General features: G+C 43.6%; 1 pseudogene; it reads left to right on the top strand.

The window, feature by feature from the left end:
• The first annotated feature begins 23,418 nt into the window (after positions 1-23,418).
• On the top strand, positions 23,419-139,657 carry LOC147678079 (transcription factor HES-7-like; annotated as a pseudogene).
• The last annotated feature ends 4,522 nt before the right edge of the window (positions 139,658-144,179 follow it).

The raw sequence follows: 144,179 nt of genomic DNA, 5'->3' as shown, positions 1-144,179 counted from the left end.
GCAAAATGAGAAAGAGACCATGCAGCTGTATACATGAAGAGCATGGAAACCTGACTGAAGGGGACTGAGCTGATGATGAAAAAGATGCTGAGAGAACCCCATGAAAGTAATTTAGTGTTTTTTAAAAGAAACGGAAGAATGAGGATGGAGATATTAGGAGAGGTATAATACTGCTGATTTAAATCATTGTGGGTAGGGATGAATCTTTGAGCCACAAGTCTTACATGTTTCATAACTATAACTCTGGAGCATACTCTTTCTCTATAAGATCTTATGTTTGCCATGCTACGGCTCAGAAACAGTGGGCATTGGGTAAGAGGATGGAGGAACTGAACAAACCTGGAGCCAAAGCTCAGTTAAAATTGCTGGCTTCAATCCGAGTAATGTAGAATAATCCCATGTATAATTATCCCTCCCTTGAGGAAGTAGATGCTTTGATTGATGAAGTTGGGATGGGTGCAGGTCCTGAGGATTAGCAAGGTGCCCAGCAAGGGGGTGGGTGGATCCCATCTATCTGTTTTTTGTTTGCCAGTTGAGTGTAGACAGCAAGGCTTTATGCCTTCTAGGTTAGGGATGGTTCCCCAGTGATGGGGAGATGGGCACTAGGGCAAAGAGGGCGGGAGGGAGGTTAGATGGGCACTAGGTTGGGAGGAGTGTTAAAAAAAAAAATAATAATGCCCTCTATACCACCATTATGTATGCACTATTTGAATTGCAGTGATGACTCAAGCAGTAGTCCCTCTTTGAAATCTCATGATGAGGGGAGTCAATGAGCTTACATTTATATCCTGGAATATTAATCGGCTCAGTTGCAAATGCATGCAGAGGCTGGCATTTAAGTATTTGGAGGAGAGTAAGGTGGATGTATGTTTGCTCCAGGAAACTCACTTGGACACTAATGAAAGTAAGGCCTTATTTTCCAAAATATTGTTTTTCAGTCTTAGAGCTGGCATCACACTGTAAAGGGTTTGCTATTCTAATAAGACGAGTCGCAGGAAGTGTTATTAAATCAGCTAAGACTGATAAAGCAGGGAGGTGGATAATGGTGACCCTGAGATGTGGGGGGGATTTACTTTGTGCCTCTTTTTATGGGCCTAATATTGATGACCCATCACACTTATAAGACCTATAGTAGAATTTGATGGAAGTATCCTCTCCAATAATAATAGAGAGAGGGGGGGATTTTAAAGTTCTTCTGGACCAATGCAAGCTAGGTCTAATAGAAAGAATTATGACCACTCCCCCTGTGTGCCTCAGAATTTAAAGAACATGCTCCTTGATCTGGTGCTAACAGTTGTATGGAGGTATAAAATGGGAGGTACTCAAGGCTTCAATTTTTATAATAAGAAGTATGGCCACTTTTCTAGGCTTGATCACCTTTTTGTGAATAGGGCTGTTGTTGAAGCAATATCGACTATAAATAGTCTCCAAGCTTGGCTAAATGAGATACAACTCCGACGCCTTACTGCGAGGAGTCGGGAGCTATTTGATTCCCCAATTTCAAAGGAGGAGATCTCTTTAAGCCTGACCAACAATGGGAGTGGTAAGGCTTCAGGTGCAGATGCTCTCCCGAAAGAAGTCTATGGTTTATTGATTGAGGAATTGGTTCCAATGTTGAAAACCATCTTCAATTCACTATATAGATTGGGGGGCCCTTCCCATCATCTTGGAAAGAGGCTACAACAGTTCTCACCCTAAATGTGGCTAAAGATCCCAATAGAGCTGATTCTCATAGACCGATGTTCCTGCTTAATGCAGACTATAAAATCTTTATGAGCATTTTAGCAGGGAGACTCGCTAAGTTAGCTCCACAACTGATACACTCAGATCAGAAGGGCTTCATCCCCAACAGGCAAATACAGGAGCAGACGCAGCAACTTATTGGCACAATCGACCTTGCCATCAATAGATCTGCTCCATTGGTAGTAATCGCCATGGATGCGGCCAAGGCTTTCGATCAAATGTGTTGGAGGTTTCTCTTGGAGGTTTTGAGAGCAATGGGATTTGGCTCCTGTTTTCTGGATACACTCGTCGATTAATAAGGGTGCCTCTGCCAAGATCCTCCTTAATGATACACTAACATCCAGCTTTAGCATTTCAAGAGGAACATGGCAGGGCTGCCCTCTGTATCCCCTTTTGTTTGATATCTACATAGAACCTTTTGCCCAACTTCTAAGATCAGACGCTTTGGTTGTGCCTTTTAGTTCTCCACCCTACAGTAGTAAGGTTGTGTTGTATGCAGACAATCTTTTGATCTATACGGCAGACCCCACCTTAACTATTCCAAGAGAAGAGCACCTTTTAGCTGATTATGGGCTCTCTCAGGGTACTCTGTGAATACATCTAAAACTGAGGTCATGTGCTGGAATGTTAGATGTTGGGGAGGGAGAGTAAGCACAAATTGTTATATATTTAAGGATCACAATTGTGGATGATATTGATAAAATCCCCCAGATCAATCTGGAGAGGGTAGCCAGAGAAATTGATTGTTTACTTGCCAGGTGGACAAAATCTATTAACTATCTTTGGGTGATGAAAATTGTGATACTCCCCAAATTGACCTATCTTTTTAATGTTATTCCATTTATGTTCCCAAAATCCAACATCGACAAAATCCAGCTGAAGGTTGACAGTTTTATTTGGGCTCATAAAGGGGCTAGGCTGGCCTGGAAGAAACATATCCCTAGGCTTACTAAGGGAGGGTTGGCCTTGCCTGACTTCAATTTATATTGTGCAGTGTTCCAATTTAAAAATATCTGGATGCTGCTGGAAAAGCCTGATGATTTTATGTGGGGGTAACCTATTAGGGGAAATGGTGAGAGGTGTGAGTATTGAGGGAATCCTTCATAAGTTTGTTTGGTGCTCCTAGATTTTTTAAGAAGATCCGATTGAAAGTACTAAACTCCACCCTAAATTTGTGGTACAGGATGAGGAGAAGGTGAGGATTAGGTTATTATCGATCTGACCCCAGTCTTGGATTCCCCAGGGACTCCGATTTGTTTAAAAGATACATTAAGTTTCCACTTTAGGGGTCGGTCGTAATACATGGGCAGACTTGAGGACGAATGAGGGGTTGCTCCCATGGGAAGTCTTTAAGGCAAAAACAGGTGATCTCTAAATTTAAATTTATCCAATTGTCTTGGTTTGCTGCCTCCAAACAGGAGTTGGGAGGCAACTGGGTGTTTGAGACCTTTCTTCAAAATATAAGACCTAAAGGTAAGGAGGTTGCAAGGTGGTATGAAACATTTCTGAAGGCTGAGGAGAAGACGTTATTGCCCCCCCTCCCTACCAAGCATGGAGTGGTGTATTTCTGGTGGAGGACATTAAATCGATTTGGGATAACTCTTTGAGGCTTTTATATTCCATTGTTAGACCCGAAAACTTGAAGAGGAACCACTTTTTCTTCACCATTAATCAACTCTATTGGACACCATTTAAAATTGCAAAGTTTGCCCCCTTGCCCTCTCCTAAGTGTATAAGCTGTGGACACCTAGAGGTTGATGATGTCCATATCTTTTTTCAATGTCCCAGGCAAGGAGCCTATTGGGGAGGTATAGAGCTATCCCTAAAGGATATCATGGGTGTGGGGGTTATAGTGAATGCTATACTTGTCCTATTTGGAGTTGGACGAGATAACTAGTAATTTCATAGAACGATCACAGAGACAGTTGCTTTTTTATCTGATACTAATATCTAGACGGGAAATTTGAATGAAATGGAAAGACCCTATCAACCCCGAAAGTAAAAGATTGGACCAGGGAACAGAATCGAGCTCTTCTAAGGCGTTATGGTCTGATTTCTCATCTTGGTATGGTCCCCTTGGCTCTGCTCATATATCCCGATGATTACACCAAGCCATCAATAATAGTGAAGGTCCTGTATGGTGTCAGGACCATGGGCGAATGCAGTGACCGCTGGGTGGTTAGACCGAGCGGTCCCATGAGAGTTGCAGATGCTCTTGGTGGTATGAGGACTACAGTAGGGGGGAAAAAAGGAGAATCAAAGGCAGTGTAAGTTTCTCACAGCGCCTGCCAGTGGGTCGTAAAGTTGTTCAAAATACATGCTCATTCAATCCTGCGCTTCTCTGCAGAGTGCACATTACATTATTCACATGTGCCAGTTGTGATTCTATGCAAAGCGCAAGAAGGAACTGCACAGGTGTTGAAATATTAACATGGAACAAGTAAAAGAAGCTCTGTGTTTACAGGAGAGGGGGGTGTTATGTATGGGGGATATTGAAGAGGAGGAACTGCGAAGATGTACATGCAAGATCAATTTACCTAACTTGAAAGCATGGAAAGCTTATGTGGCCATGCCAGAAATCAAATTTTGAACTTGGAAATCATGCTATCTTACCAGCCAACAGGACTTAACTTGCAGATCGTGTATTTTATTTGCCCTTAAGATAAAGCAGCAGGTAACTACTAGGTATGTCATTCACTCCCTTGCCCATCACTGATTCTGATCTCGGGGGAGCTTTCACAGTGTCTCATGCAAAACATACCGAGAACATGCAAGTAATATTTCTTAAACACTTTTTTTCTTTATTGCAAGGGAAAAGTTACTTGATCGTTAGGCCAAGGACTCTACTCCAGCAGCAGGAACATCTGAGGCAGTGATAAGACAGTATGCATTTGTGTTTGGATGAAGGGTGAAGGGGCAGTGCTGAAGTTTGCCCTCACTAACCTTTGAACAAGTAACTTGCAGAGCCTCATTGGTGGTATACAGTATATACATACTGCAGCAATTTTGGGAGCACCTACTTAAACCCTGCATGAGCTGGAATTACTTTTGATCCACTTACCACAAAATTATTCTTTTATAAAAATGTATTTCATTTAAAACATAAGACTTTTTAAAAGATTTTTTTTAAACAACAAAGTTATCAATCTGCTGTACCTCATGCAACTGTAATATTGCAGGCATGTACTATTCATGCAGCCTCGAAATGTGTATCTTAGGTTAAGCAAACATTTGACATGGATCGTTTTCTGCTCCCAAAAGATGGTAGAGTGCTCAAGCAAAAGAAACAGAAACAAATGAAGGGAGAGAAGCTGCACGAACAAGGAAATATGATTCCTCCTATTTGGACATTGGTTTTACCTGCATTGTTGTTAGGGGAGAAAGTAGAGCACAGTGTGGGGTTTGTAGTGTGATTTTAGCTAACGACAGCTTGAAGACAACCAAACTAAGGCATCACTTTGAAATAAAAACATGGGTCTATAGCAGAAAAAAACAGTGATTTATTTTGCAAGGAAGTTGCAAGAAATAATTCAGTAGAAAGAAGCAGTGAAACATATGGCAAATACTCGTGAAAATGCATTAAAAGCATCATACCAAGTAGCATACCACATTGCCAAAAACAAAAGGTCCTTTGTGGACGGAGAAAAAGTGATTCTCTCAGCATTGCTAGATGTGGCTAGGACAATGCTTGCTGAAAAAGCAGCAGAGAAGTTCAAAAGCATACCCATCTCAGACAAAACAGTTTGCCGCTGCTTCTCTGACATGTCAGAAGATATCCAGGGACTGCTCATAGCCCAGTTGAAATCAAGTTTGTTTGCTTTGAAATTGGATGAAGCAACTGATGTGTCAAAGGATGCCATAATTGCTTATGTTCGATACTGCTATGAAATGCTATTATCAGAATATTTTTTATTTTGCAAGACAATCAAGGGTGAGCAACAGGATCTGATTTGTTTGCCATTATCAATGACTTCCTGAGTACCCATGGCTTAAAATGGGAAAACTGTGTTGAAATCTGCACAGATGGTGCTCCTTCAACGTGTGATGCTAGGGATGGCCTAAAAGCTAACTTATTGAAAGTGGCACCATATATTCTGTGAACCTATTGTATGGTATACAGGGAAGTCCTTGCTGTTCGAAACAGACAGCTAACCTGAGGATGTGCTGAATTCTGCAATATAAATAGTAAATTGTATAAAGACCCATTCCTCAATAGGTCGTCTATTTGCAATGTTATGTGCAGAAATGGGAGCCGAACATGATGGCTATCTGTTTCATACAGAAGTGCAGTGGTTATCCCGGGGGAAAGTGCTGACTTGCATCCTTCAATTAAGGAATGAAGTACAGCAGATTCTTCTGTGTTGGGACCACAGCAAAGCAGAACAACTATGCAATCCCCGCTGGATTAAGCTTTTAGCATAGCTTGCAGAAATATTTGAGAAATTAAATTCCCTTCATCTGTCTCTCGTGCCGTGGGTGCGTGAGGCCTTGCCAGGGGTGGATGAGGCCAGGCCTGGCCGCGGGTGCGTGGGGCCGGGCCTGGCCGCCGGTCCTGTGGCCGGGACGGGACAGCCGGTCCTGAGGCCGGGGCGGGACTGCCGGTCCTGAGGCCGGGGCGGGACTGCCGGTCCTGAGGCCGGGGCGGGACTGCCGGTCCTGAGGCCGGGGCGGGACTGCCGGTCCTGAGGCCGGGGCGGGACTGCCGGTCCTGGGGCCGGGGCGGGACTGCCGGTCCTGAAGCCGGGGCGGGACTGCCGGTCCTGAGACAGGGCTCTGCCACCGGTCCTGAGACAGGGCCCTGCCGCCGGTCCTGAGACAGGGCCCTGCCGCCGGTCCTGAGACAGGGCCCTGCCGCCGGTCCTGAGACAGGGCCCTGCCGCCGGTCCTGAGACAGGGCCCTGCCGCCGGTCCTGAGACAGGGCCCTGCCGCCGGTCCTGAGACAGGGCCCTGCCGCCGGTCCTGAGACAGGGCCCTGCCGCCGGTCCTGAGACAGGGCCCTGCTGCAGGGTCGTGCCATCCGTCATGAGACGGGGTTGTGCCATCCGTCATGAGACGGGGTCGTGCCATCCGTCATAAGACAGGGTCGTGCCATCCGTCATGAGACGGGGTTTTGACATCCGTCACGAGACGGGGTCGTGCCATCCGTCATGAGACGGGGTCGTGCCATCCGTCGTGAGACGGGGTCGTGCCATCCGTCGTGAGACGGGGTCGTGCCATCCGCCATCCGTCGTGAGACGGGGTCGTGCCATCCGTCGTGAGACGGGGTCGTGCCATCCGTCATGAGACAGGGTTGTCATTGGTCCTGAACACAAATCCTGTTTTCCTGCAGTGTTCATAAGGAACTTAGCAGAAATTACATACAGTCCGGTAACAAAGTCTTGCAAAAGACTCAGATCCATACAGAGTGAGCACAGGGTGTTCCAGGCTTTGTGGGAAGAACAATATCTTTTTGTGGAATATCTAAAAGAGAAAGCTACTTGTCTCCTTTTCAAAGAAAAGATCAATGTCCTCAAAAGATATAACCTGGAGCAACATTATAAAACCTGCCATTCTGACTTCACAGAAAACGTCCCAAAGTTCTCAAAACGTTCATCACTTATTCAAGTCCTTCTATCACAAAAAAAGTGTTCTGTGCCAGATGAAAGAATCAGGCTGTACCCGAAGCATCCCTCCAAATATGCTACTTGCTTGCAAAACATTACAAATTATTTACAGAGGCAGAGCTGGTTAAGAAAATCTTTTAGTTCAGCAGCAGCCATTTTATTTTCCAACCATTCTAATAAATAAAACATTATAAAGGAAATAGGGGCATTAGAACGGTCAGCTTTGGCATGTAGAATTGAGTCAATGGGTGCCAATGTCCTAGCACAGGTCATCAATACTGTCAAACTGTCCCCTATCTCTAGCAGTGCTGTTGAGTCAACAGATGTAGGTGATGTGGCTTAGTTAATGGTGTGGGGGAGGTATCTGGAACAATAAATCATCCCAAAGGAAGAGCTCCTCTGTCCTCTGCCATTGCATAGTCACACAAGAGGAGAGGATTTATTGACTAGCATGTGTAATTTCTTTGGATATAATCACTTGACAATTAACAATCTTGTAAGCATCACTACAGACAAGGAACCCTCCATGATTGGACATGAGAGGAGCTTTGTTTCTCTGTTAAGAATTTTTTTTCTAACTTCCACTTTCGTTGATTATCATTGTACAATCCATTTTGAAGCAAAGTGCACAAAAATAAAACATGGACAACTAAATGATGTTCTGAAGCAAGTTGTAAGAAGTGTACATTTTATTTGAGGAAATGCACTCAACCACAGACTTCAAATCATTGCTGAAGAATACTGAAACTGAATGTACAGACCTGTTGTTGCATACTGAAGTTTGGTGGTTGAGCAAATGTAGAGTTCTAGAAAGGTTTATCACTTTGCATCCAGAAATTAAACAAAGTGTAATCAGTCGAGGACAGTCCTTCCCAGAATTGTATGATTTGCAGTGCATCACCATGCTCCATTTTCTGTGTGCCATTTTCTCACATTTCAACACTCTCAAACTGATGCTTCAAGAGATACAGAAACTTGTGTCCTCAATGACGAGTGCAATATATTGCTTCCAAAGTAAACTTGACCTTTTCTGAGAGAAGCTCGATGGTGGTGATCTCACACACTTCCCTAGGTTGCAGGCTTTAAAGCAGAGTGTTGAAAAAGCTTAAGAAATGTAGTTGAGTCTCAATCTGTTTACTCATCTGGAGGGAATTTCTGGGGACATTAAGAGGCGATTTTCTCAGTTTATAAGCCTTTTCAGGTTTGTAGAAAATCCATGGATGGTTAGTGCAAGGAATCTTGAAGCTGTTGAACTTCTTGGTTTTAAAAGGGCACAAGCCGAGATGGAACTAATTGACATACAAAACAGCTCTGTGCCGGAGTCCTCTTTCTTGGAGAAGGAACCAGAAGATTTCTGGAAAAGTGTGCCCTCTGAAAAAGTCCCTCTTCTTTTTACCTTGGCACAAAAAATATTTAGCATTTTTGCCTCCACATTTATGTGCAAGTGTTCCTTTTTCACAATGGTTTTTCTAAAACAACCAAAAAGAAAACTGACTGATGCACATCAGGATCACCTCCTGAGACTTTCACTTTCTGAAAAGGTTCCAGAGTACAAGAAATAAATTGCGACATGGTTTATTTAGTAAGTAAACTCTGTGCATTGGAAAACACTTTTTCCGCACTCTGTTCACCTTTGTACTTACTGTTTTACATTCACTAAAAAGGCCTTCAAATCAGAGTAACACTCCTTATGCAGCATCACAATTGGGAGACTTGCACTGCAACTCTTGCACACTGGAGAACTCTCTGCATGCCTGCTTCACTGAATCTAATCATGTGTGATGGGAAGGAACTACTTATAGCTCAGCTACTTTCCGTTCTTGAATAATAATTTGATTGATGTTTCTCCAACATTGCCAGTGATACCTAATAATCAGAATGCATTAAGTACCTAATTGGAATACTGCTTTTTATATGAATAAAAGATATTTAAAAAAAGGTTTGGTTTGAATGTACTTTCAATTGACAGAGTTTATAATTCTTACATCAATGTGTGTGATTTATACCACAAGGAGTACATTTTCTATGAATTACTTGAACATCCTTTGGAATTGTTACACTTCAAACTTATCCACATGCTTGCTTCCCAATGCAGCATTCTCTCAATCTTTGTAACAGTTTATTTAAAGAAGTACTTTTGTGAATTCCATGCATGGTTTCTCTCCACATGATGGCTGTCTTATTTTCAAATCTCTTTCCGGTTCTTGTCCTGCTTTCCTGAAATCTCTCATCCGGCCCTACTGTCCCCCTCGCAATCTCAGATCATCACACCTACACCTCCTGGCTTTTCCCCCATCAAACTTTGTAGATCTGGTGGTCGTAGATTTGCATACCTTGGCCCCAAACTCTGGAACTCTTTCCCTTCCCCAGTCAAGACTTCCAATACTCTCATCCAATTCCGTAAATCTTTAAAAACCTGGCTGTTTCCTCAATCTAGCGAATAATCCCCCTGTTCCCTCAGCATCCAATCAGCGCCAGGAAACCCACAGTGTCAGTGCGCTTTACAAGCACCCCCTTAACATAACATAACATAACATAACATGATGCAGTTTGTCCACCAAATCCCCCCCATTATGCCATGTCATGCCCAACTTAGCCCCACCCTGATCCCGAATAACCCCTCTCACACACCCTTTGCCCCCGGTCATCTGTGTGCCCCAGTGATAAACCAGGCAGTGCATTTCAGCCCCTGGCAAAATGTTTGTGAATACCCCTGTTTTACACTTTGCATCAGTTGCATGAATTTCGATCTCCACACCGCCTCGTGTGCAGTAGATCATGCAGTTAAGTTTGATAAGCAAATCCCTTCCCAATAGGTTCAAGGGACTTGAATTGCAAATCACAAACTTGTCTGTGCCTAGTTTTTACCAGGACAAGGGCTGAACCTTTATTGTACTCTTTATTGGACGCTTTAGAACCCGGTGGCAGTGGGTTCGAGCTAGCTGTGAGTGCGCTGCGGCTGGCTTGGCAGTACAAAGCCTTTATTTTTAAAACTGTACCTTTGTTTTTACTCTCTTGTGTTGCCTCACCTTTTCTCCATTCCCCTAGCCCCGTTCCGACATGGCTGGGTGCCGCTTGACTCGGAGGGCTGATGGGGTTGTCAGCGCCATCTTGGGAGCCACACTACAGGTCAGCGCTCTAGTTTTCGCGCTCGTGACCTACTTAAGCCCCCCATAGACGTGTGCGCAGCGGACACTTTAGAACCCGGTGGCAGTGGGTTCGAGCTAGCTGTGAGCGCGCTGCGGCTGGCTTGGCAGTACAAAGCCTTTATTTTTAAAACTGTATATTTGTTTAAACTATCTTGTGTTGCCTCACATGGTCTCCACTCCCCTAGCCCCGTTCCGACACGGCTGGGTGCCGCTTGACTCGGAGGGCTGACGGGATTGTCGGCGCCATCTTGGGAGCCTCACTACAGGTCCGCGCTCTAGTTTTCGCGCTCGTGACATACTTAAACCCCCTCTCATGCGCACGCGCGCAGCGGGCGCGCCAAAGGCAAGCCCATCTGCTCCCGGCCGGGGCTAGGGCCCCATCATCATGCCCGTTTTTTGTCATACTCTTCCGAGCAACTGTGCCCTTTAAAGGGCTCCTGGCTACTAAGTGCCACAACTATTGTGCACATTGACAATCTTGCTTGCACCAACTTAATCCCATCACTTTTCCCCCTCAAGTCAAGCAACCACCGATTTCCCCTCTTATCTCCTCAATGTCAGGCTCCTCACCACCCCTTTACTCTGCCCCCGCAATTTCGGCCTTTCTCCTCAATACTAGGTCAGCAGTTAAACACCAGCTTGAACTTTTTAATTTTTTAGATACGCATAGACCTGAACTTCTGTTTTTAACAGAAACCTGGTTCCGTCCTGACTCCCTGCCGGATGTCCTGGCTCCTCTCCCTCCCTCCTATTATGCTCTTCGGGCCGATCGGCCTGCAGGGAAGGTTGGAGGCGGGGTCGCCATGATAGTCCTCTCTGATTTCCACTTTCAACTCTTATCATTTCCCCCCATTATGGCGGTCGACTTCTTGGTCGTCCGTTCTGTTTCCTTTTTGGTCCCCCTCACTTGCGTACTAATTTACCATCCCCCGCAGCCTATGCCGCACTTCATTCCTGCAGTTCAGGAACTACTGGTGACCTTAGTCGTGAACAACTCCTCCGTCTTGGTACTTGGAGATTTTAATTTTTGGCCCACTGACCCCCATGAGGACACTATGTCCAAAAAATTTACAGAGTTGCTTCTCAATCTCAACTTCATTTCACCCATTCACTCCCCTACCCACACTCAAGGCCACATTTTAGATCAGGTTTGGTCATTCAATGTTCCTATTTCTGCCCCGCTAGTTACACCTTGTTCCTGGTCTGATCATTGTTTTATTTCTTTCCTCTTTGATCAAAGCCTTACCAGGAAACCTTCTCTTCCGAGAAATACCTGGGCACGTAACTGGAACCGTACTGATTTACCAACACTCCGCTCCTCTCTCTCAGCCTCAGCCCCCAATCTTGCAGGCCTACTTGTCTCTTCCCAAGCTGACACAATTAACAAATGGCTTTCTGCTGAATGCAATTGGGTGGCTCCCCTTAAGCGTTTTAGAACTATACGCGCCCATGATGCCAGCAGATGGTTCAATGTTGAGCTTAAGAGCAAATAGCTTGCATTGCGGCAGGCAGAGCGCGCATGGAAGCGCAGGTATTGCCCACCCTTAAACTACAGTTCTCTACACTCCTTCAAGTATACAAAAAAGCAATCTTGCAGGCTAAAACTGATTACTTTTCGTCCAAGATCTTACTGGCCGAGAATCAACCTAAGGAAATTTTTTCCCATAGTTCAGGAATTAGCATCTTCTGATCGGGCAGCCCCCAAACCAGTTCCTTCCCAGTCCCTTTGCGATTCCCTCAAAAATTACTTTATTAAGAAAATTGCACTCATTAAGTCTAATATTCTCTCTCCCTCTCCCTCGTTCCAATGCCCCCTTCCTCCGCCCAACCCTGTTTTTTTAGATCAATTTCCTCTGCTCACCAGGGAGACTTTGCTTAACCTGCTTGTTAAGGTCAAATCAGGATCACCTTCAGATATCTGCCCGGACACATTTTGAGAGTGATCTTCTCTGCCTGTCCTTCACCTCCCTTAATTTTACTGAATGATTCTCTTAGTCTGGGTATTGTCCCTGACGTGCATAAACCCGCCAGTATAATTCCTATTCTTAAGAAGCCAGGTGCGGACCCTTCTTCTCTTCCCAACTACTGTCATTTCTCTCCTCCCTTTCCTGGGAAAGATCCTTGAATGTCACGTCACCAAAGCCCTCAGCTCCTTTTTTGAGGAAAGCCGCTTCTTAGCCCCTTGTCAGGCTGGCTTTCGTCCCTGTCACTCTACGGAGTCAGTCGTCCTTTCTGTCTTGGACAAACTCAGGGGGGGCGGACGCGAACACACCCCAGGCTTTGGTTCTACTCGATTTGTCCGCTGCCTTTGACACGGTTGACCATTCCATCCTTCTCGACTGTGTCTGGGGCGCCGGCATCAGAGAACCTGCCCTGGCCTGGCTCACTTCCTTTCTGAAGAATCGCACCCAGGCCGTCCAGCTGGCAGTCTTTTCTGCGTCTCAAGACTCTTTTCTTTCCCCACTTCTTTTTAACCTTTATATTTTCCCTCTTATATTTGCGTTGCAGCAGATGGAGGTCACGGTATTTAACTATGCCGATGACCTTCAGCTGATTTTGGAACTTTCCTCTTCCCCTGGTTCCATTCACAATTTTCAGTTGATCATGATTTTCATCAGGGACTGGATGAACTGCAATCACCTGAAGTTAAACCCTGATAAGACCGAACTGGTGCTTACAGGTGGCAGCTCCAGTCCCTGGACACCTTTGTTTTGGCCTTCCACTCTTGGTCCCTCCCCCTTACCGTCCCCCTCTGTCAAAACACTAGAGATCAAAATTAATAGCCACCTCACTCTGCATTCCCAGGTTAGCACTGTCGTTTCGTCCTGCTTTTTAACTCTCCATACAATCCGCAAAATTTCCCGTTTCTTTTCCTTTTCAGCCCTTAAACCTATTCTTTTGGCCATGGTCATGTCTCGACTTGACTATGGCAATGTCCTGTATTCCAGCATCCCTGGGTACGATCTCCGTCGTCTTCAACTCATTCAAAATCATGCAGCCAGACTTCTTTACAAACTCCCCAAATCTCATCATGTCTGCCCTCTCCTTAAAACCCTACATTGGCTCCCCATTCACGAGCGTGCTCTCTTCAAAATGGGATGTTTGACTTTTCAGGCTTTAGCGGGTACTGCACCCTCCTTTATCAAATCTCAAATCAAAGCCTACACCCCCATCCGAGACTTGCGCTCATCTACTCAGCTTCTGCTTTCTGTTCCTCGTTTTAAAAAGAAAAGATCGGGTGGCCTGAAGTTTTCCATCTTGGCTCCACTCTTCTGGAACTCTCTCCCTTTGCTCATTAGGTCTTCCCTCACATGCCACGACTTCCACAAAGCCTTGAAGACCTTCCTTTTCTCACGAGCTTTCTCACCCTAGTCATCTTCGTTCCACATTTCTGGGTCCACGTCCTCCATGAAACCGATTGGTGACCGAGCGCTTTATAAGTCTTTTTAACTTCAACTTCTGCTGAATTGTAATACCTACAAATTGGATCTCTTTTATCAAGAGGGGCATGTGAGCGGCCTCAACAGTCCAAACGGTTGATTGGGTAGCTCAGTTATCAATCAAATCAAAAATAATGCTGTGTGACCATTCAACATGCGCTCTACATAAGGGTCCCTCTGGTCTTCCTCTAGAATTGTAGCAAGTATGCAATCCTCCACCTTTCCGTGGCTAGGGGTCATTAACTGTTCGTCCTCCTTCCTGTTTCTTGCATTACCAAATGAGGCACTCATGCCTGCGCAGACAATTCTTAAAGCTCAAATTCCTGTCTAAATAAACGTACCACATTCTCCTCCTCCTCCTCCATGCTATAAATATATTTGGCTTACTGAGGAAGAGCCTGTTCATTTTTGTCCACACAAGCTAGTCGTGTGTGGGTCATGTTGACGTGGAAGGCAAGTGGCATATATACTGCACTGCTGAAAGGGCCATTTGCATATGAGGTTGCATTGTTTGTGATTGTCTCACTGCTATTTTCAAACATTTCGATCTGAGAGTTGAACACTTTTTGATGTAGTCCTCCTTATTGGAATTCATTTCCAAGTTGCTATCCAGCTGAGAGCGTTGTCGGGAGCTGTCCGAAGTAAAACACTGCTCTTGGAAAGTTTGTCCAATAGCTTTTTAGAGCTGATAGGGTGTTTTGTTTTATGCCCGCTGACATAAAATCAATTTAAGGAGTGTTTCTCATCTTTGTCTGGCAGCGGGAAAGGATTAATCTCCTTGTGTCAGGCAGAGATAACGCAGGAGTGTATTGCTGAATCACCCTTTTGTTGATTCAACAAGGCAGCTTTCTAGTCCAACATTTCCCCTTTTCGTCATTCTGTGATGTTAAACGTGTGTTGGTAGAATATGATTTGGCTTATCTTGTTAGTTTTGTTTGCCTCTCAGTAGGAACATTAATGTTTCAATTGCATGGCATGATGAGTAGTTTTTGGAAGAAGAAAAAAAAGGAAAAACCCTTACTGTCTGCAACAAGGTTTCCAATTGGATTTCTTGCTGCAACTTATAACACATGATTGCATTGGTCAATGGCTAGCATGCAGGTTGGTATTTTTAGAGCTGTGCTGGGCTGTTCTCATTGCGGAGTAGTTATTACAAGTACATTCAGTTCTCATTGCTGATCATGGCTGAACCCGCCAAGTCTGCGCCAGCTCCCTGATTAGGGTGGGGCAGACTGAAGCTGAGCTGCACAGCTGACCAGAGCAGTTAAAAGCTATTTTGTAATTGCTTTTGTGCCACACCTGAAGCGAGGCTGGAAGAGAGTGCAAACAAGCAAACGTATCTACATTACGAGCTGTGTTAAGAGCTCAAATACTTTTTTCTCTCTCTCTCTTTTTCTCTTCTTATTACACTCCAGAACCAGCAAACGATTGACAACAATTGCTAAGCCTGCGAAGCAACTCAATGCATTATCTCACCAATGCTACATAACTGAGATTAATGGAGAAGCCAGTGCACATTCTACCATCTTTGCAGATGACATGAATGGCATGCGAAAACAAAGAGAGGATGCGATTCCTACCCAACCTCACCAGAAAAAGCACTAATCTTACTCAGGACCACCCAGAAGCATTGAAACTGCAAATCACTACCCCACCCTACAAAATGCCAAGGATTGCAATGCTGATCTTCAAAACAGGACAGCCGGAACTAAAACCATTTCCTGCCCTAAAAAGCAACTGCAGATACCACCCATCATTTTGAAGAACATGTAGCCAAGCACAATGATCTTGTGGTACTACCGGAACAGCACAGCGCCTCCACTTTCATGATAAAGTCCTGGCACCACCATGCCAAAATCATGCTTGCAACACCCGAAGATTATAGGAGTGTGAACAGCTTACTAGCGAAGTAACCCAGTAAAAGCCTAGAACTTTGTAATATGGGGACTACCAGTAAACACATCGCTTGGACACATCACGTGCCGTTTATCAGAACTTGGACTTTCTCTTAAGGAACAAAACCCGGATTGTCTCAATTACAGACAAGAACAAGACATTTCCTCTGTTCGTTGTAACCCTGTCTGCAAACCAAGATCGAAAACCTGCTGATCTTTCAGTAGCCATAAGACTTTGCTGTTGCACCGTCACCACAGAAGCATATAAGGGAACACTGGGCCCAGCCATGTGCTACAAATGAGAACAATTGGGCCACACCTCTGCACTTTACCATAGGAATCCAAGATGTGTATGCATTTCCCTGGATAGACTGTTCATCAAGCTACGGAGTTCCAAAAATGACCAGTGAGCAAATTCTCATCAGATTTTGCTGCTGCCCCCACGGCGATTGAGGTTGAGCCATCTGGTTACTGTTCCTAACTAGTTACGACTATAGGGGGGCGACCATTAGGGCAGGGGTGGTTTTGTTAAAAAAAGAGGTTATGGCCGCTGCATGATTCAAATGCTACATCTGCCGTGAAGTGCTTTGAAATATGTTTCGCCCTGCATCTGTTAACTTGTCACTTTTCTCCGTTCATGTTATAGATCTCCCTAGGCAGCGCATGCGCTGTCTCATTGAGACATGAAGTATATGCTTTACTATGTGTGAAACCGCCTCTTTCAAAATCGTTGTTTCTATTTGTTATCTAAGGTGCCTTTTAAAATGTTGTACTTGTTGTTGGTTAACACTGATGCAAGTCCCTCCCTTTTGACTGTTTGGACTGTAAAACCTAACCATCAAGGTGGCCACTGTGAAGGAATTCTTTTTCAAAGCGAGGCCTACTTAATTATGAAATTCAATATTGCCTCTTCTGGCTTGAACAAGATGTCCGAAGTAAATAGTCTATAAAAATACTCACACTATAGCCTCGCAATATCAAACATGATTATTCTGCCCTGTTGTTAAACTACCAGTACCATCATGCAATGCGCCTCTCACATAATCTGAATCTATAAGTTTGGTCTGAGGTTGATTCTCTCAAACTTCCGCATTATTCAGATGCTGTGAACAGCGCACGTCGGAATGCTCTTTGACTCGTGCAAGCTTAAAAAATCAGGCAAGTTATGAGATTTTACTTGCCAACGTTTGAGAGAGCACACCCAGCATTTGAACATACGCTTACATCCTGCTTCAATTCCCTTAGGTACTGACTAATTGACACGTTACTGACAAACAAAGATTCTGCTGGTGACACCTTTAAGAAGTGAATTCAGTGCCGATTTATTTGTTCACAGAATTTTCACATAAAAGCATCAGAAATGAACAAGCATTTTCCATGACCTCACATAATTATATCTCACAGGGTCACCTTATTGTGAAAACTTTCAAAACGACAACTGCAATCCCCCTTAGAGGCCATGATGTAAAGGCAAGTTGCAGCAGCTTTGTTTTAACTTTTTGGTAATACTATCAATTTTTTGATCTAAAGAAGTCCAGCACTGTATGGATATTTATTACTATGTCCTGTTTCAAAAGAGTCTACTTAAATACTGTCGTCCTTCGCTCAGCTCCACTAAGCCTGCACTTCTGTTCTTTATAATTTTCAGAAACTGACCTTTAAAGTGGACACATGGTCCCTCACGGGTTCCATTCTTTCACCAGCGTGAAGGGTAAGGACACACTTGTCATCCCTATTTTTGAAATGTAGGGCAATTTTTAACACTAGGGACATTATTGTAATTACTCCTCATGTATTGTGCATGTGTACCACAGTGCTTGGCCAGGTCCTGGTACTGAGGAAGAACCCTTAAAGAAATGTGGGTTTCTGAAACCCATAGACCCCATTCAGCTAGTCATAACTTTAATCTCCAACTACGGAATCGTATAGTACGCAAAAAGGGCAATCTGCCTGTTGCCAATATTGTACAGGACTAGCTGTAGTTGGCAGGTGTAGTCTTAGAAATTATAAATTGTCTGTGCCACCACACCTCATTATACAATCAAAGGACTGGTTACCTCGACTTGTCTGTAATATTGTGTTATTTTTTGTAATCCATTGTGCTTCTATATATTTGTTGTTTATGTTGTGTATATCAATTTAAATGTGTTGTTTTGCTTGGTCATGATGTGTTAAAAAATCGAATGTTCAGGTTTAAATTGAATTAATTCATGAAAAGTGTCATAAACACACAAAACCACTTTAGCAGCTTAGGTGGTTCTTGTACGAATCTCCTCAGTTTAAATAATATGCACCCTGGCATCTTGTTGTTTGCAACAAATTTTAATGTAGCAATTGCTCCTTGTTTAATTTGACAGGCACGTTTGTTTATTTAATTGCAAATATTTTACAGACAATTTATTCCTAGAAAGGAGTATTTAGAGCAGTACTTAATTTGTAAATGATGAAGTGCCAAATCTAAAACCAAAGCAGCAACTGCCATTGTAATTTCTAGCATTCTGCAGCTAAAAAAAGTTTCAAATAAAGGCCTACGATCCAGTGCTTAATGTGTGAAACATGAAGTGCTAAGGATAAAAGCAAAACTTTAAAGTGCCCAAAAACAGCTCAAAAAGGCATGAGATATCACACTTGAAATACTCCTTCTTTTAAATGCATTGTGTGCAAACTATTTGCTATTACATAAACAAACTTAAATTTCAAAAAAAGAAGCGAACAGCAAATGCCATGTGTTAATCTCCAGCACTCTGCAGCTTCATCGGGCCAAAATAAATGCTTACTCAGAGGCCTTTAATTGGGACTAGTATGTCTGCAGAGTGCTGGAAACTTATACATTGCAGTTGCTGCTTTGCTTTTAGCACCAGCACATAATATTTTACAAATTAAGCACTAAGGGGCATATGTATCAAGGAAATTCACATTCGCAAAGGCCGAAATTCGCCGAATTTTGGCCTTAGCGAATGCAAATAGGCCTAACGGCATGTATGAAAGCAAAAGCCATGGAAAATAGGTAATCGCTAAAAATGCAATTCTGTAGGATGCGAAAAGAGCCATTCTGCGAAAAAATAGCGATATTGCCTTTTTGCGATTTTCCCGTTAGCAAAAATCGCAAAACGAAAATCGCTAATGTAGGAATTCGAATAAAAATCGCAAAATGGCAATTTTCGCAATATACAGAATCGCAATGATATGTATGAAAAATCGCAATTAGCGATTTTCGCTAATTCGCAAAATACAGAATCACAATTATCACCAAGTAGTAGCAGGTGGTAACCAGGTGCAAACTATTTAAGCAGCAACAGAATTCAAAGAACTGTTTACCACAATGGCGGGGCTTTACATCATAGCTAGGAGGATGCGACTGAGAGCTGCTGCACAGAGGAGGCTGCGGCAGGAGAGAGTATTCCGTTTGCGCATCAGCATCTCCCAGCGCCTTGAGGAGGACCTCTACACCCATTACAGGCTTGATGAAGACAGCATAAATGATTTAATAGCAGAACTCAGACCCTACCTTGAACACCCCACCAGCTGGACAAATGCCATTCCCACTGAAATACAGGTCCTGTGTTCACTACACCTCTTGGCCTCTGGAAATTTCCAGGGGGTGATAGCGTCAGCATGAGGGGTGTCACAAAGTTCTCTTTCGCGATTCTTCCACGCATTCCTAGATGCCATGGTAAGGAGGATGCACCATCACATTTACTTCCCTAGGACTCCTCAGGCAATTGCACAGACAAAGCAGGACTTCTATCAAATCTCGCATTTCCCACACGTGATAGGATGAATTGATGGCACACATGTTGCAATATCCCCCCCTCAAACAATGAATACATCTTCAGAAATCGGAAATGCTACCACTCGCTGAACATTCAGGTGGTGTGTGATGCCAAACACATCATAACTGACATTGTAGCAAAGTACCCTGGCAGCACACATGATGCTTTCATCTTCAGACACAGTGGGATATATCGTAGACTCTCAAGAGGGGAGTTTGGCGAGGGATACCTACTCGGTAAATACCTTCAGACATAGGGGTCATTAGTACAAACTACCATGTGCATGTCACAGGCTAACATATTTTTGTCTAACCCACAGGTGACAGTGCTTATGCTGTACGTGATTTCATCTTGACACCCTACCTTAAACCCAACAATGCAAGTGAATGCAGATACAACAGGGCACACATTGCTACCAGAGGCACCATAAGAGTGGAGGTGCACTCCACTATAGCCCCAATACGTGTTGTAAAATAGTGGTGGCTTGTGCCATGCTCCATAACATTGCCACAAGAAAAGGGACACCAGTGGAACTGAGTGACTCTGGATCCTCTGATGTAGAGGGGCCAGGACCTGGACGTATGGTAGCTGGTAGAGCTGTTGCAGCAGCTGGGCAACAGAGGCGTGATGAGACCATGCGCAACTATTTTTAGGTAAGAAAAAGACAACACAATGCCAAGTAATGTAAGTGTGAAAATTAGCTTTTAATCATTAATGGCAGGATATGTATGACCTGAAAACGTACAGTAGTGTACAAGAAATCTTTTGCACATGTTAAATTTACAGTGCCCTCAAAAAAATAAGGAATGAAGCACAAGTCAAATGCTGCACAGCCTTTTGTTCATTTGTAGGTGCAGCCCTAGTGGTCCTGGCACTACGGCGTCTCTCTAGGGTTGGGGGTGGGGTGGTGCTGCTCCGAACAGACTGGTTGTCTTCCTCACTGGGAGTCAGCACTCCCGGCCCTGTTGCGTATTTGGCGCAACTCATCTACAGCAGTGGTCACCAGCAAAAGTGTGTTAGCAATGTCTTGTGCAGCATGAGTATATTGGCGCTGCATCTCAATGCTGCGCCTGGCCTGGATGCTAGACATAGCCGCCAAGCGGTTGATGGCCCGGGTGTACCTGTCTTGGCGTTGACTACCTCTGCACATTTGATCACATACGGCCTGTAGGCCATCCTGCAGGTCCTTCCTGAGTCCACGGAAGCCCTCCCTCATCTCCCTTTGTAAGAGTTTCATATTTTTTTGCCTGCAGGCGCTGCACCTGCAACATGTTCAGTTCCAGTCCTGCATACACAGATTCATCGCCTCGCCCTTCAAATGAGTTGGCTGCACGTCGTCTGCGCCTGGCTGCACTACGTGGGATGTGCTGGTGTGTTGCAGGTCCCTCTTGCTCTGGCTGTGTGTCCACATTGGTTTCATTGTCACCAATTACATCTGCCTCATCCTGGATTGGTGCCAGAGGCCTGACAATCTGTCTCCTCCTATGTCTGTGGGTGGTCACTGGGCTGTCATCCCCATCTGTGTCGACATCTTGGCAGGCATCTCCTGACTCGTGACTCTCAGCCACTGTCCCACTGCGTGAGGGCTGTGTTGTAGATGGTGCTGTGAATAGAACAGCACACATTAATTTACTTTACTACCTTGCACTGTGTTAATACATTTTTCACAAATATTTCTTTTACATTGGGCTCTTGTTTCACTTTCAAGACCAGCAGATTATGTGGTAGAATATTTTTGCTGCAATTTGTACACTTTCAATTACATGTGACTACATCTCCCATAATGCATTGCTATGGCTGCCTGTGTGCCTGCTCTGGACTACCTATCTTGTTTCCCGCCCTGGCTCACTGCTGGGGGGTGTTAGGGGGTGTGAGGGTTGTGAGGGCATGATTCTTACCTTTTCCTGCTGCTGGCTGGTCAGAGCTGTCAAAATCAGCCACTCCTCCCACCCTCTCTGGTTGCAGGGTCCCCTCAACCAGTTCCTCTAGGGGTGTAGAATCAGGAACAGATGAGGTCCCACCACCTGTTAACCTGGACTGTTCCAGCCTGGAAGCTAGTTTCTCCTTAGAGCGCAGGCGCAGGTCGTACCATCGCTTTCGGAGGTCCTCTATACTCCGGGGTGTCACACCCACAGCATTGACCTTGTGCTGGATTTCCTCCCAGATCCTCCTTTTGCGGCTCTCTGGCACCTCCCTGGATTTCCTTCCAAACAGTAGTTCATGGTTTAACACCAATTCATGTATCAGAGCCTCCAATTCTGCCTCTGAAAACTTTTGTTTTCTCTTCCTGGAGCTCTCTGTCTCCAGCTGCTGGGAATTCTGCCTGGACGTGGCTCCACGCTCAGCCATGTTTCTCCAGGTGCACACTGCTTAGTTCCAAACACTCCTGCACTCTGCCTCAGATTTAAGCATGGGCAAATTTTACGAATCTGGCGTTCGCGAATTTGCAGATTTGCGAACTCGCAATCCGCAAAATCTGCGAATTCTCGCGAATTTGCGGATTTTTTTTTGTGTTTGCAAGGATTTCTGCCAGTTCGCGAGGGTTTTGTACCAGTTCGCAATTGCGAACTTACATGTCGGCTCGCAACGGTCGCGATTATGTTGTTTCTACGTCTGGTTCATCATCACAGGTTCCCAGCACCCTGTTTCACCACTGCCACCCTCTGTTTCACCCATGCCACCCTCTGGTACATCAATGCCACCCTCTGGTTCATCATCACTGTAGATTATGGGGGGGGAAAGCAAGCACACCTGCCCTGCTTAAACTGACATGAATTAATTTGGGGTTGATTTATTAATGTGTCACTGTTTTAAAATTCCAGTCTGCACCTGCTTCCTTATCTGTAATTTGCTTTCTGTTGCAGTGCAATTTTTTTTCCAGGACCTTTGTGGCCTACTTGTAGCTATTCTATGATCCGGCTGTGAGGGTCAGAGCAGGGTCATACAATTGTTGTAACTAGCAACTGAACTCTGGAGGGGCCCCAGTCAGGAAGCACTACAGGGAATGGTTACTAATGATGAATTTGAACTTTTGCACCTGCTGCTGTGTGCTTTCAGTTTAGCAAAACTTGTTTTTCTGCAGAACAGCAAATGTAATGCCAACAAACTTACTTGTGAAAGTTTATTTCTAATCCAAAAGTGATCCAAAGAAAGTCAGAAGGCCTCAAATCCAAAAAAGGGCAGGCAAATGTCAACCTGAGGAGTTATTCTGATAAAAATCATCATTTTCAGAAGGCCTATGCTGCTTGCTAGTGGATTTCTTGTGTAGAATTGCAAATTTTGTAATTTCGCGAGTGCGAGATTGTTGCAGCCCGCCGCACCTACATGTTCGCAATTGCGAACTTACACCGCACGCCGCAAAATTGTATCACCAAGAAAAAAAATCCGCGAGCGTTCGCGGATTGCGATTTTACCGAAAATCCGGGAGCGGAACGGATTTTCCGCCCATGCTTACTCAGATTCAGGAAGTCAGGTGCAGCATGGGAAGTCACTCACTTCCTGGTTGTGATGTCATCATGCTGCACCAGAGTTCCTGATTGGATCGCTATTATTGCGATTTATAGGTGCGATTTCTAAAATTGTGCGATTCCTACTGGTTCAGGAATCGCATTTGGGGAAATCGCAAATAAATAGCGACTTTTAAGGAATCGCTATTTATTTGCGATCTTTCATACATACCGATTTGCGATTCTGAATGTGCGATTCGGTAAGAATCGCATTTTCAGAATCGCAATTCGGAACTTTCATACACATGCCCCTAAGTGTAGCCCTTTATTTATAACTTATGTAACTGCAAAATGCTGGAAAATGAACCATGACAATTGCTGCTTTGCTTTTAGCACCAGCTCTTCATGTTTTACAAATGAAGCATTGGGTACAGGCTTGATTCGGGCGTATGTGGGTGCAAACTGCTGGAAATTTAAATACAGCAGGACATTTCAAAATGATGTCTTCATGCTACTAGTTATGCACTTTTCTAAACTAACCCTTTTGTTACAAAAGATACTTTAAATCATTTATTTTCTTAAAATACTGCATTGTTTTTAACTGATAATATAATGGTTTTCACAAATGTATAATATGCATTAATTCACTTCTTGGTATTGTCTGCTTTTTAGATTTCTTTAAATAAGTCAAGCAAAATAATGTTTATAAAAGTACTATTTATTCCTAAAAACCTGTACATAAACGGCTTATTGACATACTTTGGAAATACTGAAACAAGTAATTTAATTTAATATGTTTTACATGGCCTGAAAAAGTTAAAATACTGTAAATATTTTTGTCAGAACATATGCAATTAAAATATATACACATACAAAACATTTAGTATTGCTTCTACAACATTTTATTTAATAAATAAGTACTATATGTTTATGAATTATTAACTTACCTACAATACACAACTTTAACAATACTTTTTACCTTTATTCCCATACAGATTGGCTTGTTCTAAACAACTACAATCTTTGCAAATGTAAGATAACTTTTCAATAAAAAATCTTTATATACAATTCTTTGCAACATTACATTTACAGTATATAAAATACATAAAAAACATATACCACTTTATTAATACAAACATATCAATTATCATGACTGCAATTTTACAAGCTAATTATCATCAAGGGAATCATAAATTTAATAGCAATTCAAAAGGCAAACAATGCCTACCAAATAGCACTTTTGCAATTGTACGTAACTACTATAAACTTGCTAATACGTGGAATTCAGATGATTTACATTATATTATGGTTTAGGTGATGCTTTAAATATAGAAATGAATTCTATGAATAACCAAACACTTATGCATCCAGATGAATTACCTAATTTTATATAACATAAAAACAACATGTATTCAACTAAGCTAATAAACCCTTATTTTGGAAACGTACTAAGTAGTATTGATCCTTTATATCCAGATATTAAAACTGCATTAAATTACACAATACATTTATATTCAGGTATGTTACTTTGCATGAATGTATATGTAATATCCATATTCACAAACACTTTGCATTTGATTCTCATAGCAGAGATAATAAAGGAATGCCTCACTCTAATGGTACATGTATTGCTTTTCAAATTAGAACATTTGAAGGGCTAATACAAGATATTTTACAACTTGCAAGTGTTACTTTAGAATTCACTACAGTGAACATAAAAACAATTAGCAAAATATCATTACAGAAAACTCAACGAAACCATAAAAATGGAAAGTATAAGTCTATAAAAAGCATATATGTCCATAAGACACCTATATCTCTAAATGCATTACCAGAGATTCCTTCAAGTAACTTACAAGTAGAAAGTACTTTAATAAACACTACAGCAGCATTAGTCAAGCCAATACACTGCATTTAACAACACACACTAATTTGCATTCACACATAGCTATTAACAATACTGATATAATAAACACAATAACAGCCAATGATGAATCAGAAACTCAAACAACAAATAGTATACAAAATCGACAAAATATCAGAAATAGGAAAAGAAAACATACACAACGCACAGAAAATGCACTTAATAATAGCATGAATAATACAGATCAAACAACAAATAATATAATTAGTATATTCCATGCTGAAATAAGATATGGTCCTGAGTACACTTGCACTATTTGCAATCAACTATGGCATAAGCAAAGTCTACTAAAAACAAACAATATTAGTAAGCTGGCAAAATTCATAGAATGTAACATTAGCAAATACACAACAGATGAGATATGCCAAACATGTTACACGTATATTTGTAAGGACAAAATACCTCCATGTTCAGTTTATAATGGGATGACATTTCCAGATATCCCACCAGTATTACACTTGCATAACTTAGAAGAAAGATTAGTATCACCAAGAATACCTTTTTTACAAATTAAAACATTACCACGTGGATTTAAAAAATCCCTATCAGGTACTGTAGTAAATGTACCTGCTGATGTTATGACAACTGTAACTGTTTTGCCAAGACAAATGAATGATAACATGACAATTTCTATAACATTAAAAAAAAATTAAGTTATAAATCTTATACCTATTTCGAAAATTTTAGACCAAACAAAGTAAAACGTGCAGCTTTATATTTAGCAACTACTAGCAGTTTGTTTCAACAATATGGAATAACTATTAATAAAGATTGGGATTATACAACACAAGATATACAATCTTGTGATGAGACTTCAGATACAAATAATACATATGATTCTTCAGACAACATTCCAGCAGGAAATGTAGATACTATGTTAGATAATGAAACAATTACTACAGAAACAATTAATATTTTAAGTTTAGCACCTGCAGAATATAACACCCCAAGAGGCTTATATGAAGACAAAGATTCTGAATATTTAGCATTCCCAACTATATTTTGCGGGAAACGAATGCCAACTAATAAAGAAAGGCATGTACCAATACAATACAGCACAATCTGTCAATCGGAAGTAAGAAGTAATGATTTAAGAGTAGCAAAGTCTATTACTAATCTTTTCTTTAAAGTAAAAGCATTACACATTAAACAAATACAGAGTAAAATATTTATCTCGCTTAGAAAATACTTTACTAATGGAAGCATTATAACTGCAAAAGACATAAAAGATAAATTAGATACTATTTTACAGTTTAATGAAGGGTACAAAATCCTTAAAACAATACGTAGTTCACCACCATATTGGGAGCAATGCAAAAAAAGACCTCTCTGCTATGATTAGACAATTAGGATTACCAACCTTTTTTTTTTACATTATCAGCTGCAGAAACTAAATGGTATCACTTAATTAACATATTATTGCGTATAGAAAAACAACTAGAATGCACAAAAGAAGAATTTGAAAATATGTCAAGGGAAACTAAATGCAAATTAATACAGCAAAATATCATTACATGTGCAAGAGATTTCGACTTCTAAGTTGGGAAATTATTTAATTGTATTTTATTGCATGAAAGTAATCCAATTGGCAAAATTATTGATTACTTTTATAGAGTGGAATTCCAGCAACGTGGATCACCATATTTGCATGCTATAATATGGATCAAAATGCCCCTCTAAAAACAGCCAAGAATTCCAAACTTATACTTTTGAACAGTTTTTCATACAATGAACATAGATCTAAAACAATATACTTTATGTATACGATCTGTAATAGAAAAAAATACTATTTTCCTAAAAAGGACACCAGCTGAATGCTTTATAAATAACTACAATCCGACTATTTTGCAAGCAAATATAGATATACAATACATTTTAGATGCATATGCATGTGCTGTGTATATTGAATCATATATAAGTAAATCACAGCGAGGAGTGAGCAAATTAATTGCCCAAGCTGCTAAGGAAGAACATCACAATCCAAGTATTAAAGAGCAACTTAAGCATATAGGTAACAAATTCTTAAACTGTACCGAAATAAGAGCACAAGAAGCAGCCTATCTTATACTTCAAATTCCTTTACGGAAAAGTTCTAGATCTTTTGTATTTATTACAAGTCCTAATTAAAAGCGTACATACTTATTAAAAGACATTGAAACCATCAATTTGTTACCAGATACATCTTGTAAAATACAATATGATAATATTATAGTGAGGTACAGCAAACGCCCTAATAAATTAGAAACATGTACATTAGCTGACTATGCATCTATGCATAATGAAAAGAAGAAATGTAAAAAAAAAACAAGAAACAGGGCATGACAATTTCCTTACTGAAAATAACTTTCATAGCTCAGATGACGAAGAACTTGAGATAAATTTACTAGACGAAACGGACTACATAAAAAGAAAAAAGCAAGAGTAATTCGCTATTGCAGATTTAATGTCAAAAATGACTCCGAAAATTACTATAGAGAATTGCTAATGCTTTTTTACCCATGGCGAAATGAAGATCAGATAATTAATGATAACGAAACATATTATGTACGCTATCTACAACTTAAAGACACAGTAGACTTTAATCATAATAAATATAATAAGCATAATAAACAACTAACAACTAATAGCAATGAAAACACTGTATTAGATACATTATTAGCACCAATAGATAGTGAAGCAGATGACCCCATATCCCATGAAATGCAAGATAATGAAAGGCCATTATATGGCCTATCATTTGATTCAGGCATTAGAAGTACAAGTATAGAAGAAACACTAACAAATAACATAATGCCAAAGGCCAAAGGAGCAATATGACAGTATAATGCAAAATCTTACAGCAGAACAACTTACCTTTATATATCATCATTTGCATTGGTTTAAAACAAAAGAAACACCCTGCTACACATTTTGTACTGGTGGTGCAGGAGTAGGCAAAAGCTTCCTTATTACAGCACTTTACCAAACATTTGTACGTTATTACAATACAAAAGCAGGAGAAAACTCAGATAACATATATGTATTGCTTACAGCTCCAACAGGCAAAGCAGCATATAACATTCAGGGCAAGACACTACATAGTACCTTTAAAATACCAGCTTCACAAACACTAACTCATAAACAGCTAACTCATGAGAATAGAAGTACACTACAAAGTGAGCTAATGCATCTAAAATTGCTAATAATAGATGAAATATCAATGGTAGGGGCTAATGTATTCAATTTCATACATAATAGACTAAAATAAAAATGTCTAATCTCCCGTTTGGCGGAATATCTATTTTAGCAATAGGAGACTTTTACCAATTAAAGCCAGTTTTTGACACATACATATTTGACAATCCAAAACATTCATACAGGCCAGTAAGTACCAATTTATGGCAGACACATTTTAAGTTATTAGAGTTAACTAAAATCATGAGACAACAAAATGATTTAGCATTTGCTAAACTACTAAACAGATTAGGAGAAGGGAAACAAACTAATGAAGATATAAGACAGATACAAACACGAGAAATAGAACCATCTGAAAATATTAGCAAAACTATCCCTTATATTATGGGAACTAACAATGAAGTGAATAACATAAATAGTGCAGTTTTATTAGAACATATAACACAATACACACTTTACACAACTACAGCAATAGATACTGTTGCATCAGACCTAAGTGAAGTAGTCAAAAAAAATACTAAACCAGTTACCAGCAGACAGTACTAAAACAATGGGCCTGCCATTGATATTTCATATTGCATTACAATTAAGATATGACTTAACTTGCAATATAAATGTCAATGATGGATTAACAAATGGTGCAACAGGTATAGTGGAAACTATCAATAACAGCCCAAGTGTAATTTGGATGAGTTTTGATAAAGAAACAGTTGGAAAATTAACAAGACAAGCAAATAGACGCATATATCACAGTAACATTTTGCCTCATTGGACACCAATTAATGCTATAACATGACATTTTCAATTTACACAAAAATATATAAAAATTATACGCAAACAATTCCCATTGCGCCAATCATCTGCACGTACTATACATAGGACACAAGGAGAAACTATAGAACCACTTTACATACACTTTAACAATAGCAAAGTACATCATTTGCATTACGTGGCTTTAAGCAGAGCTAAATCATTAGCCAACATATATGTAAAAAACTTCCAGCAAGACAAAATAGGTGTACATCCAAAAGTACATTTAGAAATGACACGATTACGCACAGACATGCAATTGCACATATCAGTACCACAGTTAGAGTGCTATAACGAACAGTGTAACATAATTGTGCATAACATAAGGTCCCTGCAAAAAAATTACACTGCTATAAAATCTGACAAAAATATCATGAATAGTGAAATAATATGCTTCACTGAAATAAATACAACTAGAAAAGCAGATGAATAGTTTCTTACTAGAACAATATCATCTAGTAATATTTGATAAATTTAACAATCAGCAAACAAAACATGGAATTGCCATTTATTACAGGAAAAACATTTACCTATTACCGATATATGAAACACAACATGAAATCGACATTTTATATTTCACTCAGCATCTTAATAATTGTGACTACTTATTTGTTACACTATACAAACCACCACATGTACGTCTACAAACATTATTACAAGTTTTGACTACCATACTCAACTTTTATCCAAATTATAAATATGTAATCATGGGAGACTTCAACATAGATTTAACACAAACATCACAAAACACAACTTTGCTATTAGAATATATGCTAGAACAATTTCAATGTCAGCAAAAAGTACAACAATACACAACAGACTACAATTCAACATTAGATCATATCTATAGTAATGCACTATGGTACATTAGAATCATATTATAGTGATCACAAAGCATTATGGGTAGCAGTTTGAAATGCAAACAATCTCCTTAAACATGTACTTTTATTCCAGCTAATTACAAAGGGGAAAACATGTCAAGAATGTGTACTAACATTTACTCTGGTTTCAGATGATTTCCATAGAAGAACTCAAACAAACTAAACAAGCGGAAAGCAAACCTTACCAAAAATCCATCAGAGCTCATATTGTGAAATGTTCAACAAAAACAAACTATAAGAACGCAAAACAAGAGGACAGAGTATTATATCACCTTTCTCTAGCTGATTACAGTGCTTCCATAAAAGCAACATGCTACAATGAGGACTTTTATCAACAAACAAAAGGAAATGCAATAATAATTCAGAATTTCCAAACAAAAAACAATGTGCTAATCATCACAAAGCAAACTAAGATATCAAGATTAATACCCTTAACTATTCCTCAGGAAATAATGCAGGAGGCAGAAAATATTCTACAAACACCGGCTCCACCAATTTCACCCATAAAAACTGTCAAAGGAGCAAAATTACGCACATTGATGAGCATATCAGGGACAATATCTGACGTAAGCTCATAAAAATTACACATACTTTACACACCCACCCTTTCACCCAATCTTTACACACCCACCCTTTCACCCAACCTTTACACACCCACCCTTTCACCCAATCTTTACACACCCACCCTTTCACACAATCTTTACACACCCACCCTTTCACACAATATTTACACACCCACCCTTTCACACAACCTTTACACACCCACCGTTTCACACAACCTTTACACACCCACCCTTTCACACAACCTTTACACACCCACCCTTTCACACAACCTTTACACACCCACCCTTTCACACAACCTTTACACACCCACCCTTTCACCCAATCTTTACACACCCACCCTTTCACCCAATCTTTACACACCCACCCTTTCACCCAATCTTTACACACACACCCTTTCACCCAATCTTTACACACACACCCTTTCCAAAGCACTCTTTCAAAAACAATCGTTCAAACACACTCTTCGCACAAACTCATTCGCACACACTCTTTAATACACAAAAAAGCACACACAATCTTTCACAAACACACTTCCTCAAACACACTCTTTTAGTCACACTCTGTCGCTCCCACACTCTGTCGCTCCCACACTCTGTCGCTCCCAGTCGCTCCCACACTCTGTCGCTCCCACACTCTGTCGCACACAGCCTCACACACACTCTTTCAGAAACACTTTTTCAAACACACTTTTTCAAACACACTTTTTCAAACACACTTTTTCAAACACACTCTTTCAAACACACTTTTTCAAACACACTCTTTCAAACACACTCTTTCAAACACACTCTTTCAAACACACTCTTTCAAACACACTCTTTCAAACACACTCTTTCAAACACACTCTTTCAAACACACTCTTTCACATCCACACTCTTTCACATCCACACTTCGACAAACACTCTCACACACACCCTTCCACAACTCTTTACATACACACCCTTTCACACACTCTTTACACACACAACAGTTCGCAAACTTTCTTTCCAAAACACTCTTCCACACCCACAATCTCTTTCACAATACACTCTTTCACAACTACATTCTTAACACACACATTCTTTCACAATCCACACTCTCACACCCACTCTTCAACACCCACACTTGGAAAGGGGCGACCGCTCGGTCCCCCGAACGTATGGTGGAGTACCCCGATCCCCCCGGGAAGCCATTTTGGGCGGGGGGCGAGTCTCGGCTGGTATGCCCGAAGCGGCGTAGCCGGGGCGCGCCTTTTCCCGCCCGAGAGGGGTTGTCCTAGACGCCTACACCATTGACCACGCCCTGTAGGCGGATTGGAGGAGGGTCCACGCCCACCCGAAGGAGGATAAGAGGAGCGACGATCCAAGGAAGCATCCTCTTGTTCCTGTGCTCGGAAGCTGCACCTCCCCGTTGCACGTGAGCTCGAGACAGAACAAGGAGCCAATTTTGAGAATTTGTCATTCTTGTGTTTCTCTTCTAGCGTTTCGAACCTAGGATCTTTCGGTCGACTATCTTAAGAGAATGCCGGGCAAAAAGGTCGGAAAGAAGGTTAGCACCGACCAAATGCTCCGTATGCTGGTGAAGGACATGGCGGACATGAAGAAGCAGATGGCGGCCATGAACGGTACGGGCCGGCCTAAGAAAGTCATCGGACCAGCATTGCCGGGGGTAGTCCCTGCCGGGAGAGGTAAAAGGGCCAGGAACAGGGCGGCAGGGGGTGAGGCTCCGGTTCCCGAGTCACCTCCGGCGAGCCCGGTCAGGCCAGTAGAGGCCCCAGTTCCGATTCTGGATGCAGGACAGCCAATCCCTGTCATAGTTACACCTGTGAACGAAGGGGATATGCCACCCGAGTTGGCCGCACAGTTGGCGGCGTGGTTGGGCAAGAATAATGAGGGTGCCATAGCTCCAGGGGATACGGCCGAAGAGGCCAAACTAATAATGAAGCAGTTGCGGCAGTCTCGAGATGCTGCGAAGGCACCTTGTCCTTTTGTTCCCCCTCAGGTTCCCGCGGAACAGCCGTCTTCGGGCGTTGGAACAGCGGCAGGAGCGAGTTCGGCTACTGATTCGGGTAAGAAGCCGTTACCAATGGCTGGGGAGGGGTCGGTACCCTCAAGAAGGGAGAAGGTGGTACAACATATCCCGTTGGCCACAAAGGAAATGATATGGGCGGATAAATATGTGAATATATTTTCGCTATTAACTGATCATTATGAAATAGAGCACGTTAAAAATCAGAAGGAATTGTTGCATCCAAGTGTATGGCGAGCAAAGATGGCGGGTTTCAGAATGGATGAGACAATCGCTAATTGGGCCAGGGCTTTCGGGATGTTCACTGCAATCATGGGGGAACGTAGGCCTGAGGTATTGACTGAGTTGGCTTGTTACCAGACACGAATAATGGAGTTTCATGAATCTTACGATGGTGATCAATGGTTGGGTTATGATAACAAATTTCGTAAGGCCAAGGAGCACGACTCATCCCTGACGTGGGATTGTTTCGACTCCATTTCCTGGCAGAAACAGGTCAGGTCAAACCCGACAAAGCCGTCTTCGTTTGGCGGGAACGGGGCAGAGCCTTCCCGCCATTCCCCGGCGGTGCCCTTTCGAGCGGGCGCCGGTGGTGATCAACACACAAGGAGTAATGGGAACTCCGGCAAAAAAGGGGTCTGTTGGAGCTTCAACAGGGGCAAGTGCACTAGGCCACAGGGGACGTGCAGATTTAGGCATGAGTGTGCAGGGTGCGGACAATCTTCACACCCCAAGAGTTCATGCAGAGCCAAGAATGGCGATACAGGGAGCAGAGGCGGCGCCAAACAGGTCTAATAACGGCCGAGGGGCGCTGCTCCCTGCTCCCATCGACATCATGGCAATGATCCCTTGGCTGAACGAATACCCTGATCATGTCTCCGCTGGGGTGTTGAGGGACGGTTTCTCATGTGGTTTCCGCATCCTGGCGGGGGATTTTCGGGGGGAATCGCTGTGTGAAAACCAACTGTCGGTTCATCAGAATGCGGTTGTAGTACAGGCAAAGATTGCAAAGGAGGTGGCCCGAGGTCGGGTTGCGGGTCCATATGCGAACCCGCCTGTCCAGAATTTTTGTTTGTTCACCGTTGGGTGTAGTCCCAAAGAAGGACCCAGGTGAGTTTCGGTTAATACATAATTTGTCCGCTCCTAAGGGTCTTTCTGTGAATGATGCGATTGACCCGGGAGTTTGTTCGGTGCGGTATGCTTCCTTTGATGAGGCTGTCGCCATGTTGAATCGCCTGGGGCCCGGAGCGCTGATGGCAAAATCGGATATCGAGTCGGCGTTCCGGTTGCTCCCGGTACACCCACAGGATCAGCGTCTGCTAGGTTTTGTGTTCCAGGGACGCTATTACATGGATAAATGTATGCCAATGGGTTGCTCCATCTCTTGTGCGTATTTCGAACAATTCAGTACTTTTTTACAATGGGCGTTCACCAGAGCCACAGGCTTTACGCAGGTTATGCATTACCTTGATGATTTTCTGTTTCTGGGGGCAGCTGGGGACACGGAATGTGCACAGGCTTTGAGTACATTTTGTGATCTCATGAGTTTATTTGGCGTGCCACTGGCACCGGGCAAAACAGTGGGGCCGTCTACTTCGCTCGAATTTCTAGGAATTGAGCTCGATTCCGAAGAGGGGTGCTTCCGTTTGCCTAAGGAAAAGGTATTGAAATTTATGGCCTCACTCGAGGCATGTGTTGACGAGACGAAAGTAACGTTGCATCAGTTGCAGCAGGTTGTGGGTCAGCTTAACTTTGCCCTTAGAGTGATACCAATGGCTCGCCCCTTTTCTCGCTCTATTGCTCAAGCCATGGTTGGTCTTAGGGAAGGGCATCACCGCACAAGACTCTCGGCAGAGGTTCGCCAGGACATGCGCATATGGTTGGCATTCCTGGCGGAGTTTAACGGTCGTGTCCTGTGGAACAAACCAGTGGTTTCCTCCGAGGAACTGGGTTTGTGGACCGACTCAGCAGGGAGTGTGGGTTTTGGCACCATCTTTGGTAATCAATGGCGGCACAAATATGGCCGGCATGGTGGCACGAGAGTGGACTCACAGGTAACATTGGGTTTCTTGAACTGATCCCTATTCTAGTGGCCTTGAAGACATGGCCGGAGGGATTTCGTGATCGCACTGTGGTGTTCTGGTCGGATAATATGACTGTGGTAGACTGTGTCAATAATCAGGCAGCACGCTGCAAATTGATCTTGAGATTGATGAAAGAAATTGTCCTGCTATGTATGAAATTAAACGTCCACTTTAGAGCAAAACATGTGCCTGGGGTACTGAACCAGGCGGCTGATGCACTCTCTCGTTCCCACATGCAGGCCTTCCGGGGCCATCTGCCCTCTGCGGACTTGGTGGCGGCACCATTTCCCAAAGTTCTCTGGTCTCTCGGTGCCCCGGATTACAAAACCTCGTGGGAGAGAGTCTAGCCCCCAGGACGAGGAAGGCATATGAAGGGGCGTTTCGTTCATATTGGGCATTTTTGGGTCCAGCTAGGGGGGAGCATTGGGGGCAGGAGGAGTATGTCCTGAAATTTCTAGTCTCATTGCATCAGGCAGGCCGATCAGTGGCAACAGCCAATAGACACCGAGCCGCCATTGCATTCATGGCGCAGGCTCATGGCATTCAGGACCCCACAGCGTCCTTTCTAGTAAAGAAGGCGTTGCGCGGGTGGCAACGCCTTGAGGGTCATAGGGGGGACGAAAGGCGCCCGATAGGGCTAGCAATGTTGTCCCAGTTAATGCCCATACTCCCTGCGACTTGTTCATCTCAGTCAGAGACAGTGCTATTCCGGGCCGCCTTTGCATTAGCGTTCCATGGGGCTATGCGGGTAAGCGAACTGGTAGCAAGGAACAAGCGGGAGACGGGGGGAGGTCTGTGTCGAGAACACATCCAGATTAGAGGTGACGCGGTGGTAGTCACTATAGCCAAGTCCAAAACCGATCAGGGAGCGATCGGAGACAGTGTGGTTGTTCAGCGCATGCGGGGTTCCCACATGTGCCCGGTGAAATACGTGGAAGAGTACTTGGCGCAAAGGGCGGCATCATGGGGGGGGGGAGCTTGCTGAGACATACCGACGCCACCCCACTGACGAGGTTTCAGTTTCAGCGGGTGTTAACAATGGCAATCGCAGCAGCGGGCTTGAACCCGGGCGATTTTGGGACCCACTCATTCCGGATAGGTGCTGCTACAGAAGCTACAGCCAGGGGGTTGAGTGTGGATAAAGTGAAACAGTTGGGGCGTTGGTCCTCGAATTGTTATAAAAGGTATGTGCGGTTGCACATGTTGTGAAGCTAATGTCATGCACTCACGCTTCTTGTTTTTTGTTTGGTTTCAGTTTCGCGAGCAGGCTTTGCGGGGCGGACTGTGCAGTTGACCCGACACCTGGGAACCAGCGGTCAAAGATCACCGGCTGAGAGAAGAGTGGTGTGGGTCGTCAGCCACTCATACGTGAGGCGTGCCGCGGACGTATTCAAAGCAGGTGACATGATTCACATGGCTGGGGAATACGGGTTCAGGGTGACCTTCTACGGAAGGGGCGGGCTCTGTATTGACCAGTTTCCAAATTTTATGGAGGGTTTGTTAGGGCGGACAAGGTCACCGCCATCTGTAATCATAGTGCATCTTGGGGGCAATGATTTGGTGACCACTGGTCGACGAGTACTTCTCGAATTAATCTTATCCACAGTAAGTTGGTTGGCGAGAAGGGTTCCGGGGTGCACGATTGCATGGTCACACATGATTCCGCGGAAGGTGTGGAGGGGGGCTATCTCTGTGTCAGCTTTAAATCAGTCGGTGAAGAAAGTAAATAACAAACTTGGTAGGTTGTTTCGTACAGGTACATTGCATTGTATTCCTCATGGGTGTATCCGGGGGGACCATATGTATCTGGAGGATGGGGTCCATTTGTCCCGGGAGGGGAATGTTTTACTCATAGGAGATTTCGTAGCTTGGTTAAAGAGTTTGTGCAGCCATGACCTTTAGGTAGGAGTTTTGTGGGGGAGTCCGGATAGCCGGTCAACTATCCGGCCTGTGGCAGTACGGTCATGATCGGTGAGCAGTAATTGGAAGATCCCTAGAGGTGGGGGCGTCACCCATTATGGATGGGAGCGCCCGGGGGGGGGCGGCCATTGTCCCCTCAAACGGGGAGGCGGTCCCCTCTAAGGATGGGGACGCCGAAAGGGAAGGCGGTCATTGGCCCCTCCCTGGGGAGGAGGGGCTACGGGCCCCTCCTCGGAATTTCCCGGGGCCAGGACATCTGCGACGGCAGATGTGCTAAGCAGTGTGGGGTGGGAGGGGGGTCTACGCTACCTTCTAGACACCTCACACGAGTCCTCGGACGACCACTAAAGATGGCGTCGAGTAAATATGGGGCCCCCGTTAAGACAAGGGAAATTGGAAGTTGGCACAGAGGGACAGTCCTCTGTGCGCCCGCCCCTCACAAGTGAGGGGGGAGTTCTGGTTTTGGGATCTGACACCGGTTACGACCTTGCCGTTGGCCCGTAATGTTAGGATGTACAATTTGATTTTTGAGAAATGCATTTACAGGATGTTTTAGAATCGGCTAGGAGAACCTTTGTATTAGAGATGTGTTAAGGTTAGCCAAGAAACATCGTAATGTGTAAATGAAATTGTACATGATATGAAACTGTTATTTTAATGTTTTAATTTTGTTTCATATTTTAATAAATACGGCCGGGAGGGTAACTCCCTCCCGCCTTCCAAAAGTTCAAGAACCGTTTCCGTCTTCCCGTTCTTGGGGAGTGTGTTGGAAGGGAGTGACGGGTATCCCAACCATATGGAAAGGGGCGACCGCTCGGTCCCCCCGAACGTATGGTGGAGTACCCCGATCCCCCCGGGAAGCCATTTTGGGCGGGGGGCGAGTCTCGGCTGGTATGCCCGAAGCGGCGTAGCCGGGGCGCGCCTTTTCCCGCCCGAGAGGGGTTGTCCTAGACACCTACACCGTTGGCCACGCCCTGTAGGCGGATTGGAGGAGGGTCCACGCCCGCCCGAAGGAGGATAAGAGGAGCGACGATCCAAGGAAGCATCCTCTTGTTCCTGTGCTCGGAAGCTGCACCTCCCCATTGCACGTGAGCTCGAGACAGAACAAGGAGCCAATTTTGACCCACCCACCAGCCCCTGATGACAGCGATTTGTTTTTGAATAAAGTCGAGTGACACGATACTGTTTCTTTTTCAGGTTGTTTTCGAATAAAGTTGGTAATTTTTTGTATGTAATAAAGTGGTTTCTCTTTCAGCAGGTATGTCGTTAAAGCAGCAGAGTTAAATGTAGTGCCTAGTAGGAGTGTATTCTTCGAATCGCTCAGTATGACTGTCTTTTCCATCCTCTTTAGTTTAAAAAATGTCGTATTTATTTTGGTCGGGCGGTAAGGTCATGATCGGTGAGCAGTAATTGGAAGATCCCTAGAGGTGGGGGCGTCACCCATTATGGATGGGAGCGCCCGGGGGGAGGCGGCCATTGGCCCCTCAAACGGGGAGGCGGTCCCCTCTAAGGATGGGGACGCCGAAAGGGAAGGCGGTCATTGGCCCCTCCCTGGGGAGGAGGGGCTACGGGCCCCTCCTGGGAATTTCCCGGGGCCAGGACAGCTGCGACGGCAGATGTGGTAAGCAGTGTGGGGTGGGAGGGGGGTCTACGCTACCTTCTAGACACCTCACACGAGTCCTCGGACGACCACTAAAGATGGCGTCGAGTAAATATGGGGCCCCCGTTAAGACAAGGGAAATTGGAAGTTGGCACAGAGGGACAGTCCTCTGTGCGCCCGCCCCTCACAAGTGAGGGGGGAGTTCTGGTTTAGGGATCTGACACCGGTTACGACCTTGCCGTTGGCCCGTAATGTTAGGATGTACAATTTGAATTTTGAGAAATGCATTTACAGGATGTTTTAGAATCGGCTAGGAGAACCTTTGTATTAGAAATGTGTTAAGGTTAGCCAAGAAACATCGTAATGTGTAAATGAAATTGTACATGATATGAAACTTATTTTAATGTTTTAATTTTGTTTCATATTTTAATAAATACGGCCGGGAGGGTAACTCCCTCCCGCCTTCCAAAAGTTCAAGAACCGTTTCCGTCTTCCCATTCTTGGGGAGTGTGTTGGGAGGGGGTGACGGGTATCCCAACCATAATAACATTGTGAAAACATTTGCTAGAAATATTTCAATTTGTCTTACAGGAAGAAGAAACAAAAACGATTTTTGGAGCTGGCCAAGAAACAAAAAACTTAAATCAATAACTGTAAACGATACAACTGACTCAATCAAAATAACCCTTTGGAGAGATGCCACAGATTTCCCAGTACAAATCGGTTCCTACGTAAAAATAACTCACCTAACAGTGCACGAATTTAACAACAATAAAATATTAAATACAACGCGGAATACGCAATTTTAAGTAAGTAAAACTATTTATACAATATTTTACCTTGCTCTACTACTAAATCTATAATAAAAACTTTTTCTAACTTTCTAATACTCTAATAACACACTACTAATAACTCTCCAACTTACTAATTACTATATACAGCTATAGCTCTATAATACAATTTCTACTAATCACGACTACAAGAGTCAATAATACTCTCTCCTACTTAATACACTACTAGCACTTTACTACTCACTCTTTACTACTCCCTACTTAAAACTAACACTTTACTACTCTAAAAATAATGCTCTATTCAAAACTCACTTTTCACAAATTCAAATTACCTACTCTCCCTTTACTACTCTCACTTTCATACTCACACTTTACTACAAAGATTTTGTATTACCGCTCTAATACTCTATATACTACTCACTCTAATACTGTACTATATACTCAACAAATATATAAAAATGCACCCACAAATATCTACTCCCTCTTTACCAACTCTATTAAACTAACTGCTACTCTCAAATAAGCCTATACTAATAACTCTACACTATATGCTACTCCCTAAAAACTTAAACTATATGCTACTCCTTTTACTACTCAATACTACTAAACTCACTAATACTCTCTACTACTAACTACACTAATACTACTAATGCTACTCACCATTAATACTACTCAATACTAACGCTTTAATACTCACGCTCTACAATTTACTTAAAAAATCCCTCAAATACTCTACAACACAAAAAAAGACTATATTACCTGCTACTCTCTGTCTACTAATAACACAACTAGTCACCACACACACTCCACTGTATTCAATACTTACTATACAACTTTACAACTAACTAATTTTACCTAATACTCACTATACAATAATTACTCTTTTAACTACTACTAACTCTAACACTATCAGCACACTCTCTAGCCCTTTACTAAAGACTATATCATAATAACTAAGTAATATATTTACTCACATAAATGCTATCCTCAATTACCTTCACCATGTATTAACTTCATTTGTCACTGAATATAACTAAAAAAAATTCTTTAGGTCAACAAAAAGAAAAAACATTAAAAAAAACTACTAAAGCAACTAGCACATTTCTTTTTTCTTCACAGAAAATACAACCGCCACAAGAAGAAATTAAGTTAACAATATATGCAATCGAAAACACAAATCAAGAACAGTGTACTATTACAGTACAAATTGAAAATGCAGAAAACTGTCCATCCGTTGACATAAATAATACAGTTCTGATGGACTACTTGAATATACCAGCCGACGTTGATGACTTTGAAGAAGCATTGATACAACACCTACCAAAAACAGTTAATGTGATTTTCCAAAATGGATACATCATACAAATACTTAACTAATAAAATACTGCACAAAACTTTGCTTTGATAAAAAGTAATATTAAAAAATACAATATATTTACTTTAATAAAACATGTTAAACTTTGTTTCTTGTCTTTTCATTATTATATACAAAGTAGATAAATATATATTACTGTGCTATAATATATATTAAAGCTCTAAAGAAAATGCTAACATGCTTTATGAAATAACTTGTATTCTAATTCACTGTGCATCTGCAAATAATTGCATTATAAATGCAATCCATATTTCTGTGTAAAGTAAAACACATCAAAGTTTTTACACATAATTCAAAGAAGTTAGAAAAGACCATTTGTCAAAAGCAATACCAAAAGCTCAAAACTTTAACAAAGGCGAAACCATTGCATTGTAAATGCTTGTTCTTTGCAGTTTCCCATGAACTCCTTGCATCCCATGCAGCTGTTGCCCACTCCTTTTTTTCTGACCACAACTTTCCTTGCTTCCTCGCACTTACCTCAGCGGGAGCAACGTCACACAGCATTTACTCCCGGCACCTCTGGCCTAATGTTACTGGAGAGCACAGTTCATCCCACTTGACGATCCTCTGATTTGCCTCCCACCCTCGGTGCTGTGATTGCATCCCCCTCTGACCCCCTTAATGGAATTCTACTATTTGTATATACATGTATATAGAGAACTCTAACCACTAGTATATGTAGTAGACCTGTACTCTTGACCATTCCTATGTGACTTTTAGAGTTTATCCATTTCTGTCTCTTCCTTGAGTGACATTACAACTTGTACATTTGCAATTTGTTCTTCTTGTATCTCTTCCTTGTGTGACTTTACCACTTGTACATTTGCAATTTTTTCTGTTTGCATCTTTTATGTAACTCATGTATTCCTAAATCCTTATGTATCACAACTGGTTCTTATGTAAAGCGCTCTGATACCTACGGGTAATGTTCGCGCTATATAAAATCGCATTAAATAAAAATAAAAATAAAATAAATACAAATCCTGTCCCTGGTCGGACATCGGCCTGCTGCTGTGAGCCAGTGAGTGGGTAGTGTGCTCTAGCCACATTTCTTCATTGACTCTACTGCTGGTGAGCCTTGCGGCTAGACTCAGGAGATCCCATGTTCCTCCTGTGCTTATTGGGTGGCAGCAATCTTGAGCCTAGCACTCTATCAAGGAGCGTATAACGCCGGGCTACAATTTGTTGGCTTCCGCACTCTCAAGCTTGCCCAGTGACCTGCAACATCAAACCGTATACAGCTCGATACCTGGCCCCAACCACCTTGTCCTGACCTGGAGGGGAGTAATAACAGAGCTTGGGAGCCCTGGCGTACTGGGTTGTGCCTTTCCTGTTTTTCCACTGTGACATGGTTCTTGTTAATTTTTAGCCTCTAATGACATCTAAGGGAGGCCGGGTCACCAGAAGAAAGGGAAGGGGTCACTTACCAAATGCATCTGAGTGGCAGGAACTTATGCAGCTTTAGCGGACATTAGGTAGGCACTCCTAGTCCTGTCTTAACTGACATTGGGACCTCGCAGGGAGCAACCCTAGAACCAGACAGTGAATGCACCTTTAACAGCCCCACCACAGGCCAACTTGCAGCCATAATGTATACTACATGTTTGGTATGCTAGAGAAGAAGCAAGAGGTTGCGCCCATATTTTATTCTAATAGCATATTGAAAGTACATCATGTGCATGGGGGTACTACTTGGTTAGATTAAGACCAGGATTTTAAGTGGGCAAAAATGGAGGCTCAGATACAGTGTGGAACCAGACAGAGGTCAATTCATGACAGGAGAGCGTTAACAACAAAGCCCCACTTAAGCTGCTTTTTTTACCTGCAACACACAGAGGATAAGAATGGCTTTTGTTGGGCCTTCAATAGGAAGGAATACACGCACCAGGTAGGATCTTGTAAATACAAATATATTTGCTCCTTTTGCAGGCTTCGGTACCACCCAGAATTCAAATGTAACCAAAAGTCAAAAGATAAATGGAAAGAGGGAGTTAAGCCTTCCAACTAGTTGCAAGTTTACCCCCTTTTCAAATTACCAGGCTGATTCTATGGCTGAACTTGTACCCAAGTGAAGACACAGCAAAGTTGTTGTATCTGGGTTTTTCTTCAGGTTTTAGGATTCCCACACTAAGAGGGGTTCCCATCCCTTCTGTAACAATATACTGTCAACACATACGCATCAAGATGTGCTGTCCAGGGAAAGATAGCACTTTTGATAGGTTAAACAGTCTCTTTCCCTCCTCAACCTTTGAGGACTTTTTGTGCTCTCCTTTAGGTGTGGTCCCAAAGAAAGAACCAGGGCATATTAACTTGATTCTTAACCTCTCAGCCCCTCAGGGTTTCATCCGTGAATGAGGCTATCAACACACAGTTATGTTAGGTTTGATATGCATCAGTAGACCAAGCACTAGCCATGCTGTGTGAACTTAGCTCAAAGCAAACACAGTAAAACGTCATGGTTTGTGGGTTCCGTGGGGGCGAGGCTGGGAACAACCTGGGGGTCCAGGCCCTAATTCAGTTTCTGCTCCCTCCTCTTGGTGGCAGGGTGCCCATTTAATGGGAAGATGAGAAAGCCTTGAATGCGGTGTCATGAGGTCACCACTAAAGTAACTTCAACCATAAAGGAACCGCTCATATAGGAGCCACCCATGTTACCTACACAGAATATTTTCTGTGTTGTTCCATCATTTAGTGTTTACCAAAAAATTACAATTTCATGCATTTTGCATGCATGAAAGACTTTGATCCAACGAAAGGCCAGGATGACATTTTATAATCAACAAATTACTCAAGCTGGACCCACTTACACATTCTAATTTCCTGACTGTTTCGCTGGGGGTCAAGTTTTATTTTCACCTTGATCAGGATTAGCCAATGCCTAGCTAACCTACACAGATCAACACTCTTCCTTTGGTCAATGGACAATTAGTAGAGTAGTTGATGGTGATACTAACAAATTGATTAACTTATCTGAATAATTTTTAATAAAATAATCACAGACTCCGGGTAAGATTCAATTAATCTTATCTAATAACTCAGTCAAAATGAACGCTCATTTGTACAGATTCACAGTGCAAACTCCATCAACTTTCATGGGAGAGAAATTTGTTTACCAAATACATTCAACTATGGACTCATGCAACAAATCAATGCATAGGAGTGATAGATGAAAGAGACAAAAGACATAACAAATCATACATTTGCAAAAGATATGCAAATTTAAGATAGAATACTATTTGCCAAATCGTGAAACAGGAAAACCCAACCCTCTAGCCAAAGGACTGCAAAGACTATAGGACAGGAGAAAGATAGGATAATACTAACTACACTTCTCCAGAACCCGACGCACCAGAACGCATCCCTCTCTTACACACTCTCCCTCCTCGATATTCTTCCTCAAATCTTCAATCTAATCAGGCTGTCTTTCAGGAATAAATCTTCCCAGTCTTTTCTCTTCTTGTCGGCAGCAGCTCTCGCCCACACCTCACTCAGCATCTACGTCCACCAAATCCTAAAATCTCGCCTAAAACAAGCCTATTCCAAATAAGTCGCTCCAGTTATAGTCTTTATTTCAGCATGTCCCACCCTCAAAAATTGCAAATCTCAGCGGATCATGGATTGTGATTGGGCAGGGGTAGGGGCGTTGTCACCACATCATGCTGTCATTCTCGATTTCTTAATGAATTTTTTTTGTCTAACAAACCCTTCCCATTGAATGTATTCCTTTTTCGGTGTTATTTCTTTTCACACACATCTAAAGTAACAGATTAGATACAACATTCATATGTAGTTCTACAGTTGGAGAGAGTTCCCAGGAGTCTGTCCTTGGCTCTTGGCAGCCTGTCAATGGTCCGGTCAGCGGGTAACTTCAAAACTTCAGTGCGCAGACTCAGCTTGTGTTACGTTTCAAACACCATCTTTTCTCTTGGGTTAGTACATCAGGCCCAAACCCACACTATTAATGAAGGAATCATAAACAGATTTTAATTTCCCAAATATGTGATTATCACTGTTCACCACCCACTTCTACTCTATCCGATATTATTTTTCTTCTTTGTTAAGCAAAATGTAAATGTAAATGTAAATGTGTTTCGATTTATATAGCGCACTATAACCCAGGGGTCTCAAGGCGCTTGCTTAGGGAACCTGTCCTGGTTTCCCCTGTGAGATACCCCGGCCGGGTATCCACAAGGTGAAAGCCAGGCATCCCGCCGCGAGGGGCCGTAGTGGAGACTAAGCAAGCTATTGCCCAGAGGCGCAGAGTGTGACCCCGTGAGTCGAGAAGGCACCAGAGCGAGAATTGTCGACTCCGTGGAAATTTTGAGCCCGAGACCCGCCGAGGCGGGAATCGAACCCTGGTCCACGGCCGATCGGGTCTGCCGCCTCTAACCACTGAGCCACGCTTCTCCAAAAGCGTTAGCAGCGACAGCTCTCTTTATATTCAGGCAAGCATATGCATAGCAAGCGTGCCTCGAAACCTACAGTTAGTAACTCTGAGCATGCGTGAGAGTTTCCCTCTCACATGGGTTAGTCACATGGTTATTGGCGCGGTTCTGGTTCGTACATGCGCAAAACATTTTTCGGTTTCAAGCGGGATTTCAGAGCGTAAAGCTCCTTTCCCCATACTTGAATGTTGTGTGCATGTTAATTTCCTTTTAGCTACGATTTCTGATTATTAGTACCTGTTAATGAGAGGTTGATCGAAGCAAGGTTCCTGTCCCCTGAAACCTTGCTCCATCAGCTTCATTACAAAAAATCAAAAAACATCTGATTTGTTCCCCCTATAAAATAATTGAAAGACCTATAACAAACATTGTTTCCACTTTAAAGGAGGGTTCTGTTGATATGAGAAGATTTATTTGTACTATGCAGATGAGTTTTTTATCGACTTCGCTTTTATTTACGTGAATTCAATTCATCCGACGTTTTGGCAGTATTCTGCACAACGAGTAAACTATTTGTGGGCCAATATTAAACTGGATTCCCTTTTTGAACGTTTTGTGAAAAAAAAATGAAATTTCTCATAAAGAGTCCTTCAATTGGTTTGAATAATACCATGTCCCATTTAAATAAGGTTGAATCGTTTCCCGCTTCCTTTAAATTATTCTCGTTGCTTTCGCAATACTTCTGAGCATTGCAAATCGGAGCACCTTCCGATACATTATAATGCCATTTGGGGACATTCGTGATCGTTTAGAAAATTCTGACCCCCGTAAAACTTCGTACTTCTACTATTAATTGTGTGCAAAGTCCGCACAGAGATAACATTGTTCTTGGCTTTTTGGCTATTCCGGACACAGAGATCAGGCTGTACAGTTAAAGTCCGATCCCGTGCAGGGTCGAGAGAGAGCCTGCCCTGAACTTGTGCAGAAGGGGACCCCCTGGTGGGCTGCCTGAAGAGGTGTCAGATGGGTCGAGGGAGGTGGGGTGGCGCCTGGCACACTTGGGGTGTGAGCCTGACCTGTGCTGCCCCGGTCTGTGCCGAACCCCCGGGGAGATGAGCCCCCCTTCCTTGGGACAGAGAACCATTTGTTGCCTTCGGAGAGTATTTAAAAGCAGGATGGGGGGAGGGCGGCAGCAGAGAGACACCCCACTCCAGAGAGACGAGACCATGGTGAAGATGCAGCCGCAGGAGCAGAGGAGAGCTAGAAAGGTGTGTAAAGAACCTTTACTCTCGAGGTGTTTATGGGTGTCTTGTATTGAGCTGGGTGGTGTTCAGTGTAGCGCTTCCTGTGTTTCTGTCTTTCACTCTGTGCTGAGCTACATCATGCATTCCGGTCCATGGGAAGGAGCGCATGATCGCAGTCTGACAGGACAGGACGGGCAAGCTTTAAGTGTGCCTGGTCTCTCTGGATCTCAGATCCAGGAGTAATAAAGAAAAGGGTCCCATCTGGGCCCTATATCCATGCCCTTAACTTTTCGGGCAAAAAATACAGATTCTGAACAAGGAGTGTAAACATGTTAATGTAACCCACGTCCTTCCTGCTTACCGTCCACATGCTTTACTTAATTTTGCATTCACTAGGAGTTTTTTTCCCAGGATGCGTGTGCGTTTTTTCAGACTTCATTTTCCTCTTGTTTAGTGCATAACTTGATTTGTGTCGCATTCAGGTGTTTATGACGGACCACAATTCAGTTGCGGCTGAAGGCAGTGCGAGTTTCTCTCATTGTCTGTAAGGGCAGAAAGGTGTTCAGAACAGCTGGCCATCCAATGCTTGACCTCTCTGCCGAGGGCACAGAGCGATGGTGCATAACCAAAGGGGTTGATGGACGGGGTGACCTATGCCAGCTTAATAGAAATGAAGTTTTCTGAATTCTTAATACATTTTGTTTGTTAAACTACAGAACGTTAATGCCCCGTGATTTAGTACTTTTTTAACACTGTTAAAACGGGGCGAGTGAGTTTCGCGCATGGCGTCATGTTGTGAAGTGTAGAGGCTGAAAGCAGCTGTCTTGTTAGTGATGATTGCCGCAGGTCACCCCATCCGAGCGGGGGAAACAGAAATACATGGGGTTACGTCAGTTATCCTGTGTTTGCCTCGCCATCCCCACTTCACGCAGCTTTTCCCTAGCATGTCCTTGGAGAACCACCTAGTCCCAGCCATCACCCTGTAGGATCGCGCGCTCTCACAGGGATTACTGAACGGAGGAGGGGTTGAGCGCGTGCGGGGACCGGCAAGTCATGCGCGAGCTGGGTTTACATCCATGTCTTCAGTGTGTGTTATCCGATTGGTCAGCATCGGCTGAGTCAGTCCCATTTTATAGGACAGCCTAGAACGTGTGTCCCTGCAGTGATCAGTATATAACGTGCGCCCGACCCATGAACGGCATGGGTCGTAGGTCCTTGTATGGGTGTATATGACGTGTGTCCATGTTGGCCAGCAAGCCAATAAATGAAACGGGCGGGCCGAGCTAAGGGTCTGGCCTGGCTCTTAGCGCTCCCGTACGAGTCGATCTCTGAAAAGGTTATCCATCTAAATCCTACAAACGTGATTGATTAAGTCTCTTCAAAATTAAAAAAGTCAATTTCTTTAAAGTGGAAGCTTTGAGTTGAATAGTTTTTAAAAAAACGGTCCCACTCTGATCACTGCGCCATTAGGAAGTAAGAGGCAAGATAGTTATATGTGGCCCAGATGCCAATAGATAAAAGTCTACTAAATAAAACACAAACACCCACATGCATCATTGTTAAATTTTGCGATTTCTTAATTGCGAAAATAAAGGCATCGCAATTAAGAAATCGCAAAATGCTATGCATTAAGAAATCAGAATATTTTTTGCGATTCCTTAATTTTCCTTAATTGCGATTCACAATTTGCGAATCGCAATTAAGGAATCCCTTCCCATTGATTCCTATGGACCAAGAGGCCCATAGGAATGAATGGGAAGCCATTCTCATTTTGCGATTCGCAATTAAGGAATCGCAAAATGAGAATGCTATTTCAAGGGTGAAATTTAACTTTAATAACATTTTTCACACACACATGCCCCAAGGGCATGTGTGTGTGTAAAATGAAACTTTCAAAAATGCACTTTTGTGCATTTTTGAAAGTTTTAGCAAATTACCATGAAGTTCAACTTCATGGTAATTTACCTCTTCCTATTTGCGAATTCGCAAAAAAAAAATATTCATGCATTGCATTTAAGAAATTACAAATTGCGATTTCTTAAATGCAATCGCAATTTAAGAAATTGCAACATAATTGCGAAAAAATAAAAAAACATGATGCATCCCAAAAAAGGAAATTGCATTCACAAACGGTCGAATTTTGCGATTCGCACCGTTTGCAAATGCAATTTACCTTGATGCATGTGGGCAAATGTTTTTATGCATCTGCCATTCTTAACAAAGGTATTTGACTGTGCTTCTATGTGCAACAGGGAGGATAAGGGAGATTTGGTAAAATACAAATATTTGCCTAAGATCGCACAGTTTCGTTTTTAGAGGGAAGCCACAATGAATCCAAGGTTTCTAGTTTCGATTTGTACAAAGCAGCCACTAAATGGGTATTTATTTCTCTTTCTTTTATTACCTCAACTGTTAATGTTTTGCTTCTACCTCTCTGCTGATAAGGGTAGAGTGAGGGTGCAGGCAGAAGTCACATTCAAACGTGGCTGGTTATGGCTCAAAGTTCCCACAGGGCCCCCAGCTGAGCCAGGCTGGAACTTTCAGTGGCTCACCCGCCTCTAGTCCATGTTTTGGTCATTATGCACCCAGTGCCTTTAGTCCACAATGTGACCAGTATGTTGTCTGGCTACACCTACACGTACACTGTGTCATTGTCGATCACCACACTTTGTATGTGCTTCTACTGATAAGTCTGTGTGATAATAACTGCTTTTTAGGTCTAGCCCTTTTGATTTAACTACAATCAAATGTAGAATGTACACATCAGAGCTTTCAGCCAGCACTCTTCATCCATTGGTCTGTTATTGTGTCTTACATATTTCTCCAATCCACTACCACATAAAGCATGGGGCAGTGAGTCACCCCACTTAATCCACTACTTAACTGCACCATGAGTGACAGCATTCTGCCCTTTCACAAGGAGCACATCCAGACAAAGTATCTTTAAGTGCCAGAAATTCTTATGGAAATGTGTTCTTTTTGAGACATAAAATAGTTTTGCTTATAGCCACTGTATTGACTTTATTTGGATTGATGAAGGCTTGTTAACTTCCACAACAATAACGTTTTGTCATTTAACATGACAAAACAAAAAAAGCATTTGCAAAGCCAAGTGACTGACAAGCAACACCAGACCTAGGCTTTGCCAATGCTTGTTGACACAGCACTTGCCCTTAATATGCACTATCAATAAACAGTGCATACTTATTCCACAGTTTAACAGTACCTAATTTACCAAAATCTTAAGCTGATCAAAAAACTTTTGAGCTTACAGATGGCAGCAGCGAGGGCTTAAATCAGAGCCATCTTGCCTATTGCATTAACTCTTTAAGAGTTGCCCGTGCCTTTATTGATCCATGTGCCTTTTGTGCTTTTATTTACCCTGGGTGCCCTGAGCGTGTTGTTTTAATCAACATGCACATGGCTGTATTGATCAATATGCCCTGTGTGTCTGTACTGATTTAACATTCCTAAGGTAGGACTATTAATCGATGTCCTCGTGTTTACATGTAATGGTCAATATGCATTGTGTCTGCCTGTACAGACACCGATCTGTAGTGTGTATTCACCAAATTACAAGCTCTTATTGATGCACATCACGTGTACTCTGAAAATCATATATATATGGATACACACATATGTATATAAATCTTTTTTACTTTAATTTATTCATATTTAATTCATTGTTTAAATATACAAGGGCAGTATAGTTCTACATATTTAATTCATTGTTTAAATATACAAGGGCAGTATAGTTCTATAACGTGCGTCTTTGTCTTCCTTAACCACCCACTATTCTAAACTGTCCTCCAGTGTTAAAGCATGTATACATGCATCATTCATTTTTAATAGTCTGTAAGACATTCAAAAATGTAGGTTCCTCATTGTGTCTGCATTCATCAGTGGGCCTCCCATGCATGCCTGCATTTATCAGCACACCTCTCATGTGTGCCTGTATTCATCAGCACACCTCCCATGTGTGCCTGTATTCATCAGTACGCCTCCCATGTGTTCCTGTATTCATCAGTACGCCTCCCATGTTTTCCTGTATTTATCAGTAAACATCTCATGTGTGCCTGTATTTATCAGTAAACATCTCATGTGTGCCTGTGTTCATCAGTATACATCCCATGTGTGCCTGTATTCATCAGTAGGCCTCCCATGTGTTCCTTTATTTATCAGTAAACATCTCATGTGTGCCTGTATTCATCAGTATACATCCCATGTGTGCCTGTATTCATCAGTAGGCCTCCCATGTGTTCCTGTATTTATCAGTAAACATCTCATGTGTGCCTGTATTTATCAGTAAACATCTCATGTGTGCCTGTATTTATCAGTAAACATCTCATGTGTGCCTGTATTCATCAGTATACATCCCATGTGTGCCTGTATTAATCAGTAGGCCTCCCAGGTGTTCCTGTATTCATCAGTAGGCCTCCCATGTGTGCCTGTATTCATCAGTAGGCCTCCCATGTGTTCCTGTATTGATCAGTAAACATCTCATGTGTGCCTGTATTTATCAGTATACATCCCATGTGTGCCTGTATTCATCAGTGTGCCTCCCATGTGTTCCTGTATTCATCAGTAGGACTCCCATGTGTACATGTATTCATCAGTAGGCCTCCCATGTGTTCCTGTATTCGTCAGTAGGCCTCCCATGTGTACATGTATTCATCAGTAGGCCTCTCATGTGTACATGTATTCATCAGTAGGCCTCCCATGTGTACATGTATTCATCAGTAGGCCTCCCATGTGTGCCTGAATTCATCAGTGGGCCTCCCATGTGTGCCTGAATTCATCAGTATGCGTTCCATGTGTGCCGGTATTTATCAGTAGGCCTCTCATGTGTGCCGTTATTTATCAGTAGGCCTCCCATGTGAGCCTGAATTCATCAGTAGGCCTTCCATGTGTGCCTGTATCCCTCAGTGGGCCTCCCATGTGTGCCTGTATCCCTCAGTGGGCCTCCCATGTGTGCCTGTATCCCTCAGTGGGCCTCCCATGTGTGCCTGAATTCATCAGTATGCCTTCCATGTGTGCCTGTACTCATCAGTACGCTTCCCAAGTGTGCCTGCATTTAATATGCCTCCCATGTGTGCCTGTAGCAGTCAGTATGCCCGCCATGTGCCTCTAATGATCGATATGAAAGGTTTGACTGTATCTAAGAGTGAGCCCTGGTTGCGCCTGTGTGTGTCTATGCCCCATGTACTTGTATTGATTAGTATGCCCTGAGCCTGCCTGTGGAAGTGCAACCGTTTTGCTGACAATATCTAAGCATCAATAGTAATATATACCATTTAATGTTTGCATATGGAACTTCACTTCCTGAAGGAATGTAGTTCAAATGCAAGGACTGACACTTTAAAATGAGCTCAGATGTGATTTAGATCTGAAGAATTTATCTAAGAAAATAAAAACCTGATTGTTGAACAGCAGCAAATGTGCAGAAACGTTTTGGTCAGCAGTTAACCAAAGGCAAGCAATATCAAATACCCCTTTAATTTTAGGTCCGGACTGGATATAATGTTAGCCGCCTCGCCAGCCATGTTTTCCATATTTATCTATGTATAGAAAGGCTTTCGGCCAGCCTTCTTCATAACTAGTTATGCCTAAGTGTCATTCATATTTGTGGAGTTTTTTTCGAATTTGTATTGCACTCACACTTTTAAAGTCTATTGCACTCGCTTTCAATATATAAATGTAGTCTTGTCGAAGTTGGATTCATTGGCTTTGTCAATGCGAATTACTTTCAGTGTTTAACTTGGGCACATGGTAGGCATTAACATTACTTTTTTGGGACCAGGACTTATTTTTCATCATCAGACTTTGACAAGAACAAGAGAGGGAAATGTAATAAAGATGTAAAAATGAGGGAGAGAGGAGATAGTGACAAAAAGAGAAAGGAGGACTGAAAAAGAAACCACAATAGTGGGAAAAGACAGTAATTATGGGTAGAGGAAAAACGTTTTAGGTGGTGGACCAAAACTAGGCAGCCTTGGTATTCGGCAACGCAGGAGTTTAGCAGCACCAGAAGAGGGTTCCTAAAATACTTTGAGGCCTGCAAAAAGCATTGTTTATGGTGTGTCAGTTGGGGATATTCTTCAGCTTACATTAAATGCTACTTACTCATCTCAACTGAAAATGCTGCTACTACACTGTTTTCTGCCAGGGAATGCTACTTACATCTGGAGGGTATGTGTGAAGGACAACTACTGCAAACCTGTACTGAGAAGTAGAGTGAGCTAACTCTTACACTTTAGTGAGGTGTAGAATTTCAACAGAAAAATGTGATGACTCTATGCATAATTCTTAGGAGGTGGGCAGGCAAACAAATTCAGGGTGAGCCCAAAGCCCAAGCTCTGTTCTGGCTCTAAGAGTCCGTGCACAGGCCAAGACGTAAACCTATTTGGCATGTAAATCATGCAATACAGATCATGTTGGATTATGATTTAGTGTCTTCAAAATTCAAAAAGGGTATTTCTTTAACATACAGACGCGTTTCACCTTAGCACATCAGCCTATAATAATGCATTTATTAAATGTGAGTTTTTAAACGAACTGAGAAATCTCTTATCCCTCTTATCTTTTCACTGCAACAAATGGAGGTCGCCGTATTCAATTATGCGGACGACCTCCAGCTTGTTTTCAATCTTTCCTCTTCCCCCGATTCTGCCCTTAATTTTCAAACCATCATGATCCACATCCGAGACTGGATGAACCACAACCATCTTAAACTCAACCCAGATAAGACTGAGCTGGTGTTGACGGGTGGTTCATCCAGCCCCTGGTCCCCCATCTTCTGGCCCCCTTCCCTTGGTTCCCCACCTGTTCCCTCTACCTCAGTTAAAACTGTAGGCATCAAGCTCAACTCCCAACTCACCCTTCACTCCCAGGTCAGCTCTGTGGTTTCTTCTTCTTTTCTGGCACTGCGTACCATACGCAAGGTGTCCCGTTTCTTTTCATTCGATGCCCTAAAACTAATCACCCTTGCCATGGTCGTATCCCGCCTGGATTATGGCAACGCCCTATATGCAGGTATTCCTGCATATAGTCTTCAGCGTTTGCAGCAGATTCAAAACCAGGCGGCGCGCCTGGTGTTCAAACTCCCAAAATCCCACCATACCACACCCCTCCTAAAGTCCTTACATTGGCTTCCTGTCTGTGCCCGTGTCCAGTTTAAGCTTGCTTCCATCACCTTTCAAGCACGACTGGGCACGGCACCGGCTTTCATCTCATCGGAGATTATCCCTTATGTTCCCTCGAGGGAACTGAGGTCATCCACCCAATCCCTTCTCACTGTTCCGCGGTTCCGAAGAAAGAAATGGGGAGGCTCGAAATTTGCGACCCTCGCTCCAATTTTCTGGAATTCGTTGCCTTTAGAGCTCAGAGCTTCAACTTCGTACCTGCTGTTCCGTAAACAGCTCAAGGCACATCTTTTTGCCAAATTCTTTAATTAATACATCATTTTCTCATTTATTGGTTCCAATTCAGCCCCTGGTTTTTTCTGCCCAGTTCTTTGTCAGTTTAGCGCCATGAAACCGCTGGTGTACGTGCGCTGTACAAATAATTTTAAATAGAAATAGAAATACCTGTCCTCAGACCTGAGAAGCAAGTCATAGTTGATGTGCACCCTATCAGTGGGCTAAATTCCTCTCATACATGGGGCAAATTTATAGTCATTAAACAAGAGGTGTTTTTGTAGGGCACACATCCTGACATCAGGTACATGAGGGTGGGCTCATAAGTAGTAATAAAAAACATTGAAAAAAATCGAGGCTCGGTGAAATCAAGTGTTTGCCCAGGATGACATTTGTGTAAAGCAAGGAATGAATCCAGATTTTTTTACTTTTACACTATGCAGTTCACTAAATGGAAATCTCTTTCTGACATCAAAGGTTAACGACTTGTCCAATTCTTGGATGAGAGTGGGTGACAGACAATATATATATATTATTTTTGGCAGTTTACATACCACAAGAGACAAAGGAGGGTGTCACAACAGAAACAGACAAGCTACACATTCATTTAGTTCCTGCACATGTGAGATTTGCTGGGAACCACAAGATGCTGAATCAAGGCAAAGATTCGTAGCTCAGTCACCATGTCACATAGTTTGCAGGTCTAGCCACTCGATCACATCGCCTCCACTAAAAGCTCGACTCGTTTTGGGCTTGAGGTTCCAAAATTAACTGGAGCCAAGCCAGAGCCAAGCACCAGTCTCACTTTTGAGTGGCTCACCTCATATACTTCTATGGTGTCAAGAATAGAATCTTTATTGTTTCAAGCTCATTTCCCACAGGCTTCAAATCCCAGAGCCCTGCCTTTGACTCCAAACTTCAGAGCTCAGTTGTGGTGTTAATACTTCACACCACAATGTGAAATGTTTCAGCACCCATGCCTTCCTTTGGAATTATTCTTAAAAGTCCAGAATGAAAGTTTCATCTAGACATTTTCTACAGTTTACATTCGCTGTGTGGGGCAATTTGTTCTCTGGTGAACTGTGAGCAGCTTGCGGAAATGAGGTCACAGTATCGTACTCCTGTCCACAGGAGATTAGCACACTCTCCCTCTCCCTCCCCCCCCCTCAATACTATCCTAGATTTCCTGGTAAAAACTAAGTGAGCTGTTGCAATGTTCCATACTGGAACCATGAGTTTTAATAGAAAGCACTTTTTACATACTGGAATATAGCTTATTAAATGATTACTGCATCTTCTAAAAGATGCAGAGAACCTCTTTTAGAAATTGTTAAGCAGGTCTACTACAATTATAAGTACATAGTGTACACATTTCAAATTCCTTTTTTCAAATGAGAATACCTCTTTTACAAACGGTAAATACCTCGTCTACCTCTCACACAGACTAATTGTTTCGTCTACAAACGCTGAGTACATCTTCCACCCATTGTTCAAAACATTCTGTGTCCTGTGTGTTTCATAGGGGTCTTTTGCAACATTTGGATAACATTCTCTTAGACCTCAGGTTTGAGCCAGTCCAAAATGGTCGGGAATGGTGACAGAAGGTTCGATCTGTTTGGATCTTAAATGGAGTACAACATTATAATATGCATTTTTCAAAATCTGACTTTTTCTGTCGTTGTTCTTGGGGCCTAAACCATTGGCTCGAGGTAAGTCCTGATCGCAGCATTTCAGTCCTGTGCACAGGCCACCAAAGTTGGTGCAGCATTACTGCCATTATCAGCTGAGTTACTTACTGTGTTGCCATAAATCACCTGAAGAGGGCATCAGATTGCAACAAATTATCTTAAATGCCCCGAGGCTAGGAGGAGAAAATGGATTAGCAAAACAAAATGTGGTTTTTTTGCTTTGCCTACATGAGTGGGATGCATTTTATTGGAAAATCAGTTTGCTCTCTTTTCCCCAGACTCTTCATAAATAGTGCAAAATCAGTGTCCCCCAGTTTTCGAAAACTAACAAAAATAATTCATAAGTACTAGCTGGTGCACCCAATCTTTTAATGGCTTTAAAGTCATGTCATCAGATCGCCCCAGTGCAAAATCTTTATGTACTATGGGCTGTAATCAGTGCAGGTAATAAGGAAGATCCACTCAGATCCCAAAGCTATTATCGATCCAGATCCAGGCCAGCCCCAATGACATTTTCAGGATTTGCCGACATTGGCTCACATTGAGCAGCGCCCCCATGCTGTCTACTTTCGGTTCAGAGTGGCTACCTGCAGGTGGTAAGGAGGTTTTATACTTTCACTTCCAGGTTGGACAGTCACAAAGGCCTCACTTAAAGGGCCATCAGCCCTCTTTTATTGGAGACTCATCCTGGCTTGGAGTTATCTGGAGCCCTACACCTAGATGACAATAAGGTGTGCTTAAGAGAAACTATGATTTGAAGGCATGTTTTTGCCTTCGTTCAACCTTTTTATGTAAGATAAGTGCATCACTCTAGGAAAGTCAGATGTGTGTCTTTATGAGTAATTGCAGTAATACGTTAAATATCAATTGAAAATTATTTGGGGGTATCTTTTATTTTATTTTTATGAGCTACTCATCTTAATGTAGGGTGTCAGAGTGCTTCACATCACCTACATAGTAATCCAAATGGTATTTAAATAGTGCTTACCACCGTCCTTTACAAACCGGACCTGAAAGCCTGGGGTGGCTTGCTTTACCTCCTTTCGCCAGCGGGACCCTGCCAGCTGTCTCCCCCCGCCGCCGCAGCCTCTGACACCGTGCTGCTGCCGCCGAGCGGGGGAGACTACAATCCCCGGCGTGCTTTGCGGCAGGAAGCAGAGAGAGCAAACTTCCGCGCCTGGAGGCGCTTCAAAGTCCCTCACCAGTCTCGGGGGAGCGGGCGTCCTTTACAAACCGGACCTGACAAGCCTGGGGTGGCTTGCTTTACCTCCTTTCGCCAGCGGGACCCTGCCAGCTGTCTTCCCCCGCCGCCGCAGCCTCAGACACCGTGCTGTGGCCGCCGAGCGGGGGAGACCACAATCCCCGGCGTGCTTTACGGCAGGAAGCCGCGAGAGCAAACTTTCGCGCATGGAGGCGCTTCAAAGTCCCTCACCAGACCCGCTTCGCGGGAGCGCCGGGCGAAGCCCGGGCAAAGGGCGGGCCCTCTGTGGCCCTCAGAGGACCGAGAAGGACGGGACAGGCCACCCCCCTTGCCTCCATCTGAAAGAGGGTAAAAACTTTCACCTACTAACTCCTACCTACTATTTATCTTACCAACAAGGTACTTTTTGTCATCCGTTTGAGTAAATACTACTAACTGATTCTACAATCTCTGGTAATCACGATGTCACGAAAGGGGGCATTCAATAAAGCTATCCCACATAGGGACTCTCCAAAAGGGATACAAGACTTACAAGGAATTAAGCCCACAGAGCAATCTCCCTTAAATCCAGGGGTCAACAAACTTATACAGTCACCCGAGTGCATAACTACAAATCATTCACGCGTATCTGCCTTTGACTATGGGAATAGCTTAAGAGGGCTAGACGAACTAAACAGTCTGTGTGGAACTAAGTACTCTTTAGCGGCAAGCAGCCCTGCATATATTAGCGCCACAATTGGTTCACAAAACTTGATTAACAGTCCGTATGAACATCCCCAAACTAACCCTGCAGACGCCCAGAGCACAGTAACAGCACGGCCCCAACCTGGTAAAAGGAAGTGCGAGACAGACAAACAAAATGGGAATCTACCTAAACATCCCAAATTGTCTTCTAACTCCTTGCTGTCTGCGATTACTTCCCCTCCAACTCCAGATCCGGGTGAAACTGTGGGAGGGTTAGATCCTTCAGCACCGCCCTCACAGTCGTCCTTACTGACCCTTATTGAACGGCTAATTAACTCCGCCATTTCACCATTGATGGCAAAAATAGACCTTCTGGAGGATAGACTTACGAATTAGAGACCACGATCAACACTAACTTGGCCCCCATAAAAAATCAGGTATATACCAGGCAATCCCCTTCATCTGCTGTTTCTGGAACCCCTAAACCAACTGTACTAAGCACCAATGCTCGGACGCAGGCCACAGCTCCCAATATATTAGATCCAAAGGACCCTCACCCTCTGCCAAATCGTGTATTTCCACAGCGCAACATCGCCAGTTCAGGGTCAAACATAGCACCTCATATCCACTTACCACCAGAGGCTGCTCCCTTTGTTTATTTTCTATCAGGAGTGCCACCAATCACACAGGGGAAAACTGAAACCCAACACGAGCTGCAGAACAAAGTTACCCACTGGTTATCTAGGAATAGACCCCTGCCTGCTGAACTTAATGGCAGAATACTAGCTGTTAGAAGGGTGGGCTGGTTAGGTCCCCTTCGAAAGGATATCGTAGGGGATATGGTCTTAGTGAAATTCTGCAACAAACATTGTTTCGTTCCTCCAATCTTGGTACCGGCAAGATGTAGATGGCCCGATACATACTGGGGACCTTTATGACTTTTACCCTCATTATCCCGCACTTGGACCAGGGGCAGGCTACACCCATGCTATCGATAAATCTGTTTGGAGAACGATCAATAGCAACCCCCCTGCACCTAACCGTCTCGATATGCTACGCTACAGAGGCTTTTATTAGCAGCCCATGGGGAGGGCGATATTTATGTAAAGGCAAGATTGCTAGAATATATAACTGTCTAAATATTGTGTAAAGTTGTTTTCATTATGAATGAGGTATGCACATTTTAGGAACAATCTTTTAAGCCTTACTTTTTAACTTCGTCAATATTTTGTGGGCCTTGTTAAGGTTGTTTTAATTGTATGTTTTTAAAATTGTACGCTTTTATGATTTGTACAACAAAAATCGAATAAAGCTAAATTGAAATTGAATTGAATTGAAAATTGCTTACCACCACTGACAAGACATTGAAGCACTTTGCGGCAAGTAGAGCGCTACTCTGGAACCCAAGATTAGAGTTAAATAGTTAGCAGATTAATAATATCTGCTTTTTTTACTCTTGTGGATTATCTGTGATTAAACGGTTAAGTCTGTGCTCTCCAGGTCTCACGCATTTATTTGTGTTTTGAGTAGGGATAGAATTATGAATGTGATTAGAAAAATAAACGTGTGAGCTGTTATTGAAAGCAGTGGACATGTGCACCTGTTAAGTGAATTTGATAAAAAGCAGGGGAACATTTGAAAAGGATGTTTAGATGTTCATAGTAGTCAGAAAGGTTTTGGGTGAATCAGAGAGGCGGGATGGGATAAGGAATGAAGGGGATTGTGGGATTTTTTTCTCTCAACAACAAGTTGCAACTAGGTTGCTGTAAGCAGTGATAAAAGCACAGAACCAAGCCCTGATATCCATTAAATCATAGTTTAAATACACCTTTGGACTGTAAACGTTTGAGTCAGAGGAGGATACCTCTAAATACAAGTCTGCTGAGGAGTAGCTGGTATATTGTATTGTACGGCAATATTTATATAGCGCTTACTACCCCTATGTGAGGAACTGAAGTGCTTGCCTACAAGGGTAGCCCACACTACCTACTAATGTATGCAGTGGGAAGTGTGTTCTTTTTGTTTTGATCCTGTGTGGAAAGGCATTCCGTGTCATGTGTAAGGACTGCAGAGGGACAGTTAACTTGTGATGGGACGCAGCTTGTTGCATGGTGATGGTGATTAATTGTGAGAGGTAGGAGCAAAGTTTATGATTTTCTGTAACCTGTCAGATTAGAACAGCTATGCAGGTCCCTTTATGATATTTCTAAAGTTCATAGTCCAATTAGCTGGTTATTTCACTGGGTTGTCCATTATTAGAAATTTTATTTTAAAATGTATGGTTCTGGGCAGGCATAGGTTAAAGGGGGAAATGGTGGAGTGATGTGCTAGGATGGACATCTTTTTACAATTGTCCCATATCTGATTGTCATTGTGAGATGCCAGGAAGCATTCTTAATATGTAGCTATTTGGGGCTTGTAGTTGTAGATTAAATTAAAATCCTCTGTTGGCCAGCAGCACGTGGCAGATCTCTTCTAGTATTCTGTTGAGTTGGTGATGGGTGATTTATTTGCTGTGGGCCACTACAGTACTGGTTGATGGACATGACCCATAGCAGTTTTGTCATATGTGAGTGTAAGTGATAAGTAGTAAAAGGGACTTAGTTTACACTTCCACATCGACTTGGCATTTAAAACCCCTTGCTAAGCCTTCAATTTCCCTTTTATTGCATATAAGTCACCACTGAGGTAAGCCGTAGGTAGTACACAGGCAGTGTGCTGTGTAAGTAAAAGGTAGGACAGGTAACTTTAAGCTTTTCATGCTCTGGTAGTTAAAAACACCTAAATTCGTTTTTCACTATTGTGAGGCATTTCCATCTCAAAGGTTAACATTAGGAATTCCTTATTACTTTTTTATGCTATAATCCCTTTTTGAGAAGGAGTAGCTTTGTCATGTTTAATATCATTGAAATGGTAATGATATATAATCTGTGCTCGCAAACTGGATTTAACATTACTATTTTAGAAATGCCCCTCTTATAAAGCTCTGCGCACCTGCAGCCCGACTCCAATACATGTCTGGGGAGGGTGACAGCTGTACATTGTGCATCCCCTCTTTACCGCAACATACAAAGGAATGGAAGGTGTGACTGAGTACCCATCTGCATCTTGATTGCGACCAGGATCAATGTTCCTTGCTCAGAGGCCCTTGCAAGGTTGCTGTATCCGACCCATGCTCCATCACGGTCACCCAGTACTCTTACCTTTGTCCCAGTCCAGCATAACCAGATAACCACCATAGACGCTACAGCGTAACCAGATAACCACCATAGACGCTACTGCTTCTAAGTCCTATTTTCACTTTTATACTTTAAAACTTAATCTCTTGACTGTTACTATTTCGATTTTTGTTGTTTTGGTCTTGTTTTATTTATAAAATCACAATATATTTGCCTAATCTGGTGTGGAGTCTTTTTGTGGTGTTTACTCTGTGTTACTGTTTGAAGTGTTGCAGAAATACTTTACACATTGCCTCTTATGTTAAGCATGCTTGCTCCGTGAAATTCTACCAGAGGGTGAGCACAGGTTAATTTAAGGTGTATATGACTTACCCTGACTAGGATTGTGGTTCTTGATTGGACAGGGTGCATAAATCTGTCAACCAGAAACCCAATGTGTTTTTGTGTATATATATATATATATATATATATATATATATATATATATATATATATTCCACATAGCCATATCCTTATCTTTGCAAGGCACAAAAGTGCTTATGGAAGCACGCTAGGACTTCGGTATCCACACTTACCGACCTGTTGCATGTTGGGAACTGCAGTTTTCATACAACAAGCTGCAGCTGCAAGCAATCATGGGCGGAGCCAGCAATACTCCCGTCAATGGGAGGGCCACAGTATTTCAAAAGGAAGGACTGAGCGTGACCCAGTGCAAGAGGCATCCGAAGAAGGCTTACGCCGAAATGCATTATGGCCAGCATCTCTGAATAAATGATTGCCTGGAAATCCCAGTGGTGTCCTCTGGTCATTTCCCCGAAGTGATCTTTTTCTACATATATTTGCACACGCTGGCCAGTAGCGTGCCTAAAGAGGACCCGCCTTGCAAGTGGCCTGCAGCAATATTGGCAATGTGGTGGAAGCTCCAAGGGATTGGATACTGTGATCTGAGCTCGTCATGAGCATAGATGAGGTTAGGGAAGCCACGCAAAGCATTTACTCCAGTTCCTATGTGGTAGATTAAATTAATAATAGTTAGCTGTGATTTTAGGTGGGGGTTAAGTTACGTGAATTCAATCATTGGTTGGCGATTTTAATAGAAGGGCTATAGTAGATTAGGCATTGTCAGGATGCAGGACATAACTTTTAAAGGAGAGTTTGACCTTTGAAATGAGATAAAGCAAAAAACATACATAACTTACAGTGGGTGCATGCAGAGATGGAAAGGAAGGAGAGATGTATTCAAATGAAAAAGGAGCACCAACAATCGAAAGCTTTGAGTCAAGCGCAGTTTTCATGAGGGATTTTTTGGATTAATATGGAGGCTTTGAGACTGCACGCAAAACCGTAGAATGAAAACATTTGCATGTGTTGCAACATCATTGTAGGCCATGAGCACACCTATGTGCACATACTACCCTCACCCGCTGGATAAATAGAAGTAGATTTTCTCATACAATCTGATGCAAGGACAGTATAACAAGAATGTTATACATTAAGTGATTGACATACTCCTCCCCTTCCCTCTGATCAGCATTGGATGAAGAAGAACAGTCTGCTTCAGCGAGTTTAAGTAAAGTAATGACCCTCGGGGCAGGTGGCACTAGGGCTTAACATTGCTAAAATTACAATACAGTGCAAGCAACATAATAAAGAACAGTGATACTCTTTGTGACTATAATAGGTCACACGTTTATTGTTTACACAGGTTGGTTTCACTTATGGGCAATCCAGGTGTTGATGTCGAGTTCCTTGAACAGTCAAAACCAATCCTGAGAAAGCTAGAGCTGCCCTGTTTGTGTTTTCAGCTTCCAGTTTTCACTTAGATTCTTTACAGCTCGTTCACTTAAAGTTGGTTGCAACCCTACTCTTTACTTTTGTGTCATTCTCCTGACAAGTCAGAGTGAGACCCCCAGCCAGTCTCCAAAGTTGGTTAGGATTTTAACTGACCCATAAGGAATTTAGGAGCACAGGCATATAATCCCAAATTCCGCCGTCATGACTTTCAGTGACATGAGGAATTGCCTTTTGGCTCCTAAACCCACTAACTGGAGGCCTTTTAAGCTGTTCATAGTGTTAGATCTCTCTGTAACTCGGCCAAGCCTTGGGAATGGTACCTCACGATATTCTAGCCACCCCCTCCTGTGCTCATTTGACATTACCATCAAGTATAGGAGGCCCTTCACAAATATTTAGCAGAAAAATGCCTGTACCTACATCGGACAACTCTACCCTATTTGGTGCAAAATTACTGCTCAGATGCCTACTTAGCAGGCTATGTCAGATGAAACCCAATCAATGCTGCATTGTTAAGTTCTATAGGGATAGATTAACTCTCTGCCTGGACGTTTCAATAACCACAGGTAACCTAGCTCCCTGCCAGACTCTACATAGGAGGATTTTTTGTAAGACTGTCACATGGCCTGCAAAAGGGGCCCCTCCCACAGGAGGTCAGGTCATTTTCCCCCAGATGGATTATCTGAATGACTGGCTTAATCACTCTTTTCCCCAGAAGCTGGTGAAACGTAGGTCCCAGCATGGTCTATCCCATTCCTGGGCTTCTTATCCAGGGCAACTCAACGTTACAGAAACCATGGCTCAAAATCTTCTCTCTGGCGTGCTGTTTTTCTCTGGCCACAATGGAGGGGCATTTCACCCACACCATTTTGAATTCTAAATACAAAAATAAGTTACACATGACCACATATTTTATTATCATCTGTGATTACATTCAATTTGTTATATTCCTCTAATATTTTCTAGCCATAAACAATGTTTGGGTCATGAGTTAAATATTGTCTACATAGCAGCACATCCCTGTAACACATGCCCCTGTCTACTTCTTAAGGCAGATCCAAATTTCCCAACACATGCAAAGAGTTCATTGAACAGTATTTTGGAGGTCCTCCTGCCACCATTATGTACCCACAAGAAACGGTGCGACGACAACCCTCCCTTGCCTCAGGTTCTGACATACAACTCGTTTCTGTCTGACTGCCAATTTCCAATTTGCTTTATCACCCCTGGTGGCAAAGTCCCCTAAAAAATACTGGTGGCAGCCTCAATTCTCAATGACTGCGTTGACCATCTGCATCGTTGGCATCCCCCCTCTGAAAGCGCAAACCTGAGAATGCCTCAGTACTGAAATTGAGTGAGAAGCTGGCCAATCTGGTGAAGCAGCTGGTATCCTGTTTGGGACGGTATGCCCTACATACCCTAAAAAGCACTATCCGGCAACACTTGAGTTTTCCAATTTGGTCAAACGGACTATTGCTTCGTTTCCCTTTTGGTCTGTTTTTGAATGCCTCACTGTCAGTTCGGCCACATTCTGACCCATTTTGAGGTTGCCCAAACTTAATGCCCTATATGCTGGGTCATTGTTTGGTTTTACCACTTGCTCAGAAGTCCTTAAAGCCCCCAAAATGGCTAGCGAAAATGTGGTGGAAAAATGTAGCTCCTCATAGTGTGAGCTACAGATGACCGTAAATGCCCTACCCACTCATTTAGCATGTACAAATCAATGGGCACCCTGTGGTCTGGTGTCTTCGCCTCTTGCCAAGTTGATTCCTTTAGTGGTGCCCTTACTGGGCATGCTGCAGCTGGGTCCTCTACCCTTTTCAGCTTCTTAAAATGAGCAATTGCCGCCAGGGTCTTTGAAATCCATGCATGTGGTTTCTCATTGCCTTTGGCCTAAAGCACAAACTGCTGAACTCTTTCGGGAGGGAGATAACCTCCCTTGATCCCAGGGAATGGGTCACTGACTTAAACATGTTGTAACACAGCCCAGGTGCCAATGATAATTCACCTAAGGCTATTATTCTTTGTTCGTTTGTACTGTGTGCAACCATTCTGCATTGAAGTAGGTCATCTCTTCCATCGCCTGGAGGCTAAAACACTTGGAATATTGCCACTAAAAAAGAAAAATAGCATCAGCTGCTATGTTATTCACCCTTTAGATATGGCATACACAGAATTGCACACTTCTCAACTGACAACTTTTCACCAACTCCCTCACCAGCCCCGCCAAGTCCAGGCAGCTTCCAGACTGGCAATTAACGGCCTGCACCACAGCCATGTTGTCTGACCAGAATGTGATTCTTCTATTAGCTAGCACTTGCAGCCACAGATGGAGTAACAAAACAATGGGGAACGTGTCCATAACAGAATTTGTTTTGTAAGCCCTTGCTTCATTCTGCTGCACACCATTCTCAGCTCAGAATGGCTCTCTCCCCGATGCATCGGTGAAGAGCTGGAGATGCTGACTGTTGCGCCACGGATTGCGCCACGGATTGCGCCACAACAAAGCACGACTGCATTCCTTCCGAAAGGACAGCCACATGCGCAGGCCATTTTTTACTCCCCTACTGAGATGCACTTAGTGACAGTCTTTTGTTACCTTTAGCATTGCTCTAGCTAGCTGCCTGACAAAGATTCTATTAGCTGCTATAATCCTAGTCACTAAGTTTAGACTACACATCAGGCTTTGAATGGTCACTGATGTCAGTTTGTTCTTGCTCAGACCTGCATAATACCAGATTTAAGAGCATGCACCTTATCTTCCGGCAGTCTGCAAAGTCCTTCAGTAGGATCAGTTTCAATGCATAAGAATGTCAAAACTTGGATGGTCCCAGAGTCTTCTCTGTCACTAAGGGCAACCCAAATGACTGACTAAGGCTCTGAAATGCACCATAGTCAGTCATTAGTGGTGCACTACCAATGAAGAGGAAGTCATCTAGGTAGTGTAATGAACACCCCGGGGGATTACTCTGCGTCAGTGCCCACTCCACAAAAAAGAGAAGGTTTTAAACAGATAACATGATAAAGCACAGACCATGGGTATGCATTTAACATAGATATACTGGACATGCCACTGCACCCCTAGGAGATGAAAACTATTAGGGTGGACTGGGAGGAGGCAGAAGGTGGATTAAATATCAGCCTCCTCCATAACCGCACTCTTGTCATCTACTCGCACAAGTTCGACTGACCGTTGAAAGAGACATAACCAACCAAGCGTGCTCTTTCGTCCAGGTAATCATTCACTGATGACCCCTTTGGGTAAAAGAGATGGTGAATGATCCTGTACTTGCCTTGTTCCTTCTTGGGCACAATTCCCAGAGCAGACTCAAAATTTAGAAGGGGTGACAGGGTGAAAGGCCCAGACACCCTTCCCAGATGCCACTCCGCCTTCCAACTTCTCCCAGACCACACAGGTGCCTCAATGGCTGAGCGTTAAGTACTGGCCTTCCTTGTAACTGCGGGTCCAGAATATGGAATCCTAAACCACTCACTAAACCCTTTGAACAAAAATTCATGCTCTGCTGATTTAGGGTATTCTTTAAGAATATGGGCCAAGGTAATAAAGGATATGGGAGATGGTGCTAACAGAATGTGGGCCGTTAGGGCTTCTTTGTACTGGCACCGGCACCTCTTGGCTTATCTGTCTTACTTCCCTTGCTGCAGTTGGTTGCCGGGAGCCATCTGGCACACTTGGAGCAGATGTGAGTGAATTTGCAAATGGTGCATGCCCCGCTATTGTATAGCCTGCATGAGTTGCTGGTCCTTTGCTGAAAGCCCCCCTCTCCCTCCCCTCACCCTTGCCCCGAAAGGAATGCCTAAACTGCTGTTTAAAATAGCGTGGATTTTCCTGTTTGTGCCTAACAAAAGGGACATCCCCGTTTGTCTGATGTTGGCATTACCCATGCACTGCACCCGGAATTCAAATTTGGGGCAGTCCCATGACATCTCTAGTGCCTGCTTCATCTGCAGTCTGAATTCCCTGTCATAGTTGAGCCACCCCTTGCCTCCATTATGCTTATATTTCTCATAAATCACATGAATATGTCTGCCACAACAGTGTCTGTGTCCTCAGCTGACAAAGAGGAAGGCTCACCTTTCACATCTGGAGGAAGACTGCTTACCTGCCCCCACACCTGACTCGCGCCTGCTTGCTTGTTGCTGGAACCCTGATTCTCCATGTCCAGCTCAACCCAACCCCAAACCCACACCTTCGCTGGACCATGAAGCTGTGCATTCCTTCTATCATGTTACACAGTCCTTTTTGCAGGGAATGACCCAATGGCTTCGAGTTTAGGCTAGACACCACTTTCTGTGCAGGTTGTTTGATATCCCTCTTTGCAATTGGAATTTTACTCAGTGGGTAATGTCCTGCCCCTGATACCAGTACAGAGTCTTTTTCTTCACCATCTTTCCTGCCCCTCTGTGTTCTGTTCCCAGTTTGAGAAGTTGAAAGACATTCTGTTAATCCTTGATCAACACTGTCTTTCTTAGCTTTTTTCAATTTGCCATCGGTAGGGGGCTCTTGCCAGTTTCTTCTTTTTGGCAGGCTGATCGAAGCTTCCATGGCTTTGGATATAAAGGCTAGAATCAGTGTCCTTCATAGGGAGGTTCGTCAACTGCTGCTGCACCTACTGCACCGCTAATATCATCCTTGCCCATTCCAGACCTTTTGCTTTCCCATGGCCATGAACGTAGCCCAAACATCAGCTTCCTCTTGGTTAGCTAGACTCTCCGGAGCTTGTGACTGGCTGTGGCACGTTAAAGAAGTAATAAGAGTAGGGTGACCACAGGTATGTATCATCTATTTTAAGTATCTCTGACAGTGCCCAAGACATCGCTGTGGCTGCTTGAAAGGATATGAACAGGACATACAAACAACAAGTAGAGACAATGAAGAGTGTGACTCTCCGCCAGCTGGACTTCAATTGAAAGATAAGGCAATCTGCCATTTATAATCTTCTGGAAATCCACTGCAGGTGTTCGCTAAGTATAACTTTACAACTCCCCCCTTCGGCCAACCATAGATTAGGCCCTCTGTTGCAATGGCCCTGAAAAAGGTGGCTTAGTATAATTTTAACCCACCAAAACGTGTGTTAACTGTCTTTGTGAGAGATCCTAGCCTGCAACACGACAACGGCAGAAATTCTTACTCTTTTCCCAAAAGCTGTAGAAAATGTTTTATGATACAGAAACATTTTTTTTATAGGATAGAGTAAAGATTTGATGTTTAAGAATTTAATAACATTACTGTGAATAGGCAAATTGAATAGTACTGCAGTATGTATTAATTCATGAATTTATATACAATTCAGAGCACAACAATACTATTATTTGGATCAGACACTGTGTTCAATCTAAATGCAATTAGAATAATACTCCAAAATAGCACAAGTTGAACAGCACAACAAAGTCCATATATACACAGTATTTATATATAGCTGGATGATTCGTTGACACGTAGATAAAACTAAGGCGCAGACAGCAGACACGTGTTTCATCGTGTTGACTACTTTTTCAAGGCTAAAAAAGATTTAACCCAGTTTGCTCCTTTCAAAACGAGGGAAGAAACCTCAAGTCCCCTTCATATAACGGGGTACTATATGGTAAAGATACTTTTAAATCATCGAGGATTGGGTAGATACAATGTCAAATTCTAATACGACCTCCCATGCAGAAGATTCAAACTCCCAAGCATATTGTAATTAACCTTTTCATTTTGTATGAAGAAAAAGTATGACAAATCAGCATCGGGTATGCGTTAGCCCATTGTTCGGGGAGGGCGGCCCGTAGTAGTAATGCTCCCAATTCTTTGGCACCACCACACTTAGTATGTCTACTAAAGGAGATGCCAGTGGCTCTCAGCCCTCTAGATACAGTGAACTCTCAGTCCAAGAATTGAAAGCCCTGTTTGCCTCTAGAAAGCTGAATACAGGAAGAAGCGCCAACACTCAATGCCTAATAGAGATGGTACTTTTAGATGACCTAAGGAAGATTCCTGGGTCAGATGACAGGGAATGAGAACATGTCAGGAGGTGTCACCTTTTATGTCCTGGAATCGAACCCTGACAAGGGGTACTAAGATGGGTCCCACCTGGATAACTCAGATCTTCGGGGAGGTGATGGAGAATGCCATGGAGGCACCTTCTTCACCCCTCCTGGAAGAGTGCAGAGTTTACCAAGGAGATCTAGATCTCCCTCTGCAGAATCTAATCACTCAGGACAGTCTGTAGAGACCTCTGTATGTAGCAAGAGAGACCACTCTTGTGACAAGGAGTACCAATTTCTGGAACTTGAGAAAGCTAAGCTTAGGCTAAGGCAACCGCAATTGGCACTTGACAAAGAGTCCAGAAAGCTAGAAAAAAGTTTGGGCTAGAGTCCCTTGGTGGCAGCAATAGTGTTTCTAGAATTAAGGATTATTCCTTTGATAATGGGAAACCTGAGCAAGATTGCACCTCCCTTCCATGTTGGGGATGACATCTATAAATGGATAATTGCTTTGGAGAGGGTCTGTAAATTTCAGAGAGTCCCTCAAGAGCAGAGGGCAGCTATCTTGTGGCTCTCCTTTGCTGACAAAGGTAGAGATAAGTTCCTCATTGTTAGAGAAGAGGATGCTGACAACTATTCAATCTTGAAGAGTGCTCTCACTGATGGGCTTGGCTTAACCACTTAACAGTAAACAATTAAGTTCAGAGGCACCCACAAGACACAGAATCAAGATTGGGCAGACTTTGTGGATAGTGCAATTAAGGCTTTGGAAGGCTGGTTGCTTGGCAGCAAAGTGATTATGAGGGAGCAGATCCTTAATAATTCCCCAAATCAGTTGTTGCATTAATTCCTGGTTGACTCTGATCTACTTCTCCCCAAGAATTGGGAAAGAAGGCAGATAAGTGGGTCAGAACTTGCGAGACACCGAAAAACCAGAACTATGGTGGTGACCAGAAGAAGCAAGATGCTAAAACTCCAGATAAGGGTGGGGAGAAGGGTAAAGATCAAGAGTCTTCATGAGGGCCCCAAAAACTTGCATCGGGGGCGAGGGGGGTTCACAATCTTACAAAGGAAAAGGCAAAAAAACGGTGTTACTTGTGTAAGGTAAAGACCCGTAGGACAAAAGATGTTGATTGTCCAAAAGCCGAGGAAAAATCTTCCTACCATCACTGCCCCCTAAGGCAAATGCGCCTCTAGCACAAGTACAGGTGGTGGTACAGGGAAAAAGGGATTAATCTGGTAACCTTGGGCTCTGAGATGGGTTCTGGCCTAGCCAGAACTCCAGCTCAGGCTGTACTAGTCTGTGATGGTGGCATGGATTTTGCCATCTTATTTGTTAGTCCCAGTAACCTGGGCAAATACAGACAACAGCCTTTGATCAATGGTGGGGAGGTCATGGCATAAAGGGACACAAGTGCAAGTGTCACTATGGAGACAGAGAATCTTGTTGACCCTGACCAAATCATACTTTGAGAAATGTACCAAGTGACCAATGCTAACAATGTCAGGACTGATCATTTTTTGGCATTTGTTAATTTCAGCTGGGAAGGGATAACTGGCCCTAAGAAAGCTGTGGTTAGCTCAGACCTTCCAGCGGAGTGCTTGTTTGGCAATGATTTGTAAACTTCACCCAGGGATGAGGTAGAGTTAAGGACTCATGCAGAATGCTGGGCATCACTGTAGATGTGATTGCTGTGACCAGGTCACAGGCCAAGCTGGCTAACACTGAACAGGCCTTGGATCCTGAAACAATGGACCACAGGTCTTCCAAGTGATGGAGAAGGAGGGGTAAGGCTGTGTCTCTCCCCCCCACAGTCTCAGTGTGAGGATCAATCTCTTGAGGGAGATGATCCCAGTCCCTGTGAAGGAACTGTCTCAGGTGAACTGTAACCTGACCAGGTTGACTTTTTGGGGACAGGGAGCCCTTCCAGTACAAACTTGAGATGGAGCAGCAAACCTGCCCTCTCTTGAACCCCTGCGACAGCAAGCTGCTGCTGAGGCTGCTGGGAGTGTCAATGGACTCCTATAGTCAGAGGGTAGAGACCCCAAGCCAGGTGCTACTGAAGTTAAGGGGCTTCCTACTCATCTTGGCACATGACATTCCCTTAGCAGGACACCTAGGCCAAAGTAAGACTTGGGACAGGCTTGTCCCTCACTTTCACTGGCCTTGCATGTCAGAGGACACAAAGGAGTTGTGTCACTCCTGTACCACCTGTCAAGCCAGGTGGTACGACAAAGGCCCCTCTCATACCACTAACTATGGTGGGGTTGCCTTTGAGAGGGTTGGGATTGATATCATTGGTCCCATGAACTCTCCAACTACATCTGGGCACAGTTATATTCTAGTGGTGGTGGACAATGCCACTAAGAATCCAGAGGCTATACCCCTTAGAACCACAGCTCCTTTGGTGGCCAGGGCCCTCCTGGGAATTGTTTCAAGAGTGGGGTTCCCTAAGGAGGTCTTAACTGACAGAGGTACAAACTTAATGTCAAGTTACATCACTGCAATGTGGAAGGAGTGTCGAGTGAACTACAAGTTCACCACACCCTATCACCCACAAAGCAATGGGTTAGTTGAAAGGTTCAACAAAACCCTCAAGGGCATGATCATGGGCCTCCCAGAAAAGCTTAGGTGAAAATGGGATGTCCTGTTGCCCTGCCTTCTCTTTGCCTATAGAGAGGTCATTCAAAAGGGGGTTGGCTACAGCCATTTTGAACTTTTGTTTGGGCATCATTCAGTTAGGGGCCCCTTGTGTTTGGTGAGAGAGGGATGGGAGTTACCTCACAAACAAGACATAGTGGACTGTGTACTTGGTCTCCGTTCCAGGATGGCGGAGTACATGAAGAAGGCAAGTAAAAACCTTGAGGCAAGCCAAGAATTACAAAAAGCTTGGCATGACGAAAAGGCTGTACTGACTGTTTATCAGCCAGGGCAGAAGGTTTGGGTTTTGGAGCCTGTGGCCACAGCAGCTCTCCAGGATAAGTGCAGTGGACCCCATACCATGCTTGAGCAAAAGGGAAAAGTCACCTACTTGGTGGACCTTGGTACTCCACAGGGTTCTCCATGTGAACTGGCTCAAGGCATTCATTGACAGGGCTGGCATGGGGTTGCTCATGGCAACCTAGGAGGGACAGGAGGAAGAGAGTGATCCACTCCCTGATCTCCTCTCACAGAACCCTGATGATGGGTCAGTTGATGGTGTGCTTTGGCAGGCAGCTTCACTGACCGGCAACAAATTGATTGTAGGAAGGTCCTAAATCAATCCAGTTACATGTTTTCTCTGACTCCTTGTCAGACCACCTGGTGTACCCATGAAGTGATTATTTTTAACAAAGAAGGGAGGTAGAGTACAACGTAGGATTCCTACTCCACGGGCACTGATAAATAAACAAGAAGAATCCTACTACCAGTGTGAAACAGAAAGGGGAGCACTCAGTGTTGTGTAAAATACCCCTCACACACCAACAGGCCCCTTGGTGTCATGCTTCATCATCGGGGTCTTCGCACCCCGCTCGAGGGATGCGGCACGCTGCGACCTACGACTACGCGGGAGCGTTGACAAATTTAGACTATGTGTGGTGTGTGTTGAGTGTGAGTGAAAAGAGGATTAAATGTGAGTGGGAGATGTGGTGAGAAAATTAAAAAGTACCTGGCTAGTGGGTAAAATGAAAAAAACTTTATTTCGTACCCCTGGCTGGTGCTATTAAAAGGTGTGCAAAGAAAACGAGGTTTTTTGTCTTAATTAGGGACAGAACCTCTGGTGTGCGTCGACATGTTTCGGTACGGGTGTACCTTCTTCAGGACGGGGCACAACTTCCCAACCCTACTCACGTTTTTCTAAAAAAAAGGGTGGCGATTATTTTACTAAAAAGTGAAATCACTCATTTAAAGTTGGCTACAATGTGCCTACAGCGGTTCTCTGGATCATGTAATTACATGTCCTGAAAAAAAGAAAAAACCATTAGGTTTGGTTACCATATGGTATTGGCTCAGACAGGTGCAGTCACCTGGAGCCCCAAACAGTTAAACAACCTGTAAAGAAAAAGACATACTAAACACACAACACATACGACACAATTAGGTTTTTTTGTACTTATTGTTTTTTTGGACATACTCGTGGTCTTTGATGTCTACTGCATCATGAGCAAGTCCTGAGCATCAAGGTAGGTAGGTGGATCCACAATCTATAAGGATAGAGAGGTGGACTCAGTGCTGTTGCTTTTATTCACTTCTTACCTCCTCCATACACCTAGAGAGGCTGGATTCTGTGCCCGTGGAGTAGGAATCCTACGTTGTACTCTACCTCCCTTCTTTGTTAAAAATAGTTTCTAGGCAGCGCGCAGCTGCGGGAGTTTTCCCCACAGACATACTATTCCACACACATAGACAGACACACACTTAGGTATAACAAAAGAAGCCAGCGGTTCCATCACAATGGAGGATGAACATGGCCTCACTTTCGCAGAGGCCGAAATTGATAAAATTCTAGCAGACAGCAACCTTTTCGAGGGACTATGCAATCAGGACACAGGCCCACAAAAAAACGATTGGAATGAATTGTTGAACCTCAGACGTAACCTAATAAAAGCCGCATTACATGGGCTTTTTATGACCCAATACCTCCGTAACAAAATGGCACCACCTGGCCTGATTGTGAAAAACGAACCACTAATTTTCCAGCAAGATATGATTTTTAAGAAAGAGTGGTCACTAATCTCCTGGCACTGTTCAAGAGATTGGTTAGTCCTCATAATCAAAACAGCTGCCAGGATTACACAGGAACTCAAAATTGAAATAAATAAAATTGAGGTCCAATTGAAAACCTATATCTCACCGGAGGAACTGAAAACCAGACTCGATGAACTAAATCAACAGATGACGGATTTCGAGTTTAATCTGAAACAGAGCAAAACCAACAAATTGACAAAAGATGTGGCTAAGTTTACTCCAGAGAGTGCATATCCGTACACTAAAGCAGATTATGTCTCAAAAAACAGCTACAGCGACGCGGACAGCGATACTTCAGATACTGGTTCATCAGGTTCCAACTCGAGTGGAAACAAGGGAAACAGACAACGGAGGGGTGGATGGAGACAAAGGCGCCAACAATTCCCTAGACAAAGAGGATGGCGAGGTTTCCAACCACCAAACCATTTCCAACCATTTATGGGTCCACCGCAATTCAACCCTTTCCAGTTCGGACCAATGTGGAACCAGGAATACAGTGATGGTTTCTATGGACAACAACAACCCTATGGAGGTCAACAGCAGCCTTTTTTAGGGGCACGCCAGAACACACGCGGGAAGAACCGGAAAGGGAACAACGTAGTGTGGGAAGATCAGGAACAGCCCAACGCCCGAACAACTCGGAGCATGACGGGGTCACTTCCAAACCAACCGTCCACCAGCAAGAAAGGGACTTAGTGGTGAACCTCACACCCATCACTTTAACAATGACGCAGAAAAACATCCTAAATAAAGGACTGGGATATGTTCCCACCCAGAAACCGGATGTTTTTAAACTTAATGTAGAGTTACAAGACTTCTTCAGGAAACTAAAACTGCAGGCCTTTTTTAAGGATAAACCTCCACCTGAAGAAAAGACAGATACAGGTCTGAGACTAAAATCAACTTTCACCCCTCCAGATGCAGGCATCCCGGTGGAGATCCTAACCTTTGAGAAAGCGGTGGTCACAGAGGTCAACAAACTGAACACCCAAGGAAGAAATGTCTTCTACAACACAAGTGGAGAGGAGCAGAGAGCCCTTCGAGAATTGACAGCCAACAGTGAGCTCGTCATAAAACCAGCAGACAAAGGGGGAGCAATAGTATTACAAACCCTTGAAGCATATGATAAGGAATGCCCACGCCTTCTGTCTGACCAACGGAACTATAAAGAATTGGAGAATGACCCAACAGAGAGACTTCGGACACGAATCGGTGGCATGGTAGAGGAAGGACTAGCCCATGACTGGATCAGCAAGAAGGAAGCTGATTTCCTACAACAACCCACCCCAAAGATACCATACTTTTATTGTATCCCCAAGATACATAAGAACATTGACAACCCACCAGGAAGACCAATTGTGTCTGGTATTGGGTCTATCCTGGAACCTTTATCAAAATTCTCTGATGCTTTCCTCAGACCGTTGGTACAAGCTACAAATACATACTTGAAGGACACTAAGTCGGTCCTACAACTCTTGGAAGACTAAACTTTTGACCCAACCATGCAGCTTCTAGTAAGCCTCGACGTGGAAAGTTTATATACAAGCTTGCCCCATGAAGAGACACTGGAGATAATTGAAGAGGTACTCTTCAGCCGACCGTGGAAGTATCAAACACCAAGAAACCTGGTCCTAGAGTGTATCAGCATGGCTCTGAAAGACAACTTTTTTCAGTACAAGGAGACACTATACCTGCAAACCCATGGGACAAGCATGGGAAGCACTTTTGCTCCGAGCCTGGCAGGACTATACGTCCACCATCTAGAGGAACAGAAGATCCTACATGAAAGTAATCCTTACCGTTCCCAGATTGGCATCTGGAAACGGTATATTGATGACATTTTTATCATTTGGAACGGTGATGTCAACAGTGCCGAGAATTTTGTGACCTGGCTAAATAACCAGAACGAATATCTAAAATTTACCAGCACCGTTTCAAACACATCGATGGTCTTCTTGGATTTGAACATTTACAGCGAGGATGGAAGGCTAAAAAGCAACACCCACTTTAAGCCCACCTCCAGGAACTGTCTATTACGCTACGACAGCTTTCACCCAAGGCACCTGAGGGAAAATCTGCCGTACGGACAGTTTCTGAGATTACGGAGGAACTGCACAGAATTGAGTGAATTCAATCGACAGGCAAAAGACCTAAAGACGAAACTTATGGAAAGGCAGTACCCCACAAGGACCATCGACAAAGCGATGAAACGCGCAAAAAACAATCATAGGGAGGCACTCATAGAGGAAAATCCCAAAGAAAAGGAAATAAACAGAAGACCTATCTGTGTGACAACCTACTCCACCATATCGAACCAGGTATCAAAGGTTATCGATAAACACTGGGGTATACTGAACTGTGGAGACCTTAATTTTGAGAAACCGATGCATGCACATCGGAGGGGCAAAAACATAAAAGACATCGTGGTCCACACTAGACCACGGGAAAACCAGGCTGCGAGACAAAATCTGACCAGTATACAGGGCCACTTCCCGTGTGGAGATTGCAGCTGCTGCCACCAAACTCAGAAAAGCAAGAACCTCACCTTCAGGAATGGCATGACATGGGAACAGCGCCATTTCTCAAACTGCAATACGAAAAATGTGGTTTACTTAATAATCTGCCCATGCGGACTGCAATATATAGGCATGACCACCCGACCCGTCAAAATAAGGATAGGTGAACATAAATCAAACATACGCTGTAAAAAGACAAGAACTAAGATGGCATCGCATTTCCTGTCACAACAGCACTGCATCAACGATCTCCGCTGGACTGTCATTGAACGACTACCTTCAGAAACAGGCCTGTTCCAAAAGGAACAACGTTGGGTGTTCCGCCTGGGAACCCATATCACGGGACTAAACGATGATATACCGTGGAGCCAAATCACTTGATTACCATTTGATCATACGGCTGGAATCTGTCCACAACCAACCCCCATACACCGTTTGTCAAAGGAGTAAATGGTACCAACAAGGACCAGCGCTACAAAAAAGACATCTTTGCACATGCGCTGCCTTCATCCGACTATCGCGCATGCGCAAAGACACAAGTGGGAAACAACTCATGCGCATGCACGCATGACACACGGTCGTGCAACAGCCGCGCCCATTCTGTCCTCTATTTAGCGCTGGACTTAACAACAGTCCGTGAGTGGCTATTGAGCGGAAAGACCATATATGGACATTCCGGCAATGAACAAATAACAAAGGGTCACATGTCACATGTGATTAGATCACATGTACAGAGGCAAAAACAAGTATTCTTCATACATGGTCCCTGGTACTTCCGGCAATTAACCAATGGGAACACATCCAGTCTCCCTTTATATACCACCGAACTCGTCCGCATTTCATTCACGGCGGAGCAGCACAGGGTGGTAGAAGGAGGCCAATATAGGCGGATTTCGTGAGTATTCTTTTCAACAGAATCCAGCCTCTCTAGGTGTATGGAGGAGGTAAGAAGTGAATAAAAGCAACAGCACTGAGTCCACCTCTCTATCCTTATAGATTGTGGATCCACCTACCTACCTTGATGCTCAGGACTTGCTCATGATGCAGTAGACATCAAAGACCACGAGTATGTCCAAAAACAAGTACAAAAAAACCTAATTGTGTCGTATGTGTTGTGTGTTTAGTATGTCTTTTTCTTTACAGGTTGTTTAACTGTTTGGGGCTCCAGATGACTGCACCTGTCTGAGCCAATACCATATGGTAACCAAACCTAATGGTTTTTTCTTTTTTTCAGGACATGTAATTACATGATCCAGAGAACCGCTGTAGGCACATTGTAGCCAACTTTAAATGAGTGATTTCACTTTTTAGTAAAATAATCGCCCCCTTTTTTTTTAGAAAAACGTGAGTAGGGTTTAGAAGTTGTGCCCCGTCCTGAAGAAGGTACACCCGTACCGAAACATGTCGACGCACACCAGAGGTTCTGTCCCTAATTAAGACAAAAAACCTCGTTTTCTTTGCACACCTTTTAATAGCACCAGCCAGGGGTACGAAATAAAGTTTTTTTCATTTTACCCACTAGCCAGGTACTTTTAAATTTTCTCACCACATCTCCCACTCACATTTAATCCTCTTTTCACTCACACTCAACACACACCACACATAGTCTAAATTTGTCAACGCTCCCGCGTAGTCATAGGTCGCAGCGTGCCGCATCCCTCTAGCGGGGTGCGAAGACCCTGATGATGAAGCATGACACCAAGGGGCCTATTGGTGTGTGAGGGGTATTTTACACAACACTGAGTGCTCCCCTTTCTGTTTCACACTGGTAGTAGGATTCTTCTTGTACCCATGAAGTGGACACAGGTGAAAGTCTAGCTGTTAAAAATAAGATTTACAGGCAGCCTGACCACATCAGAGACTGCATGAGGACTGAGGTCCAAAAGATACTAGAGTTGGGAGTAATTGAGCCCTCAGATAGCCCATGGGCTAATCCAGTGGTCTTTGTACCAAAACCTCACACCCAGGGTGGTAAGAGAGAGATGAGGTTTTGTGTTGACAAGAGGGGACTCAATGCAGCCACTAGGACTGATTCTCATCCAATTCCTGGGGCAGATGAGCTTACTGACACTTTGGCCGCAGCCAAGGTTTTGAGCACATTTGACCTCACTGCTGGATATTGGCAAATCAGACTAGCTGAGGATGCAAAGCCAAAAGCAGCATTTTCAATCCCTAGTGGGCATTATCAATTTATTGCAACGCCCTTTAGTATGAAGAATGCACCTCTCACATTCCAAAGCTTGGCGAACAAAGTCCTCACAGGCCTGGAAGCCTAAGGTGCAGCATTTCCTGATGATACAGCTGTCTTTAGCTCCACCTGGGAGGACCTCCTGGTCCACCTAAAGAATGTTTTGGAGGCTTTGCAAAAGACAGGCCTAACTATCAAGGCTACTATATAGGGCAGGGCAAGTTTGTGTACCTGGGCCACCTTGTGGGCGGATCCCAGGTTCAACCATTACAGTGCAAAATCCAGACCATCATGGACTGGGTTGCTCCAACTACCCAGATTTGGAGATTTGTTAAAGGAAATGGATCTATAGTGACTCCCTTGAATGATCTCATATCAAAAAGAATGCCCAAGAAGGTTCAGTGGACAGTTAGCTCTCAGAAGGTATTTGATGATCTCAAGCTTCCATTCTGCAAAGTCTTGACTACCCCAAGCAATTTATTGTCCAAACCGATGCATCTGAGTGGGGGGTGGGGCTGTTTTGTCACAACTTAATGAAGGGGGCCAGGATTAACTAGTAGCTTTTATCAGCAGAAGGTTGAACCCCAGAGAGAAACATTGGTCAGCTGTAGAGAGGAAAGCCTTTGCTGTGGTCTAGGCCCCAAAGAAGCTGAGGCGATACTTGTTTGGCACTCACTTCATTGTTCAGATAGACCATAAGCCCCTCCTATGGCTAAAACAGAGGAAGGGTGAAAACCCCAAACATTTACGGTGGTCCATTTCCCTACAGGGGATGGACTATACAGTGGAACATGGACCTGGGAGTAGCCATGCCAATGCAGATGGACTCTCCAGATATTTCCACTTAGAAAATAAATACTCACCTGGGCAAGGTTAGTCTCTTCTCCTTTTGTTCGGGGGTGGGGGGTGTATGACAGTAGGATAAGCTTCTTATTGTTAACCCCACTTTTTGACTAGTCTGACTGGAATCCTGCTAATCAGGACCCCCAGCCTACCTGCTTTCTCCCTAAACTGTTATGTCATGTACTTAGGTACACTCCAGATTGGATACTGGGATACACTTGAAAGTACCTAGTAAATGCTACCCATGTAAACAGGGCATAGGTACCCCAGAGGCCTCCCATGGCTGAAGCATGTATTATGCCTCCCATGAGAGGCCATGCAAAATGGATCTACAGGCCTGCCATTACAGCCTGTGTAATTGGTGCCTGCACCACTTAAGATATAGGTATACCATATCTAAGAGTTACTAAACTTAAAACCTATATGTCACCCCTATAGCAGGCCTTGACAATCCTGATGGCAGGGTGCTTGGTTCCAAGTGAGAGGGTGGCATAGCATGAGCAGTAACCCTGGGCGGAGTTCGCGGAGTGGGGCTTCGCGGAGCTACGCGAAGTGGGCGAGAAACTACGGCCACCTCCGCACTCCGCGTAGCCCCACTCCGCAAACACCACTGGCCGCCAGCCCCGCCACCCGCCTCCCTCCCTAAATACTTTGAAATAAAAGAATCAAATAATTTAAAAAGCACTTACCTTGCCGCCGCTGCCCGCCGCGTCCCCGGGGCTCACTATCTTCCGTCTTCCGTCATCTATACTAATGCGCATGCGCGGGCGGCCGCTCATGCGCATTTTCTCGTGAAGAGGTCGCGCTGCGTATCGTGGGAGACGCACTTACACAACATTCTCTGATTCCTCCTATAGCTCTGAGGGCGAACCTGACCAAGCAGGCCCAAGTAACGCCTACACCAATCAAGACTACGGATATTATCCCAATCAATATCCCTCTTTTTTAGGACAAGGCAAGGGACAATGGAGACCACCAAGAGGCAGAGGCAACAATTGGCCGAGGGGCCCACAACGAGGGCAACAACAGAATACCAACACATGGGACGCAGGCAGTTCGGGGCAACCACAGAAGCAAGTGCATTTTCAGCAGGAACAACACAGCGAGAGAACAACGCGCCACAAGACATATCGGTGGTGAACAACACACCGAGCGCTGACCCGGTTGTCAACATCTCCGATTATACCTTGAGTGAAGACGAACACAAAGTTCTGTGCAAGGGCTTGTCCTACATTCCAACTAACATACCTGACAAGTTTTCAGTGAGAACTGAATTAATCAAATTCTTCAGGAAGATTCTTTTGAAATACTTTTTCCGCAACTCCTCACCTTATCAATACCAATCTCACACTGGTTTCAGGATTCCATCCACCTTTGTCCCTCCAGCGAATGCGATGTCACATAAGATACTGGCATATGAGTCTGTTTGGAGAGACGTCAATAAAGTTTTGGAAGAAAAGACCTACACCAAATGTAATATTAGCAAAGCAGAGAAAATGGCAATCTTATCCCTTGCCAAAAATAAAGAGGTAGTCATAAAACCGGCCTACAAGGGCGGAGCGATTGTTGTCCAGGATGTCTCTAGGTATGAGTCAGAGATCCTTAGACAACTGAATGATGGGGTGAGCTACAGACAACTCACAGCTGATCCTTCATTACAACTGGCTCTCGAAATACCTGAAATCACCAAGGAAGGTCTCGATCAAGGTTCTTACGGAACAAGAATTTAACTACTTGAACCAGAAGAATCCCAGGTTACCAACAATCTATACACTCCCTAAAATACACAAGAACATGGTAGAACCCCGGGACACCCCATAGTCTCAGGCTGTGGCTCCATGTTAGAACCGATTGGAAGGTATGTGGATTTCTTCCTGAAACCTATTGCGGAAACATACCTACGCGATGCAAATCATACCATCAATATCGTGGAAGGTTTACCTTTTGACCCCAACAAACAGATCCTGGCTACTTGTGACGTCATCTCCCTCTACAACTGTATCCCCTAGGAGGAGGCTCTAGCGGTAGTAACTCGATCCCTGGACAAACGCCCTGCGCCTGTGGCAGTGCCCACTAAATTTATTGTGGCCCTGTTAAGGTTAGCAATGATGAAGAATTTCTTTATATTTAAGAACCAGTTTTACCTCCAAACTAAAGGTGAAGCCATGGGGCTACATTTGCTCCCGATGTAGCAATTATATACATGTCTGTGTTTGAGGAGGACGTCGTTTTGAATACCATCTACCCATTCAGAGACCACCTTGGTCTCTGGATGAGGTATATTGATGATATACTACTCATCTGGAATGGCGCCCAAACTGAACTTTCAGCTCTCTACATGTGGCTCAATCAACAATCACCTCACCTTAAGTTCACCATTCAATCAGACAATAAGAAAATTGACTTTCTCGATATCACCATCTTTGAGGAGGATGGGACCCTTCAAACTACACTATACAGCAAGCCGGCCGAGAGGAACTCACTCCTACAATATAACAGCCACCATCCTAGAGCTTTGCGTGATAACCTGCCCTTTGGGCAGTTCCTACGTACCCGTAGGAACTGTTCCAACAAGGAAGACTATATGGAAGAGTCTGCTGACCTCTCTACCCGTCTACGACAACGTGGCTATCCTAAAAGGATTGTTAAAAGGGCAAGAAAGCGGGCTTGGTTTAACCCGTGTGAACATCTGTTGACTCCCAAAGAAAGAGCTGACCAGCAAGAACAGTGACTTGTGTGTGTAACAACATTTTCAACAAAAAGCAACAAAATCAAATGGGCTATCAATAAACACTGGAAACTGATTGCGGATGATGTTGGACAAGAAAACACACCGCTACATGCTTTAAAAAAAGCCAAAAGTGTAAGTGTAAGAGACCATGTCGTAAGATCTTTTCTACAATCCAAGGTGGAACAAACTGTAACGACTATGTGGAATCTGCCACCCATTTGGGCCATTATAATTGTGGACAATGCAAGGCTTGTGGCAACACAGTTCAACTAAAGAATTTCATTACAACCAACATAAAGTCCAGCGTAAATCACACACCAATTGCAATACTACCAATATCATCTATGCCATAGAATGCCCCTGCAACCAGATTTACATTGGTCAGACGCAACAAAAGGCGAAAGCCAGAATCTTGCAGCACATCAGCAGAATACGATGTGAAGTACAAGGTGCACCACTAGTGAAACATTTTAAATCTGCCCAACACCCTCCCGATAGTTTCAAATGGGTGATCCTAGAAAAAGCATTGTTGGGACCCCGTGGCGGCAGCATCAGTAATTTTCTGAATACCCGAGAATCAAAATGGATGTTTTATTTTGATTCTATCCAGTATGGTCTCAATGAAAATGACAGCTCCTTTACACAACTGGCCACGCTCAACTAAGTGAGAACACCACTGTTTACATTTTTACTGTTGACGCTTTTTGGCTTTGATCTGGCTTCTTACTGAGTACCATTCATTAACTGGGTTTCCCTTTGCTGATGTAGCTTTACCGTCATGTGACAGGTACGCTACAAAATGTTGACTTTATCTAAACTATGCCATGTTCCTATCAGGGTCTTTCGATACCATCTATGATCATTTTTTAGACTCTAACAACTGTTCATTATTAATTTTCTTTCATTGCAGTTTTTATTGTCTTATGATAGGATTAATGTGAATTGTGGCACACACGTTGCACTTTCAATTGCCACCACTGGTCTCTTTAAGGACTTTTTACAGTATTAATTGATTAACATTGGACTATTTGATAATTATGTGCATGTTGACAAAATGTATGGTATTTTCCACTCTGTGAACAATTCTAATATCTGTACACCATTTGCTGGCCGATTTACTTTCCTTGCGCGGAGCACGTCTGCCCACTCCCTGAGTCTTCCCTCCGTATCTATCCTCCAATACGGTGATCGCGGTCACGTGCTCCGGTCTCCATGGATACAAACTAACCAGGAAGAAGCGGTTCTCCATTGCTGACCGCGCTTCGTTCTTAGACAGACTGATTCCTGTTTTGTTCCGGTATGTACAGGTCCTACGGGTAACTAGTTTCCAAATATATTGGCCCTTTTGAACTTATGACCCCGATCCTTAACTCCACAGACGTTGGACTTACTTGACGACGGTCTTCGTCGCAGCGGTTTTTCCCGCAATGTGCCCGACCCACGGGCGTATCTCCAACACTCCTGCCATCAATATCAAAGTAAGCCTACATTCCTTCCCCTCTTTCCTTTGAACGGAATGTTGTTAAATGACTGTTGCCAACACCGGAGCATGATCCGAGGGTCAATCCATCTTTATCTACCCATGTGAGTCTTTTTCTAATCGACTTACCCCAGTATATTTTTTGTGACCTATCTTTCCAGTTGGTTCTGTAGTTACAAACACCATCCTTCTCTACAGGTATTGAAGTTCCCCTTTGGCAAAGTTTTCTTTTCCTCCATCCTCTCCCGAGACAAGCAACCTTTGTTATGTCGTGTCTAACACACTCATGTGCTCAATAAATTTTACCATTTTGATTTATGCAATATATTATAATATACACTCGTTACTTATTTAAATAGGTCTCTTGCCCCGTCCTCCCCGTCCTGATGAAGACCCCACTGCAAGGAGATAATTAGTGCCTGCCATTTTCCGGGGGTCGAAACGTCGACAGCTTTGTGTACCTTTCAGCTCTACCCCATGACTATGACAATTATTGTACTATGTGGAGCATGATATTTTATTAATGAATTTTTACATTGATGGTCTTTATGTCTATGTCTGACTTAAAATACATAGTACAGTGAGGCCGCTTTGGCCATTTTTATGTCACCATCCTATACCCTCACTACCCTTCACTATACCACTTCCCTTCTTCCCAGGGTCACTTTTGAACACCTTTTGAATATATATTTATGAAACGTGTGTGGTAATCAAAACATGACAACATTGTGAATAAACAACAATGTGTGTGAATTAATTGTATTTTCTAAATTCTTTGCTATCCATTGCATATATTTGGTTATTTATTACTGGGACCCCTCTTCTCAGTGAGCCAAGCTCGAGCAGGTGAAGGCAGAAAAAGAGGCATCCTGTCACAGGAAAGTGTGACCACCTCCCAGACAGGATTTAGTGTATGTGGCCTGGGCGGGTGTGCTTGCCAGCTACCCAAAGTCTGCATGAGGGGCACATTTGGTGTCCCTGTGCATTGTCCAGTTCAAACCAGTCCTGGGATCCGTTGGCTCCTGCTCTGGCACGAAACTGGACAAAGGACATGGGAGTAACCTCCCCATTGTCCAGATCCCTTACCTAGGAGGGCCCCCTGAATCTGTCCAACCCTCTCCCGTGGGTACAAAAGGGCTTATCTGGCTGTAGGACCCTAGATTCAAAGCGGAAAAGTTTCTGAACCACAAACCACTGAACTTTGACCATGTGGACACTCTAAATTTTGCTGGACTTCATTTGGGCTAGACTCAGTCTCCCACTCTGTCCAAAGCATCGTCTGTGCCCATGCACCATACAGGCTCCGGGCAGGACATGTGGAGCATTTAGGACAACTAAAGATATCTCCCTCGGAGTGAAGGAGTCGCTCCCCTGCAACCGCAGGCACCACATCTCAACAGACCATTCTGCTGCTCCTGAGCTCCTACGTACTCCAAAGTCTCCAGCAACACAGGAGGTGGGTTTCGTAGTCCCTCGAGGTCCAAACTGCCCTCTCAACAAGTTTGAGGTCGGAATCCTTCGTGGGGGCTGCACTACCCTTACACCTGTGCACAGTGTACTTCTGCAGGTGCATATGCTTGTTGGCATTCCAAAAACAAGTTACCTGGGCTCCGAGTAGCCCCAACCTCTGCCTCCTCCCCCTGAGTGCTCTGTGTGCCGTTGCTCTGTGAAACTGCTCGAGGTCCCCTCGAGACTCCTGTTCCTCCGGCCTGTGGGTCCTCTTGAGGGTCATCTTTGTTTTTCGTGGGCTCCCCTGGTTGCTCCAGGCCAGCCCTGACTCACCTGTGTTTGATGAGTCTCGTGGACCTTGCTGGTTCGAGCCTTAACCTTCTTCGACCTTCTGCATGGGTTGCCATTGTCAAGGCTTGTTGGTGCTCCAGCCGGACACTGACCCCTCAGTACTAGACGTCCTTCGGGGGACAGCTCGTATCCCCTCCTGGTTGTCCTCAACATCTCCTGGTCTCGGTGGCTGTAGAGTCAAGCACCCCCTCCACGCATCTGAAGCACCAGACATCGGTGGGCATTTGTATACCGAACCCCTGGTCACTCCTGAGGGACCCAGCCTCTGTCCCCTCTGTTCAGGTACTCTTCAATAAGAATCCTCCTTTGAATTCCAACTGACACTTTTCTTCCTACTAGCAGTGGCTATTGTTCAAAGTCCTCCATTGAGTTAGACAGCGGTTTGCCGCCACCACTTCACCCCTAAGCACCCAGCTTCCCTGGGATAGGCAACTCTGGTACTATGATCCATGGGTGGGGTGGCTCTCCAACCTCCTAAGTTCCAGTGGGTTTCTTCAAAATCCACTCAGAACGGTCCTTAAACTTTAAAATTGCAACTGCGACTCTCCCAAGAATTGTATGGCGCCCGGGGTTGTGTTCCCACACTGCACCCGTCCTCCGTGGGGTTCCTACTTATTCACCTTAGGTAGTTCTTTGGGGTCCCAGCGATTCTACATCCTCTAGACACTGTCTTGACTCGAGTTGTGGTTCTTATACCACTATTTTAGTATATGGTTTGGTCTCCCCCTGGAGCCCACTGTGTATTAGTGCTACTTACAGTTGTTTCTGTGCTACAGTATTGTGTACCTTGTGAGCATCTTCGTGTAGAAGATACTGTGTCATACATTTACTGTGTTATACTAATAAATACATATTTGTATAACTACTGTGTGGCTCCCCTTTCATTTAATCAATACTATAAGATTGCCTTCTGGTAAAACAAGCTGCTTAACATTCCTTCCAGACTTAGCCTGAAGGCTGCTCTCCAGAGCTACCACTTGGATAGCTTTCTAAGGTAAACTTTGGGCTCTTATATCACCATGAGGGTTGGACTGGTACAGGGCGCCCACTTTAATTGGTGGACAGCATATACCAGGTCAACTTCTCACACCTATTGACAAAGGATTCTGCGACCTAGTTGTCTGTTCAGATTACCACAGGCTTGTGCTTCAGTACTGCTTCAATTGAATGTAGAGCTCTGTTGATTGGCTCTAACTCTCGCCAATTTGATGCATTATTATGCTCTATCTCTGACCAACTGGCTTGTATTTCCAGAGTTGCTAATGTGTCTCCTCACCCCCACTGACAAGCATCTGTTATTAAACATGGGAAATCAGTTTTTGTAGTAGAACCACTTTCTGCATGTTTGACAAGAGTCCAGGGGATGGGGATCAATTACTCAGAACATGAAGAACCAAGATGGTGTTGAGCCCAAGGTACCACCACAGTACAAGAGGTCATTAGTCCCTGGACTTTCAGCCATTGACTAGTTGAAGAGGACGTAGTCTGAACCAACTGTTGTCACAAGTTTTGAAGAGATATACCCCACGGCTCTGGCAGAAAAACCTTTGATTGATCTCTATTGAATATGGCCCTGATTAACAATTTATTTTTATTTTCTTCTTTTATAATTTTATTTTAACTTAAACTCCCTGTAAATTAATGTGTCCTTAACTGGTGCTCAAGCACCAGTGTTGATTATTAAGTGCGGGTGCTGAGCACCAGAAACCACCGGCTCAAATTAAGCACCCGAATGCTGGTTTTCTTGCATAGGGTGGCCTGTAAGGTATTTTTTTTTTGTAATTGTTCTTTATTTCACCACAACAAAATGATGTTTTTCTTTACAAATACAGTACAAGATTTATAATAACTGTTTAGCCCCCCCCTTCCCCGCCCGCCATCCATGAATTGGATCCCAGATTTATTACACAGCAATAATACCCCCCCCAAAAAAAGAGGACAGGGAAGTAATAAATCTAATACTACAGCCGAAGGTACTCCTTCATTTGGATTTAATAATAAATTCCCTACGCTGCCGCCCGTTTAATCCATTGACTAACTGGTGCCCAAATATCCATGCCTCTTTTCTGTGCAATGCGTCCCCAACGTTTGTAAACTGCTATTTAAGAACGATATATTGCTAAGAGTCTCCCAGCTATTGATGCCCAGATGGTGGTTCAGGATCTAGCCAAGCTATGCCAAACATAATCTAAGGACAGTCATGATGATAAATAAAAAGGTCTGATGTTGCGTAGAAATTCCCATATCGCTCACTCATAGGACCAGTAAATTAGGGGAAAGAGTAACCCGGAAACCTAACTGAGCTAGAAGTAGTTTACCAACTTCTTCTTTCATGTTTCCAAGCTTGGGACAGTTTGCAAACATTTGAGTAAGATCTGCAGCAAAGCATCCACAGCGTGGACAGCAAGTGCCGGTAGAACCCCCACTCCACGTTACAATCTTCGCCGGGGTGATGTAAAGATTAAACCAAGTTTTGTAACACTGTATCTGTAAATTAGCAGAGATGAATGATGTCTGAGCCAGATACAATGAAACCTTACATTCTTCCGCCTCAACTTGCAAAAGTTCTGCCCAACGAGCTGTGTGCTTTGTAAGGTAATCCATCATTTCTTTATTTAATAATTTGCACAAAATAGCTAAAGATGGTGGAGCTTTTAACAACAAATCAACGAGTGCCACAAGAGAGAAACCCGCACTTCCCCTTTATTTTTTTAACCAGAAAATCCCTTACTTGTAGGTACTTGGAAAAGTGGTTCTTGCCAATAACGTGTATTGGTAAAGCGCACGATTACCCGTAGGTGTCCTGGCGCTGAATAACAGATGTTTATTGTTACCCAAATCAATAGTACTCATTTTATCAACCTCAGATGGATGAAAGTCTGAGAGGACCCGCCGGGATTTCTACCACAGGCCCCTGCAGTGGTTGTTTTAGTCCACTGAGCCAACAGACCAGATCAGACCAGACCAATGCCTGACTTATCCTTAATTGTATCAAAGGAAAGAATCACTCCTTCCTCGACCAGATCGCCAATCTTCCTCGACCTCATCTGATACTACTGTTTCATGCATCCATCTTTAAAGATACCGGGGAGTAAAGCATTATCGTATGGAGGAGTGTAGCTATTTACCCGACCTAGACCATATTTCTTCCGGACGTTTGTCCATACCTTGAATGCGCCCATCGAAACCTTGAATCTGACCCTTTTAAAATAGTCGTATTCAATCTGTCGTAGAAGACATCCTCTAGATTCAGTGCCCATCACTCATTCATTAATAGACACCAAGCGGGGGGCCTGGATTCTTAGAGGTCGGCCAATATAGTGGTCTTTCCAAGAAAGGACAAGCCCACTAATGAGTTGGGCTCTTATCGACCCATTACGCCGGTTAATAGCGATATTAAAATGTATGCAAGAGTTTGGTTTCTCCCGTTCAGCATGGTTTTGTTCCTGGCCATAGCACGACTGATCATATTCGGCATACGATTGCTCTGTTCGATGCCTCAAAGTATGCCATAGATCCTATGGCTCTAATTCTGGTAGTGCAGAGAAAGCATTTGATAGGGTCTCCAGGCCTTTATTATGGGCTATATTACAAAGAAACGGCCTAGGAAAAGGATTTATCAAGGCCATGCAGATGATGTATAGAAATCCAGTTGCTAGGGTGGTCGCAATGGGAGGGAGGTCCGACCGATCGGTGCCTGATTAACAATTTCTGAGCAGATGCACCAGACTCGATTTTCCTTGTTTAGAAGGAAACTTAGTGACTCCAGAGTTACGCAGACTAGGGTCACATGCTCATCCACCTTTGAAAAAGAAGACGCAACAATTTAGCAGTTATCATGAGCAACACAAATGTTACTCTGACCAATGGACTGCTTATGACCAGTCATCGGATAGAGCGTACTGATCGTAGCCAAATGCCATGACCTTACAAGCAACTATGATCTGATGCTCTAAGAACTGTGTAACCTCTGTAACGATGTAACATGTAACTATGATCTGATGCTCATGTAAAGCGCTCTGATACCTTCGGGTCTAGCCAGCGCTATATAAAACTTTAAATAAATAAATAAATAAATAAATAAATAAAATCATAGAAGCTTGAGCCCGGCCCTGCGCCCTTAGCGCTCTAGCTAGCTACGGCACTAGTTTACCTGAACCTCTGAAAAACGTTCACAATCAGCGTGAAGTTAAGGACAGTGAATTCAGAAGAGTTGATTTTTTTTTTACCACCACACCGCATTCATTTTTAAAAGTACTCATTCTAGACTCTATGGGAAAGTTATTTCCGAGAGTATAATTAGAGTATCCTCTTAACACCTTGAAGAACAGATACAGAAATTAAACTAAAGAGGTATGTCTATGTTAGCAAATGTCCCTCTGCCCCCCCCCAGCGAAGGATTGCCTGCCATACCTTGCCAAAAGTGCACCCACAAGTGCAGCAGATACACTTTTGGCAAAGCAGCAACCAGAACAGGCTACTATGTTGTCGCAACTTCTCTCCTATTTCGTTCTGCGTTGTTCAATACAACACCCAAGAAAGGGGTCTGGTTCTGAGAAAAAAAATACAATATCCCTGATGCACAGGGAGTTTAATTTACGCAATATTCCATTATTGTTATTTTACCAACTATGCACCTGTTTCAGTCCAGTGTTATAACAATCTCTCACCAGAATCTACATAAGATATATGTCATAAGACATCTCACACCTCTCTGCAAAGAGTTTAAGACATTATTTAGGAAAACAACATAGCACTTCTATGTTCTCCTATTTTTCACTGCTGACATCTGGGTAGCTATTTGTTTTCCCTGCCCAGCAGCGACACAATAAGTCAGGTGGACACCCAAATTATGGTGGGAATCATGGTGCTCAAAATGTGGAGGTTCTGTGACAGATAGCCCATCACATGTGGCTGACTGTATGTGTTTCCACTGACAGGGTTTAAAAATCAGGAATCTACAATTTGTAACTGGATTGGTCAGTAATTTGCTCGCTTTCTTTCTCCTTTGTGCTTGCCCTTTGCAGTCTGTTGTGGGTTAGAAAGCGCCGGGACACTCTTCGGAGTAGCCGAGCGCTATAAAAGACACCCATAACATAACATAACATGGCTTTGGTTTCTGGGGCAGAAAAAACCCAAAGAGTGATCCAATTATATGTAGCGCATATTGATATTGCATTCAGCAAGGTGTACTGTGGGGCCCTTTGGATAGAATTAGCAGCAGTGGTCTGCTTCACCCAATTTAAATCTTAATCGGGATCTTTAGAACGGCATAGAGTCCATGCGAGGATCACTGATGGTTATTACTTGTCAAGGCCGATTTTGACAAAAGGTTAAATTGTGTGCTTGCCCCACTATCAGCCAGATTTACAGATGTTTTACACTTCGCCATTTTTCGGGGCTTTATAAGCACAGCAAATTCTATTCCACTCAAATCTGATCCCATGTTTCAACTCACCTGATTGCTGATTAAATCTTATTAGATCATTCCTCCAACAAACCTACCAAGAGCCCCTAGTTGCCCAAACCTGAATTGCTATGAAACAATTATATAATGAACTTTTCAAAAATCTGAAATAATGGGCTTCTAGAAATGTCTACGTTTCTATAAATTTGCAGCATTTAATTGAAAACCACAGTATGACAAGTACATACACATTTCAGATTAGAACAGTGTGGAAGTAACTTTGAACTCGGTTGGAACCAGGAAGTAAGGCAGCATTGATAACTATGGGGAGCTATAAAGATTGAATGTCCAGTATGGTAGCTGGTCTTTATTCCTGTAAAAGAGTTCATTAAAATGAAGAGTAGTTCCGCTCGGACCAGGAGACATGCTACTTAGTATGAGACATCTTACAGGTCCTTAGAGAGAATCTATAGAATCGGTGGCAGCTCTGAGACAGTTAACTCTAATAGACTCTACTTACATGAAGTGGGTCTAATGCAAAATACCTTGATGTTATTACATGCTTAGGAGCAACAAAAATGTCTTTGCCTGTTAAAACAAAGTGCATGGATACCCAAGAAAGACTTTCCAGCGCAAGAGAGAGCCCTACCTCAGACCAATAGAGAAAAGCAGTTAGAATAAATAGTTCTTGAGAGGTTTAATAAATAACTTTTCTGTTGGATTTAGGTGTATATGAGAAGGAAGAAGAGGATTACTGTTATTAACTCTTAAGTAAGAGTCTTCTATAATACTACACACCCCAGATCCTAAAAGATATGTTTCAAGTTATACATTTCTGCAGTTGAAGTAGTTGAACACAAACATGCAATATATGTTCCATTGCTTGCCACACCACAAATAAGCAAATCATATCTTTGACTGAACTGGTTATGTTAAGTCATTTCACAGGCTTTAAGTCAGACAAAATAACATAACAGTACATTTTAGGGAACTGTACCTTGTAGTACATGTAATCAAATTAATTTCCTGACGGGGGCATTTACCTGTGGGGACCAGCTCCTACCTGCCATTGACACACCCGCTGCTGCACTCGCTCTCCTCCCCCGCCGGCGCCGCTCCTGACATCGCGGTCGCTGCGGGGAGAGAGCAAGGGAAAACAAACTACAGTTCCCGGCGTCCCCTACCTGCCACCGGGGGCGCCGAAAACGCCGGATCAGCCTGCAGCGCCCGGAGGCGCATAAGAGGCAGCCGCCCCTGCTGCTGAGCGGGGGCCTTTTCCTGACGGGGGCATTTACCTGCGGGGACCAGCTCCTACCTGCCATTGACACACCCGCTGCTGCACTCGCTCTCCTCCCCCGCCGGCGCCGCTCCTGACATCGCGGTCGCTGCGGGGAGAGAGCAAGGGAAAACAAACTACAGTTCCCGGCGTCCCCTACCTGCCACCGGGGGCGCCGAAAACGCCGGATCAGCCTGCAGCGCCCGGAGGCGCATAAGAGGCAGCCGCACCTCCCGCCTCGCGGGACGCGCGCGGGACCAGCCGGGCTAAGCCCGGGCAAAGGGCGGGCCCTCTGTGGCCCTCAGAGGACCTGAGGAGGACGGGGCGGGCCACCCCCCTTGGCTTTCACACCTGACATTACACCACGAAGGTAAAGACTATTTCTTATGCATCTGTTGGTATTCCCTGTTTATCATGAATACTAAAGTGGATCACCCAGCTACCGTAGCAGGAACTGTGCAAAAGTTTTCTTGGTTGGACGAGCTAAACCTCCTATGTCAAACCACCTATGCACCATCAGAAACCCCCCTTTCGCCCAAAAGCGACATCATACTACCAGTTAAGTCCACTCTTTCGGAGCACCCCACATTACTCAACAAAACTTGTAGTCCTCATATCGCACCCCCCCAGGTTTCATCGGTGAAAAGGACTCAAACACTGCCTCCAGGTTCACGCATTGTTAATTCCCCAACGATATCATCGACTCCTGAGGCCCAAGATCCCTTAAGCCCTTCTATACACCCGCTTTTAGTACCGCTCATTGAAAAACTGCTTAGCTCTCTGATAGCCCCGTTGTTGGACAAAATTAACATGTTAGGGGATAGGCTTACTAGTTTAGAGTCAGCAATCAAGTCAAATTTGTCGGCCGACAAGCACCGTGACACATTCAACCGTCCAAAGTCACCTCCCACTCACGAAGGCTTTAAACGGGATAAAAGCTGCCAAACACAACTAACTGGCCCTAGTACAGTGGGGCAAAAAGTAATCAAACACTCTCCAAGTGTCTCCTCCCCCCAGTTGACCACACCTAGAGCAGTTCATGATAACATTAAACCAATCCATCTACCACCAGAAGCGGCCCCATTCGTGTGCATACTTGCTGGCGTCCCTGCTCTTCCACCTGGAAAAATTGAGAGCCAACATGACTTACTAAACAAAACCAAATTCTGGCTGTCAAAAAATAGGCCACTGCCTCGTCACCTATATGGAGCAATAAGGAGCGTCAGGAGGGTGGACTGGCTGGGTTCTCTTCATAAGGATCTTCCTGGGGACCTGGTACTCGTGAGATTCAGAGACACAAACATTGTCCCTTACTTGAAAACCTGGCCGCCACAAGAGACAGACGGCCCAATATCTATATGGGACCTATATGACTTTTATCCCTCAATCCCTGGTTTTCCCCCTTCCTTGAAATCATTCCCTACATCATGATCTTTTTGGGAAATACTGAGAGTGGTAATAATTAATTCTAACCCCCATTTTCACCATCTCAACCCGGGGGTGGAAGGGAACTAATTATGTTTGGGACCCTGTCCTACTGTCTTTGGATTACATTGGACTTGGCAATCATGGAGGAATGTTGAACTTTGCAAGGTCATACCTAAATTTACTCCTCTTTTTAGACTTTTAAACCTTTTTTAATTTTTTATGTAAGCTGACACTGGTTCTTTTGATTTTTCTTTTTAAATGATGATCATCTTTCCCTTTACCCTTTTATTTGAATGAAATTGTCTAAATGTACTGTATTATTTTTTTTCTGTTACTGTATGCTTATATGATATTCTTTTGGTAATATCGAATAAAGCTTATTTTGACTTTTTTTTACCCAAATAACTGTTTGACATATTTCTCTAGTTCAAGAGCATTTTCTTTCATATAAATTATTCAGATTTTAGCAGTGCAGAAAATGTGCAGTTTCATTTGGTTGTATCATAAATTGCCCAGGTTTGGCACAATTGAAATTTAGTCAGCAATGTTTATGTATTATGACCAAATCCAAGTATCACATAGGTTAGCCAAAATGATGCCTTGGAGAGCCATAGGATCTGCATTTTTAGGAACTTTAACATACATTATAGTACTCTACTCTGTCAATAGAATTCTACTTGTCCTCACTTAAGCAGTATAAGAGAATGAGAATTGCAATTAATCAGAAGAGATCTCAGCCTCTAGATCAATTGTATTCCTCTGTAGATGATTGGTTGCTATAGCAGGGATCAGAATATAACAGCATCAAACAAATGTCTTCCCATATAAGCACTGACCAGGGTATTAGTTAAATAGCCTCCATATTGTCTATTTACAATTATCACAACTTGACATATTAACGGAGATTTCAGGCCAGGTAGGTTTCAGTATCACAGCCAATTACAAACCAGTGAAATTCCTTTACGTTCCTTTCCAACTCCACATTTAACATGATGCTTTTCAGCCCAATAAATGCATACTTTTTTTAATCTAAGGAAGCAAGCAGATAACGTGAAAGGAACTGACGCCCTGAGCAGATACACCATTACCTCATCATCCCTGCCTCACCAGACACACGTACCCACGTGATTTGTCACGTGGGGACTATATATAGCCCCCAGCCCCCTCATACCTCCTGTTTTTTTCTGTCCCACGCGCTGGCCTTTCTGCGGAGCTGCGGTCTTTTCTTCAGTTTGGAGGGCTTCTCCCTCACTTGCTGTTGCCTGCTGGGTCTGGCGACGCCGACCTGGTGTGCGCGAGCCTTCCCCACTGCGTTTCTGGAGTTTCGGTGCACTTCTCGGCGGCTGGGCGGTCGGGTTCCGGGTGACGGAGTCACCGGCCCTGACTGGCGGGGGCTGTGGTTCCGGGTCGGGTGACTGGAATGGGAGACGGCGGCTGGCGGATGTGCTGTGGCTTCTCGGCTGGCTGTTTCGGATGCTCCTTTACGGTACGGGCCTCGTTTGAGGTCGCTTTTTATACGTTTTTATGATTGGTTTCCATTTTTACGGGCTTCTTCATTGGTTGCCTCGTGTGTTTTTGAAACTATTGGTTGTCTCCCGGCTGGGGCTGTGTTGCACGTTATTGAAGTGCTTGCCTCGGCTGTTCTACCCCGTCAGTTACAATATGGCTTAACAGACTTCTAAGCGCTTGAGAGTTTTGTCTTCCTCTGATGATGATAGTGAGGTGCCTGTCCCGGCTCGTTGGACCAGGTCTCAGGGTCCGATGGATTCTTCTGCCCTCCTGTCTGCTTCTGAGGTGCAGTCCATGATGGAGGCTGCTGTGTCTCGTGCTCTGGAGGCGAGAGGTGCTAAGACGAGGCGCAGGTCTTCTCGTGTTGCGGGGGGTCCGGTGGACTCTCCCTCTGAGGACTCCTCTTCTTCTTCCGACTCTGCCATGCCTTCTATGTCTTCGAGGAAGTTTGTGCGTATGGGGGAGGTGCCTGCTATTCCCCAGCACATCAGGCAGAACTTGGGGTTTTCTCCTTTTGCTGCTCCCGTGGGGTCTGAGGACATTTTTCCCCAATATGTTAAGCCTCCTGCACTCGCGATGCCCTTTCATGGCCGCATCAAAGACTTGATTTCGGGGGAATGGCAGGACCTTGAGCGTGCCTCTGTTCCTCGCTTTTTACAGAAGCTTTATTCCCTGGAGGATGGGGAGGTCTCTCTTCCTCACTCTGTGAAGGTGGATGCCATGTTGGCCACTCTTATTGGTCGCACTTCTATTAATCCTGAAGATTGTTCGCCTTCGGATGCCACGGATAAGAAGGTGGATGGTGCACTGAAGAAGGCCTTTTCCGCTGGGAGTTTGTCTTTGCATGCTGGCATCTACTCTGCGTATGCAGCGCAGTCCTTGGTGTCTGACTTTGGCAAGCTGGTCACATCTATTCAGGAGGAGACGGACTGCTCTGGCTTGCTTGTCCACATGGAGCAGCAGGCTAAGCTCTTGGCTGACGTTTCTTCAGATGTGCTTCGATCTGCGGCCATGACCTCTGGCTCCTTGGTATTGGCTTGTCGGAACTTATGGATGCGTGACTGGAAGGCTGATTCTTCGGAGAAGTCCTCACTCCTTAAAATTCCCTTTGATGGCAAGTTGCTCTTTGGTGACCAGCTGGATAGTATGATCACTAAGGCCTTCAAGGACCGTAAGCATGCACTGCCTTACAAGGGCAAGGCGTCTGCCTCTGGTTCTCACCGTTTTTGGAATCCGGCTCCTTCCTCCTCTGCGTCCTTTCAGTCTTCCCGCCAGTCCTCCAAGAACTTTTCTGCTCGTCAACGCCAGTTCAGGCCCAGGAAATATTCGGCCTTGCCTGGTCCCAAGCTTCCGGCAGATACCTTCAAGAGGAAGTCCTGACGTCAACTGTGTTTCAGCCGCAAGTCCTGTGGGCGGGAGGCAGATGTCTTACCTGGACGCTTGGCGGCTAAATGTAAGGGATCTCTGGGCATTGACTATTATCAGGAGAGGCTATCTTATAGACTTTGTTGCCGTTCCACCCGGCTGGGGCACCATCCTTACTCCTATCCCAAAGTCTCCATCCAAGAGGGAGGCTCTGCTGGAGGGGGTTCAGGATCTTCTGTCGAAGAAGGCGATCGTTCCGGTCCCACTGGCACAGCGAGGTCTGGGATGTTATTCCATTTTGTTCCTGGTCCAGAAGGTGTCAGGGGGATTCCGGCCGGTTCTGGACCTAAAGAGGGTGAATGGTTGGGTTTGGACCGTCCACTTCAAAATGGTGACTTTGCAGTCCATCATCCCGTTGGTGGGGGTCCGGGACTTCATGACTTCTATCGATTTACAGGACGCCTACCTTCACGTTCCTGTGGCTCGGACTCATCAGCAGTTTCTTCGTTTTGCGGTTGGCGGCTTCCACTTCCAGTTTGCGGTTTTGCCATTCGGGCTGAAGTCCGCCCCTCGGGTCTTCACCTAGCTCTTGGCCCCTTTGGTGGCCCTGGTCCACTGTTAGGGGATATTTTTGCATCCATATCTAGACGACTGGTTGGTTCATGCTCCCTCTTTCCAATTGACTCTCGATCACACAGACTGGCTGTTTTGAGGGAGCACGGCTTTCTTGTCAATCTGGGAAAGTCGTTCCTTGTTCCTTCCCAGGATCGTCTCTTCATTGGGGCCAGGTTTCGGACAGATTTGGGGGTGGTCACTCTGCCCGAGGCTCGGGTGGCCAAGATTCAAGCTCACATCCTGTCTCTTCTGTCCATTCCGGTGCAGGTGGCAGCACGTTGGCTGCAGGTTCAGGGGGATATGGCAGCCACGGTATTTCTGGTTCCTTGGGCCAGATTTCATTTGCACACTCTGATGGCTCATGTTCTGGTGCATTGGTCTCCCCATTGCCTTCCCCTCTCTAGTCCGATCCCGGTTTCCCCTCAGATCAGGTCGTCTCTGGGTTAGTGGCTGGTTCAGGGTCATTTGCTGAAGGGTGTCTCTCTCTCTCCTCCGGCTCCGGTTGTGGTGACCACCGATTCCAGCCTCTCGGGATGGGGGGCCTGGCTGGGGGTTCATCAGTCCAGGGGCTTCTGGTCTCCTGCTCAGAGCGGGATGTCGTCGAACTGGAGGGAGTTGGAGGCAGTCTGTTTGTCTCTGTTGGCCTTCTCCCAGTTTTTGCAGTGTTCCGTGGTCCTGGTCAGGACGGACAACATCACTGCCATGGCTTACGTCAACAGGCAGGGGAGACAAGGTCCTCTTCTCTAGCCCTAGTAGCGAGACGGTTGTTTGTTTGGGCGGAATCTCATCTGTTGGTGCTCTCGGCGATCCATATTCGGGGGGTGTCCAATTCACGGGAGGATGCCCTCAGCAGGGCCATTCCGTCTTCTGTGGATTACTGCCTTCGTCGGGAGTTGTTTGTGGCTCTGACAAAGCGTTGGGGTGTTCCGGTGGTGGACCTCTTTGCGGATGTGGGAAATGCCTTGGTGTCCCGGTTTGTCTCCCGCTGTCGGGAGGAGTCGGCCTGGGCGGTGGATGCTCTCTCCTGCCCTTGGCCCTGCGGGCTCCTGTATGCGTTTCCTCCTTTCCCCCTTTTTCTCCGCTTCCTACTATGGGTCCGGTCCTCGGGGGCTTCTGTGATTCTGGTGGCTCCGGCGTGGCCTCGTGCCTCCTGGTTTCCTCTCCTGGTGAAGTTGAGGTCAGAGGTGGAGTGGTTGCTGCCTCTGTCTCCTCCCCCTCTGGACTTCCCGGCGTTACAACAGGATGTTCTGGGCCAGATGCGCTTGGCGGCTTGGAGGTTGAATGCTTAGGTCTTCTGCGACAAGGGGTTCTGGCTGGTTTGACCTCTTCTCTGCAGGCGGCTAGGCGCGCTTCGACCAACAAGTCTTACCTGCAGCACTGGCGTTCTTTCAGTCGGTGGTGTCTTGTCAAGGGTTTGGACCCTACTTCCTCTCTTCTTTGTTTGAGGTGATGCTGTTTCTTCAGGAGGGTGCTTCCTTGGGCTTGAAGGTGTCTTCCCTTTGTTTGCATTGGGCTGCGATTAGGGCGTTTAGGAGCTCTTGGGGCAATCTCTCGGATTCTGAGGGGTTGGTCAGTCGCCTTTTTCAGGGTTTGGGTAATGTTCTTCCTACCCCTCGGAGGCATTTTCCAACCTGGGATCTGTCTCTGGTCTTGGACGCCTTGATGTCATCTCCCTTTGAGCCGTTACTTTCTGTGGATCTGCGCCTGTTGTCCTTCAAGACTTTCTTTTTGATGGCCATTTCATCTGCTCGCCGCCTGGGTGAACTGGGTGTTCTTTCTTCCAAACACCCTTTTTGTCGAGTTTTTGAGGACAGGATCGTGTTGCGGCCGATTCTTTCCTTTCGTCCTAAAGTTCCACAGTTCCACAGGGATCAGGAGTTGGTTATTCCTTCCTTTTTTGATTCCCCGTCCTCGGAGTCGGAGGTGCGGCTTCACTCTTTGGATGTTAGGAGGGCTCTCCTGGTCTATTTGAAGCGGGTCGCTCCTTTCCGTCTCTCGGATTCCCTTTTTGTTAATTTTGGTCCTGTGAATCGGGGTTTCCGTTCTTCTACTCCTTCCTTGAGTCGTTGGGTTCGTTCGCTGATTTCTTTGGCATACAAAGAGGGGGGAGGGGCACCTTTCTCCTTTGGGGGATCAGGGTTGTTCCACTCGCTCCATGGCTGCTTCCTGTGCGGAGGTCCAAGTGGCTTCCATTTCGGAGATCTGCCGGGCTGCCACCTGGGCTTCCCCGATGACCTTTGCCTCTCATTACAGGATTGGACAGGAGGTTGACTGTGCTGATGTCTTTGGACACAGGGTTCTTTCCACTTTGGTTCCTGAATAGTGGTTTTTCCCTGGCCTTCTGTGTTTTTTAATAAACCTGTTTTTTGCATACCTTCTTTGGTTGTCCAGTTTGGCTGGGTACATCTCAATTTTGTAAGGAAGGGAAGCGAGGGAGGGACGATGAGGTAATGCTCCAATTACTTACCGGTAATTGCATTACTCCGAGTCCTACTCCCTCGCTTCCCTTACTTACATCCCTCCCTCCCTGATGGTCCAGGCCAACCTTTTGGTGTGGTTTCGATCTATGTGGTATTACAGGAGGTATGAGGGGGCTGGGGGCTATATCTAGTCCCCACATGACAAATCACGTGGGTACGGGTGTCTGGTGAGGCAGGCATGCCTCAATTTTGTAAGTAAGGGAAGCATGGGAGTAGGACTCAGAGTAATGCAATTACCGGTAAGTAATTGGAGCATTAGTGTCCAAATAAAGAAAGAGTTAACTAGAAGTTGTCCTCATCATCAGATCTACGTTTTATTTGGGTATATATTTCAGCCTCACACCAGCCGGTGTGAGGCTGAAATATATACCCGAATAAAACATAGATTTGATGACAAAGGGACAACTACTAGGTCACTCTCTACCTTTATTTGGACACTAATGGTGTATGTACTCAGGGCGTCAGTTCCTTTTGCGTATTCATGGGGATGAAGGGTTGACATCCCTAACCTTGGAGCACTACGGATAGTTGAGATCAAGTATATGTGGTTACATTGCCTGTGTGTGCCTGATTTACCTCATTAGCCCTTTTAGCTTCCGTATGAGATAATTTGACTGGGGATCTATGTACTTCATTCAAAGTGTCAAAAGGTCAACTACATACAAATTGAAGAGGTAGCTTTCTAAAATGCAACCCAACCTTAATCCATTTGACAAGTATATATTTAGAAATGTTTGTCATCAGTTTTTATTTGAACACAGGTTTTGCTATAAAGAAGCTTTATTAACATCAATAAAATGTGTCTACACGCCACTTTATTCAAGTAGACCCATAAACTATTACAATTCAGTAAAACACTCATGAATAATCCATGAATAACTAATAAAATAGAAGAGGTTCACAGTACCTTCTTGAAAAGTCTTTTATACTACAAATGATCAAGACAATCATTCCATAGAGTAGATATGATATTCTATATTACATTTGACAAATTATAATTCGGAGTGAGTCATTATTGCAAACCGTCTATAATAGTATTTACAAAAACTTAAAATTCTCCAATCAATGCCTTCCTTTGATTCATAGATAGCCACTAGTGTTCTGCATCTGTAAGTCATCCCAAGTCATCTCCATATGGAGATCATTGATTTGTTTTAATGAAGAATTTGACATTACAACCTCATGGCATTTGGAGGGTTGGCTTTAAATCTGGTGAGAAATAATCAGCACCAAACTTTGAGGATTTCAAAAGATTGGGGACATTTTTGACCTCGCGCTGTAGGATTCTTGGTTCACAAAGGAGCAAGTAATCCCACAAATAACTCATGTGGATAAACCACCACTTGACTCCTTTGACTCAGGAGCTGGGGGTGAACGGTTAGCTCATGAAAAGCTATTAGGACAAAGGAGAATTTACTTTCACTTACCAGTCAGAAGGTGTAGGGGAAAATAGTGTAATTCTTACCAACAGCTGAATATTCAATCAGGATAATTTTAAGGGACGATCCTTAGCATGCACTTGAACAATTAGATCTGTTTTAATCAGGTGAAATTTAGAAGAAAAGAAAATCATAGGGCCAGATGTATCAAGGCTTTTGCGACTCGCAAAGGCTGAAATTCGCAGAATTTTGGCCTTTGCGACTCGCAAACGGCCGTTTTGCGATTTTTGATATGTAAGAAAAAAATCGCAATTTAAGGAATCGCAATTATTTGCGATTCCTTATTTTGCCATAGCATTTAAGGAATCGCAAATTTTGCGATTCCTTAAATGATATGTATGACACATTTTTGGTTTGCGAATTTGTGTTAAAAAATCGCAATTTACCATCAACTTGTAGTTGGTGGTAATTTGCGATTTTTTTTTAAAATGCCCTAATTGGCATTTGTAAGGGTGGCATGTGACACTCATACATGCCCATAGGGCATGTATGTGTGCCACATGCACACACATGTAGATTTGAGGGGTGCAGCAGGGTGTCTTTGAGACACCCCTGCACCCTTGAAATAATTCTCAAATTGCGATTAGCAAATTGCGAATTCGCAATTTGAGAATTATTGCACTATCATTCCTATGGGCCTCCTGGCCCATAGGAATGCATTGAAAATTATTCTTTATTTGCGAATTCGCAAAATGCGAAATCGCAAATAAAGAATAATAAGGAATCGCAAAAAAATTACGATTTTGTACATACATACCGTTTTGCTAATTCTAAATAGCGATTCGCAAAAAATCGCTATTTAGGATTCGCAAAACGGTATCTTGATACATCTGGCCCATAAAGTGTTGCCAAACATTAGGCAGAACAGATGTATGTATAGTTGCCAAAATTAAAACTTTCACTAAAATATATATTTTTATTAGATAGCATAGATAGGGTAGAAACTGTGGCATATCAAATTTCTCCCATTTCGTAACTTCCTTACCCAAACTTTCCCAAACGTTCACCTATTGCACACCCACTAACCAGTCCAATACTTTCAAATCAGGCTGAGGGCATGCACTCCAGGACCTTGGGGTACAGAACAGGCCAAAGACACTTGTAGACCGGGGATCTAGCGTGAGATAGCAAAGACAGCTTTGGGAATACATAGAAAACAAAGGCACTGTGTAACCTGGAACAAGAGAAAATAATCGAACAAGAGGAAAAATCAAATAAGAGGCAAACCAATCAAGAGGAACACAGACTAGACTAAAGAAGTTACAGGATGACTCAGCATTGGGGGATCTCAAACTTAGGGAAATACCAGAAATGTACACACACAGTGATAGTGACAGTGTAACACATTACACTCAATACACCAGATTATAACCCACACATCACATACAGTAGATATCATAAAACAGCATGCAGGGTTACATGAAATTACACTATTTGGCAACATACATTACAACACCACAACACACCAAATAACAACACATATCTGCACAGCACATTATACCTCCCCAAACACAGTTCCAAACCAAACAGAAGGCACCACACTACACAACACCACTCATGCCACACCATACAGCCAATTGATTTTATTTACCATCATTCTGCTATTGGCACACGGCATTATATCAAAAATCACATCACATAACACAATTTCACTATATAGCACATTCACAACATACCACAATACATCTTACATCACCTGAAAATGTCATTCCATGTCACAAAAGACAATGCACCACACTACACACCAGCATGCTACAAACAATCAAAACCACTGCACTTTGTGCTTGACTAAAGCAAGTCAGATCATACCTCATCATTCCGCAATGCAGTTCACTAGGTAACTTCAAAATATTTAACATCTCATCACACTTTATTGCACCACATTTTTTGTTTTGTTTTATAAATCGGGAACTCGACCCGAAGGTATAGGAGCGCTTTGCATTAGCGCCAGTTACGTTACAGACGGACACATTCATTTTTGGCAGGCACTGGGGGATTAAGTGATTTCACCAGAATGTTGAGCATCCCTGCAGAGATTCGCGCCCAGTTCTCCAGCTTCAAGGTCGACCACTCTTGCCATTAGGCCACATCCTCTCCCCAAACATCATGGTATGGCAAAGAACGCTTCACCACACCAGCTAATGCAACCCTGTACCAAAGCATGCCATACAACACCACATCTCATCACACTGTACCACACAGCACAAAACCATTGCACACCACATCATAGAAAGTATGTCAACCCAAATTGCAACACAATATACCACATACTACTATGTAACAATTCCACACCATGGGCCTCATTAGGATCGCGGACGGACTTGCGTCCGTCCACGACCCCAGAGGATGAGGGAACGTCCGCATGGGCTGCGGCGTTCCCTCATGTGCGATTAGGATGTGACCGCCACCCTGGCGGTCACATCCTGGATATTTAACATTGCGGCGGGTGCTGCTTCAAGCAGCACCCGCCGCAATGTTAAAAGTGCATGTTTAACATTTACATGCACAAAGCGGCAGGCACCGCGCGGTGCCTGCCGCTTTGTGCAAGTAAATGCTGGGGGGTACCATAGGTAGCCCCCATGTGCACCCCCCACCCGCCAACACCCTGGGGGCCCGCAACGGGCCCCCAAAATCAAAAGTACACATGCTTTTCCACGGCGGAAAAACCACCGCGGAAAAGCATGTTTACAAATGCTTCCTAATTTGGCTGGCGGTGTCTGATAGACACTGCCAGCCAAATGAGAGCTTTTCCGCTGCGGTTGTAATCTGACCGCGGCGGAAAAGCAGCGGACAGTAACCAAGACCCACCAGCCATCGTAATGCGGCGGTGGGTCTTTGGTGAGTCCGCAGAGGATTTTCCGCCTCCTCCGGGCCGGAGGTGGCTTCCCCCGGCCCGGAGGAGGCGGAAAATCCTCCATCATAATGAGGCCCCATATTAGAATGCAAAATAGCACAACAAACACCAGTGCACACCATAACACCACACCTAATCACAAAGTCAAGCAAGTGCATACCATAATTCACTGTGTTACATCAACGATACATACCATCCTGCATACCAATGTGCCACATACTACATGGTAACATGTAGTTGGCGGCATATCTCAATATACAACATAACCGACACATTTTTCAGGGCAATTCATCACAATACTAAAACACTGCACTATTTTTTTCTCTTGATGTGGAAAAGGTATTTTTCAATTTAAACTTCAGAATTGTTTATTAATTTAATGCACTATATTTCTGCTATTTAAAGATTTTTCAAAATTAAGTCAAACGTACTGTAACTTTTTAGTTTGTTTTACAATTAAAACATATATAATGAATTTACACCAAAATGTAATAGAAAATACTCGTAATATTTATTTTCAAATGTAATACATTTAAGCTTTCCCTATACTTTGCCATAGGGAGACTCTGCAGTTAAAGCAAAGATTTATTACATAATTTTTTGATCTTATTATTAATTTGTATTAACATTATATTTGTGAAGTTTAATTTAAAAAGTAAATTCCCTCATACAGAAAAAATATATTTTTATTATCCATTAATAAAAGTGATGTATATAATTAAAATAAATGTATTTATATATTTTCACACATACTTTTACATTGATGTTGAAATTTAAAATAGCATCTTAAAATAGCATATGAGTAAATAAAAATGGTGTACTATTTTTTTAAACATGAATATATATATATCTATATTTTTAACTATTGTAAATAATTTAACATTATTTCCTATGGGGTTTTATTCTAATCCTCTACCTCCATTTTTTTCTATGGGAGAGTGTTACGCTACCAGTGGTTGGGTATGTGTAATGCTGGACTTACTGCATTTTTTTAAATAGTAACTTACACTCAGATTTTGTGAATACGCATAAAGTATTAAACTTACTCAAAAGTGTAAATTACTCAAAAGTGTAATACCCTTTGTGAGTCAGGCCCACAGTCCATACATAGGCAAACGAAAAAACTGAATTAAGAAGAAATTGAGGAACCCGGGGAAACACAGGCAAAAGAAGAAAGACCAGGATTAGTTTGCAGTGAATAAAATGTAGACACTGGCAGCCACAACCCTTGTTATAATATCAGTGCTCTGCCAACACAACCATATATTGTCAGACAGTAATTCCTAAGCTCTACAAACCCAATTAAACCATCAACTCAAACAAATATCAAATAAGCTATAGATCTGTGTAATCTTCTGCGTACACATCTATGCTTAAGTGGCATTTTAATTCCTGAGAAATACAGACCTTTAGACAAGCACTGATAAGATGTCTACATTCAGATGACACTGCATTGAACTCCGCTTTTGTAAAGTTTTTTTATTAACAATAAGAATGGAATATGACCAGCAAGATGAATTTGAGATGTAATACAGGATGTATATATTATGTAATTTATATTATGAAGCTCGAACTATTAAGTTTTGCTATATTTAACTCCAAGGATGTTTGATTTATCTAATAATGTGTATTTTATTAATTTTTAAACAGGACTTTTATCAATAATAGACTTATTACATAGAAATTAGTCACTATTTTGTAAGATTTGAATTAATCAAACAAAAATTGAATTGACTTGCTTACATGTCTTACTTGGTTTTGTGTTCACTCAGTAAAGTTGTGGCAAGCTAGTTTTACCCGAGACAACTAGTTAGTCATAGGCCTGTTCAGATCAATGGGGTTCCCTAGTGTTCTCAATATTAGCTCACTTCTTCCTCCTAGAGGCCTTTTGATACAATGTATTACTTAAAAACAAACTTAATATTACCTTTACCCAGAACTATGACTATCACTGTACTGACAATCACACTTGCACGTTGATGGGAAGGTTGCAAGATCCATCAGAAACTGGCAGCAAATGGGACAGTGCAAACAGTGGAGGTAAATGAACAAACATTCCCCATGTGAAACCAGAACCACTTCTGGGACCGCAGTAGGGCCAGATTGGAAACATAGTCAGCCCAAGCACATGTTCAACCTTGCTCTACAATGCAGGAGGTTCTACCTAGAATGCAGTAGGGGGCTTTCATGGCTGGGCCTCGATAAATTAGCTCTTAGCCTGGAAGAGTACAGCATTAGTCCATTACAAAAATTATCACTGGGATCTCCACGTTGGCCAGTTAGATTAGGGAAAGTACAATAACCACTGTTTTGGAGAAATAAGTTCAAAACAAATAGTGAGTAATTTAAAAGGTTGCAGCTAAACACATTTAAGAAAACTAAATAAAATCAGGGAAAGGTGACTTAAGAGAATACAGGTCAACACTTTCTTGTACTATGCAAAAGTCAAGCTCTCTTGATATCAAGGTTCTTGGACTGAGGGAATGATCTGTGCTCATGTTGTGTACTGAGGGCAGGGAGGCAGGTTTTGTTAACAATTGTTTGCAGCCTGACTATTATTTTTGCACCCCTTAACAAAACCATCTCTTTGCCAGATCCTGAAGCCAGCATTGGAGAAGCGCAGACGTGACCGGATCAATGAGAGTTTAGAAAAGCTGAGGATTCTGTTACTTGAGAGCACCAGGAACCCGGTGAGTGCTCACATACACACCACCAGTGATCTAAGTCTGCGCAGCTGACGTGCATTTCACACCACAAGCCTTGATATCACTGCACTATTTGGTTGCTAAAGTGCCCTTAGGACAACATAAGTTAAATGCTACCATATGACTCCATATCTTCCAGAACACCACATTTTAGTTAGGTTTTTGACTACAAACTACGGTAATCGGTAACCTCAGTCTCATCGACTTTTAAAGAGCCAATACCTTCTAGAATGTATTATGTTATCAAATGAATGCCCAGGACTGCAGTATAGTGTTCATACTGATGTGGAGGCTTCTGGTGACCTTATTATGTTACAAACATAAAGTGCATACTATATCATAACAAGCTCAGATATTGAACTCACATTTTATTTCAGATGTTTAAGTCTTGTCTGAGACAGCACATGCACTGCTGCTTGCAAGACATTTTGTCTACAGGTTAAGATTGGTTGACTTCATTGTCACTCATTTGCTTGCTTTCTATATGCTGGCGTGTAAAGAATTCACTTCCATTCTTCTATTTGTCCCTCCCCTGGACCATAGCCAAATTACTTGGATTTATCCACAGCTCTCTTAATCGGGAGCAACTATTTTCTTTTTGTCCAAGCACAAAACTTGAGTGCCTATCTTTTCTAGCAGACTCACATACATGCTTGTCCTCCATGTTGCTGTGCTCCTATTCCTTCTTCAGGTTGCTTTGACCTCCTTGTCTTTTTATTGCTTCCAAGAAACCAAGCAGCAATATTGCTTCACAAGCTCCATAAGGAGCTCCTTTATGTTATCTTAACAGGCTGAAGTACTTAATTGTCATGGTATGCTGCATAGGAGCAGGTAGCAACCTCACTTAGAAAATAATTTTCTTCCCCTCAATACCAACAAGCAACAGCAGCACTTTTCCTGTTTTATTCACAAGGAAGGACGGGATGTGGCCTGATATCAAGAGTGGTGAACTAGGGCATGACATACGAGTCTGGGCATTGGCTCAACATGCTGTGATACTGGACAACTCACATAATTTTTCCATTCCTAACAAAATGCAATATGATCTGACCTCATGTCATGCGATCTGACGATCATGTAAAACACTAATGCGCTTATGCTGAGCTTGCGCTACATAAAAATGCAAAACAACATCAACAACAAAATATGTATACAAAAACTCATCCAAACCATGCGTTCCCATTTAATCAATTATGTTTTCCTTTTGCGGAATTTGCACATTATATAGCGGATTTGCACAGAACATATAAATTGTATATATATATAAATATTTTTTTACATGATTTTAACATGGTATATACAAATTGTTTATCTTCGTAATTGATTGCAGATTTTAATCAATGTATCTATATGGAAATAATCATGAGGAGTTATTGGGAACAATGAGCTGAACAAACAAAGAAGGGTGACATTTTTTTTTTAAATTGTTTAGTTTTCTACCTTTTAAAGCATGGTCAAATGTAAAGTCCGCTTTGGATCATAAAGTATATATTTTTTTGTAATTGTACAAAAATATTTTACCATTCAAGCGCTACTGAACCAGGCTGAAGTATGTTTTTTATTTCCACAGGCTGTGGGGTCAGCTGACTGTGTATTAGCACTTTAAGAATGATGGGTGTATGATCGACCATGTCATGTGATCAAGGGGCGGAGGTCCCGAAACGCGTCATGGCGGCGTGTTCTGTGCACAAAGGATGGAATAAAATATAAACGCTTGCAAAATATCCATGAGGGTCCGGTTTCGTTATTTCCCTGGAGTTTTGCTTAGGGGCTTGGCGGAGTTCGTGGCACATATATATATATATATATATATATATATGTATATATATATATATACATACATATATATATATACATATATATATATATACATATATATGTGTGTGTGTGTGTGTATATATATACATACATACACATATATAGACACACACAGCAAAACTTTTTTATTCAGACATTTATTACAACATGGAAGACCACTGCATCCTTGCTCGCTATTATAATATTTAATCTTTTCTCTGAGACAGTTTTTAAAACTTACTTGCCGAGTGGTCTTTTTATCACTTCCGATGACTCATACTACAGCCTTTATCCTGAAGACAACACTTCATAAACAAGCATTGGCAAAGCCAATATATTTTATGTGAGACCTATTGCCATCGTTAATTTTGTTTTTAAAGATGTTACACAGCAGCATTGCTGCTGTGCAACATGGCTTAAAGTAAATAAAAACAAAAGCTAATTTTTTGTTACAAATAAGAGTTTAAGGATCACTGCGAAAGTACTCGTGGGAAGTGCAGCACTATATGTGAGCATCCACGGGACCCGTTGTGTTATTGGGTGGGCATGAGGATCGTGCTCTGGCAAGTCTTCAGGCACAAACAATGAAAGGTGTCAAAACATTGCCAGTGAGTGCTGAGATGCAGAGAATTCCTGTTTAATGGATACGCCCCAAATAATGATCAAAACACCAGAAGTGGCGACCTGCAAACCGACCTGCGACCTTTTAATTTAATACATATATGCCCGTAATCTGCTAGCTAGTTAAGAAGGTACTTAGATTTGACCAAAAGGAAGCCCACAAGTAATGGTTGGGATAATCTGACAATGAATGTGTCTAACTAAAAGAAAAGTAATAAATGCTTTGATGAATCACAAAACAAAAAGGAAATTATAATCAGCCCAGTTTAATAAAAGCTGCCACAACTGTACATGAAAACAAAATGTTCTTGGTATTCACCTGCCTTGCACCAACAAAGATGGTGACTCCCACACCCTCACTGCCAAAGAAAGCATCCTGCATTCACTACCCACAATACTGCTTTGAGGATGCTTTTGTACGGCGCTGCCTCAGAAAGATTAAAGTCTGTGACTGGCGCGCAAAGAGTTGCACTTTTACTGGCCAATTCAAAGCATCTCTTGGTAGAATGGATTTGCCATTGGAGTGGAGCAAATGTAGGTGACCTGGCTAACATGAATCCTGTGTAGATATGCAGTAGAAAATGAGGGACCAAGTGCGGGCAAAGTTTGCCCACATAAAATGTGGCCATGCAGTACAAAGCTAATAGGAGCTTCATGTTGTGACAACGGACAGCACAGGAGTCCTCCCGCTGTCTATTATCAAAACAAGATGGCTGGCACTCCTTTGGCATGAAAAATTGAAATGCATTCCCATTATGTGCTCAAAAGCAGCCCTGGCGATCGTGTTCTTTTTCTCTGTGTATGATGGGTCCAAGCTAATGTAAGGAATCAATGGGATAGAAGAAAGGGCTCGACAAACGAAGGTCAACAATCTGGGAGGACTCGAGAGACCAAAGGCCACTCAAAAAAAACAAAATGTAAATTTACATTTAAATCACATTTTCTAATTTGAGGTCATGCTCAGGCCTGTGGCTGAATAGGTCTTCTCTGAAGGGCATGTAGGGGGTTTGAACCTGTGAACACGGCTGTGAGGGCAACCCGTGTGATCGCCACATGGGCTGAGTGCAGGTGATGTATGTTGTGAGCATGTTGCTAGCGGGGAGGCTGCTGACAGAGGAGGGGGAGGACCCTTACCCATAGAGCAACCATACAGGAGTGGAACAGCAGCAGCACTGGCGGTAGCCGCCACCGCAGGTAGCCACGAGCACAGGAGTGACGGCACCAGGGAGCCTTACATAGCACAAGGGCTAGAACAGCTGACCTGTGCAGAGCTCAGCGTGTTTCACTGCTGCGGGTCCTGGACTCGGATGTCGGTCCGATGGGAAGCTGTGGGGGCCGAGGTGCAGGATGGGCTGCATTGTGAGCACTAAGGATAAAGAGGGGCAGAAAGTGCAAGATAAACTCGCTTGCTCACAGATAAAGTAGGTTGGAAGTGGATGAAAAGGAGTACTTAGGCCATGGGACACTGATAGGAAGAACACATGAAGAACAGAAAATAGCAAGCTATAACCAATTGAAATGGAGAAAAAGTAGGTGCAAAGCCTAAAAACGAATGAAAAGTAAGTACGGGAATGTAAGCCCCTTTTAAGATTTAAATTAAATACAAGAGATTTCAAAAGCACAGCGCAAGCGCTGTGCAGGAGAAACCTAAAACACACTTTTTCAAATTTCAGCCTACTTTTCTTTAAAGCTATATGCGAGTCATGCTTCCATTTCATCCATAAGTGCAACGTTTTCAGTCCTAACAAAAAAAACACAGACGAGCCTAACGATCAGTCATTGGTTGTTAATAGCTAATATACGTTACTTTCGAAAAAAAATGCTACATATGAAGTTGAAAAAAATCATAAATGGTGAACATCAGCACTGCTTGCAACAACATTTGTCTCTTTGCATGTCATTAAAGTTTCTGAAACCTGAAATCTCAGATTTCTAAAAAGTAAATTCTGCTGCATGCACCAATTACCACCACAGTCACACACTAAAGTACTACAATTTGTTCTCAATCATGTTTAATGCAGCAAGACCTGCTGTCTTCAAGATATTACATACATCGTAAAGAACGTAACAGCTCACCTAATAATGCATTCAGGTATCAACATAACTGTCACTTGGGAAGAAAGAAATGGTGACAGCTACTAGAGTATTCACTTTTATTTAAAAGAGTGCAGATTTATCATCCACTGGAAAATATACTTAGCAACAATGTGAAAAATACACATAGCCATAGTTAGAACAAAAAACTTGAATAATGTTGCAAAAGTATACCATCACTGGAAATATGCCACAGGGTTTACAAAAAGAGAGAAGGCAAGAAATTCTGCACCGGTCACATTACATGAATACTTTAAATAGTAAACTTTCTTGAATTCTTCATACTTTGCTAATGGAGGATATTTCTTTTATTTTGTATGTGTTAATGGGTATTTGGGTAAATAATGGCATTTTGAAATTTCTCATTACTTTAAACGTTTCAAACAAATTTCAACTTTTGCAGTGTGAATCTTTTCTGTATTCACATGCTGTGATTTATTCCACCATCTAGTGGTTGTGTACGGAATTGTCTTCAAAAACGTTTTATTTTTCTACTATTTTTGTGTTTGTTGTTTGTGGGCATCGATGTACCTACATTTGGTCTACTTGTGATGTTGTTGTGCTTCCTCCGGAAACTCCCACTTTTGGTCGCCATCTTCAGATTCTTTTTTTCTGCTGTTGGGTCTGGATGTATGCAGGAGGATCTCCAAGGACTGGAAGAAGAAAGTTATCGGAAAACCAGAGAAGAAGCATGGAAATCAACACCGGAGAGAAGGAGTCATGAGGGGAAGAAACCGATAGAAGTTCTATGAGCAGAACAATGTATTTTCATCAATGGCCATGGAAAATGCTCGTGCAGCATGCCCCCTGTACTCGGCAATGGAGAAGACACCATTTCAATTCTGCAAGAACAGCAATCACAAGTTCATAAAGAAAGACCAACACCCAGTCTGCAACCTCTGCTTACCAGTGGACCATCGCAGCAAAGATTGCAATGCCTGTGCAGTTTTTGTTCTGAATACCCAGGTTAAGACAGCAACACAGAGCAGCCCACCATAACATGAAGAGCCTACGTACGGCGATATCCCTGTAAGATTTGGGCCTGTCTAGTGAGGAGGAGGAGTAAGAGAATGTCGCCAAAGGCCCAGATGGGGATGTTGAGGCTGAGGTCTAAAACACAGATACAGAGAAAATAGAGGTAAGGGACATAGCATCCTTAAAGCCCGTGGCTAGAACCCAAAAATCAGAGGCTAAGACCTTGAAGACGGTGGCAAAACTCTCAGCAACCGCAAACAAGTCCGAAGAAAGACACACCCTCGGATCATTCGAATAGGACACCACAGTGGTACAGACCTCTGAAAAATCCAAGACATCCAAGGACGGTCGAGGGCAAGATGTTTCAGCATTGAAACAGGAGAGGTCTAAGTCCAAATGACACAGCTCTACAGCCAATAGCAAGAGGCAGAGATTGTGAGGAAGAGGACAAGGCTTGAGGCCGAAATGGCTAATATCCTACAAAGCAAAAGAGATTTTGACGAAAGTCCTACAAATTATCGTATACCAAGCAAGTCGACATCCAAAGAACAAGCAGACTAAGATCTTGAGTAACTTGAGCCTCCTCAAATGCCTGAGGCTCAAGAAGAGTAAGAGGAGGAAACCTTTGAGGAAGAAGGGGAGGACAAGTACAGCAGTACTCAGAGGCTTCAGCTTACCAAGAACTTGACTGGCAAGAACTATAAACAGACTCGCCAATAGAAGGGGTAGACACCTACTCTTCAAGACAGTCACCACCTGAGGACATTGGTAAATATAACCAAGTTATAAAGAAGGCAGCTGATAAATATGGAGTACAACTAAAAGAGGAAAAGCCACAATCTTGTTTTCTGTTGGAAACTCTTCCATCAACTCAGTCAAGGAGTCAATTCTTACCAATGCTCTTAAGTGTCTTGGACCATCGGAAAGCGGTCTTCACCGAACCAGCTCCATGTAAGTCGGGAGCACCCAGGGCGGAGAAGAAATACAATCATTCTTTGAGAGACCCTAACTACATAAAAAGAACTGTTCCAGCAGACTCCATATTAACTTCGACGACCAGGAAGAGAGCCAACGTCCCAAGCACCTCAGCACCTCCTCTAGATAGGGAGAGCAAGAGGATGGACAACATGGGCTGGATAGTAGAAAAGTGTGCCGCAACCCAGTGGCAAACAGCTAACTCCACTGCTATATCAGCATGCCTACCAACAGTGGAAGAAAATTGGTGAATTAATGAAACACCTGCCAGAGCAGTATCAAAGAATTGCAGCTTACGTAGTGGAAGATGACTAAAACATTGCAAACACCTGCCTAAAATTGGCATTTGATGCAGCCGAAACTTTAGGAAGACAAATGATCACAGAGAGGCGCCACGCCTGGCTAAGAATCTCAGGGTTGAAACCGGAGGTGCAATCCTATATGCTCAATGCACCCTTCAACGGGCAACAGCTATTTGGAAATTCAGTAGATGACACCCTAAACCAGCTGAAATGAAAAATCAATGACAGCCCTCAAGTTCAGAGGCAACATGCAACAGGGTTCAGTCCCATCAAGAAGACCAACAGGAAGGGGAACCTTCCAGTCAGCAACATCCCATCAAACCTACAAACAGTCCTTTCAGGAAGGTAATTAATCAGGGCAACAGCAAAGCCCCAGCTGGCAGTATCAGCAGAGCAAGCAGTCGTTTTGCGGACATCCATGCGGAAGATTACAACCACAAAGTGGGGCATGGTGGTCTCCCAGAAAACAAGTGCCTTCACACAAATCACGAAAGGCACCCGGAAAAATCACAAAAAAGGTAGCAAGGATGCAAACAGAAGAACTTATACACTCAACACCTGTAGGAGGCAGATCATAAACATTTCTAAAAGAATGGATGAAACTCACTACAGAGAAATTGGTTTTAAAACTAATACAATTTGGATATTGCATAGAATTAATAAAGGTACCTCCAAGCAGGACCCCAAAGAAAAGAGTGCATTCAAGACAAGATGCAGCACTCCTACAAATGAAAGCGGAGGAGTTGAAGACAAAAGGGGCTATAGAACCAGTTCCAAAATGAGAAAGAAACAAGGGAATCTACTAAACATACTTCTTAATTCCAAAGATAGATGGGTTGCTCACACCAATCCTAGACCTCAAATTTCTAAACAAGTTAATGAAGTCTCAACATTTTCAAATGTCCACACTGCAGGAGGCAATACCACAAATTCAAATAGGGGATGTTATGGCCACAATAGAGCCAAGAGATGCCACACATACCCATGAATACAAACCACAAGCTTCCTTACATTAATTGTGATTAAGGAACACTACCAGTTCAAGGTATTAATCTTTGGCATACAATCTGCACCAAGAGTATTCACAAAGTGCCTGGCAACAGTAGCAGCACACGTACAGAGACAGGGAATACCCGTCTATCACTACCTGGAGCACTAGCTGTTAAGAGAAAATTCATACAAAAAATACAAACAGCATATGCAACAATTGAGAACACTATTCCAAATAGGATTCTCCATTCACATGGAAAAGTCCTCACCAGAATCGGATCAAGAAAAGATGTGGCTGGGCGCAAGATGAAATACTCTAAATGGAAAAGCCTTCCCAAGTGAGAAAAGAGTAAAGGTGCTCCTGAAGGAGACACAGGGAGGAAGGTGGGGAAGCTGATGGGAATGATGGCATCTTGCATCCCATTGGAAAGCTATTCCATCCAGAACCAGAAGTCTCAAGTCTCACAGCATTACTCCTGAAGACTTGGTCACTTAAAACTACTTGGAAAAATAATTACAGTCCTGAAGGAGGCAAGACAACCTACAACTAAGAAACGTTATTCAGCAAAATGGAAAATATATTCTCTGTTGTGCAGAAAAAAGGATTCCTGAAAAGATTATGTAGGGAAAAAGTAATTTTAAGTTACTTAACACACCTACTAGAGTGTAAGTTAACCTATCCATCACTAAAGGTACACTTGTCAGCAATAGTGGCATGCACTAAAGGCCATACAGGAAGAAGGTTTTTCACTTCACCAGTCAAGCGGTTCTTGGAGGGAGCAAAAATGATTGCACCACCAAGGAGGGGTCCTGCTCCAGCATCGATTCTAAATATAGCGATCACACAATTGAGGATATCTTTCAAACCATTACATAAAACCTCCTTAGAAATGCTCACTCTAAAGACTGCGTTTTTAGCGGCCAATACTCCTCTATGCAGAGTCAGTGAGTTACAAGCAATCATGTTACAGCAACCATACTTTCAGGTACACAAGGATAGGTCTGTCATGAGGACAGGCCTTCAGTTCTTGCCAACAGTGATTTCACAGGTTCACATCAGTCAAACTATTCAGATACCAAGTTTTTTTCAAAATAAAAGGAGACACTTAGAAAGGACATTTCATACTCTACATGCAAGGTGAACCGTAATGTACTATATTGAAAGGACAAAGCCTCATAGGAAGACAAAGGAACTCTGTCATTTGCTAACAGTTTCCTGGGAATACCGGTCACAAAGAACTCAATCGTAGGATGGATTGCACAAACAATACAATTATCCCACAGACAGACAAGTGTGAAACTACAAAAGAGTCCTGGTGCACACTCGGCAAGAAAGAAGAGAGCTACCACAGTTTTCCTAGTTAATATGCCACTGCAAGTAATTTGTATGGCAGCAACTTGATCATTAGTGCACACATTCACAAAACACTACTGTGTGGACATCCAGATGAACAAAGAAGCTCAAGTGGGTCAAAGGGTCTTACAACATATATTTGCTAATCAAAGCTCATCTTCAACCAACCACCTCTGTAGAAAATGCTGCTACAAAATCAATGCACAGTATATGAATCCAGAAAGGATTCATGCTGTAAAACATTTAGTTTCTTACCTACCAGTGTAGTTTTGGAGCTTGAAGAATTTCTGGATTCACATGTTGATCCACCCTCCTCCGCATGAAGATGAGAGAGGGAGTAAAGAATTTTTTTTTTTTTTAATTTGGCGACCAAACGTGGTAGCACCGGAGGAAGCACAACGTCCTCGCAAGGTGCACCAAACGAGGTATGTAGACACCCTCTAACAACAAATACAACAAGCATTAGCATAGCCAATAGGTCTCGCTTTTGGGACATTATAAGTATTTAGTTATGCAGCACAATATCCTTGGTGCAACAACATCAACTGTTGCATGGTTAAACACTTATAAGGTCCGAAAGGCGAGACCTTTTGGCTATGCCAATGCTTGTTAATTACTGGTGTATCTGAACCCCAGCAGGACCTGGCAGTAGGTTCTACAGGGTTCATGGCTGAAGGTTCTATTCTTGCACACTTTCCAGCGACCACAACTGTGACTTTTGAAGCAGTGACCGCCAACCGCACTGGGGTCGGGTAAAGCAACTTAGACTTTCCCTTATGAAAAATTAACTTGACAATTATACTATGTGAAACATAGACACAAGGAAACTTTCTTATGGGATCTAAACAAAAGGGCAGGAAGGTAACATGAACACTGTCATGAATGCAAGTGACTCTATGAACGGGACGGTCACATTCCACTGGAGCAACATGGTGTGTAATGTTCTCAAGGGAATGGTAATTGATTTACAACTGGAGCCTGACGAGATGAGCATGGCTGGGAGGATTCTCCTGTAACCTGAATCTTAATAAACCTTCATTTAACCGCTTTATGTGCCTACGACTCTTGTGTGTGCAACAAAAAGGGGGTTGCTGGACTGTTCCAATGGGAGATAGAGGGAGATCTAACTGGCGTGACCAAGGGTGTAGGAGTAACACCCTGGGGCATCCATTTTGTTGGATGGATTTGCCTCACACACCCAGAAGGGTGTCATGCTTCATCATCGGCGGTTGCTCCTCGTCGGGGAGGCGGTGCAATCCCCGACGGGCTCACCTCAAAGAGGGGCTCTTTGGCGGAGATCTTTTAATCCAACAGCCTTATGGTGAGGTGTGGGTGTGTGGGCGGGGATGATGTGTGTTGGTGAATGGGGTATTAAAATGTAGACAGGGGTACCGGAATTCACTTTATTCTGGGGGTCCCCTGGCTGCAATTAAAAAGTAAGGGGCTAGTTCACTAGGTGTCAACAAGTTAGGTCAGGTGACTCTAGATGAGACTAGGGGTGAAGGTGGTCGACATGTTTCTCGCACTGGGTAATTACCCGCGATTCATCAGGACCTTACAGGGGTGAAAAACAACATGCTAGTGTAATGTGTATACTGGTGTATGTTACCTCTTGTGGGTTGTCCTATGCCCAATGGTCTAGAACTAAAGGCCACATGAGGGGTCGGCGGGGTGAGACATCAGGGATGAGCCCTTAGGTTTTAGCTCGAATCTCCTGTGCCCAGTCTCTGTGACCTACCCTTCTCCGCCGAGCTCGAGTAGGACTCTTGTATCAGTGTAGTACCAGCTTTAAGTTTGAGAAACAAATAAATTGCTCTGCAAGGGCACCACACTGCAATCTCGGTTCCCCAGCTGTGAATTTGTCTGAGTAGCCAGATGTGATGACAGTATGACATACTAAGCAGATGCAGAACACACTTTCCGTTCATATAAAGTTTACTTTATAAAATGGACGGTTTGTTTTGATTAAAAATAAACTTACTCTCAAATATATCATGAAGAAAATATTATTTAAATTGTGTTTTTAGTGTAGGTTGTAAGTGTTTACATAAGAGCCTGTTGCCACATTATTTGACACAGTGTTATGGAAAAACTGTCACAAAATTCACCAGCTTCCTACTTCGGAATCTGCCTTTCCCTGCCATGGAATCTGACCTTGCTCGGCCGCAGCATTCCAAAGAGCCCGCACAAAATAAACATCTGGAAAACATGTCACATCACATAATGAACCTTAGTGAGAACAGGGAAGCGAACCACACCATAAAGGCCAGTCCCGAAGTTCTCCCACACTCCTGAGGCCCAGCCGGCATGAAAAGGCCGAACGCTGCATCAAGTTCAGACCTCTAAACCTGTGCTTGACCCAATTAAATGTGGTCTACTTGTGGGGCTGGTCGCCTCCTTACACTCACTCTGCTTTGTATTCGCTATCACATGGTTCTCCGGTACCTCTTCATCACCTATGTGTGATTGCAATCATTATGGCTTAATTTCTACATAGTGCATTTTGGACTCCTCCAAGAGCTGTGCCTAAGTGCTACGAGTATCTAATTCAATAAAGTGCTCAGTTTTCTGATTTCATAAGGATGAAATGCTGAGTCCACGCTGCTGTGATTGAAACTCGCAACTTCCACAACAAAGCACCGTACGTCCGTGGTGAACGCTTACATCACCCAGTCTTCTTACCCATTAACCAACCGGATCTTGGTTACCCGTTTGTATTTTGGAACTTGTAGCAACGCATTTATCAAGGGAAAACTAAAACAACGAGAATAAGCACAAGCTCTGGGGAGCCTGCGCGATTCACTTGCGGGTGCGATAATTGGTACCATATGGCGCCACTCGCTCAAGCAAGTAAATCACCACACGTGCACGCGTTGCCATTGAAGGCAATGGAACGCGTGCACGGTTGTGGGTAAAAAAAGGGGACCGTTGGCTGAAGGTCTCCTCCCATGTAGTGCATGTGCTCTGCGTAGGCAAGACCTAAAAATAGACAATTCTGGACCCAACCACTAGATGGTGGAAGAATGCACAGCATGCAAATCCAGAAATTCTTCAAGCTGCAAAACTACAGCAATAGGTAAGAAACTATTTGTTATCAATTTAATACTTAAATTCCTCAACAATACCAGTGGGAACCATACTTCAAAACAATAAGTTACAATAGATAGAAAATAAACCGTGAAAATCATTCAAAGAAACCATCAGTGACACTGCTTACGTTTATTATTCTCATTCTTTTACATTCCTCCACTCCAAGCTGTACTACTGAACAGCTTGCTGGCCCACTTGTGCACTCATTGCCAGCTGTCTCAAAAAATGCCTTTTCTTATAAAGTAAAAGAAAAAAACATTCAAAAATAACCCTGCATATAGGATGCACCGGCATCCATTTCGAAAGGTTTATTTTTTCATTTTTGGAAATGCCACGCAAATGGACACTGGGAAAACTAGAAATTCAGGACTCGTATGTAAAAAGCAAGACCTATTGACTTTGCCAAAACTTTTTATAAATAGTTGTGTTTGCAGAGTTCATTAGTTAATCTTGTAGTTCACATGGCTAAACGCAATCTTTATTTCTCTCTATAAGCAAACCCGCTTAAAATGGAAAATGTATTCTTGAAGCTTTCTTTGCAAATTCACCTTTTGTGGAGTTTTGCTATGCACAAAGGGTAAGGAATGTTTATGTTGGCAAAATAACTATAATGGTTCTCACATTTAGGGGGGAGGGCCCATAAAAATGTGGGCCTTAGCAAATTCTCAAAATTTTCCATGGAATTTTACTAGACAGAAAAATCTTTGCACAGGTCAAATAAAATCTTGGTACTTATCAATGATTCATTTGATTATTGGGAATCGGCTTACAGTCTACACTCATCTGTGCATCATTGAAGTCCCCATGGTCAGATGACTAGAGGCTCATCACAGATTGCAGTAGCACTTATGAACAGAAAGTGCATCCACAATAGCACACGCCAATAGGGTCATTAACAACTAGGGTCTAGATTATCAATAATGCATCTCCGAAACTCTTCAGTACACACTCCATAACAATTCTGTTCACAAGATTCTTGCACTCACCTGAAAATGTCATTTGAGGAAATAGCACTCCTGACTGAAAGCAAAGCTTTTTCAGTGGCATGCACCCAAGAAGAAGTACAAGAGCCCTACACTGAGGAAATGAAAATGATATGTTAAATGGCATGTGAGGCTGTAGATACACGTGCTCTGCACACTCCTGCCATCTAGTCTTGGGTCTGGATACACCTGGGTGAGGCGCTCAGTTTCCGACAGCAGAATGTGAAGCAGCTACAGGCTATGGTACAGCAACAAGAGGTGACTGTCTTGCAGCTCCTTGGTGAGAGGAAAAGTTGAGAATTTGCATTCTGAAATCGCTCAGCTGAAGTGTTCCCTGCAGCTCATGGAGACAGAAACTGAAGTGCTGCGGAAGGAGCTCTCCTCCAGCAGTGAAGCCTCTTCTCGGGCATAGATCCAGGAGAAAATACTCCTACAGCAGGATCTTACCAAGCTATGACTGTTGCTAATAGATACAGAAAATTCAAAGTCTGAAGTTCTACAGAACACAATGCGACATAAGAGAAATCCTGGAGCACAATTTACAATGCTCTGAGCAAGAGGTGAAAAAGCTGGACAACATTATTGAGAAGATACAAGAGACTCTCCTGATCTCAAACCCGCAGATGAGTGCCCTTTAGAATTCAGGAACACTCTCTGATGATCATGGATGGAGGTTATTGGAGATTTCAAAAGTGTGACAGGCAAATATTGAGGACAGTGAAGGTGTAACGCTCCCACTAGCCATATGACTGGAAAAAAATGGTGTTAAAAGTGCCAGATCAAGATCGGTGTCTGGTCTCTGGCACCCATCAGTCACCACTCGGAACCGCCCTTCATCATTTGGGGCTCCGAGGACCAACACTGTACTAGATCTTGTTTCTCTAGCAGAAAGGAATTGGCCTTTCTGTTAGTCAGTATACGTTGGTATTAGGGTCAGAAACGTGTGTGTTGGTAGAGTAACTGACGGGGTAAAAAGAGTGTGCAGTGCAAGGGAAATACTAAGAAAGTAAAGAGGGTGAATAAAATTGGTTTAAGGAGCAACAAAATAATTTTAATAGGGTATAGCTCCTAACACCAATGTTAAAAAATAGCCAAGACAGGGAAAACTAATGAACTGTCTAGTGATGTAACGTGGTCGACATGTTTCAGCAAATCCGGCCAATAGCCTTGCTTTCTTCAGGACCTTAGATATACCGCTACTGCAAACAGAAATAACCCAAATGTGACAGAAGTGTTTAAAAGTGAGTGAAATATAGTACTGGAACAACATTGATATTTAGATGTCACCTGAACCTCTAGGTATGTCTGTTCCAAGTCTTCTCACACAGTCAGCGATGGACTGAAATAAAAATGCATGGCATGAGCATATCCCTCAGCACCTGTCTAAAATAAGCCTTCTTATTGCACCTGTTGCAATCATCAACATAGGTGAAGTTCATGTCTCAAGGATCCGAACAAACACACTGAACGAACTAGTGTATAACAATTGTAGTAGAAATTGAAACTTTTCAAGTTTCACAAAATACTTCTTACCTGGTTAGTAAGAAGTATAGACCTCACCCCACCTGGCTGCGGCTCAGGACTTTAGAGAAGCACCGCTCTGTAAAAGGTGAATAAATTCAAATTCTAGAATCACCCACCATGAAGTGCCAGCAACAGATCTATATGAGCTGTAAAATACTGTCCTCAGTGTATAACCAAGGCATGTACGCATTCTAGCAAAGTATAAGGGGCGGTATCTAGAATGTTGTATCCGCTTTCAATGCAGGGTTAATGGAATAGTGATTATAAATCAACCGCTGACACAATACTGTTGTGAGCGCACATTGATGTACAAATCCTTCCAATACACTCATAGTCTGAAATCGTTATATTGAATTTCAAGGAAGCTGCTCGAACCGGGAGTGCAAAGGAGCCCCACTTACGAAACTGCTTCCATTCGAGTAGTACCGTATCGCATGCCTCGCGGTGAAGAAACGAAGCAAGGCAGACTCGATTTCAGACTATGAGTGTATTGGAAAGATTTGTACATCAATGTGCGCTCACAACAGTATTGTGTCAGCGGTTGATTTACAATCACTATTCCATTAACCCTGCATTGAAAGCGGATACAACATTCTAGATACCACCCCTTATACTTTGCTAGAATGCGTACATGCCTTGGTTATACACTGAGGACAGTATTTTACAGCTCATATAGATCTGTTGCTGGCACTTCATGGTGGGTGATTCTAGAATTTGAATTTATTCACCTTTTACAGAGCGGTGCTTCACTAAAGTCCTGAGCCGCAGCCAGGTGGGGTGAGGTCTATACTTCTTACTAACCAGGTAAGAAGTATTTTGTGAAACTTGAAAAGTTTCAATTTCTACTACAATTGTTATACACTAGTTCGTTCAGTGTGTTTGTTCGGATCCTTGAGACATGAACTTCACCTATGTTGATGATTGCAACAGGTGCAATGAGAAGGCTTATTTTAGACAGGTGCTGAGGGATATGCTCATGCCATGCATTTTTATTTCAGTCCATCGCTGACTGTGTGAGAAGACTTGGAACAGACATACCTAGAGGTTCAGGTGACATCTAAATATCAATGTTGTTCCAGTACTATATTTCACTCACTTTTAAACACTTCTGTCACATTTGGGTTATTTCTGTTTGCAGTAGCGGTATATCTAAGGTCCTGAAGAAAGCAAGGCTATTGGCCGGATTTGCTGAAACATGTCGACCACGTTACATCACTAGACAGTTCATTAGTTTTCCCTGTCTTGGCTATTTTTTAACATTGGTGTTAGGAGCTATACCCTATTAAAATTATTTTGTTGCTCCTTAAACCAATTTTATTCACCCTCTTTACTTTCTTGGTATTTCCCTTGCACTGCACACTCTTTTTACCCCGTCAGTTACTCTACCAACACACACGTTTCTGACCCTAATACCAACGTATACTAACTAACAGAAAGGCCAATTCCTTTCTGCTAGAGAAACAAGATCTAGTACAGTGTTGGTCCTCGGAGCCCCAAATGATGAAGGGCGGTTCCGAGTGGTGACTGATGGGTGCCAGAGACCAGACACCGATCTTGATCTGGCACTTTTAACACCATTTTTTTCCAGTCATATGGCTAGTGGGAGCGTTACACCTTCACTGTCCTCAATATTTGCCTGTCACACTTTTGACCCTCTGATACTTTTTTGTGGTATATGTCTGTTGGGCGTGTATTCAGAGCAGGTCATTAAATTGCCCTTGGGTCCCCTTTAATGTATGTAGTTTGGATATTTGTGAGCAGTCGCTGGACTGCGGACCCGTGTTTGTTGATGTACTGATCTTGAATAGACTACACCGAATTCACCCGCATCTGGGTGGATTTATTCGCTCTGTGGAGTGCCTAGATACGGTCTATTGCTGAGCACACTTTTTCTAGCAACGATGGCAGAAAACCATGGCCTGTCATTTGACGATGCGGATTTATAGTTGGCTTTGGCCGACTTTCCGGACTTACTAGATGTCACACCCCAAACAGTTGTGACCAGTGAAGAGGAATGGGGTAAGCTTTTAGGCCTTAAAAAATCCATGACCAGAACAGCCTTACATGGAACCATTATGGCCCAATATCTACGCAATGATTGTGCCCCTACTGGGCTTATAGTTACCAATGCCCCCAGGCTATTCCTAAAAGACAAAGAGTTTCTGAAGAGTTGGGCAATGATTGCTTGGCGTTGCACGAGGGATTGGCTGATCTTGATTATCAAGACTTCCAAATCCGCAGCTGATGCCATTTTGGTCGAAATTCAGATCACCGAATCTAAAATCAAGGCTACCCTCTCTGACAAAATCTTTCGAAAGAAAAAAGAGGAGTCTGATAAAAATAATAGCGATTACAAGGATCATATCCTATTCACCAAAATGGAAAAATTCAAGAAGGATCTTGAGAAATTCAAATTTGAACTGGTGTATCCTTATACCAGCGAGTCTTATGCTCCGCCCGTTTACAATTCTAATAATCGCAAAACCAGTTCCAACTATGGTACTTCTGATTCAGATGGCAACACCTCCGGTAGTGACTCTAGCAGTGAAAATCAATTTAGACCAAGCAGGGGTCGAGGCAAGAGGAACTTTAATCAATTCTGGTGGGGCAACCAACACAATCAAGGACCACAGCATTGGTGGCCACCGAACCCTTGTCAGTACGGGGTTCCTAATTTCCCTCCCAACCAACAGAATTCGTTTCAACCACCTATGGGTCCCTTCCCTCCTAATTTTCCACCTGCCTTCCCCACCAACTTTAATGGGCAGCCTTTTTTAGGGTATGGCCACGGCAGATCACGGGGCAGAAGGAGAGGCCAGACCACAGCCAAAACATCAACACAACCCCAAGTGCAGTTCAACTCACCGCCAACAACGAGCTCGACTCGGAACTTACGGAGCACCACGGCCAGGAACAAAGAACAAACCCCACGGAGACAGCATCGTGATCAATCTGAGCAGTCGTACTCTCACCCAGATTGAACATACGGCCCTCAATAGAGGCTTGGGTTTTGTTCCCACATATCGGAATGAACATTTCGAAACCCGATTAGAACTGGCTAAATTCATCAGAAAGGTGCGACTCCACTTCTTTTTCATTGATAAAGAGAAATCAGACCAGGAGGAAGCAATGATCAACACTGGACTAAGACCCAAATCGACCTTTAATCCACCTGCTCATCTTATGCCAGCTAACGTCTTGGCTTTTGAACAGGCTATTGAAAGGGACATCGATGAGCTGTTCAAACATGATGATAAAACATTCTGCAATCTCCCTAAAGCTGAGCACCAGGCCCTCAAATCTTTATCAGCTGACAAATCGATAACTATAAAACCAGCCGATAAGGGCGGGGCAATCGTCATCCTCGACACTGAGACGTACAGAGCCGAATGCCTTCGGCAACTGAGCGATGTAAGATCTTATCGCCTCTTGGACCAGGATCCCACGGCAGACCTACAAAGGACGATTCGAAATATGACAGAAGAGGCACTTAATGAAGGATGGGTAACTGAGTCAGAGGCCAGATTCCTTAACACTGAACATCCAGTGACCCCTTACTTCTACATTTTACCGAAAGTGCACAAGGAGAAACGCCTGCCACCAGGTAGACCTATCATCTCGGGCATTGGGTCTATTTTAGAACCCCTGTCCACGTTTGTTGACCACTTTCTATGTCCTATGGTCCAAACAATGCCCACCTACCTTAAAGACACCACTGACGTCTTACGTCTACTGCCGGACCTGAACTTTGACATCACTACTGACCTGCTGGTCTCGTTTGATGTAGAGGCCCTATACACCTCCATACCTCAGGACGAAACCCTGGAAGTCATTCATTCCCTACTTGACACCACCGAGAGAGACACCATCACTCCGGTACATTTTATTATGGCCTGTGCTACCTTAGCCATGAAGAAAAATTTCTTCAAGTTCGAAGACAACATATACCTACAAGTGTCTGGAACCAGTATGGGGAGCGTTTATGCCCCCAGCTTGGCAAACCTCTACGTACACTACTTCGAACAACGGTTTGTCCTGAATGAGTCCAACCCATACTTTGAACAAATAAGAACTTGGAAACGATATATCGACGATATATTGGTGATATGGCGGGGCTCCAGAGACAGTTGCCAGGACTTCTTGGGATGGCTGAACAGCAGAAATGCTTTTTTACGCTTTACCATAGAGATTGGCGATAACAGCTTGGCTTTTCTTGATCTGATGATTAAGGCCACTGCCGCGGGATTACAGTCCGAATTGTATAGAAAGCCTATGTCCAGAAACTCCCTGTTGTTATACGACAGTCACCATCCTAAGTCCTTACGGGACAATCTGCCATTTGGGCAGTTTCTGCGGGTCCAAAGAAACTGTTCCACGGATACTGCCTTCAGGACACACTCCACTGCACTTAAGGACCAGCTCGTTGAAAGAAAATATCCTCCCCGTCTGGTACACCGTGCCATGAAACGGGCCAGCAACAACAACCGAGCAGCATTGTTGGAATCTACCACTCCAAAAGCACCTCTTGAAAGGCTGACCTTTGTACATACTTTTGGTACATTGTCCCATAGTATCAAAAAAGCAGTAAAGAAACGTTGGTCAATCTTAAATTCAGGACCCCACTCTATCCTACAACCGTTGTTCTCTTTTAAGAGAGGACCCAATTTGCGGGACAGAATGGTACACACCAGACCTCTTGATGAGACTCCTAGAGCGGTAGGTACCCTTTGGGATCTACCCCCAGTGTCTGGCCACCACCCCTGTGGCGCATGTCAATCATGTGCCCAAACGTCCAAAACCACAGAGGTCGACATCGGGACTTCTAGGCCCTGGAGACAGGTGAGGTTCACGAACTGTAATAGTGACAAATTAATCTATCTTATCACCTGTCCCTGTGGGCTTAGGTATGTGGGGATGACCACCCGGAAGATCAAGGTGAGGCTATCTGAACACAGAAGTACCATCAACTGTAAGAGACAGGCCACCAAACTCACTACCCATTTTATCACTCAAAATCACTCACCCACGTCTTTTAAATGGACAGTCTTGGAGAAACCGTTCATTCCCTCTCACATCACCAACGTGAGTGATTTCCTTCATAAGAAAGAACAGAAATGGGTGTTGAAACTTGGCACCGATCGAACAGGGTTAAATGATGACATTCCCTGGTCCTCGTTTTGAAACTTACTCCTTCTGAGAGATGTACAAAGGATATATGTGGTCATGAGCTTCTGTTATAAAACCCTACCTAGCACATAGATCTAGCCAACAATTTTCTATTATTGTGCTGAAATCATTGGCTTGAATGCTAGCCGTTGGGCTTAGTATCATGACATGTATCACATGATTCTATATTTGGGCATCGATATAAGTTTCCTCTGCCTTAGCCAGATTGGTAATTCTGCACTTCGTTTATGTATTGTATTTATATCTCACCATGACTTTGGCGCTAGCTCTTGGGCTCAGTCAGATCACATCACTTGTGTTTCAGGCTTTGAAATAAGTCTCCATCGCGGAAACCGAATGGGCAACTTTGCCGACTGTCTAGCACATGTTGTTTACTTTTCACCATAACAACATCGAGCTAGCGCGGCATTGGATTACCTGCCCGTAGGCTCAGCCACTCATATTGCCTGGAACATCATGTACACCTGACGTAGACCATTGGCGCGTCACGTGACCGTTCCAACCAATCGGGGATAGCATGATAAAACCAACCAAAACAAACCGCAGGTACCTCCCCAGACGGCACAGATGCCGCTTAGGAGTACAGAAGGTTAGGTGAGTGCATTTGGTGTTTGTCTGTCGATACAATGCAACTGTAGCACACGTTCCTTTGTAGAGCAGTTTTTTCGAGTCTGCTTTGCTTCGTTTCTTCACCGCGAGGCATGCGATACGGTACTACTCGAATGGAAGCAGTTTCGTAAGTGGGGCTCCTTTGCACTCCCGGTTCGAGCAGCTTCCTTGAAATTCAATATAACGATTTCAGACTATGAGTGTATTGGAAGGATTTGTACATCAATGTGCGCTCACAACAGTATTGTGTCAGCGGATGATTTACAATCACTATTCCATTAACCCTGCATTGAAAGCGGATACAACATTCTAGATACCGCCCCTTATACTTTGCTAGAATGCGTACATGCCTTGGTTATACACTGAGGACAGTATTTTACAGCTCATATAGATCTGTTGCTGGCACTTTATGGTGGGTGATTCTAGAATTTGAATTTATTCACCTTTTACAGAGCGGTGCTTCACTAAAGTCCTGAGCCGCAGCCAGGTGGGGTGAGGTCTATACTTCTTACTAACCAGGTAAGAAGTATTTGTGAAACTTGAAAAGTTTCAATTTCTACTACAATTGTTATACACTAGTTCGTTCAGTGTGTTTGTTCGGATCCTTGAGACATGAACTTCACCTATGTTGATGATTGCAACAGGTGCAATAAGAAGGCTTATTTTGGACAGGTGCTGAGGGATATGCTCATGCCATGCATTTTTATTTCAGTCCATCGCTGACTGTGTGAGAAGACTTGGAACAGACATACCTAGAGGTTCAGGTGACATCTAAATATCAATGTTGTTCCAGTACTATATTTCACTCACTTTTAAACACTTCTGTCACATTTGGGTTATTTCTGTTTGCAGTAGCGGTATATCTAAGGTCCTAAAGAAAGCAAGGCTATTGGCCGGATTTGCTGAAACATGTCGACCACGTTACATCACTAGACAGTTCATTAGTTTTCCCTGTCTTGGCTATTTTTTAACATTGGTGTTAGGAGCTATACCCTATTAAAATTATTTTGTTGCTCCTTAAACCAATTTTATTCACCCTCTTTACTTTCTTGGTATTTCCCTTGCACTGCACACTCTTTTTACCCCGTCAGTTACTCTACCAACACACACGTTTCTGACCCTAATACCAACGTATACTGACTAACAGAAAGGCCAATTCCTTTCTGCTAGAGAAACAAGATCTAGTACAGTGTTGGTCCTCGGAGCCCCAAATGATGAAGGGCGGTTCCGAGTGGTGACTGATGGGTGCCAGAGACCAGACACCGATCTTGATCTGGCACTTTTAACACCATTTTTTTCCAGTCATATGGCTAGTGGGAGCGTTACACCTTCACTGTCCTCAATATTTGCCTGTCACACTTTTGACCCTCTGATACTTTTTTGTGGTATATGTCTGTTGGGCGTGTATTCAGAGCAGGTCATTAAATTGCCCTTGGGTCCCCTTTAATGTATGTAGTTTGGATATCGGAGATTTCACCCAGCAAGTATTGCCACGAGTAGTCTACGGGAGGGAAGAGGACACGCTCAACACAACCTGGAAGCCAGAGTTCAGCCGAGACTGCCACCCCCCTCCCAGATTGGAAAGTCCTGCGTGGGTGGAAGAAAATAAAAGAATGTGACCTCGTGGGGACTCTGCGTAACTCAACCCCAAAAAAGCTAGTACTGGGAAACTTTGACCAGGAAAGTGTGTCCCTCTCGCTCAGGTTGACCACCAGGTTTGCAACCTTTGCCTACCGGTCGACCACGAGAGCAAGGATTGTATCGCCTGCTCCGCCTTCACGCCGAAGACTCTGCGAATTCGAGCGAGACAGAGGGTAGCCAACGCCAGCATGCAGGGCAAGGGCCAACCACCGTCCCTTCGAGACCTGGGGTTATCATCGGACAAAGAGGACAACAACGCCGCCGAAGACAACGGCTACATGGTCGTAGAGACCGATATTAAGAAGACTCCTGGAAAGGTAGGAGACTCTACGGCGCCTAGAGCCCCGAGAGACCCAGAGTCTCGAAAGATCGAGGGGAAAGCCTCGAAAGCGCCGACGCCCAAAACCTTGGCGTCCGCAGAAAAACCCAGGCCCAGCGGATCCTCTGAGAAGGAGTCCCCAGCGCCGAAGAACAGCCAAAGCCGTCGAAAAACTTCCGAAGGAAAAAGACCCGAAGAAAATTTCGGCGACGACGAAGGACCCGAAGGTCAGCTCGACACCGAAACCTTAGACGCCGAAAGTCGGCCCGGCGCCGAGCTTTCCTCCAAAAAGACCAGCAGAACCATTAGACGCAGAACATGCTGCCGAAATGGAAAAAAAGAAGAGACGCCTCGAGGCCGAGATGGAAAACACTGGACACTGGTCGCACCGCAGTGGGCCAGGCAGACATGGTACTCGCGGTACAAAAGGGGGTGGTAATGGACGGAGCATCTGAACCAATCAAACACTTACACCCAGTCAAAAGATCTGGGTTTAATCCATCACCGTTCTTTAGCCCACTCTGCCACCCCAGTTCAGACATGGCTATATGCAAATCAGTCTGACCCTGTGCCTCATGGGAACAGTCCAGCCCGAACTGCCAAGCCATGCCTTTCCTGGACCGGAAACAAACTTCCGAGGACCGGTTTCTGGCATTCCAGCCGTCTTCAGCCCGGCTTGCTTGAATCCAGTGGCAAAGTGAGCAAGGGACTCACGTCTGAGCATACCCTGCCACACTTATGGCGGTCAAAAGCGGTACAAAAGGGGGTGGTAATGGACATGGTACTCGCAGCTCATGGAGATGACACAGAGTGCACCCCACAGATTCAGGAGAAGGAAAGACCTACTCTCCATGCAAAACGGAGAGGTGCTACACCCAGAGCCAGAGAGCCTGAGCTTAGTAGCATGGCTCCTGAGGACATAGAGTTTGCGCATCTGAAACTGCCAGAGAGCACCCTAAGGGTACTTCGGGAGGCACGAAGGTGCTATGTATCAAAATGGAAGAGATTTACACTGTGGTGCAGGAGAGAAAAACTTCACAAGATGCAAAAGGACTCAACAGTGCTAAGATACCTCAGACACCTGCTCGACAAGAACCTAAGCTCATCCTCATTGAGAGTTCACTAGGCAGCAATAGTCGCTTACACAAGAGGAGAAACTTGTAGGAGTTTCTTCACATCACAAGTGATTAAGAGATTCCTGGAAGGGGCAAAGAGGATGGCACCACCAAAGCGGGTGCCGCCACCTGCATGGAACCTTAACCTAGTCCTAACGGAGCTCATGAAACACCCTTTTGAGCCAATACATAGGGCATCCCTAGAGATGCTGACCAAGAAAACAGCTTTCCTGGCGGCAATCACCTCACTGCGCAGAGTAAGTGAGCTACAGGCACCAACGCTACAGGAACCCTACATACAGATTCACAATGATAGGGTGGTAATGAGGACGGCCCACACTTCATGCCAAAGGTGGTGTCAAGGTTCCACATGAACCAGACCATACAAATACCTAGTTTCTTCCAGAAACCAGCCACAAGCGCTGAACGAGCTCTGTACACCCTAGACGCCAGAAGGGCGGTCATGCACTACATTTAGAGAACAAAGGAAGACAAAGCAGTTCTTTGTGTCCTTCGCAAAGAGTTTCATGGGGAAACCAGTAACTAAAGGAACAATTGCGAGATGGATCGCACAAACAATACAGTTCTGCCACAATCAGGCAGGTCAAGAACTGGAAGGATGGACACGTGCCCACTCTACCAGGAAAAAGGGGGCTCCAATAGCCTTCCTAGCCAGGGCCGGACTGGCATTTGCGGGCACCGGGCATTTCCCCGGTGGGCTGGAGGGGTGGGGGCCGTTTTTGTGGCCGCAGGGGGCCGCTTTTCTTACAGAGTGCTGGTTTTGTAGCAGCGCTGCAAAATCGTCCCTCTGTAAGAAAAGCGGTAGCAGTGCTTTGCGGGTGATAACCCCCTCCCCTCCCGTTACCAGGGCCGGTGGAGAAGCAACCTGCCAGGGCTGGTTGCTGGTCTCAGTCCGGCCCTGTTCCTAGCTAACCCACCCATTCAGGACATATGCCTGGCGGCAACCTGGGCTTCAGTGCACACTTTCACGAAGCACTACTGTGTGGATATACAGATGAACAAGGAAGCACAAGTCGGACAAAAGGTGCTTCAGCACATATTCAATAACCAACGCTCATCTTCCACCCAGCCGCCACAAACATAAGAAACCGCTACACGGTCTATGCACAGCATAGTGAATCCAGAAAGATTCATGCTGCAAAACAAATAGTTTCTTATCTTCGGTGTAGTTTTGCAGCTTGAAGATCTTTCTGGATTCACTAGCAAACCCACCCACCTCCGCCAGAAAGATGAGGCTGGAGAGAAAAGGGGGTTTAAACAAAGACAATACTTGGAAAAACATACCTTAGAGGTTAAAGCGGTGAATAATTTAGTTGAACATTGCCATAACTTCGGTAACAGAACGAACACGAGAAAAAATAATCCGAAGATGGCGCCCAAGAGTGGGAGCTTCCGCAGGAAGCCTGCCGATGTCACCGGAAATACACCAAAGGGTGGGACGTCGACACCCACCTGGGCTACAATTTATTTTTTTTTTTTTTTAAAACAAAGAAAAGACTACGATTCCGGACCCAACCACAAGACCGCGGAATAATGCACAGCATAGTGAATCCAGAAAGATCCTCAAGCTGCAAAACTACACCGACAGGTAAGAAACTATTCATACACTATCATATGCACAGTCATCTTTTTACTAACACTTACACACACTCCATTCTCATCCAAGTGTGGGGAAACAATGGCGTCAATGCTCTTGTGTAATATTACCGAATGGAGTCACTTTACCTCGTAACTTGAGAGGCTTCTACAAAGAACAGCTTGCACACATCCAGATCCAACACTAGATGGCATGAGTATGCGGAGCATGAAAATCCACAGCACTGCATGCCACAAACAGATGCTTACAGGGTAAGTAACATAATCCTTATAAAGCACAATAATGCCTGGAAGTGTCTAGGCACTGCCAATACAGAAGGGAAGTAGTGAGAAACTCTACAATGGGACAAGGAGAAATAAATGCTTACAGTTTGAAAAACCACATTTTAAGTGCTTTCCTGATCAGACACATCAAATAAAACACAAGTCTCACTGGCAATGTACAACAAAACCTACACCAATTGGAATATATAATGTGCCAGGAAATTAATAAAAGATTACACGTTACAACACTTATTTTGTATCACATGGCTAAAAGTATCCCACAGGGTCTACAAGTAGACCTGAAACCTACACTATGCAAAACAATTGTTGAGAGGTGGTATTCTATGCTTAACAAATGCTCTTTGGACTTCATTCTACTGATAGTGAAAGAACTTTCTAGAGTCATCAGTGAACTAGAGGAAGAAATCATGCAAATTAAAACCAACATTTCTAAAAAGATTTTGAACACCAGAAAGCCAAAATGAACTTGGAGGAGGTTAATAGCTGTTCATAATATACGCAAAAGAAATAAACAAAAACATTCAAATATTCAAACAAAACACCAAATTGGATGAGGTACACATGTAGGCTGAGGTATACTTAAGAATAGCAACAATGGGAACACGATCAATGAGACCTGTTGGGCCTGGCCCTTTCTGCTGGTTCACCCCCAAACCTTTTGCCCTTTCCCCCAACACTTTTTGCAGGATTTATTTTTATTGGCCTATGACTCTATGCAGTTTTCATATCACATAAAAAGAGGGGAGATTGAAGGTAGGAGAAATTGGGACTTGTCCTCCACGAGTCTACCAAATAACTAAAAGAGAATCCCTATTGTCAAAGAAGGAAAAGTGAACCTCTTGTTAGGACTGAAAGGAAAGAAAAGCTTTTCTTTCAAATAAACCTCACCCACCTGTGTTGCTCCTTGGTGGCATGCTTCATCATAGGGTTCATCCCTGCCCTCTACGGACAGGGGCATGCTGCTACCTACGGAGACACGGGAGCACTTTAAAGAAAAAAGGGGTGTTCCTGTACACCCATACGCCTATGATGCTTCTAGAGATGGAGTGGGTTAAGACTATGTGTAAAAACTTAAAACACTTTATTTTACTCTCCTAGTTGATATGCTAAAATCTGAGGACAAATGGGAAATGTTCGAGGTACAATTTCCTGCTTTTTCCCTGGTTGGTCGACTAGTTTTAAGCCCTACCCCTTTTCTTTAGGACCTCAAAGGAGAAAGAATGCCCCCCACTCCTAATCTTCTATTCAACTCAAATATAGTGATAAACAAATATATAGAAATTAACGTTTATACAGCACCTAATCGGTCTGTTTAAATCTAACAAATCATGATAAGAGACTGTCACTGGGCCTCATGAGTCGTTTGAGGAGTGGAAGGCTACTCCCATACCGAAAACTTGACTTGCTCTCTCGAGGCTCCGTGGATCCATGCATTTACCACTGCTTACGTTCTCTGCTTTAAACATGGTTTAATTGGCTTATACCCAATTGACACATTTTATTTACTTGTACGTCGCTTGTTGAGCGGTATACCATATATCCAGAGCCTGTAAATTAAATGCTACTAGTTTTGAATTTTGTTGTCAAGGCAACGTAAAGTGTTAAATGTCACTAAGCACCTTTCACTTCATGCACACTCACTTTTTTTCGTGTGAGCACTAGAACTATGATCGTAAATAATTGAATGACTCCATTTATGTTGTTAATAAATTTGATATCATTCCAAAAAGCCCTGTGCCCCTTCATACATTGCTTACAGAGGCCCGCTTGGACTCCCCATGAAAGTGTTCCTTCAGATTAAAAACTGTGCTCATTAAATAGTAGCCTAGACTACCTGAGGACCTTTTAGGCCTCCCTTAGACCATTGTTTCTTTCAACCATATATACTACCACTGGTCTTACTACTGGGGTCCCCTTGTTCTTCATACATATCCTACGTGCAGTGGCTGCACTGCAAGGGTTACCACTTTGTCTAGTGGTTCTTTCCACTCATTATGTATTTAGTATTGCTTCTGATTAGTCACTTTTTTTTCATAATGGTAAAGTCGGGTTTATAATTAGAATTATAAAGATGCCCATTTTAAAGAGTTGGTTAGCAAAGGGAGTTAGGCCCAGGAGGCTAGGTTTCTGGCAGGGCCGTATTAATATGTCAAACAACAGGGAGAGGGCCTGAACCTAATTTATTTCAATAGACGTGTTCTAATTAACGCTTGGGAAATTTTTAAGAGTTGGCATTTTTTTATGCCCTTAGCCCTATTGCACCTGTAGCCTGCATGGGTGACATGACTGGGTGTAACTGACAGAATTTGAAATTTCTCCCAGACAGTGACACAATAGAGGGATTAGGTGTGCCTTAATGGGCCATCTGTAAGCAGGATGAGGAGATGGAGCTGAGCACAGCCCTAATTGCAAATAAATCGGGAGTCCTCTACCCTCACACAAAGTACTTAAGACCTACACATTGTAACTGAGGTCAGCTTGGAGCCAGGGAAGGGAAGCCAGCAAATTCCATTCACTTTAAAGACTGTCTAGAAGCTTCCCTCCCTTCCAGAAGGAGGGCACCAGTGTATAAAATTGAGACCTCAGACACCAACTCTTCAGTACACTTCTGGACCTATGGATACTCTGCCAGTAAGGATGACTACTGTGCTACTGAAAGGACTGACACTTTGCTGGACTGCTGACCTGTTCCCTTTCTGCCCTGCTGCCCTCTTGCCAGGGAATAACTGGACCTGCAAATTTATCCTGAACCCAGGGCTATCAGAGTGACTCCAAGTACTAGTCTGCTGGCCTGCTGATCTGAGCCTCTGGGACATAATATACTCTTCAACATCCTGCACAAGCCCATGGACCCAGCTAAAGTGAATTTCTGACCCTCGAGTGGTATCCCACAGGTACTGGGCCCTTGGTGTGGCCTCTGAGAGCTATATTGAGGTTTTTGGGCTCATCGTGACTGCGGACCGGCACGTTCGTGCCAGAACCTCGATGCTCATGCTGCCATTCAATGTAAGGTTCTGGCAGCCGCTTCTTGGTGATACAGCTGCGAACGCTTATTGGGCCCACCAACACCAATGCCCATCCGTGCTGCCCTGCCTGCTCTTCGTACTACTCTGGCAGCGTCTCATGACACTTTTCTGCTCCTTGAAGCCCCCTCGAACGGGTCTATTCACACCTATCTGAGATAGTAAACTTTCCACAGAACTAATCTATTGACTGTAGCCAACCTATGCTCCATCGCAGAAATCTTGACTTTTACCTGGTCCAGTGCGACAAGATATCCATAGTTGGCTCTTGGTTCTTTTTGGTGCTATTTTCACAAAAGCTTTAGTGACTTTTTGTGGTACACCCTACAAAAGACTGTGGCTGTTGCTTGATCTGGGCTCACACATCAGCCAACCAACAATCCAATATCTAACTATACCTTAGAGGAAAGCAGTGCTCCAAGAAAGTGATAAAAATAAACCCAGGCAGACCTGCAACAAAAACAGATCATGTAGAAGCACTCAATGTTCCCAAAATGTCAAGGAAGATTTTTTATTCCCAAGTCTAGCAGCAAACAGCAGACCAGAAAAAAACATCAGCAGGTTCAAACCCAGGAGGAGAAAAATAAAACAGAAACTTGAGAAGCAATCAGAAGAGTTGGTTATCAACATACCAAGAACCATCCCAACAAAACTTAGCTAAAGGGACCTCTTATGTTGCCAAATGCAACACTAACAGGCTGGAAACATATGTCCCCATGTACAAATTCATAAGAAATCTAGGGTTAAAATATTTGTTCTCCAAAGACTGAAAAAGTAAATAAAGCTGTGGAAGACACATTATATAAGGAATTCAAACCATCAAGCTTATTCGTGTCACCCATCACCCATAAATATTAGATACCTTTAAGGTTTTGTTGCACAAAGACCTGGATAAACTCAACTGGGACGAACCACCACACAATCAAATTTCAATGAACAGGATACAAGTACCCTACAATCCTTGGTCAACAACAGCAGAATCGCTCTTGAAAAGAACAATAAAAGGTGGTGGATTAGTGGTGATGGATAGTGATAATTACAGATGTTATGTTACGGAACATGTCCAAGGCACCACCACACATATATACCTCTGGAAGAAGATTCCAGAATAGCTTTTTAAAAGACTATAGAAAGTAATCTTACTACAGCTCTAGAATTAGAGTGCATAACCACAAAAACGAAAAACTGTTTTGACAACAGAGAACCCAAAAAGACCTAAACTACACGTGCTTTCTTAAATACATAAATATCTGATCAACCCTCCATTTCACACAATTGACTCAGGATGTGCCTCATTAAGCACCCCCCTAGGTATATAACTATATGAGTTTCTGAAACCCATAGCCCAAAATACAAAATCCTACTCGAAAGATATCAATGAGATCTTCATCAAGCTCACAGCCATTGAGCTTTCCAATTCACAAAATATCTGGATTTATAAAGTAGATGTTAACTCTCTTTTCACTTCATTCCCCTATGCTGACAGTGTGTAAGCAATAGAATGGACATTATTCAACATAGGAGCAATCAAAGCCTATAAGGCATTTTTTTGAGTGACTTCCATTTTCTCTATACCACAGCTACTTAGACTGATAAGAGAGTTTCTATATACAAAATACAACAACAAAAAACACACATTGGACAAAAGACTCATGTATATAAAATGTATTGATTACATATTTCATTTGGCATGGAGAATAAGTTAAAACTCAATATTCTGTAACTGGATCATACCAACAATTATTAAAGATTCAGTTAGCACATAAGTGGAACCAAAGTAAACTCACAGGTTATGGTTTACCGAAAACCAACTGACAAATATGCCACATAGCATCACCTAAGCTCCCACCCAGAATCACTAAAAAAACACTATTTTCTCAGTTTATTAGAATGAAACAAATGATTTCAGAACCACGAAGCTACACTACCATCTCCAAAGATACAAAGGAAGATTTTTGCAGCGGAGATACCTTCTAACAGTTGCACCAGTGCCAAAATGACAGCTGATTAAAATTCAAAATTGCAAACCAAAACAAGGAAGCTACGTTCACACGTTTCACCTTAGTCTTTCACAATTTTCAAAACAAAGTGCCAAGATTAAACAGGTAATCAACAAACAAAGAACTATCTTACAGGTAGAAGAAGACTTGACACACTATAGAGGAAGAAGCTATAATTTGCCTATTAGAGGTCCAGAAATATCAACCAACTGGTGACAAAAAAGATACTGGTGACTGCTCAGCCGCAAATCATGGGTACCACACCCTTCAGACAATGTTTACACTGCAATAATGTAATAAGGTAGCATATATGAAATAGCCTCACAAGGGCAACAAAATAAAACTTAAGTGCGGAAGGAATTGTAACTCCAGCTATTGCAATTATGCTCTAAAATGCCTTCTTGGGACTTTTATATATAGGCAAAACAGAGGAAAAACGTAAAATATGTAGTTCCGAACACAAGAATAACATATGTAAAAACCATTAAAAATACACATTGTTAACCCATTTCACAGAATGCAAACACAACATTTTACAATTGCGCATTCAAATACTGCAAACACACACATTTTCCCCAGACAATAACATATACAATTACTGCTGCAGATGGATATATATAGGACTAGGCTTATGGGCGCTCCTCACCCAGATGGGCTCAATGACCGCATGGAAATGTCAAGTTTGTTTGTAAACGGTTGACCTGTCACCTGTTACCATTGGATGGATGTTTATATACACTCCTACTGATGCATTCATAACTGGGAATATAGTATCCTTTGACATGGTTGTGTCATCACAGCAAACTAATAAGCTTCGTCCGTTCTTTACTTTTCAATAAGTTTCATTATCTTCCTCAATAAAGTTTGTATATATTTCCCTCACTCTTTTGCACATGCTCCAACATGGCTGCTGCTTTTCTTCCAGTAACTTGTTGCCTCCAGATTCACATCGCCCAATGTAGTATCATGTTTCTTGTTTTCTTTCTAGTTGGATTAGCACCTTGTGACCAGAGGCATTAACTTTCCATGCCTTTCAGATATATGTTGATATCTGCTGGGCACATGCCAACACTGACCATGTTCAGGCTTTCCGCCATGCAGTTTCAGCTAAGAGTTACATGTTCACATTGAAGGCAAGAAAGTGCCAGTGCTCTGCACTTCTATACATGTACACTTGTTAAAGCCTTCTCAACTCTATAGTGTGGTTGTAACCCACTGATCTTAAACCACTTTACTTAATGTTGCACACTCTTTCAAATTACTTATGTTCTGACCTCTTTCAACAACTTCATTTTTTTATTTTTATTTTTTATTTGGGCAAACATGCAACTAACCACTGTGACCTTGATTCTCTCCACTACTGTATATAGATTGCTTCTTCACAGAGATCAACTGTGCATGATCACATACAACATTTATTCCTTGTTGTGTCTCATTTGTCTCCTCTGTTTAACAGAGTATTTTTCTATTAGATTCTAGATTAATACACAACCTTTCCTCCAATGAAGGGTACATCTATCTAAAATGCTTTATGAGTCTGTACCATGTGAACACAAATTATTTATATTGATATATGAATGTAATCGAAAAGCGAAATCCACTTCCAAAGTGATTTTGAATGTCTTGAAAAACAGATCATTCAACTGAATAGTCAAAAAATTAATAGATTTATAATTGTGATTCAGCTTATGATGTACACCCAGCTGTGCATTGCTGGCATCCCCTTTGTCAGATGACTAGAGGCTCATTACTGAATTTCCCCATTCACAAAGGTAGGGTTAGGAAAATGTTTGTGTATGCACTCCAGCAAGATCCTATCTGCAATAGTGGGAGATTGTGAATATTCACATATCTCTTGCTTTTTCATTGTGGAAATGCTCTCACATTTACTTGTGTCAAAAGTAAGAGTAACTGTATTTTCAATTTTGATAGGAATTTGTGAGAAGGGTCCATCCATAGGAAAAATATTTCCCTTATGTACAAAATAAAACTGAAATGTGCTGATGTACATTTGTGGCAAATTTCTGTGTGCAGAATTTCCCACCTGGTGCAAACTCCAAAAATGTTATTGTTGGCAGTGTTCCTAAAAATCTATGGCTGTTGTCCTCTTCACATTTTTGGGGTTTCTATACATTTTCTCCCAAGGTAGGAGGTAACACATTTCCCACATTTTTATGGGGAGAGCTAAGAGTTATTTTGATTTGAATGCATGTTATTCACACCATCGTATTATGTCACCATACCACATTAATTATCATGAAACAACTTGTTTAGCATTAAAAACATCTCATTCAATCAAAAAGAAAGAGGTTATGACTACTAAAAAGGGTGACTTTAATGGATACATTAATAGAGTCAGATGGATCACAGTACAACAAACATTTCCTTTACCACAAATAAAATCATTCGCAACACAAGTGTGTGCCTGTCCCTCTCTAGAAGCTATGTTTCAGTATCTTCAGCACCAATAGTTCATAACAATGGCAGGCATTGCAATGTGTATTATAGAACCTATAACTATCACAACAATGTCCATTATTTCAAGCATCAATGACATGTGTCTGTTGCAAACCCCATGGTGTCATCCAACATCAGGACATATTTATGTGGTTTAATCAACACCTTTGTTAAACAAAGAGACCTTAGTGGGCATACAGGAAGATTAAAATGAAATCAATTTTAGAAATTCATTACTTTTGCAGGTTTTAAGTTTCCCTTTTGATTATTTGTATAATTCACCACTTTTAATGATACTGTTGATGTGTTGTAATGTCTTAATTAATTGTACAATAAACAGCTACTTACTTATATATTTTACTTATGGGCCAAAAGGTCCCTGGCTAGGCTGTATCCAATTGGTTGAGCACTGAATGAATAATCAAGGGAAACCCCTAAGTCGAAAAAATCTTGACACAGGTCTAAGCAGTAAAGCCACCTACAACTGTACTTGTAGACAACAGCAACATAGTACATCCATTACTGGCCAAAGCTAGTAAACAAGGTCTGTTCTACAGTTCCTTTTGGCAAGTAATTAAACTATATATTCTGTTAACACAGCAGCTATTCAAATAAATATTTCATTCTGTGTCTGCAAATCAATACGTATGTAAATTTGGATCGCTGTAAATCCAGTTAGAAGAACCTTTGTTTCATATTATATAATTGTACCCAGGTCTGGTATATTGAATTGCTCTAATTTTTTTTAAACACCTTTAAAGTAATGGCACATTTCCAGCAAGTATCTGAAAGGGGAAATTATTACATCATCCAGTGAGATGAAGGGAAGGTCAAAAATGTGACAATTTTCCATTACTCAATCTTCATTTTGTTTTCCCAGAAATTTCAAAACCCGAAGATAGAAAAAGTAGAGATTTTGGAGACAGCAGTCCAGTACTTGAAGAACAGAACACAAATGATGAAAGATGGTACAACTTTATTGCCATTTTAAGATCTATTCACCATAAATGCTGTATTTATGCTGTAATGTGCTGACCCACTTTACAATCATCTTTATATCAACTCTCTTTTAGGAAATGTATCTGGCAGTCTAGATGCTACATACAGAAGGCACTACCTCTCGGGATACAAGGACTGCGAACAACGTCTGGCAAACTTCATTGCTAAAGTTCACCCGTCAGACGAGAATAAGCCTCTCGACAATCTGCAGATGTGTGTCCAAGCAAACTCCTGGAGAGCAACAGATCTTGGCTTGTTGCTAATAAGTCCCGAAAATTACCATACGTGGTCACCCCATGACCCTCCAGGAGCCTTTTATAGTCAACTCTTCCAAGAGCATGTACTAGCCAAACTTTCAGAGCTACACGTTGTGCCAGGAGCTTCTCAGTCTCCAAACAGCATCTTTGAGCATCTACAGCCATGTTCTTCCATATGTCTGTCCCGGAATGACCAGCTTCCTGTGACGCCTGACCCCAGGTCCTGTCCAGCATACTGCACAGAGCAAAGTTCTGATCAAGAACAGTTGGCATGGCAGAAAGATAATCCCTTACTGCAAACCATATGGAGACCCTGGCCCTAAGCCAAATCTCTAAGACAATTCATTTGTGTGTACAGTATCTGTACTTGTTCGCTTCAGATTTATTTTTTATACATATAATATATGTCTTTCCTTAAATGAGCACTAATTCAACGACCTTCCTTTATTGAACTGGAGGAAAAATTGAGTTTTGAGATTTTATTTATGTACATAGAGATCTATAAATATATAGTTGATGTCATACTTGTTTCAATGTCAGAATAAACCACGGACAAAACTAAATTGACATTTTCATGGGAATACCCACCAAGTTCTGGAAAAGTTGGGAGCATTTTCAAAAGATAATGGATTAAAGGTATGTACTTCGACAGAATTAGTTTTATGTATATATTTAAGGAAACAATTCTTAAAAACTTTCACACAGCAGTAACCTATACAATTGGGCATACATCATAGGTTTCCACAGCGGACTGTTAACTACACTCCCTTTAGTAGAGGGGGAATTTTGGTGCACAGATGGCATCTCCAGCACACTTTAAATGCCCTAAAACCTCTTTTTATGTAAGTATTCAATGTATGCACCTTTTTATTTCCCAAGGCAAACTTTTTATTCAACAAATATCCAGGGTTTGAGTTTTGCAGCGTAAATTGTTTCTGAATGCAGATGCTGGTGATTAGTCCGCCATCTAGTGGTTGGATCCGTAATACAGCCACAACATAAAATTTTCAACTCATCCCCTAGCTGATCTGGTCAGATATAGATGAACCTTAAGGGAAAGATGGTCCAACTGGTTCATAAAGCACATGACAATCATCAAGCCAGCCAGGCATTTGTCAAGAATGTATGTCAGAAACACAAAGTTTTAATCTTGCTTTATAGTTTCGCCGTGCTTATAGGATTTCTATGTTATGCATCACACTTTGAGAGACACTTAATTGCCTCGAATTCGTCCATCTTAAATCTATACTACTATTATAAAGAGAGAACACAAACCTTTTGGCAAGGTAAACTCGGGAACCACAGCGCCAATCCACACACCCAATACGTTGTTGTAATCCTCAGGGTGTGCAGATGGACATAGGCTATAGAAAAAAAAAAAAACGTAAATTTAAAAATATAACTTAAAAAAAAAGTAGTGCCCTGAAAGTAGCGCCGGCCGCGACGCTGACGGCCACGACGTAGTGCTGACCGCAACGTACGCGATGACGAGGAGGAGCGGCGGTGAAGTGAGGAGCTCGGGAGGAGCGGCGGCTCAGGTAAGGCTCTGGGAACGGGACGGGATGGAGCCGGTGTGGGAGGTGGGCCCGGAACAACTGCGGTAAGTCTCAGGGTCTGGGGGCAGCATTTCAGGCTTGCGATGAGGAGCGGAGGTGAAGTGAGGAGCTCGGGGAGGAGCGGCGGCTCAGGTAAGGCTCTGGGACACGGGAGGGGAGGGAGCCGGTGCGGGACGTTGGCCCGGAACAACTGCGGTAAGGCTCATGGTCTGGGGGAAGCATTTCAGGTTTGCGTGCACTCCCGCCCAGGCCCCCGCCCGCCACAACATTGTCCGGGACACAGACAATGTCATGGCGGGAGGGAGTGCACGCAAGCCTGAAATGCTGCCCCCACCCCCATCTGCCCCTGACAACGCTGGGGCGGGCTGCTAGTGTTCCTATATAGGTATTACGCATGTTTCTAACCTCGCCCCACTGCCACATACTACTAAACATCCTACATAATAGCCCCTCAAAATGTGTGTGCTCCTAAGCACTTTCAAAGACTTCAGTGCAGAGCCACTGTGCACCTCCTCCCAGCTTCTAACATCACAGTCCGACCCAGTCTGCTGATTTTCAAGTGTGGCAGATGCGGTCTTCACATCCCCAAAACGTCTACAACTTTATTATGGGAGAGGGTGGTTCGACTTCAAGAGTAGTGAACATTTAAAAAGACCTGTTGGCATTTGAGTGCAGCAAAAACACAAACCACTTCAGGATAGACCAATTCACTCAGCCAGGTGTTAACCTATGAGCATTGCCATTTGTGTGTGAGACTATGTTAAATACATCAGTATCCTTGATGCCACAATGACATACCTATAGACAACCTCTGTAATCAGGATGAAAGTAAGGCCACTGGATTTATGCAATTCTGCAGTTGCTGCGTTTTCCACGTGATTATTGGCTTGCTGAATTTGCCTCATTATCAATCATCTGCTGCTTAATTTGCAGATTTTAACAAACAAATTGTTTACAGCACAAACGGATCAAGTTACTAAGATTCTGTTCACGTGTTCCCAGGCAGTCAAAGGATTTTTGTAAAGGTTGACTGATTATTTTTCAGTTCCTGTTGCAGTATTTAGTTGTTAAACTGGTATTTATGATGTGAAATCTTTGCATTGACATTCTTACCATGTTTAAAATTTGCATTTTGTATGTGATTTGTGTTGCGGGTTAGCGCTTAGCAGACTGCTGGGCTCATTTTTAAAATTCCCCCTCACCTGCACCGTAAATTGTGTCCCTTCACCGCCGCTTGGCGGGCTTGGTTCCTGGGGTGGGCGCCATCTTAGAGAGGGGCAGAGCAGCTTCCTTCCGCCAGCGCTTGACTGCGCATGAGCCAGCGAGGGGACGCCTACTTAATGCTCCGCCCCAGCGTAGCGGGATCGCGGAGCGGGCGCGTCCTCGCGTGGCCGGAGTCGTGCCAGAGTCCTGCCCGTCTGCGCCCGTCCGCGACAGGACGCGCTGGACGTGGCTGGACTCTGACCCCTCTCCTGGCCGTTCTCCTGTTTACCATGCTGTGTTACACCAGAGACAGCCTAGCTGCCATCAACCGGTCCGGGGTGACTTTTACTGCGCCTCGTGTGGATCCCTTATGCGGCCTTTTTACGTGTGGATGCGGATGTTTCACACTTTCTGCCCCCGTAAGTAGGGACTGTAGGGATGATCTCGCTGTGGCCATTAGTCCACAATCTTATATCAGCATCTGGAACTTGAACACTAGGTCGCTTGTCAGGCACCATCTAGATATCTCCGATCTGCTAGATAAGGATGCTCCTGACGTATTTTGCCTGACGGAGACCTGGCTGCAGGATGCCGACTCTGCCGTTGTCAACCTGGCCTTCCCGCCGGAATACTCGGTATTCACTTTGAACCGAGCTTCTAGAGGCGGAGGAATAGCCCTTGCGGTTAAGTCCTGCTATTCATGTACGTGGCATGGTCAAAAAATCCCGGGTTGCGGAAGTGCAATGTTTAAGTTAGCTATTACACCTAATTTCACCCTGTCAGGGCTACTGATATATAGGCCCCCAGGGAGTGAAGTGGCTTTTAGAGCGGCGCTACCTGATGCCATCAGTGAACTGGCTGCGGGGTGCTCCAATTTCTCCATCATTGGAGATTTAAATTTGCACTTTGACAATATAGCTAGCCCCACGGTGTCCAGTTTTGTGGCCGATCTTGAGGCGCTCCAGCTGACTCAGCTGGTGGCACAGCCCACCCATTCAGGGGGTCATACCCTTGATCCATTTTTTACCAATCTGACGGAAGCCTGCATCTCCAGCTACACACCTCTAGCATGGACTGATCATTACTTGATACAGATCCATTGCCCTACACCGGCTATACAACCTAAGCCTGTGGTGTGTACTATTCCAAGACGTTGTTGGAATAAACTCAAGCTGGACGAGTTTTTCCATCTCCTATCGGCCGACTCATTTGACATCACGGGGTCGGCTGATCAGGTCTATGACAGGTTTTGCCATTGGGTCTCTAGGGCTTTAGACACACTCATTCCCATGGTATGCTGTAAAACTGGAACCGGTAAAGCCAGCCCTTGGTACGATGACTCGCTACGGGCACTGAAGGTTTCTTGTAGGCGTGCAGAGCGGGCTTGGCGCAAGTCTTATAACAGCATGAAGAAGGTTCTCTACCTGTCTACGGTGAAACTGTATCAACGGGCAGTGTGTAGAACCCGTGCCGCCTTCTATGCTGCACAATTTAGGACAAGTTCGAACCCGTCTAAGGCTATCTTTAAGGTGCTGAAAGACCTCACGGCCAAAAAGGTAACTTCGACGCACCAGAGCTCGGTGGAGCACTGTGAAAAACTGGCAGAGTTCTTTTTGGAAAAAGTGAATGCCATTTATCGAGCCTTTCCGGTGGCCACTCCCGCGGCTAATCCACCTCTTAAGCCGTTATCATCTGAGGGGTTGCATTCCTTTCCTATTCTAACACCTGATAGTCTCGACATTTTGGCTCGGCAGGTGAAGTCGGGGTCACCAGAGGACCCGCTTTGCCCAGCTGTGTTCAAAGACCTAGCGGTACATGAGATCTCGCCGCTATGTTCTCTGATCAACTCGTCACTCACATCTGGCGAGGTCCCACTGAAGTGGAAGCGAGCCATGGGTTCGAGGCATGTGGGGTGCTGAATTCATATCTGTGCATACATCGCCGCCTAGTGTTGGGTCCGGATGATTGCACATTGTTGTCCTGGAAGAGTCTTCGAAGTATCACGAGATAGGTGGCTCCTCCCCTGGACTACAGTGCGCATGGGCATCGCCTCCATCCCCAGATTGTTTTTTTCCGCCATTGGGTT

The sequence above is a fragment of the Lissotriton vulgaris genome, chromosome 12, assembly GCF_964263255.1.
Source record: "Lissotriton vulgaris chromosome 12, aLisVul1.2, whole genome shotgun sequence".
Classification (NCBI taxonomy): domain Eukaryota; kingdom Metazoa; phylum Chordata; class Amphibia; order Caudata; family Salamandridae; genus Lissotriton; species Lissotriton vulgaris.
The sequence above is the reverse complement of the archived record's forward strand: the minus strand, read 5'-3'. Positions and strand labels throughout refer to the sequence as shown.